Here is a 144,179-nt window from a genome sequence, read left to right on the forward strand (position 1 = left end):
TAAGCCTGGTGTTTTCGTCTGCCTGCTGCACGTGTAGTGGTTGAGCCTGCGTCAAGCGAGTCCTTTATGGCGAGATTTGTCGAGAATTTGCGGGATTTACAGCAGACGATCTCCACACTGCTTTTCTATCGGCCACCGGTTGTGTGATGCAATAGCGGCAGTGTCCGACTGAGCCATGCAGATCTAGCTTACTGCTCCTGATTTCGTTCAGCAAATACGTAACTCGGGGATAACTCTTTATACAACTAATCAACGTCTTCCGCCCTGACTGCAAAAACATTCAGATGATAACGTCACATATGACATAATATCTTTTTTCTTATTAAAAATGTTCGGTTGAAATTATTTAACAAACTACGTCAATAAAATGTATAATTTATTTACGTTAGAGAACGATTAATATATATATGATTGACCTTGAACCAATTTTCTTTTCTTAATGAACAAAATTACATATATAAGACCTCAACGCAGAAAATATCCAGTCTCGGTCTCCAGTCCGACAAAATAGGTTCCATTGGCCGTAAAGGGGTTAAAAATGATATGAATGGATCACTGAAAATCAATGATGACACCAGGTGTTCGCGATTGCAAGATCTTATATCAAGCCAACACCCTGTTTGAGGTTACTGACGTTGACCTTTCAGATATCATTAACAGACACGACTTTTCATATACATAAGTAGGTGTGTCGATCTGTTCAGTTGTAGATTCCGCGGGTCAGAATAGGTCCCCAGCAAATGGCTAAATAGGTCGGGTAGGACTTGTTTGCACGTCATCGTATCCCAATTGTTTTGATCGATGCTCATGCGTCACTTGACTGTCCGGTCAATATTCGATTGTTTACAGACCGCCGTCATTTAGCTGGAAAAGGTGGCGTAAAACAACAAACAAAGAAAGAAAGAAAACATTACAATCGACCAAACATCCATTTATTTGGAGACAATTATCTTATTATTTTGGAGTGAAAAACCTAGTGTAGTGTAAGTAAATGTTGCGTACTCATGACAGCGCCATGAGAAACACAACCTACTACTTAATATGACCTAATATTCCGGATATAAATCATTTGATGACACAATAATAACAATTATTACTGTTTTTGTGTTGTGAAATATAAGATAGCTACGCGATAAATCGCAAAGAGCAATGCAGAACGACGTGTGGAGTTCTTTCACTATAAAACATTGCGCTATCATGACGTCATTTCTGGAGATTCGAACATGCGCTCGCAACTTGATGACGTCGTACGTTGGAGGACGCTTTTTTGAGAGGGGAGTTTCTAGTGAGTTGTTCCCCATAGATGTAGCTAGGCTACGCAGATAAATGCGATGGCCGAACGATCGTAGCCAAAAGAAGGAGACATATGACATTCGGTATTGGGAGAAAAGGTACAGGTAATTGACGTCAGGATTGTGAGAATATGCGGGAAATACCCACCTGTGCATGAAATGGACCTGTCCGACATTGCGGAGGTTGGATTCTATTGAGGGAGTCATCATTAAAATACGGGTAAATATGTTTAAAGCTTGTACATTTTATTACCAATATTAAAGAGGCTGTACATAATGTTGATATCTCATATAAAGCTTTAAAAATATTTATAGAAATATTTTTTAATAATGATTACTCCCTGTGTGATGACATCACAGCCTTTCCATATCGTGTTGTGACTGAGTGACTGAATTGGGTTTAACGCCGCTTTTAACATTATTACAGTCATATGACGTCGTGAAATGTAACATTAATAATACATTAAAAATTATCAACATTACCATGTTTTATCTTATCGCCACTCACGAAAGGGACTGTCGGGTAGCCTAGTGGTTAAAGCGTTCGCTCGTCACGCCGAAGACCAGGGTTCGATTCCCGACATGGGTACAATGTGTGAAGCCTATTTCTGGTGTCCCCCGCCGTGATATTGCTGGAGTTTTGCTAAAAGCGGCATACAAGCACACTCACTCACTCACAAATGCACTTGAAAGGATTTCCCCCCAAAATAGAAACGTTATTAAAACCGAAACAGTCACCGAAACACTGTCCAAATTACAAATATTATACCCGTATCATATACATCACCATCGAATAATAATTTCTTGTCTGTTCTCATCAGACATTAGTGAATGGCTTCTTTTGCCCGGTAGTGTACTTCATAAGTATCCTACGGATGTTTACAAATCTCATGTCAGGATTCGTGTTCGAGTCTCAGTCGGGGAATACAGAACATGAATGGCTCATACACACTCATTAATATAGACTCTCTGTTATTTTTGGTATTATTGCACTTATCACCTTATTTTGGGGCGGTCGGGTACCCTAGTGGTTAAAGCGTTCGCTCGTCACGTCGAAGACCAGGGTTCGAATCCCGACATGGGTACAATGTGTGAAGCCCATTTCTGGTGTCCCCCGCCGTGATATTGCTGGAATATTGCTAAAAGCGGCGTAAAACCATACTCACTCACTCACTCACTATTACCTTATTTGTTATGGGTTTGAGAAAATGACATGGGGGCATGGGCCATAGACATGAGTAATCGTTGGAGAGATGAAACCAAACTTTAAAAAGAAACTTTTACTTTGTCTCACATATGTATAAATTGAGATTATGTCCCACATCTTTGGCTCGTTGAAGAAAACTGTAGAATGCCTTGTTTTCATCATGAGTCTTGACATGCTTCACAAGAGAATCATCAGACAAATAAATGTGTGCAAACAATCATATCACGAAGAGCCTCCACGTTAATCAAACCACGCCCTCCCAATATGATTGGTAAATATAAGCAATTGAGGGAAGAGCGAGGGTGGTGAGATCTATTGTCTGACATGATACTTCGTTTGAGGGTGTCAATACCCTGAATTTCTTGTTTTGTCCAATAGGGTAAAGCATAAGTATTTATGGCTTCAATCTTTTTAATCTGAACTCCAGATTTTCTTAAGTCTACTGCCCGAACTCTGCCCGAAGTTTTTCCTTGATATGGGCATTCTGGAGTTTGTCCCTAACCTGCATTCCCAAGTACCTATAGGCCTGATGATGATGATGATGTACAGATTAAAATAAAAAATGCAGCAAAGAGGATTTGGGTGATCCTGGCACAGTCAGGCTGGTTAGGCTCATCATCAGCTCAGGGCCCTTGCCCCCTCTACACTTCTCCAAAGAAGCGCTGCCTAGACAAACAGACCCAGAACTTTTCGGAGAATGTGAAGACTAACCAACACTGCAGCCTTCTGCATTACCCAGATTGTCAGAAGGGCTGTATTCCTGGTAGCAAACCCGGGTACTCTCCCAATGTCAGTCAACAGATTGGGAGGTACCAAACCTAAGGCACCGAGAACAATGGGGAGTCGGACAATTTGGTACTTGGGATGCAAGCGTGACATTTCAAAAGCGAGGTCCGCATATTTGTCATGTTTTTCCTCAATCTTGTCAATCACACTAATGTCAAAGGGGACAGAAAATCCAGTGATATAAATTATTTCATTGGATTTATCAAAAAGGACAAGATCAGGTTTGTTGGCATGGATACGTCTGAGGCTGTAAATGGGCCTATTCCAAAGAATTTTGTATTTATCATTTTAAATGATTCCCTCTACATATTGTTATTGTTATTATTATAATTGTCATTATTATCACACTCAATTTGATCGGGTTGTGAAGTACGTCAGTCAGGTTTTGTGTCTATCTGTGTGTCGATACGTTTATTACGTCATAACACTCTTAGCATCTGGCAGGTTCTACAGCCAGACCAATTATGTGACTTTAGTGTTCGTCTCAGATAATTTAATTAAATCGGTTCTTGCTTCATATTAGAAATAAAAACTCATCAAAGGAATGTCAGTAACATTGTCTATTTCCACTGACGTGTTACTACAATCTTAGCCAAATCAATGTGTGTCATTTGTGTTTCTGAAGATCACAGTAAAATCTTCGACTCATTAGGAGGACGAGGCGAGATACATGTACTTTGCCATTTGAATATACATTGTACCTTTCGAGGCAATCACGATAACTAGCAGTTAAAAGGATCTTATTGCAGTATATTCCCGTATTTCAACCCATTCCTACTCCGAATATAATGTGGAAATAGATAAGTACTGTTAAACTCCGATAGAGGAATTAGGTTTACGATACTGATTGTATCACATGTATTTCAATTATAATATTGGAATACAGGCTCTTTGATTAAAAGAAAATTGTTCTCTGTTACTGTAATGCAGTTATGCAGTAATGCAATAACCACCTGTTATCATGTTCTACGAGGTTCATTAATAGCGTGATAAATGGATTTGTTACTATATAGCTTGTCACACAATATAATCAAATCTTTCCCATACTTTCATGGATCGAGTGTAAGAACTTTTCGATATTTCCACATGTACATTTTAGTCATCTTGAAGCCGATTCGTCTGCTGAGAAAGACATCGTTTCACTGAAAAGAAACTATACCTCTCAGTTGAATTTATCACATGTTTGACTTGAACTGTACTGGCGCTTAGTCAGCGCACAAAGAATACTTCTCCATGTACATGGTTTCATCTTTTAAATATAATTTGATTGAAAAAAATGTGTATAAAATAAATCAACTTTTTTATGTGTATTTTAAACATCTGATCTTTTAAAATCAATACATTTCCTGTTTTCAGCACAAATTTACAATATTTCAAACACGGTAGGGGTCATGTGGTTGACAATTTATTTCAGCCCATTGAACCACTATATTTTAAAATTTATTTTACCCCTCTTTGTGCTAATTCATATCATTCACGCCACTCCTGCATGCATTTTACGTTCTATCACCTCACACAAAGGAGAATCACAATAACAAACAAAAGTATGAGTTCGACCAAGAAATATATATTTGATAGGGTTTAACGTCGCGTCCAAGATGATGGCACTAAGACTATTGCGATGTGCATGCAAGCGTGTGTGTGTGGCTGCGTGTACTAGTCTGGTCTGATGCCGAGTTATAGTGCTAGCCCACTGAGATACCATGCCGCAGTTTAACATGAATAGCCCACTCACACAGTATACTGACCCCCTAGCCGACAAGTACTTGTTTTAGCACCTGAATGTCGAGCACCAGACAGGGTAACAACACGTACCATCTTTTAACGTTCTTTTGGTATGACGCGGCCGGGGATCGAATCCCGGACCTTCCGCTCTCCGGGCGGACGCTCTACCATTAGACCACGGAGGCAGTCCCTTGGCATTGGACTTCTTAATGCAGCTATTCTTCCAGCTTTATGATGGGTAAAATGAATATGTCATTACGGTTCAAATAACTGACTCCGTGGCAGCAGTTAAAATAATTACTTCAGGACCAGTAAACCAGTAGGGTCTTGTGTGTGAAATAGTAAAGCTGGACACATGTTGGAATTCGAGTGTACAACACGTGCTATTGTGGGGATCCAGCTCTGGCCTGCTCGGAAAATAAAATAAAAGAAAGCCTCTTTTCATAGGGATAAGGAATCCCTGTTTAAGTACAGTCGATTGTCGATTCTTGCAGACCAATTTATATAGTCCTGCTCATATATTCCCAAAGTATCAAACACCCACCCAAGTGGTTTATTTGACTGTGGGAAGCTGGGGCATCTGGCAAACACATGTTATTCAGCTGTTCATGAAATCCATTTGTAAAATTCGTTTACGTAAGAAACGCAAGGAAGATATATTTTACGCAATTTCGCCTAAGATACCGTAGGCTCAATACTCCGAGAAGTATTATCGGTAAAGATATCTCTCATGTGTGCACTCACTACAATGCAACTCTTCCTCAGACAATAAAACACTATTAATAAGAATGACAAGCCATGCTAACAGTATTAAGTGCAGTTTATGCGAGAGCAAGACACATTTTCTCTAAATACATTACTTGGTCCTATTATTCGGATTAGTTCTAGTCGGTGCGTTGGGGAGCCTTGTGGTTAAAGTTCTAGAGATCACTTGTTAACCCGAAGACCCGGGTTCGATTCCCCACCTGGGTACAATGTGTGAAGCCTATTCCTGCGGTCCCCAGCCTGATATTGCCCACTGAGATGTCATGCCGCTGTTTAACATGAATACCTCACTCACCGACTCAGAGCCGACCCGGTTAAGCCCCGCAATGCCGATCGCCACACACACATACACACCACACACAGATACACATAGTAAACAAGTACACACACACACACGCGGACACAGACATACAGACACACACACGCATGCACAGACACACACACATACACACCACACACAGATACACAAACATACACAAGTACACACACAGACACGCGGACACAGACAGAAAGACAGACACACACACACACACACATATACAGACACACACACAGACAGACACACACACATACACACCTTCCGTGTATAGACCGCCGTCATATACCTGGATTACTGCTAAGTGCGGCGTTAAATAACAAACAAAGAAAGCGAAAAACATATAATAGGGTAACAAAAATGTTTCAGAAACTTCCCCTGCCCAGTCTCAACTGGTTTTCAGATAACCATACAAATATAAGAATGTGACGTGAGGAATCAGTACATTGTACAATAACGCACGACCAGAACTTCTACTAAATTACCGATTAGCAGTCCTCACTGAACTAAGTGACGGCATTAACAAAAGGAGACAAAAGTTCGCACACACACACACACACACACACACACACACACACACACACACACACACACACACACACACACACACACACACACACACACACACACACACACACACACACACACACACACACACACACACACACACACACACACACGAACACACACTGACACATATACACACCATACACGCCTCAGACATATGCAATTACACATAGACACATACATACACATACACACACCACACACACGTAGACACACACAGATACACAAACACACACTCACACACAAAAAAATACATACATACATACATACATACATACATACATACATACATACGTACACACCACAGACACACACACATACACACACAACAGACAGACACACCACACACACACGTGCACACGAGAGACTCCATGATGAAGTGCCGAGAATTCAGTGGATGCGAGCTAATTTTCTCAATTGGGTAACAAAACTATTTCAGAAAATTCCCCTGTCCAGTCTGAACTGGTTATACAGACAACCCTACAAATAATTTATAAGGAAGTATTATGAAAATCAGCTCATTCACGACCAGAAAATTTTACTAAATTACCGATTAAAGTACTGTCGGAAATACCTAAAAACTGCTTTTTGCCTGTTAAAAAAGGATATCATTCACAGATTGTTGTTATTGAAATATCGAGTAACTACCGATCGACCTACCTGTGGTTTGAATTATTACAATGATGGCAGTCTGAAACGTACTATATAAATATGCGCACGTAACTCCGTTATAATGATGATTATGCAGTTTTCATAAAAAATCTAATCCACACACAAAACTCATTTTGAGAAAATTTAAGTTGTGCATCTTCTAATATGACAAAATGAAGCTGCGTTTCTTTTGTTAACATTGCTCTCATGATGCACATTACATTACACTTGCATAGCCATAACCATGGTACACGATATTGAGTCTGTATTGGGAAATGTATGCAAGTTCTTTACAGTTTAGAGAGAAAGAGGGAAAACATTTATTAATTTAGATGGGGTGAATTACCAAACTGCCTAAACTATATGGTTTTCAATTCATTCCATCAAGTCTACGGTATGAAAAATAAAACAAAACAGGTATAGGGGTGGTCTCAAAAACAAAACTGGGACGTAAAAGGATAAAAGTCAGCTTTGATACAGGGTGATTAGGCGTATAGTGTACAAGCTTTATGAGCAGAAGGTAACCCTGACTTATTGTAGAATTTGGGAGGAATTAAAGATACTTTTAATGTTAACTGCACTAACTATTGCCCTCCAAGAGATGGGATTTCGATACGGCGATGACCGAGCACTTTTCAGGGGAAAATATTCCATCCTGTCTATGAGGTCACATTATCTTCGAACCATTCATAACTATCACAGTCAGGGCTTCCAGATAATTTACCTTGACTGACTACATGTGGCTATCGGCAGATGGACAAAAGGCTCCCACAGACCATCAGGTAAAGGTAATCGTGTCATTGTTTTGCACGCTGCAACCCATGATATGGGGCTTATTGATGGATGTGTACTAGTATTCGAGGCCAAAAAGAAAACTGGTGATTTTCATAAGGAAGGTATAGGAGATGATGTGTTCATAGACTGGTTGGAACTTCAGCTATTGCCAATTTAAAACAACGTCAGTGTCATTGTCATAGATAACGCCAGTTAATATAACGTCCGGGAATCAGATACTGTCGCCCAAACCATGAGTAGTCTGAAGGCGACCATACAGGAACATATGACATTGTCGACTACAGACCATATGAAACGAAAGTTCAACGCATGGAGAAAATTCAGCTGAATAAGAACCCTGTAAAGTACAAGACAAAAGTGCTAGCAGCACAACACGGTCTCGTTGTCTTACGTACGCCAGTCTGACATTGTGAGCTCAACCCTGTTGTGCCCATCTTGGCTAAGTGTAAAGGGTTCGTAGCAAGACATAACACAACATTCAAAAGTACAGATTCATATACGTCAACAGCGGAGATACAATGCTAGCTAAAAAGTCATCTGTTGAACAACAAATACTTCTGGATTCCAAAACCGCAACTTTCCAATACTCATCCCGTTTCACAGCTCTTAACTATTGCATCATGTTTCAAACCAAATAAAATGCAGTACATAGCCTTAATTGCTCCCTCATCAACGCACATGTCAATTAAGTACAATAACAGCAATATTTTGAGACCGCCCCCAACTCAACATTTGCACCTTTGATTGAGTGAGTGAGTGAGTTTGGTTTTACGCCGCTTTTAGCAATATTCCAGCAATATCACGGCGGGGGACACCAGAAATGGGCTTCACACTTTGCACCTTTGAAAATGCACGGGACGGTGTGGGGTCATCACCTCGGGACAGGTGTTAGGTAGTTAATTACCTCTGGTTATAGGCAATTTCATACATGCATAACAACACACGAATATTTTCTTATCTGATCATCGTTTTAGCTGTAAAGGCACATTTTAAGAATAATCACAGTCTCAGTTAGGACAGGCCAGATTAGGCAATTTGTGTTATTTTGATACATGTTCTTTTTAATAGTCCTATGACTGGTGTTTATTAAATGAAGACAGAAAAGCAGTTTTCTAGCATTTCCGATAGGAACTTTGGCAGTTTAGTGACGGCATTAACAGTAGGAGACATCAGCACATATTTTGCAATGGCATGGCGAAACGTTTCTGAAGACAATAGCTGGGACATTTTAATATTCGTTTTCAAGAAGTGCTGAAAATAATTTCTTTCTTCCCGAGCTATTATAGCATGTTTCGACAACAGCTTTTAGATCAGCTCCAGAAAAGAACATTATTGGTCTTGTTTTGAAAAGAAATGAAAGCCATTTTAAATTCCAATGTGTATATACCAGTTTATAGCCAAAGAAAACTGTGATATGAGCTTGATACATATAACACGTGAATAGTTTTGTTTTCTAGATTAGAAACATCTATTGTTATAACTCAAAACGTCAGATTACCTCTAAGTCGTCAAACTTGATATACTGTTTGACATGTAGCATTGATGTCTTGTCCATCTGGTAAAGTGCTTTACATGACCAATAAAAAGACATAATTGCTATGTCAGCATCTGTAAAAAAAAGCTACAAAAATAACTTTCCATATAATTACAGGAAATATCTACTAAAATTCCAATTTTATAGCAAGGAATAGTCATTAGGCAAACGTGACCTTTAACTGACTTCCTTAATGTAGATTTAAAACAGAAAATTATAGATTTTTTTTATCTTGAAACAAGAATTATTTTTGTTATTAAAAAAGGGAAATCACGTTTCTATGTGATTTGATATAAAACGTCAACGCCAGAGAATAAATAACAATCCTCGATCATCCACCGAATGAGATTCAATTGTGCGTAAAAGGGAAAATAACTGTGAAAAGTTGATGAATGGATCACTGAAAATCAGCGATGACACCGTGTATTCGTGGGAAGGGTAAGTCCTGCACGCGCAATCAACACAATTTGCATAAAAAAGTAAGCGTTACGTTGCCCCCCCCCCATAGCAGTATCCAAACATAAGGTAAAAGCGCCCAAAATAAGGTAAAAGCAACAAACATAAGGTAAAAGCGACAAACATAAGGTAAAAGCGACAAACATAAGGTAAAAGCAACAAACATAAGGTAAAAGCAACAAACATAAGGTAAAAGCGACAAACATAAGGTAAAAGCGACAAACATAAGGTAAAAGCAACAAACATAAGATAAAAGCAACAAACATAAGGTAAAAGCAACAAACATAAGGTAAAAGCAACAAACATAAGGTAAAAGTAACAAACATAAGGTAAAAGCGACCAACATAAGGTAAAAGCAACAAACATAAGGTAAAAGCGACAAACATAAGGTAAAAGCAACAAACATAAGATAAAAGCGACCAACATAAGGTAAAAGCGACAAATATAAGATAAAAGCGACAAACATAAAATAAAAGCGACAAATATAAGATAAAATTGACAAACATAAGGCAAAAGCAACAAACATAAGATAAAAGCAACAAACATAAGCTAAAAGCGACAAATATAAGATAAAAGCTACAAACATAAGATAAAAGCGACAAACATAAGGTAAAAGCGACAAACCCATTACCATAATCATAAGATATTCTGTACGAATCCGAATGGTGATGACAGGTTAGGTGAAAGGTTAGGATATCCTGCTCCGCCGATGGCACCCGTCACAAACACATGTAAAAGCAAGTCAATTGTGGACATGAAAAAGCAACAACAGGGGACCATAATTCATTTTTGTCACTGGTGCTTCAAAGGTCAACCACATGTTTACCATCAAAGCTTTACTCAGGCCTTGAATGTTGTAACCCTGATCAAACAACGTTTGAGCAAGAGTCGTATGGCGCGCTCTAAAACGCTTTACAAGAGCGTGCTTAGTTGTACCTCAAAAGTATTTAAATGTGGGCATCTAAGACTGGAGCTGCTGGAATATTGCTCGACATAAAGGGGAGTTGAATATTGGAAGTTGAAGTCATCCCCCTTTCAGTCTTGTGGAGATTTGACAATCTTCATGCATAAGACGTACCAGGTGTTTCAGATGCAACTATACCCAAACCTCTGTACACAACCTGTTTTGTTGCAGTCTGTAGAACACAAGAAACTTGATGACATTATTTCATTTATTAACATTATCCATTTATTGGAATGGTGTCAAAGTGAAAGGGGACACTGGTGGCTCAGGCTAATGTGCCGTAATTCGCCTTGTAGAAACCAGAAACCTATGATCGTGGTTTCGAATGGCAGATTATGTTTCTAGGTTTCAGCACCATACCTGTGCTCGTGGGTTTCACCAAAGTTAGAGACTGAGTCCTGCACCACTTCGGGTTTTACTCCCACATTACACTGACACGCCGTAATATAAATGGAATAATGTTCAAAGGTGCGTTAAACCCAACTCACTCAAAACAAAACATGTATTTGTGAATGTAGTTCTCCTACTTGTCGCTTTACATTGGAGAAAATAGTACCAAACTTATTATAGTATCACTTTAGTTAAAAAAAACATTCTAAACGAAGCAAAAGAAGCAACAGGATCATTTAAACTGAGGGGCAAAAGAAGGTATACCGGTTTTTTAATGTAATTGAAAACAGAAAGAACTGTTGTTAAATTTGATTGTGTCTAGTTAACCATCAGTCATTCAAGAAACAATTTGTAAAAGGTAATCTGTGGCTGGGCAATTGTGTGTAAGAATAAATTGGTTCAATGAAAACTTGAGTAAGAAACGAATTTGCAACCACATGGCAATACGGTTGAAATTTTGTAAATTTGTGCTGAAACATTGTTTTCAAAGATAAGTTGTCTAAGATACTTATCAGCAGTTGTGTATTATGCGAAGTGGTTATTTTATCTTGCTAAAAGCTTTAACTGAAATTATATTAAAAAAACAAAACAAGTAGAAATATTCTTTGAGTACGGACTAAGCGACATTGCAGTTAATTCTTTTGGATATAATATTGCTTAAGTTTTAATATTTTCAATTGGAAATGATAAATTCATGTGAGGGTATAGTTTCTTTGGCTCCTCAGTTTATTTCCCCTTCAGTAGTGTAAGGTAGACAGGTTATTTTCTGCAGTATAATTTCGAATAATTAAATTTTTATTGTGTTCATTGAAATTCCTGCATTCCGATTGACTGAATTGGTAGCCTGTTATTGCATTCATTTCCCAATGAATGTTAAACATTAAGCCACGCCCACGGAAGCGGAATACTTATATTACTACGGAACGTCGAGGAATCCCAATATTACAGTCGAGGGAATTCCCTTTCTGTCCACGTGTATCGTCATGCACAGGATATATAGTGAAATTCATGCATATTCATTTTTGAGACCGAAGGCCGAGAAGGAATGAAACAGCAAACGTGCAGGCTCACTCGCCTGTTTTTGTCCTTTCATCTGTGTTTCACACATGCCATGTCTTCGGGCTTCATATATGACCAAGATTTTTCCAACTGTGTCTTCCCTTCTCAGTCAACTGTGTGAATCTGGCGGTTACTGACCATGTCATTTGAAACAGCCGCCTTCTCCCGGACATGTTTCTTCCGGTTCGTTACAGCCCGACTGTTGCTTGTTCTCGCCTCTTGATTGACAGTTCCTATGAACTTTGTCTTTATCCTACTCTTCGTTGATTGGCTACTGACTTTATGGGCGTGTCAGGTTATGTGCATAATTAAAACAATCATCTGATTCATGTCACCCCATAGTATGTATTCCTACACCCAGAATGTTTATCAATCTCTTCATTTTTGTCTGCTTTGATATATAACACTGTTGATGGTAAACTACTATAGATAACACATGTTTTCGTTGTCGAATTTAATTAAAAGGATTAACTGTGTATTTTTTTCGGTTTATTGAGGTATGAATCGAAAACCGATGTGCGAACCTTTTTAAGAATCCGCTACACGCTTTCATACAGTTTGCACACCGGTTATTATATTCGTACCTCAATGAACCGATACAAATTAACAGTCAAACCTTAATCATACGCTGGCACTGAAACATGATTCAATTATAATTGTTATTAAGAATCGGACTTATTGTCGGTACGGGTACTTTCTTGTTTGTGACAGTGATGGACGAGTTCATTTCTCTTATTGCATTAATGGGCTTTACGCATCGTACGCGTGTGGGATTCGAACGCGGTGATCAGTCAATGCTTTAACCACGGCTTCTCCATCGCCACTTCATCAGCGTCCTCGCCGTGTTTGCCTGTGTTTGCCTGTAGCACGGCTAATCGCATCATCAGCTTACCACATCGTAGCCGTGCTGGCAGCCTGGCCCCAACACTGAAGCAGGAGACTGGGGCTGTCAAGTATACCAGACATGGTACATCGCCATGCTTCGGGAAGCACGATTTTAGATTAGTGGTCTAATTTTTTATGAACAAAATGTGAGCATAATTTTCTTAAAGAAACCAGAAAAGTGTTTTGCTTATTATGATATCAGTATTTATTATGTTTTCTTTTAAAATTAAAGACGTATTTTTAAAGATAGATTCTAGATGTATCAAGGTGGTACACATGTCTTGATGTTTGTCAACAGGACCAAGATAACAGTCCTTCAAGGACATTGATTTGCACCGACAATGATCAACACATTAAGTTACGTAAATGTAATATTTTACCTTTAAACCGTGTAAAAACTGTTAGTTCCTTTTTGCAAGAAACGGGATTATAAACCTACGCTAAACACGACAGTTTTCGTAAATACAGCTGTCAAACATTTCCTGCCGTTCAATGACTACATGAACAAGAAACTACTTTTAGACACGAAAACATGAATTTACTTAGCACAGCTTCAAAACCAACACATGTTCGATTTCTTTCTAACTCAATTCGGACTCTCATTTTGATTGAATGAAGAAAAAGGTTTCCTGTCGCTGTGTCAACCCTCGAGTTCTTGACCAATCAGAGGCCTCCTTACGTTTGAACTCGAAGCAAAACGCTTTCCTGATCAAACATGGGATCTGAGGACCTGGGGACTGTGCGTGCAGTTGAAACTTGTCCAAGTAAACCAGGTACAGAGGAGGGAGGACACGTGTCTGGAAGCCCTTGATCTCTGCATCCTCATCGCTTTGAAAAATCGACGTAACGAAAATTTATTTGAAACAGATTTCGATCGGTCTCTGTGAATAGAACGTGAACTATATTTGTATTTTGATAACGTACACTGACCATGTTGACACTGATGGATACATGTGAAATATACGATTCTGCACGCAATCATGTCGTCCATTCTGTGAACATGTGTGATGATTCCCATGTGTGAGTGTGAAGGTCGTCGGGTCACTCGTTCTGTCACCATGTGTGACAACACGTGTCCCATTGTTTCCACGTGTGCTTGATCAAATGTATACTTGGACAATGTACGAGTACTTTGTTTGAGAAGTGCTTGCATTGATTGTCGAGTCACTTTAAGTACAGGGGAGCAAAAGAAACTATACCTCTCAGATGATTTTATCAGATTTTTTATTTTCAATGGGAAACTGTGCTGGCGTTTAGTCAACAATCCAATAATATTTCTACATGGTTTTGTTTGTTAAATATATTTTGACTTAAAACTAAATAAGGGGCGTTGGGGTAGCCTAGTAGTTAAAGCGTTCGCTCGTCACGCCGAAGACCCGGGTTCGATTCCCGACATGGGTACAATGTGTGAAGCCCATTTCTGGTACCCCCCGCCGTGATATTGCTGGAATATTGCTAAAAGCGGCGTAACACCATACTCATGATCACTCACTCACTCACTCACTCACTCACTCACTAAAACTAAATAAAATCAAATCGCGTAACACACAACTGCTGATGGGTATGTTATCTTTGAAAAATAAATCAACTTGCGCTTTTCGGCACAAATGTGCAACATTGTAACCACGGTTGAGGTCATGCGGTTGCAAATTCTTAAATTTCTTACCCCAGGGACCCCTTCCGTGTTCTAGTGGTAGGTCGTGGGTTCGATCCCCGATCGCATCTAACCAAAAGACATTAAAATATGGTACTTGTTGTTACCTTGCCTGGCGCTGTGTATCACAGTGGGCTAGCACTATAAAATCGCCATGAGTCTGAACTAGTACAAGCAGCCACATATACACACGCATGCACGTCGCTATATAAGTGCAATAACCTTGGACCCCGTGACACCTCACACACACACACACACACACACACACACACACACACACACACACACACACACACACACACACACACACACACAAACGCGCGCGCGCGCATGCACGTCGCTATATAAGTGCAATAATCTTGTACGCGCCGTTAAACCCCATTTCACCTCAGCTGACCTTACCCAAGGCTTCTGTCAACTCGGTATACATGTACTTTCCTTTGCATCTCGGTTTATTTTCAGTATCTAATCATAAAGTCACACGGGTAAACCAATCCAAGAACACATAGATTGGCAATAGCGTATGCCTGTGTCGTTACCCTTTAAAATTTCATTTCCAGAATAGTGCCCTCAAGTCTAAAACCTATTCACACTGTGCAATGTATATAGACTTAATCATAAACATCTAAGTTTATTGGTTCTCCTTAAAGTCAAATCTGTGGTTATCAGTTGATGCAACCTGACATTAAGCGGACGCATCTGTCTCAGGGAAAAATAAATTGAAATCTCTTACATTTTTCTTGACTTATAATGATTACACTAAATGCTTTCTCTCGTCGTTACTTTCCCTAAGGTCATTAAGATGATTGAAATACGAATTCAACTACAGTAAAATACTGTTATAACAACTCAAACGGATCAGTAATTTAAGTTCGTTATTTTAGCCGCTAGTTACGCCGCTTTTAGCAATATTCCAGTATATCATGACGGGGAACACCAGAAATGGGCTTCACATATTGCACCCATGTGGGGAATCCAATCCAGGTCCTCGGCGTGACAAGCGAACACTTTAACCACTAGGCTACTCCACCGCACCTTATTACATCATAGTGCGCCTTAACCCCACCAATATTGAAACAACGTATCAAATTTGAGTTAATGAGTTTGGTTTAACCTCACTTTTAACAGTATTCCAGTTATATCACGGCGTGTCAGCTTAATGTGGGAGGAAAGTCCGAAGTGATGTAGGTCTCTGACGTTTGCCACTTGTTAAACCCACGAGCGCGGGTATGGGACGCAACTCTGCACAGCGCATTATGGCGCCTGAGACGATTGGGCCACCCGTGCCCCCACCACAGGATGACCTGAGTCTAGTGGTACCAGGCATGTTGAGATGCTGCTGCATATATGTTCGGTCACATCAAGGTTACATCATAGGATGTGTAATGATTGCTTTATCATTGGATGTTTATGACAGGATGTCTTTAGATATGATGTTTATGTAATTGTTGATTTATCATTGAATGTTTATGACAGAATGTCTTTAGATATGATGTTTATGTAATTGTTGATTTATCATTGGATGTTTATGACAGGATGTCTTTAGATATGATGTTTATGTAATTGTTGATTTATCATTGGATGTTTATGACAGAATGTCTTTAGATATGATGTTTATGTAATTGTTGATTTATCATTGGATGTTTATGACAGGATGTCTTTAGATATGATGTTTATGTAATTGTTGATTTATCATTGGATGTTTATGACAGGATGTCTTTAGATATGATGTTTACGTAATTGTTTAGTTAATTGTTGATTTATCATATGATCTATGTAATTCTGGGTTATCATTGATTTGTTTATGTAATTGCTGCTTTGCCATTTGATGTTTATTCAATTCTTGATTTATCTTTTGATGTTTATGTAATTGCCATTTTATCAAGGATTGTTTAATTATATGTAATTGGTGATTAATCGTTTGATGCTTGTGTAATATCAACATATATCATAAGATGCTTATGTAATTGTTGCATTACCATGTGATTTATATGTAATTGGTTGTTTAGCATGTATCGTTTACGCGATTGATGGATTATCATGTGGTGTTTATATAACTGGTCGTTTATCATTTGCTGCTTATGTTATTGGTGGTTCATGGCTAGATTTTGATGCTTTTGGTGGTTCAATAATGGTCAAACAGCCAATTTACCCACCTGAGTAAGAAATGCAAGAGACTAGTGAAACCGCCACATCTGTTTCTTATTTAGATGTATGCATAAAGAGTGACAAAAACAAGAGGAATGACTTCAACCTTCCAATAATCAACTTTCCCTTCATGTCGATCAATATTCCAGGAGCTCTAGCCTTTAGTGCCTACAATTGACAACGTTTGAGGTACAATCGATCATGCTCTCTCTACCAATATTTCAAAGGGAGTCGCTTTACTCTTGCTCAAAACTAGTTTCATCAAATAACAACATTGAAGGCCTCACTGAAGCTTTCAGTGACAAAAGATTATGTCTGATGCAATTCTCTATATTGACTTGTTCCATATATTCCCGTGTCTTTTTCAAGTGAGCAATTGACTTGCCTTTGCATGTGTTTGTGACAGGTGTCATAGATGGAGCAGGATACGCTCACTATTTGGTATTGATACATAAACACTTGACCATTTTATGGTCGGAATAGAACAATGGACTCTGATTTTGCCAGAGAATTCTTATGATTTCTCGCTTTTATTATCTCTGGATGTTTGTATGACTGGTAATATGTTGATATATTAACTGGTTCATTAATGGATGTTTATATGATTGGTTATATGTTGATATATAAGCTCGTTTATTAATGGATGTTTGTATGATTGGTTATATGTTGATATATTAACTGGTTCATTAATGGATGTTTATATGATTGGTTATATGTTGATATATAAGCTCGATGGATATCGATGTTTGTATGATTTATTAAATGTTAATATATTAGCTTGTTTATTAATGGATTTTTATATGATTTGTTATATGTTGATATGTTAGTTGGTTAATTAATGGTTGTTTATACGATCGGTTATACGTTGATATAGCAACTGGTATATTGATGGATGTTTATATGATTTGTGATATGTTGATATATTAGCTGGTTAATTAATGGTTGTTTATACGATCGGTGGTATACCATTTGATATTTATGTGATTGGTCATCAAGAATTGTGTGTGTATGTGATTGGTGGTCTATCATTCAATGTTTATGTGACAGAGCTACGGTTATTGTTACGGGTTGATTCCAAAGTTGAAACTCGAAAGTTAACCCCCAAATCAAATACAGAATACATTGTTAAATCAGTAATAACCACACAATGTCAATAAATATTTACCAAATTAAAATTGAAACACACGAGCCTATCTTTACAATGATAAAATGCAACATAAAGGATCAAATATGTGGCAGCAGCAACATGTAATATGTTCTATTACATAAGTTTCACAAATGTCTAGAACTTGTCAATGGTTTCAGTCGTTCTCCGTTCTTGAATCCAGGAAATAGTGTAGGAAGCAGGCAGTTTCCACCTCGGTATTTTTAGCGAGGTATCCCGTCCGCACTGAGGAGGTAAATAAGGGAACTGCGCGCCCTCGTCTTCCTCTTATGTAGGTACAGCCAGCCGTCTAGAAACTGTACCACGAGAAGGTGTTTGAATGGGGTAGTCAGTACCGGAAGTGAATCATCAACTGTAAACAAACTCCTCACAGCGGAACTCTCTATACCAGGAGGGTAACGAAGGTGTCAAGCACTGGGACGGAGCTTGTACTGGAAACAACTAAGGGAGACCAATCTGTACACACGACGCGCTGCAGTGGACCACTTCTAAAGAGATTTTACAAGCGTTCTTATATTTGCTGCCACAAAACAGTATTTCTGCGTTAAAAAATGGCAACTTTCCTGTCGTAATTTTTCTTACCATAGTGTTACGTGACCATATTCTCCGGTAGCATTGTCGTTCCTGACAATGTGTATAGTATGCCAAAGAAACTAAAAAAACAAATTCTGTGTTTATTGTTCATTCATTTGTTTCTGTATTGTGAGAGTGTGAGTGGGCGAGGTATTAGCGCTACTTTGAGTAATATCTTATTTACATCACGGCATGTAAGCTTAATATACAAAATGTGGTCAGCATGGAATTTTTCGGTCGGCGCCATACCAGTGGCGCAACCTGAATCAGGAATACAGACAATGAGACGTTTCTGTTGTGTTTTGGGGGAGGACCGACAGAACCCTGAGGACCGACATTTCGGTGACATCCAACAGAACTGTTTGGATTCGAACAACCGATCAGCAGATCCTGGCACAACTAAGGGACATAACCATTAAATGTTGAGATACAGTATGACTGATTCCCCGCACTTACATCAAAGGGTGACGACACGTTCTTAATACATCCCAGATATATGTACTCTCCGTTCCTCACTCAAGGCTGTACTGGTGCCAAAGTGATCAATGGCTCCACAATGGTGCCTTTTTGTCGCACGTGATCGTGGGTTCGAATCTCGCTTCGTTCTAATTGTCTTTCTGGAAATGTCAGCACCATACCCGAGCTTGACGATTTCACAAAACTGATAAACGTGAGAAGACCTGCATCACTTCGGCTTATCCTGCATCACGGTCAGGTAGCCGGGTGGTTAAAGCGTTCGCTCGTCACGCCGAAGACCCGGGTTCGATTCCCAACATGGGTACAATGTGTGAAGCCCATTTCTGGTGTCCCCCGCCGAGATATTGCTGGAATATTGCTAAAAGCAGCATAAAACCAGACTCACTCACTCACTCACTCCATCACCAAGCAGACACGCAGTTTCAGTAAAATGCTGTTGAAGGCTGTGTTAAACCCAACTCTCAATCACTCACGTACCACACTCACTCCTTATCTGCGTGTAGACGAGATTCACAATGAAGGAGAGGTTTACCCAACATTGTGTCTGGATTTGCCCAACCCCTCCCCAAGCAGACACGCAGTTTCAGTGAAATGCTGTTGAAGGCTGTGTTAAACCCAACTCTCAATCACTCACGTACCACACTCACTCCTTATCTGCGTGTAGACGAGATTCACAATGAAGGAGAGGTTTACCCAACATTGTGTCTGGATTTGCCCAACCCCTCCAGCCATTGGCCAACATCATCATACATTTGATGCGAAGCCGAATGTACAATGAATATAATAATAGCAGTTTCAGCGTGTTGAGTTGTCTACCCTTGTCGCCTGCAGCACGTCGGTATGTAGTTTCACCTGTTATAACGGTACACTCATTACTTCTCAAGGACACCAAATCAAAGTGAAAGAAGCATCATGGTCAAGTGATGCGAGTGAGTGAGTGATTTGGTCAAGTAGAGACGACCTGATGCATATCCCCAAGGCGCACTCGGCTCCTCCTAACTGGAAATCAATTCCACGCAAGCATCCTCATCCCCGCCTTCTGACACTAATCAGCCCCCTATTTGGTCGGAGCTTTTTTCAGAAGTTCAGTAAAAATTTTTGCATTACCGGTGTTACAAAAGTACGAGTTTCAAGTGATAAAAGAAGATTTTTTTAAAACTTTTATTTACTTCTAATTACACAGCATCGTTCAACATTCGTCGCCATTTTCTTCCTCTCGTTCAGCCATAGTTATCGGCCTTGACGTGTGGGTCACCATGGCGACGTCAGCGTCCGATTCCAGCGTTGCCGAACACTGGATAAGAAACTGTCATAAGATAAACTGAATTTTAAAGAGAAAAAAGAAACACAATTACATAAAGGGAGGCATTTCTGATAAAAAGTATACATCCTTGTTTTGTGGTGGCTATTGCTGCAATATTGCTAAAAGTGGAGCACTCACTTACTCGTTAAAACGGACAAAAGGTCCCTTTTTAAACCACAGGATCTGCATCTTTAAAAAAAATTTAGAAAGCGTAATAAAAGCTATAGGGCCATGGATGAGAACTACAAAGTAGACACAATTTATGGACAACAACTTCTTGAACACTTGTTATCCATAAATTGTGTCTACTTTGTCATCCGACAACCTCTAAGTAATGCCTATCAAACAATTTATCCGGACGAGAACAAATCTTGACATTTTACAACACTACATGTATAGTTAGGTGAGTGAGTGAGTATGGTTTTACGCCGCTTTTAGCAATATTCCAGCAATATCACGACAGAATGTACCCATGTCAGGAATCGAACCCGGGTCTTCGGCGTGACGAGCGAACGCTTTAACCACTAGGCTAACCGACCGCCCCTTTATAGGCGGGGCTAATGTGCTAAAGATTGTTTGTAGAGTTTTAAAGAAGAGTTTTCGTCATATTTGACCCAAGCTGATTTTCTTTGATGAAGGTAAAGATAATCCAACACCGGTTAATATATATATTAGGCGGCGGACTTACTCATAGTCATATTTTCCACTGATTTAGCCTTTCTCACCTGTAGTGTATCGTGCAAGTTTAAGAAAGAAATGGTTAGTTGTCATCACTTTGAACACGTCTGATAATTTCAAAATCATATTTAAAGTTTTCTTTACCCTTCAAATTTGACATTTCCAGTGGACAATTAGGGACCTACAATATAGCTTAATTACATACTGACTTTCCATCAGTAATGTTAGTTGTCCAGAGGGTTCAACTGTAGCACTGTGTTTTAGGAGTAATTGTACCAGTAGTTATATCTGCAGTACTGATGACTTTCAGGCTGCCGGTCAGCTGGTCATACTTCTCGTCAATCGTCAAACATAGATATCTTTGTTCATTTTTACTTGGGGGCACGGGTGACCGAGTAGCCTAAGGCGGCATCCTTAACTGTGCAGAGTTGCGTCCCTTGGGCACGCCAGAAACCTATGATTGTGGGTTCGAATCCTGGTTCGTCCCGATTATGTTTCTAGGTTTGTCGGCACCATACCCGTTGGTTTGCCCGACGTGGGGGTAATGTCTGAGGCCTGCATCACTTCGGGCTTTCCTCCAATATTAAGCTGACACGCCGTGATATAACTGGAATACTGTTCAATGCGGCGTTAAACCCACTTACTCACTCATTTTTACCTGTTGTTTTATTTACGTTTGCATTTTGATATCTGTGCATGCATACAACAATAGGATATGTACGTGTACAATAAGATAAATTTAAATAAATTTCCCGGAAATGTTTTAAACACTGCCAGTCTCAAGTGTTGTACTGTCTAGTCGGACCAGCACCAGCAAGAGGCTAGCTGATTGCTTGAAGTTATTAAAACAGGCTTATCCTGTATCACATACATCTTCAAAGAGATGTTTAAATGACAACTGAAATTAAGTTTTCAATCAGAACTACATTTCACATTTCGTAAATCATTATCTGTTTAAATCCCTTAAAATATTTCGTCCCTCCAGAAACCAATTAGAAGAATCGGTGAGATATTGACAAATTAATAATTTGTGATGGAAACTAGGTGTTCCTAAAATACCTATGACATTAATGATGATATTTTAATGGCAAATATATACTTATGGCAGGATATGTCAACAAAGTTAGGCCAAGAAACGCGAATTGTTTCTCAGAGCGTCAGTTTAAAACCTGCGCGTCAGTAATTGTTATTGTCAATGAAGCATTCTCTGTTATCCGTTAAATAAAACGCTTGGCAACTGACATTGTAGAAAAGGGTTAATGGTGTGCTCAGTTGCATTTGTTGGTATTATTTATTGGGAAATAAAATCATCAAATTCCTGTCACACTTGAATACAATGTGTCTGAGAAACATTTACTTACGCAGCTTGACAGGTGCTTGTGGGTAATTCTACATTACCTTAATGTTCTATTAAATAACGGTTTTATTAATCAAATTACCAGTTTGAATAATTGGATTGATATAAGACGGAATACCAGTGGGAAATCAAGAGACAGATGCTCGACATTGTCATAATTTAGCCTTTAAACAATATTTTTTATTTATTTTTCAGAAATGTTTCAGTGGAGCTTGAAGATCTGGAAATATTAATAATGTCCATGGACGCGCCTATGCTGTGCAATATGAACTTACATATTCATTTGTATATTTCTTTTAATATCCTCCATGATAATTATTCAATATCCTTGACATGAAAATGTCAATTTTTTTAACTACATGTTCTGGCCGGTACAGGTGTGTCAGTGATGATGCAGCTGATGATGCAGCTGATGAAGCAGCAGCCGTGTTTGCTACATCACAAGACAGTGGATGAAATTACCTCTGATTTTTCTCTCCATTTTTAGTAAAGCGGTTTAATAAGAATGTCTCTCCTTTTGACAATGAAGATTTTTTAACTAAAACACGTGTGAAATATTCACAGATCTTGAGTTTGAGATAGACAATAAAAAGATGAACCTGTAGTTTGACTGTAAAATATATGTGCCAAATTTTAACTATCGGCAGTCCACCGAATCAGCTCTTTATGAACTATTGTTTGTGAATCTAAAATGTCAATGCCAGAAGATATCCAGTCTCAATCATCCGGCAAAAGAGATTCATTGGGCTTAAGGCAAAAAGAGGTAAAAATGATCTTAATGGATCACTGAAACATGACACCGGGTGTTCCCACGTCTTATGTCCGTTTAATCAGTTTCATCTTTTAGTATCAGAACGAAGTTTCCACACGGCACAACGGTCGATTTTCAATTCAAACTGAATTTTTCAAAACTGTGGTTTGCTAAGTGATTATAACATAATTATAATGTTGGTTGAGTGAACAAACGAGGAGAGAGAAAGTGTGTTTATTTATTATAAATCCAAGGGTTTCCCCGTGACCCCTGCTCATGACCGAGTCGTAATCGTACATTGCTTTTGGTAGCGATTTCCTATCATTATGGAAAATGTTTTTTGTCGCTTTCATTTATTTTCTTTCCTGGGCATCTATGCATTTTTCATAATTAGATCATTCGAATACACTGGAAAAAAGAAAAACGACAATTGCAGAAGAGAAGTTCGAAAGTGATATTTATAGCCCTTATTCCCGCATACCTGTCTCGTTACAGCCCAAAGTACCGTTATCTATATATACACTTTGGCAGTCCAAAGTTTTGCCAAATCTAACGTAAAGCGTTAGTTTTTATGTTTTCTTTATGTGTGAAACAACTGACGTCATGTTCAGTTTAAATAACGGTAGTAGTCGTAGTGAGTGAGTGAGTGAGTTGGTTTAACGCCGCTTACGTCAGCATTCCAGTTATATTACGACATTATAGAAGTAGTAGTCAAGTGAGTGAGTGAGTGGGTTCAACGCCGCCTTGTACTGTATTCCAGTCATATCACGGCGTGTCAGCTTACTGTGGGAGGAAGCCCGACATGTTGCAGGTCTCAGACGTTTACCAATTTGGTGAAACCCACGAGCACGGTTATGGAGCTGTATGAAAACTAGAAACATAATGGGAGCGAACTGGGATTCGGAAATACATTCATAGGTTTGTGGCGTACCAAAGGGATGCCTCTCCCCGCGACAGTAGTAGGAATTGAGTGCGAAACGTTGAACTGGCGAATAAGAAGGGTTACCTCGCTTGAATAATCTATTCCTTCTGCTAGCTTGTGACGTTTCCAAGTCTTCAGGGGCATATATTAAGTTGTCGTCTTCTGAACCTAGGAAAAGAAACACCAGGATATGATGATTGTTGTGTGGGACATTCCCAAGGGACTCAACCCTTGACAGCGGCTTGTGACACAATACATGAATAGACCCCTCCTTCGCTTATTTTAGGTGAGAAAGATAAATAAAACGAGTGCGTCCCGGACGTTTTCAGACCTTCTTCCAAACATTGGAGACATAAAGTCTTAAGAAAAAACAACTGTTTTATTTCAAACAGCTCGAAGCTTTAACGAAAAAATACTATTCATAGAATATATATATCTGCTTTTTGCTTTACAAGAAAATCATTGGCACATATTTTGTAGCCAGAAAGAACTTCATCGTTCAACTTGTTGGAAATTACAACAGAATAAAAATACAAAAAGACCATCACAACATGTGATACATTTAAACGTAACATTAAAACGGTTCTTACTTTTAATACACACGGGTTTATCTTCTAGGAGTAGGAACTGACTTTCAAATTGAACTTGGCAAAATATGTTGAGTTCCCTGTTTGGGATATCAGACGGGATGACATAGGCACAGCGCTGGCTGCCGACGTACAGCCACTCCCTCGGACACGGCGACTCCAACTCTGCAACACACAAACCAATGACGTCATAGTTAATTACAAAACCCGTGACGTCAGAGTTAGTTACGAAATCCATGACGTCAGAGTTAGTTACAAAACCCGTGACGTCAGAGTTGACAAGAAATCCGTGACGTCATAGCTGGTCAAGAAACCCGTGGCGTAATAGTTGTCATGAACCCGTGATGCCTTAGAGGTCAATGTAATGTTTTCCGATGACTAGGTGTATCATAATTTTTGAACGCATATAGGTTTTGATGGCGACTGTGCAACCCCGAAACACATTATGACCATCGGAGACGTCGAATGCCTTGTGTCATGTTAAAGCCGCCAACAATCTGCATAGATCCAGCACCAGTATTCTCAGACAAAGATGGAGTACGAATTTTAGGGGTTTTCAAAGCTTTAAATAATATTCAAGCATTCAAACAGATAAATTCAAATGGGAAATGTTCCCATGGGTGTATCGAACCTGGCTCGCTGGTATGGCGAATGAACGCTCTTACCATGAGGTGAACACAGCGCCCCAAATTTATAAACAAAACCCCCAGAAACAAACAAATACAGTTACGTATTATAGATAAAGACAACAGATGTCTGGCTCTGTCAGAGCCGTTGAGTTCGAGCCTGGGTTTCGATGCGTTGTCAGTAAACGCTGTGCGGACTCTTCTTCAGTTACCATTTCTGGTAAACCACGTACACGGGTATGTGCTGACAAACTAAGAAACATAATCGGGGCGAACCGGGATTCGAACCCACATGCATAGGTTTCTGGCGTGCCCAAGGGACGCAACTCTGCACAGCGAATCGCGGCGCCTTTGACGACTGGGCCACCCGTGCTCCCCGCAGCTTATTTCAAGTAAACAGAACGTGATCATTACATGGGGGTATTTTTCAGTGATAGGGGTATGCATACATTTGCTTTTTATATCACTGAGTGGTATACACCAAATGCATTTCTCTCACACGTGAATTACTACAAGTTCAACCTTTTTGGTCTGAACCTTGAATGAATTTATAGCTACAACAACGGATATATGTTTGTTTGTTTGCTGTTTAACATTTAATATTCCCGCTGTGTGGCAGTGGTCTGTAAATAATCGGATCTGGACCAGACAATCCAGTGATTGACATTATGAGCATCGATCTAAATGCATCAAACAAGTCAGCAAGCCTGACCACTCGATCCCGTTAGTCGCCTCTTACTACAAGCATAGTTTGCAAAAGACTCTAAGATTCTAACCCAGGTCTTCACAGTGTACAACGGATATAAGGTGAGGTAAAATGGGGTTTAACGTCGCGTCCAAGATTATTGCACTTATATAGCGACGTGCATGCATGTGTATGTGTGTGGCTGCTTGTTCTAGTCCGGACTGATGGCGATTTATAGTGCTAGCTCACTGAGATACCATGCCGCAGTTTAACATGAATACCTCATTCAGACACAGTGTACTGACTCCGAGCCGACCAGTCCTTTTTAGCCCCTTTATGCCGAGCGCCAGACAGGATAACAACCAGTACCATCTTTTAACGTCTTTTGGTATGACGCGGCCGGGGATCGAACCCCGGATCCTCCGCTCTCCGGGCGGACGCTCTACCACTAGACAACGGAGGCGGTCACAACGGATATAAGAGATAACGCTTTAAAGGTTAAGGGTAGTCGACGAGCTCATTCTAAGAGCTGCACAAACCCGAAATGAGGCTAAAATTATAGTTTTGTTTTTTACTTTATTGGGTTTTTCTTCACCTTAACTGGTAGTTCAAACAGTGGTGCCGTCTGCAGAAAGTGATTTCTGTTATTACGTGTCACTCTCAATCTTCTAAACTCCAGCTATCGATCGGTGTCCAACGACAGGATTCTAATAAAGCATTGACAATGATTATAATTTCCATCTTAAGATTACCAGAACGGATATGTTGAACACACTGATTATGTTCTATGTATATCCCATACACTAACGAACCATATACCATTAAAGCAAAACCTTCCAGTGACACGTCTTTACGGAATTCAACAAACATCCTCTACAAGGAGGAAACACGAAACACCAGCATGCATTTTCTTTCATCATATTAATTAATCTATTTTCAAAGATGGTTTGATTACCAGCTCAAATATTGAATGAAACCTATTAATTTCATATTTGTCTCAAAAGATTGGAGTTAACGTGAGCGAAGGTAGGAGAAACCTAAACAGGGTATTATGGTAATTACATTGTTTTATTTTTCCCTAATTTTTGGTTAAAGTCTTTCTGTGCGAACCTGATGCACTTAACAATATGGGTTGAATAGAACAACTTGTTCTACACACTGGAGGGTGTTAGGTATCACGGCGTCAGGTGTCACGGTGAGGTGAGGTGAAATTGGTTTTAACGCCGCGTCCAAGATTATTGCACTTATATAGCGACGTGCATGTACGTGTGTGTGTTTGTGTGGCTGCTTGTACTTGTCCGGACTGATGCCGATTTATAGTGCTAGCCCACTGAGATACCATGCCGCAGTTTAACATGTATACCCAACTCAGACACAGTATACTGACTCCGAGCCTACCAGTCCTTGTTTTAGCCCCTTAATGCCTAGCGCCAGACAGGGTAACAACAAGTACCATCTTTTCACGTCTTGTAGTATGACGCGGTCGGGAACCGACCCCCGGATCCTCCGCTCTCCCGGGGGACGCTCTACCACTAGAGTGAGTGAGCGAGTAAGTGAGTATGGTTTTACGCCGCTTTTAGCAATATTCCAGCAATATCACGGCGGGGGACACCAGAAATGGGCTTCACACATTGTACCCATGTTGGGAATCGAACCCGGGTCTTCGGCGTGACGAGCGAACGCTTTAACCACTAGGCTACCCGACCGCCCCTCTACCACTAGAACAAGGAGGCGATCAAAGGTGTCGCGGACTTTAATACGACATAGCCGCATAGGCATGGCACATCTTGGAGATTCATTGTTTTAACCTCACAGTCTCAAAGATACAAATTGCATATGGGCTAACATAATTGGTTGCATTAAATCGATTGATGTTTTTCAAATTTAGAGTTTCCATAAATAGACTGGGTTATAACTTGATTTCCCGTTGACTTCATTTTTATGGTTTCCCTCTTGTAAATACAAGCGACAAAAGTTTTTCTATAAGAAGAAATCCATGGCGATACCACCTGGAGATTCTTGATGAATATACTACCATCGGTACCAAAATATCGTATTCAGAACATAAAAAAAGAAGTCTGTTGTCCTCATTGCTAATACAACAAGTGCCACACAAACACACTCAAAGATATTGTTCTGAGCCTTTAAAGATAGAAGGGATTGTCATACCTCCATGTCAGAATGATAAAATCTGATTGGTCTACGTGATCTTGATAAAAAACTGTGTATACCGAGAATAAAGTTCTAAGAGGCAGAATAAATCCCTTATACCCCGCTTCAAAGCAACGCCGCACGCTTTTTCCGAGTCAATGAAAGTCACGTGACACAGCGCAAGCTAACCTCAGCTCAGTCAAACAGCTGTTTTCATGTCCGTAAGATAAATTCGTTGTAGCAGGATCACGAGGGGTACATGGGGTTTTAAGAGTCGTTCGTTAGGATTTATACCACTCGCCTCCGGTATACAACCATACGCAACACGCATTAAACCCAATGCACCCCTCGTATTCCTACTACAACCTATTTAACTCTCAGTCTTTTGACTTTGGCCTTTTTACTGTGTTGGCAAATCTGACTTTACCTCATGTTTGTTTGTTCGTTTGTTTGTTTGTTGTTTAACGACGCACTCAGCAATATTCCAGCTATATGCAGCGGTCTGTAAAAAATCGAGGCTGGACCTGACAATCCAGTGATTGACATCATGAGCATCGATCCACGCAAATGGGATACGATGACATGCATCAATCAAGTCAGCGAGACTAACCACCGGTCCCGTTAGTCGCCTCTTACGACAAGCATAGTCGCCTTTTACGGCAAGCATGAGTTGCTGAAGACCTATTCTAACCCGGATCTCCACGGGTAACTTTACCTCATGTAATAAGCGGTTCAATGACCTTTAACATTTAGCGGCAGTTTAAATATAATTGGCAAACGGTATCGACATTTAACGCCCCTATTAGAGCGTGAAAGATTATAACATAATAATAAGTACCCATGACTCTATGTAGTGATAACTGCACAAAAAAGAGCTCTGACACGTGAGTCTGGTTTGCCTGTTTGAAGAACTTCTTCAGCTGTGCCATAAAGGAAGAGAGTTCTTGAATGCATCGGAGTTGATCTGATACCCTGGGAGCTGCTACTCTCCCTCGCCATCTATTCTGATTACATTAATGCTACATGAAGCTATTACAGCGGATTTAAAGATTTTATACTGTGCAAAAAATTAGATCTGTAGCCCCCATTTCTTAAAACCATTATATTCTCTCTGCTACACAGTAAATGATTTTTCAGTCGATAAGGTTCCATGTGACGTTGTTAATAGTACATCTTATTGAAAATGGGTTTGAGGAAAGTGAAAGAAATATTTTGGGTTTACGCCAGACAGTATTTTTAACATGATAGCTGAAAGTGATGGTTGTAGTAAACGATGGAAATATACTGAATATAAAAAGTTAGGGATCAGGAATATTTGTGGGGATATTTATTTTAAGAGAAGACTGAGCACACCATTTCCTGAAAAATAATCCCTAAAATATTCCTGATCCCTAACGTTTTTGTTCAGTATATTAATATAAAATGTCCCAGGAGACTTCTAAACTGCATGGATTAGTGCAGGGATCCTTCTTGCAGTCTCGACCTTTGGTAGGGAGTCACAAATGGCAAAGACCTTTCTTCCGATATACATGTTGAAACTGGCATTCAGAATAAGGAGATATGTATTCCAGGAAAAATGGAATTAAGAATAGAACGCGTATGTGTAGTAATGTGGCGGGGGAAGAACGGCCAACAGATGGCAGGAAGCTAACAATGCGTCCTGGACAAACTGTCTGACGTTGTACCATAGACTGAGGTTTTAGGCTTACAGTCAGCTTCCCCCATGTCTGGAGACTGACAGTGTGTGTTCGACTCTTACCGACAGGGAAACTGATTGCCTTAAAGGGTAATTATTTCTGATAATGCATTAATTCATGACTTATTCACAGACGCATTCTGTCTAATCCTGACAGATCCCCCCTTGGTTGATGCATTTGTCGCGACATATGTCACAAGGTGTAAATGATCGCATTGATCCCTCTGTCCTTACCGTACTGTATTTCTCGTACTGTATGCAAGTATATGAAAACACCCCTTCAGAGAGAGAGAGAGAGAGAGAGAGAGAGAGAGAGAGAGAGAGAGAGAGAGAGAGAGAGAGAGAGAGAGAGAGAGAGAGAGATATTTTTATTTATATAATACCTCATCTCCCTTAAGACACACACTCACGTGGAGTGTACATATCTATATGATGACCCCCACCACTCTCCATACATTTATGGAACGTATATACCCATACACAACACTGCATAGATGGACTATTGCTGAGTGAGGTGTTAACAACAAACAAACAAACCTTATGAATGACCTCCCCAAACACATGCACTCACGCACGCACGCACGCACGCACGCACGCGCGCACATTCCAATGAACAAAGTCGGGGTAGGATTGCACGAGTCACCGAGTCTGACCACAAATTAATTAAGTCGCCCCTTTGACAAATATAGGTCACTGTGAACGGATTCTAACCGAAATCTCTCCGGGGGATATCAGAAAGAAATATTCATGAGCTTGACCTTATTAAGATCCCACGGATAACAAACAAGATATCCGCCCTATAAATCAATACGTTGGAGACGGTACCTATTGACAACATAAACCTGTCAATTCACTCCAATAAATACCCAAAAGCCCTAAAACACAATTGAGACGCTATCCTACATTCACAATGCCATGTACATCAGTAATACGCCCATTGTTAATAACTATCAATGACTTCCCATTCTATATTCAAAACGCCATGGGAGCACTGGTGGCCCAGTCGTCTAAGGCGCCGCGAGTCGTTGTGCAGAGTTGCATCCCTTTGGCATGACAGAAACCTATGAATGTGGTTTCGAATCCCGGTTCGCCCAGATTATGTTTCTTGGTTTGTCAGCACCATACCCATGATCGTGGGTTTTACCTATGTGGTTTACGTCTAAGACCTCCATCATTTCGGGCTTTCCTTCCACATCAAACCGACATGCCCTGATAGAACTTGAATAGTGTAAAGGTGGCGTTAAACCCAACTCACTCACTCACTCAAAAACCATGTAAATCTATGATAAGATCACTGTTAATAACCGTCAATGAATTCCCATTCGACACACGTTCCACCTTCCTGCACCACAGCTTGTACTGTGCTAATGGATATATTCAGATCAGCCGCTTCTCACAAATGGGGGAATTCTTCCCCACGAGAAATAATTCACGTTGCCAACTGCTAGGATGTTGTATTAAAGAAGCAATCTGGTGACAAATCAGCCCATTCTCTGCCGGTAAAACTTTGAGGGCGTTCTTTTAGATTATGTTGAACCTAGTCCTCTTTGACAACTACAAGCTGAGGGCCCATATTTCATTTCCGCCGAGCCTCCTCCCCCCCTCCCAACTCCAGGACAGCAAGACAGCCGTTTGTTCTTACTGCATGAATCAGTGTTGGTGACTTTGTGTTTTTCCGACGTGATTGTGAAAAAATACATCCTTTAAAACACTAATGTGATACTGAAGTTTTCTTTCTGTGAACAAATCAATAGGCCACGTTGACGACGAATGCAACAGTTGGAGAGTCAGACGTTGCTCGAGAGGCCCATGAAGATCCGGGGTAGAATAAGTCTTCAGCAACCCATGCTTGCTTTAAAAGGCGACTGTGCTTTTTTTTGTAAAAGGCGACTAACGGGATCGGGTGGTCAGGCTCGCTGACTTGGTTGATGCTTGTCATCGTATCTCAATTACGTGGATCGATGCTCATGATGTCAATCACTGAATTGTATGGTCCAGACTCGATTATTTACAGACCGCCGTCATATGGCTGGAATATTGCTGAGTTAAACAACAAACCAACCAACCATTGATGCTCGAGAACCAACGATAGTGATTATCTTTTTATCTGAACTAACTTGAAAATATGCGATAGGATACTTAGGTAAGGTATTTTACTCCAATGCAATAAGTACGAGAGACGATGCTTGATCACTCCCTTGAATAAATGTTGAAAATACACCGGCAAACAATTGGGGATATTATCTCGAGTGGGGGATTGTTAATTGCGGGTCATTGTCTTTCAATAAATTTGACAAAGAAACCAGTGGTTGGTTAAAAAACACTTCATAGTTGTTAAAGACATACGTGACGTCACAGTTGATACAGACTCCCTAGTTGGTAAAGACATACGTGACGTCATATTTGGTAAAGAAATACGTGACGTCATAGTTGATAAGACTCCCTGACTCCCTAGTTAGTAAAGACATACGTGACGTCATATTTGGTAAAGAAATGCGTGACGTCATAGTTGATAAAGACTCCCTGACTCCCTAGTTGTAAAGAAATACGTGACGTCATATTTGGCAAAGAAATACGTGACGTCATAGTTGGTAAAGAAACATGTGCCTTCACAGTTGGTAAAGAAAAGCAACAAAAGCAACTTTCCATATTCATAAGAAATATATGGTGAAACCAGAGTCGATTGTACGATTCCGACTATATCATGAACATGTGTTTATTAATCACTAGGAACTAGCGATGATACCAGTTGTTCGGGAAAAAGTTAACGTATCCTGCCCCACCAGTGGAACCCGTCACAAACACATGCAAAGGCAAGTCTATTGGTACATACGGTACAAGTCGAAATAGGGAATTGCATCATTCATCATATTTGTCACTGATTCTTGGAAATGTCTTCATCATGTCTCCATAAAACGATTTGAAAGCTTTGATGAGGCCTTGAAAGTTGCAACCTTGATCAAACAATATTTCAGCAAGAGTCGTATGACGCTCGTTAAAATCTTCGCAGACAGAGCATACACGATTGTATCTAGACAGTTTAATATAGAATCTGGTAGTTTATAGTCGGTGAAGAAACCCGTGACGTCATAGTTGAAAAGAAACCGTTGACGTCATAATTGGCAAAGAAACCCATGACGTAATAGCTGGTTAAGAATATCTTGACATGGATGTGAGAAAATCAATTGTTTGACAGTGATCAATCGAAACCAGAGACGTATTAATCATTGAACGCCAGACATTACCTATTGGCCAGGAGACCGTTTAGTTCCAATACATATCGGCATTTCCCGTCGGGGATCTATAGAGATCTGCTATATACACCCCACCCCGTGTTATTTCCATGTAAGTAGTCTATATACAGGTAGCTGTAACTGCTCAAACTTCAGTAAGTCGGATAGATCACAGTTTAAACAAAGCCTCGTGAAGTCCTCTAGCATCTAAGAAGACAGCGCTAGGAACAACTAACGAATGGCTGGAAAGCAAACAATGGAATCCTATTTGTCTCTGACTGAATTTTTTTAAAACACATATTTGTTATTCTAATTGGAATTCAGTTTTCTAAGTGAGTGTAATTCTAGTTATTGATTTGATGTCAGCGAAATGTATCACTTTAGAAACACAGGCCTTCATTTAAATATTTTAATATAATAGCTTCCATACAAGGTGACAATTTCATTAAACTGTTTTACTAATTTCAACCTTAATGATTATATAATCAAATAATATATATCTATTGATATACGTTTTTTTATTAACTATAGCCTCATCGCTGTTCATCATCATTTCGTGTGTTGTCATGTAATTGTATATTTACTCGTGTATCATCAGACCGCCTCTAGGGTCTAGTGGGTAGAGTGTCTGCCTGGAGACCGGAAGGTCGCTGGTTCGATCCCCACGCGCATGATACCGAAAGACGTAAAAATATGGTACTTGTTGTTACCCTTCCTGGCACACAGAACTAAGGGGGTAAAACAAAGACTGGTCGGCTCGGAGTCAGTATACTGTGTCTGGGGAGGAGGGGTATCCATATTAAACTGCGGCATGGTATCTCAGTAGGCTAGCACCACCAAACCGGCATTAGTCCAGACTACAAGCAGACACATATAACGCGCATGCACGTCCTTTTTAACGCGGCGTTAAACCCCATTCACCTCACCTCGTGTATAAGTATACACTGTCATATATGGTACGGTATACTCCCATCTATTCCAGTAGAAACTGTAATAGGATGCCACATACAACTATATAGAGCCATGTACTGCATATACCATCCATCACATGCTGGCATACACTTCCATATAAAACCATATACTGCCATACTATTATTTTCTGCTATGTGTTGCGTCTTGGTACCATGCGCTACCACGTGCTGTCATATGTTGACATGTGGTGCCTTGTGTTTCAGTAAAACATCCACTTGACTGTGTCCCTAGAGAGAAAAATGGACACACACTCACCATTAATCACTTAACAAAGAAAGATAGAGATCTGTATTAAAACTGACAGCTTTAGGAAGCGATAAGCACAATGCTCAGTTTTCTTCATCGTTGTTGTGAGACACTTAGAAGTCTGACGTTTTAAAATAACGCACACAATGACGTTGACACAATGGTAGAGTGAGTGAGTGAGTTGGGTTTAACACCGCTTTTAACAGTATTTCAGTTATATCACGGAGTGTCAGCTTAATGTGGGAGGAAAGCCCGAAGTGATGCTAGTCTCAGGTGTTTACCACTTTGGTGTAACCCACGGGCACGGGTATGGTGCTGACAAACCTTGAAACATAATCGGGGTGAACCGGGATTCGAACCCACTATCATAGGTTTCTGGCGTGCCCAAGGGACGCAACTCTGCACGGCGACTCGCGGCGCCTTGGACGACTGGGCCACCCGTGCCCCTCTGAATTCAGAATAAGTCGACCTGGAATGTATTAGTACCCTTTCGCATTTACTGGGTTTTTATAATAGGTATCAGGCACTAGTCTTGGCAATCGGTTTGAAACTACGACATTGAATTACGCCCTTTGAAAAAGAAAAGATGTTCATTAATTTTCGGTTTCAGATTAACAGTATCATGGCGAGGGGGTTGCAATGCATATAATAACACTTGCACTCTTTAGTAAAATAAACGTATCCTAGCTTAATTCTTGTGAATGTGGTTTTGTCGTGTGTGTTTAAAGGAAACGCATAATTGTAAAAGTAACTCATAATGTTAATGTCAAACTCTTTATACTGAATCTTAATGGTATGAATATTTAATTTATTTTAGAGTACCTAAGTGAATAGGGTTTTATGCCGTTTTTTTCCTCAATATTCCAGCAATAGAACGCACACCAGAAAAAGGCTTCACACATACCCAGGTGGGGACTCGAACTCGGAACTTCGACGTGACGAGCGAAGGCTTTACCCTCTAGGCTACCCAACCGCCCCTATATCTTAGAACCATGGTCGTGAATTGTGAGCTCTCCATCTACTCCCACGGCAACATCTACTGCTTCTGCAGCTGCTGCTGATACGTCTATTCCCTCAGCCAATATCCTAATCACAAACATGAAAACTTCTTCTAAGTAAAGCGACGAAATCCTTTACATATCCAATAGAAATCTCTGCATAAAGCAGAGTCGATTGTACAATCCCGACTATATCATAAGCATGTGTTTATGGATCACTATCAAATAGTGATGATACCAGGTGTTCGCGAAAGGGGGAGCGTATACTGCCCTACCGCTGACATCTGTCACAAACACATGCAAAGGCAAGTCAATTGTTCACCCGGAAAAATGGGAACAAACGATTAAACCATTAATTAAACCACTAACTAAACCACAGTTTTAAAGGAACCAAATGAAATTAATAGTTTCACCAGTCTTCACTAACACCTCATTTGATCCTAACATTCCAGCATGAGAAAATTCAAAAACTATTTTCTTTAGTGTATGCCACCTGACTGAATCCTGGCTCATATTGTCTTCAGTCACCAACCCTGAGGTTATGAGAGGCAGTGGTGTGACCTTTCTAAGCCACGTGACAGTGTCATCAAACCTATCATTCAAGTTTGACCCACGAGATGAAATGCAAAGTAATTATTCTCCAGCTGCTCGCTTGTGTGTTGATAAATCATTTATCTTTGTCTTCACGAACCCAATACATCTACAGGGCGTGTCTGTTTCTGAATATCAATGTAGCTGTAGCCATGTACATATTGTTGCCGTCCAGCCCTGGGCGATTTGCTTGTGCCTGACTCACTAATACACATCGACGCCTAATGTGTACGAGTCATCTTGACTCCAATTAGTTCATTGTTTTAAATGACGTAGTTGTCTTAATTGTTCAGACAGTGTTCGTATCGGAGTATCCATGTATCTCTTCATGGTCTCAGTACCAGATGCTATACACATTCACAAATAAAAGCTACAAAAAGCTTTCCGTACGAATATGAAAAAAGCAGTTGAACGATTTCGTCCATGACATAAGCGGGTGTTTATGAATCACTATCAAATAATGATGAGGGGCGGTGGGGTAGTCTAGTGGTTCAAGCGTTGGCTCGTCACGCCGAAGACCCGGGTTCGATTCCACATATGGGCACAATGTGTAAAGCTCATTGTCCGGTGTCCCCCGCTAAATATTGCTAAAAACTCACTCACTCGCTCACTCACTCACTCACTCACTCACTCACTCACTCACTCACTCACTCACTCACTCACTCACTCACTCACTCACTCACTCACTCACTGATGATACCAAGTGACCGTGTCCTTCCCCACCGGTGGCACCCGTCACAAACACATGCAATGGTAATTCACATGTTCACTGGAAAAAACACCGGAAAATATGGTGCAAGTCAAAATAGGGAGTTACGGACATAATAATTTTATCACTGATGTGTCAAATTTGGAAATGTCCTTCAAATGTCTGCCATATAACATTCTGAGAGTTTTATTAAGGCTTTGGATGCTGTACCCTTGATCACACAACTTTGAGCAAGAGTTGTATGACTGTTTGGAATCCTCGAAGAAACAGTATGCTTGATTGTACCTCCACACCAACGGCTGAAGCTGCTGTGTTATTGCTCGCCATCAAGGGAAAGTTGACCATTTGAATGTTGAAACCATCCCTCTTGTCATACAATCTAATGGACAGTTTCTTGTCAATCTGAATTTTTATACACAGATCTAAATATGAAACAGATGAGGTTGTTCCTCTGGTAACTTATAATTCTGGCTCATGTGGCTAAAGCAATGGTTTGTGATTGGCTATTTAACCATTATAGAACGATATCAGATCATGATATACCCGAGGCTCAAGTTAAATTACTTGGACAAATGCCCCTGTTTTGATTTTGCCAATCGATGGATAAATTCCGAGCCGTGTGCATAAAGACACAGATTGGCAACGAGAGGAGCAAAATTATTGGTGCCGATGATGATGATTACTTCTTGTCCTCTTGTCCTATCCCATCTTCCCGAGACAAGGGAGTTAACTGACTTTAAAAGTCCAGTTTCCACCCTTGCCGAACAAGGCTGGAATTCCTGGGCTCGATCGTAGCGCCACCAGTGATTATTACGAGTTATGTCCTTTCTATGCCTTTCCTATTGACCAATCAGATTCAACCTCTCGTATTACTTGCATTTGCTTCAAACAAAATGGCGGCGCCCACTCAAGACGATGTGATCGATAATCAAGATCTATATTGTGATAAAAACGAGTCTTACATCGTGAAGTGCATCAAATCACGTGAGCACCTTGATTAAAAACATGAAGAGATTTAGAAAATATCTGTTGACAATGAGCGGTGCACATGCTTTGCAAATCCTCCAATCGACCGAAGTCTGTACGACGATTTCGTTGCGCAATTTTGATTAGACTATGCAGAGACTCGTTATTCCAGCCAAAATGTAACTCCATAATACCAGCCTAGTTCGGCAAGGGTGGAAACTGGACTCCCAGTTAACTCCCATGCCTCAGGAAGATGGTCCTATCCCCACATTTGACATATATATTATCTACGAGGAAGTCCAGTACTTTACATATTGTTTTCCCCATTAAACTTTAGATGGCATTTGCTTTCATCTTTGACAAGTTGTTCTGAACGTTGAAAATAGAGATGTAACTATGTCTATGGCTACCACTTTTAGTGAAAGATGCCCCATAGATCAAGAGAATGAAGTTTTCCCTTGAATTTGTACAAATGTGAAAAATCAAATGTTTTCTCAATAATGGAACTTGGTTCTTTTCTGAGATTGCAATATTCGAGCACATCCTTTGAGTTCTGTACACAGTTCCACATATTACAAAATAGACCATACATGTATAAATAACAACTTCTATATTACACTGTGCTAGCGGTGAAAACCTGTGATTATATAACCAACAGGTTAGTGGCAGTATAATGAGTCTTGCCACAAGTAGTCTTCCAAAGGCAGTGTTTGTTTCTGAACAATACACTTTGATCTGGAATAAGGCTTTTTTCAGTTAGTTTATATGAACATAAATACATTGATACGCTTCGGAAGGATGAGAAATTATATAAAGTTTTAAATTCTCTTCTTTGGCATGTCAATGATTACATGGTTACATCGGAACAATTTCATAGTTTTCTGATTATGAGGCTAATAAAAGACCCCTTCAGTTGTTTGATAGGGGTATCATATTTGTGTCTTAAAAGTGTACAACCATGTTTGATGGTGGCATAAAATGAAACAAACATGAAAAGGTTATTGTACGGTGATGAATTTGATACGGGTATCATAGTTGTGTGTTTTAACCTTACGTTTGCAGTGTTTCGGCGACTTATAAACGTTTTAATAACGTTTGTAATGTTTTTTGGTCACATCCAATTGCACCTTTCTTTTGACTGACACTTTTTTCTGTTGCCTTGAGTTAAATGCCATATGTATCCTATCAACTGCATATATGCTGAACTTTCGTAAGTGTTCTTTCTTTTACTTGTGTTCTGCCTTATTTTTCTAATGTTGGAATCGACATTTCCGAACGGAGATAGTAAAGAACCCACGCATCCTTCATTTTGTATGGGCGGTCAAAGTACGCTCAAGGTAAACCTGACGCGACCTTCTACGGAGGAATTGTCAGATCTTCACGCAGTGAGGAATCATACCGGGTAAAAAATCTGATTTTAATGTTTTATATCGAATATAAATATGGAAGTGAGTTACCAAGGCTACTCAGTTGCAACTTCACATTAGTTATGTTTAGTATCGCTGAAACTGAAAATGTACAATATTTTCCAATATCTGCATTCGAAGATAGTGTAAACAAAAAGCAACAATATGTCAAAGTACATGTACATATACCACACCAAAAATAGTTGAGGATCACCCGATTCTTTCATATTACTATAGTTAATCTGTCAGGGTTAAGGACCACCCGATTCTTTCATATTACTATAGTTAATCTGTCAGGGTTAAGGACCACCCGATTCTTTCATATTACTTTAGTTAATCTGTCAGGGTTAAGGACCACCCGATTCTTTCATATTACTATAGTTAATCTGTCAGGGTTAAGGACCACCCGATTCTTTCATATTACTATAGTTAATCTGTCAGGGTTAAGGACCACCCGATTCTTTCATATTACTATAGTTAATCTGTCAGGGTTAAGGACCACCCGATTCTTTCATATTACTATAGTTAATCTGTCAGGGTTAAGGACCACCTGATTCTTATATATTACTATAGTTAATCTGTCAGGGTTAAGGACCACCCGATTCTTTCATATTACTATAGTTAATCTGTCAGGGTTAAGGACCACCCGATTCTTTCATATTACTATAGTTAATCTGTCAGGGTTAAGGACCACCCGATTCTTTCCTATTACTATAGTTAATCTGTCAGGGTTAAGGACCACCCGATTCTTTCCTATTACTATAGTTAATCTGTCAGGGTTAAGGACCACCCGATTCTTTCATATTACTATAGTTAATCTGTCAGGGTTAAGGACCACCCGATTCTTTCATATTACTACAGTTAATCTGTCAGGGTTAAGGACCACCCGATTCTTTCATATTACTATAGTTAATCTGTCAGGGTTAAGGACCACCCGATTCTTTCCTATTACTATAGTTAATCTGTCAGGGTTAAGGACCACCCGATTCTTTCCTATTACTATAGTAAATCTGTCAGGGTTAAGGACCACCCGATTCTTTCATATTACTATAGTTAATCTGTCAGGGTTAAGGACCACCCGATTCTTTCATATTACTATAGTTAATCTGTCATGACCTATAAAAATATGAAAGAATCGAGGGATCCTTAATTTTTTTTCAGTTGTATATATACTTTCAGCAATGTGAGAGGTAATTACATTCGTCAGCAATAAAAGCATTCAACCTTGAAAAAAAAGAGTTACTGTTGATACCATTCATTTAAATCCAAGGTTGCACGTGTAGGATGGATCATTGATTTTTGAGTTGAGTAATTATATCTCAATTAAAGACCCATCCCCCGGTAGTTCTATCTCTATCAATAATGGCCAATTGACAGCTTGGCATATAGACATTCGGTAGAATTCCAATATAATGTACGAGAATTCGTGACATTCTTCTGTGTCTGTGGATTATCATCCGATACAGTAATGGCCGTACCATACCATTAGAGAAAATGAAAGTGAATTCCTCGTACACATTGATGTGATATCACTTAAATACAGTTAATTGCTTATTTGATTAAGAGTGAAAATGAAGTATAGCTAGTTTATTGTAATTTAAATAAGTACGTGTATTGGCCTAGGCTTGACTTGTGGGAGGCGTGTTTCGCATTGAATTTATCAATTTGCGGTCGTTAAAGTTCAGTTCATTTCGTCATGAATTTATTTGGAAATTACTTGATTCTTATTCTGTGCCGATTCAAATGACACCTCGGATTAACATTATTTGATTGACTCATCACTGAGGATGCTTATATGTATTGAACTGTATCTCCTTTTCGGTGATTGCCTGTGGGTATTTTAAAATAATGTGTACAGAAATGGGTTAAAAATGCGGTTACCACAATATTCAAAGTACAGTAAACTACGGTTATAACGAACATGCTTATAACAAACTGACGGATATAACGAACTTATTTTTTTGTCCCTTAAATTTGCTGTAGTTATGCTGTATATATGCCTATAACGAACTACGGTTATAACGAACTGAAATTAGTGGTCCCTTTGAGTTCGTTTTAACCGTAGTTTACTGTATGAGTGAAATATATTTTGGGCGGACAACGCGATAGAAATGGACGAAGAGAGTGTTTTTCAAGTTTTAGGGGCAAAAGAAAGCTTACATTTTGGGCGAGTTTTGTACATTCGACTGTGACGTCACAATATGATGGGGCGTCATAACTGGACGTGTGTGAAGAACTAAACATTCAAATACTATGTCCATTTTCTGGTTTCAACGTCATATTTGTATCAGCAGTACCTGTGTTATATACATTCAGAGACAGTCATATATGCGAGAAAGGTAGAATGATGTGAAAAGCTACATTTGAGCACATACAGGGCGATACTTTGTTATCATGTTTCCTAAATTCAGACAACAAACTTAAAACATTGGATTTACCTCATGCCACTTCACTCAATAACTTCAAGAAACATTGGCAATCAAGGTGGCTGAACACCAAACCCAAACAGTGTTTGGCAAGTTGATTGTTCGATACACCCAAAAACTGGTTGTCAAGGAGGTTTTACACTTCACCCAAACAGTGGTTGTCAAGGAGGTTTTACACTTCACCCAAACAGTGGTTGTCAAGGAGTTTTTACACTTCACCCAAACAATGGTAGTCAGGGTAATTCTACACTACACCAAAACAGTGGTAGTCAGGGTAATTCTACACTACACCCAAACAGTGGTTGTCAAGGAGGTTTTACACTTCACCCAAACAGTGGTAGTCAGGGTAATTCTACACTACACTCAAACAGTGGTTGTCAAGGAGGTTTTACACTACACCCAAACAGCGTGGTTGTCAAGGAGGTTTTACACTTCACCCAAACAGTGGTTGTCAAGGAGGTTTTACACTTCACCCAAACAGTGGTAGTCAGGGTAATTCTACACTACACCCAACCAGTGGTTGTCAAGGAGGTTTTACACTTCACCCAAACAGCAGTAGTCAGGGTAATTCTACACTACACCGAAACACTGGTTGTCAAGGAGGTTTTACACTTCACCCAAACAGCGGTAGTCAGGGTAATTCTACACTACACCCAAACACTGGTTGTCAAGGAGGTTTTACACTTCACCCAAACAGTGGTAGTCAGGGTAATTCTACACTACACCCAAACACTGGTTGTCAAGGAGGTTTTACACTACACCCAAACAGTGGTAGTCAGGGTAATTCTACACTACACCCAAACACTGGTTGTCAAGGAGGTTTTACACTTCACCCAAACAGTGGTTGTCAAGGAGGTTTTACACTTCACCCAAACAGTGGTAGTCAGGGTAATTCTACACTACACCCAACCAGTGGTTGTCAAGGAGGTTTTACACTTCACCCAAACAGCAGTAGTCAGGGTAATTCTACACTACACCGAAACACTGGTTGTCAAGGAGGTTTTACACTTCACCCAAACAGCGGTAGTCAGGGTAATTCTACACTACACCCAAACACTGGTTGTCAAGGAGGTTTTACACTTCACCCAAACAGTGGTAGTCAGGGTAATTCTACACTACACCCAAACACTGGTTGTCAAGGAGGTTTTACACTTCACCCAAACAGTGGTAGTCAGGGTAATTCTACACTACACCCCAAAATTGAAAGAGTCTTTGTTTTCTTGTTTGTTGTTTAACGCCGTCACATTGCAAAATATGACGGTGGTCTGTAAATAATCGAGTCTGGACCAGACTATCCAGTGATTGACATCATGTGCATCCACTCACGCAATTGGGATCAATGACATGCTTCAACCTAGTCAGCGAGCTTGAACGCCCGATCCCGTTAGTAGCTTCTTATGACATGCATAGCCGCAAGTATGGGTTGCTGAACCCCTATTCTACCCCGGATCTTCACTGGTCAGTCACATTGGTTGTTTAATTGTGATTGTACACTACACGCACATCATGTCATTCAAGGTGACTGTACATTACATTCATGCAGTGGTTGTCAAGGTGACTGTACATTACATTCATGCAGTGGTTGTCAAGGTGACTGTACATTACATTCATGCAGTGGTTGTCAAGGTGACTGTACATTACATTCATGCAGTGGTTGTCAAGGTGACTGTACATTACATTCATGCAGTGGTTGTCAAGGTGACTGTACATTACATTCATGCAGTGGTTGTCAAGGTGACTGTACATTAAATTCATGCAGTGGTTGTCAGGGTGATGGCACACTACACCCAAACAGTGGAAGTCAAGATGACTGTACATTACATGCATGCAGCGGTTGTCAAGGTGACTGTACATTAAATTCATGCAGTGGTTGTCAGGGTGATGGCACACTACACCCAAACAGTGGAAGTCAAGATGACTGTACATTACATGCATGCGGTGGTTGTCAAGGTGACTGTACATTACATTCATGCAGTGGTTGTCAAGGTGACTGTACATTACATTCATGCAGTGGTTGTCAAGGTGATTCTACACTACACCCAAACAGTGGTAGTCAGGGTGATGGTACACTCCACCTACACAGTGGTTGTCAAGGTGATTCTACACTACACCCAAACAGTGGTAGTCTAGGTAATGGTACACTCCACCTACACAGTGGTTGTCAAGGTGATTGTACAATACACCCAAACAGTGGTAGTCAAGGTGATTGTACAATACACCCAAACAGTGGTAGTCAAGGTGATTGTATAATACACATAAACAGTTGTAGTCAAGGTGATTCTACACTACACTCAAACAATTGTAGTTAAGGTGATTGTATAATACACCTAAACAGTGTTAGGCAAGTTGATTGTATAATACACCCGAATAATGGTAGTCAAGGTGATTGTACACTAGACCCAAACAATAGATTCCTAGTTATTTCTGAGAGAAAAAAAGTAACACGTTCTTCTACTTAAAGACAATAGCTTCCTAATTATAATCGAAATAAGCTCAGATTCCAATTTCAAATTTTAAAGAATATGCATAATCCATTTGATGTCAACAAGGTGAACGACGGATATAAATCTATTTTTTTTATGCATGAAAGTTTCACATAAATTTATTAAAGTAATTTAAGATTTACAACCCTTGCAGTGTTGAAAATGTCTTCGTCATAACCTGCAGGCATGGTGATAGATGAGCCATCCGAAACATATGAACAAATACATTGTCACACGTCACAATCGGGAAATACATATGTCTACGGTATATACTATAGAGGTATAGCGTACTATGGTGTTGTGTTTTTGAAGTTTCTACCTACAACTCTTCCGCCAAGAAAGGTTACTGCTTGATATATTTTACCAATACGCCTCCTGCCATTTTTCATATAAATATATTGTCGTAAGTCACTACGATAGTCCTAGACCATTTTGAAGAAATGTAGTCTAATGAAGCACTGTATCTCTGCGCAGTGACACGTCTAATCAAGCATTGTATCTCTACGCACTGACACGTCTAATCAAGCACTGTATCTCTACGCAGTGACACGTCTAATCAAGCATTGTATCTCTACGCAGTGACACGTCTAAGCAAGCACTGTATCTCTACGCAGTGACACGTCTAATCAGGCATTGTATCTCTACGCAGTGACACGTCTAATCAAGCACTGTATCTCTACGCAGTGACACGTCTAATCAGGCATTGTATCTCTACGCAGTGACACGTCTAATCAAGCACTGTATCTCTACGCAGTGACACCTCTAATCAGGCATTGTATCTCTACGCAGTGACACGTCTAATCAAGCACTGTATCTCTACGCAGTGACACGTCTAATCAAGCACTGTATCTCTACGCAGTGACACGTCTAATCAAGCATTGTATATCTACGCAGTGACACGTCTAATCAAGCACTGTATCTCTACGCAGTGACACGTCTAATCAAGCATTGTATCTCTTCGCAGTGACACGTCTAATCAAGCATTGTATCTCTACGCAGTGACACGTCTAATCAAGCATTGTATCTCTACGCAGTGAAACGTCTAATCAATCATTGTATCTCTACGCAGTGACACGTCTAATCAAGCATTGTATCTCTACGCAGTGACACGTCTAATCAAGCACTGCATTTCTACGCATTGACACGTCTAATCAAGCACTGTATCTCTACGCAGTGACACGTCTAATCAAGTATTGTATCTCTACGCAGTGACACGTCTAATCAAGCATTGTATCTCTACGCAGTGATCCATCTAATCAATCATTGTATCTCTACGCAGTGACACGTCTAATCAAGCACTGTATCTCTACGCAGTGACACGTCTAATCAAGCATTGTATCTCTACGCAGTGACACGTCTAATCAAGCACTGTATTTTTACGCAGTGACACGTCTAATCAAGCACTGTATCTCTACGCATTGACACGTCTAATCAAGCACTGTATCTCTACGCAGTGACACGTCTAATCAAGCATTGTATCCCTGCGGAGGATCGATATGATCAAACATTGTATCTTTACACAGTGACAGATATGATCAAACATTGTATCTTTACACAGTGACAGACATTATGAAAGATTGTATCCCTACAAACTGGAAAGACTAATCAAATATTGTGTCACTATGCACTGGTAAGGCTGGACTGTTGGACACACCTTGAAACAGAACCATCCAAATGATCCCATCTCTAAAAGTATAGAATTCCCAGTTTCTGGAGATTCTATTGTATTTAAAGGCAAAAATCTCGTCTTTAATATACGACGCATATTCAAATCATGATCACGGACTACTTTTCAGGAATCTAAAAATTCCCGGTATTCCCTGGCTTCTGTTTTCACATTGAATCTATCAAGCCATGACAAGATCTTAAATATAAATAAAGTAAGAATTAATAAATGTTTGACTGAGAATTGCAGCTGTGCTTGGTTTTACCCAAATAGTTGGACAACTGCCCTCGTACATGTATACTGGTGCACCTCGTGACTTTAAGATTTATGTGTACATGTATACGGGTGCACCTCGTGACTTTAAGATTTATGTGTACATGTATACGGGTGCACCTCGTGACTTTAAGATTTATGTGTACATGTATACTGGTGCACCTCGTGACTTTAAGATTTATGTGTACATGTATACTGGTACACCTCGTGACTTTAAGATTTATGTGTACATGTATACTGGTGCACCTCGTGACTTTAAGATTTATGTGTACATGTATACGGGTGCACCTCGTGACTTTAAGATTTATGTGTACATGTATACGGGTGCACCTCGTGACTTTAAGATTTATGTGTACATGTATACTGGTACACCTCGTGCCTTTAAGATTTATGTGTACATGTATACGGGTGCACCTCGTGACTTTAAGATTTATGTGTACATGTATACGGGTGCACCTCGTGACTTTAAGATTTATGTGTACATGTATACTGGTACACCTCGTGCCTTTAAGATTTATGTGTACATGTATACGGGTGCACCTCGTGACTTTAAGATTTATGTGTACATGTATACGGGTGCACCTCGTGACTTTAAGATTTATGTGTACATGTATACTGGTACACCTCGTGCCTTTAAGATTTATGTGTACATGTATAAGGGTGCACCTCGTGACTTTAAGATTTATGTGTACATGTATACGGGTGCACCTCGTGACTTTAAGATTTATGTGTACATGTATACGGGTGCACCTCGTGACTTTAAGATTTATGTGTACATGTATACGGGTGCACCTCGTGACTTTAAGATTTATGTGTACATGTATATCTGTATGTTCAGCAAGTTCAAATCAACAGTGGGTATCCGCCACCATGCCCGTAACTTTCATATTTGAATTCAATGCCTATTTATATTTTTCATTTCAGCTATTGCTATGGATTGCCAACTACATGTAAATCAATTCGCACATAGTTAATTAAAGTGTAGCTTTTTTAATAATGTGTCGATGTTTGTTGAGCAATATTTCCCGTGAAAAAGAAGATAATACCCCGAAGCGTTGAGGTTTAATTAAGTGCAGAGTATTACATATAGGAAGATCGCCATTCTAATGAAACAAAAGATGTTTTAGCGATACCAAAATAAGAATATAGTCCAATCACACTGTGTTGGATTATTGTGCAGTTTTTGTCAATTAAATAGGATTTTGAACTAACGATATTAACAGAATAGCTTCTGGCCATTATCCGAATGGATTTTTACAATGTTTAAAATGTCACGTTACTTGTAACTAGAGTAACTAGACAAAGAGTCATACTGAGAATTTCCTTTCCTATTTAAAGTTAAAACAGTCGTTGAAGTCCCCGATTCAATGAATCGGTATTTTTGCTGGAAACCATTTAGAAGGCAAAGGATCGTTGCAATAAAACTCCGTGCTAGTCATTAAACTAAATTACGTAGATCAGGGATTTCCTTTACGTCTTAAGCATTATCTTGATACATTTAAATCAAGCATTATCATGATGCATTTAAATACATTGCGCAGACTCCGTTACTAAAATACACAGCATGAAAACAAGGTCACAGCGGCTTGGCTGCGCACCACAGGTGCCAAAAATGGCGCATGTCAATGTATTCTGTATGGAGGTGGTATCATTGGTGGCAATGGTACGAGGCCACAGCAGCTTGGCTGCGCACCATAGGTGCCAAAAATGGCGCATGTCAATGTATTCTGTATGGAGGTGGCACCATTGGGGGCAAAGGTACAAGGTCACAGTAGCTTGACTGCGCACAACAGGTGCCAAAAATAGCGCATGTCAATGTATTCTGTATGGAGGTGGCACCATTGGGGGCAAAGGTACAAGGTCACAGTAGCTTGGCTGCGCACCACAGGTGCCAAAAATGGCGCATGTCAATGTATTCTGTATGGAGGTGGCACCATTGGGGGCAATGGTAGCCACTTGAAAGTCGTGTTATGTGAAGGTAGAAATGTACTGTAACAGTATCCTGTAGAGATTTGTATTTTCATCATGTACCAGTTCCCCAATAACCCGGTCAGAGATTCCGTGCGCCTTTATCTAAATGACAAATCCAATTGAACTGCTCCGTTTAGGGAGATGGTATCCACAGTTTTCAGTACCAAGCAATTCCACGAATCAGATAATTAATCTATGTGATAAGTATTGAGCGACAACGAAGTATTGTATAACAACACATGACCTGTCACGTGACGTCTGCCGACAAATTCAAATTCCAGTAACGCAGCCAAAAACACGTCATTAAAAGCGTGCAGAGGAACGCTGAAATCTCGTCTCCAACGCACCGTCCACGCAAACGAAACGGCATCACAGCGGACATGATAGGACAGAGTAGTCAAGATAATTGTATCAGAGCAGTAAGACCATCAAATTCAGCCAGATCATCGGGTTTGTCTTTCTCTGATCAGCCGTTTAAATGGAAGCGGTTCTTTCGAAATCAGGACAAGAAAATGTGGGCTGCAATCGCTTACTGTTTGTTTGATTGAGTGTTTATTGTTTAACGCCGCATTCAGGAATATCCCATCTGTATGACGGCGGTCTGTAAATCGAGTAATCGATTCTGGACCAGACAATCCAGTGATTGACATCATGAGCATCGATCCACGCAGTTGGGATACGATGACATGCATCAACCAAGTCAGCGAGCCTGACCACCCAATCCCGTAATCGCCTCTTACGACAAGCATAGTTGAATTGTACGGCAAGCATGGGTTGCTGAAGACCTATTCTACCCCGAATCTTCATCGGCATAATCGCTTACTGATAAAGATTCAACCTTTTCCGAGTAATGACATACATATCAAGATAGACAGACGAGACACAGATACACACGTGGATTCAACAGATCGACACGTGGATTCAACAGATTGACACGAGGATTCAACAGATTGACACGTGGATTCAACAGACCGACACGTCTTATGAGTCAATAAGAGATACCAACAGATACACACGAGATACCAACAGATACACACGAGATACCAACAGATACACACGATATACCAACAGATTCACACGAGATAACAACAGATTCACACGAGATACCAACAGATACACACGAGATGCCAACAGATTCACACGAAATACCAACAAATGCATACGAGATGCCAACAGATTCACAAGAGATACCAAACGCGATACCAACAGATTCACACGAGATACCAACAGATACACACGATATACCAACAGATTCACACGAGATACCAACAGATTCACACGAGATGCCAACAGATACACACGAGATGCCAACAGATTCACACGAGATACCAACAAATGCATACGAGATGCCAACAGATTCAGAAGAGATACCAAACGCGATACCAACAGATACACACGAGATGTAAAACGCGATGCCAACAGATACACACGAGATGCCAACAGATTCACACGAGATACCAACAGATTCACACGAGATACCAACAAATGCATACGAGATGCCAACAGATTCTCAAGAGATACCAAACGCGATACCAACAGATACACACGAGATGCCAACAGATACACACGAGATACCAACAGATTCACACGAGATACCAACAGATACACACGAGATACCAACAGATTTACACGAGATACCAACAAATGCACACGAGATGCCAACAGATTCACTATAGATACCAAACGCGATACCAACAGATACACATGAGATACCAAACGCGATACCAACAGATATACTCGAGATACCAAACGCGATACCAACAGATACACACGAGATACCAAACGCGATGCCAACAGATACACACGAGATACCAAACGCGATGCCAACAGATACACACGAGATACCAACAAATGCACATGAGATACCAACAGATACACACGAGATACCAAAAAATGCACACGCGATACCAACAGATACACACGAGATATCAACACGCGATGCCAACAGATACACACGAGATACCAACACGCGATGCCAAGAGAAACACACAAGATCCCAACAAATGCACACGCGATACCAACAGATACACACGAGATATAAACACGCGATGCCAACAGATACACACGAGATACCAACACGCGATGCCAACAGATACACACGAGATATAAACACGCGATGCCAACAGATACACACGAGATACCAACAAATGCACATGAGATACCAACAGATACACACGAGATACCAAAAAATGCACACGCGATACCAACAGATACACACGAGATATCAACACGCGATGCCAACAGATACACACGAGATACCAACACGCGATGCCAAGAGAAACACACAAGATCCCAACAAATGCACACGCGATACCAACAAATGCACACAAGATCCCAACAAATGCACACGCGATACCATGAGATCGACACGTGCATTCAACAGATCGACAAGTGGATTCCTGAGAGAGACACGTGGATTAACCTTGACACGAGCTATACCACACGTTGTACATGCGTGTCAGGTCGATTACCCACGAGGCAGAAGTGCAACGCAACGTAATACTCCCCAGATACTGAAGCCTGACATTCTGTTTCCATCATTAAGTTTCTTGGTGCCTTTTAATTACTGGCAGTGGACAACACGTGCTTTTACCCTGACGGTTTATGTGTACTGAAAATATCTAAAGCGGCGCCTGCACGCGATTCAATATACATGTATATTATCTATAGTGCTGTGTTTAACATTCGCTCCGGGGTATCTCATACATAGTACATTTAATTGAACACGGTGAGTGGAATGGATTAAGGAAAGTCATGTTTAATAACCGAACAAGCCATTCCTTGTTGTTCTGTACGTCTCGGGGGACTCCGGTGAAAATAAGTATACTGTTTATCGTGAACGTGGAAAAAGCGTGTCGGAACACACGACAGAGGCAACAACCAGGTGATGTCAGTGATGTCAGTGATGTCAGTGATGTCAGTGATGAGTGAGTGAGTGAGTGAGTGAGTTGGGGCTTACGTCCGCTTTATCAATGTTAAAGAGGCCATGGCATTGGACACCAAATTTGGCTTTTTGACCCATGTGAACCCGGCGTTATGGACAACGCTATATCCAGTGACCATCCCACCCACCCCCCACATCCCACCCCTATCCACCACCCCCACACTCCAACACACTCACACCCACCCACCCAACCCCAGATCTTAGGCGTGATAAACAACACTATATCCAGTGACCATCCACCCCCACCCCCCTCATCCCACCCCTATCCACCCCAAGCCTCCCCCCCAGCCACACACACACCTACACACTCACAACCACCCACCCCACCCCAGATCTTAGCTGTGATAGACAACGCTTTATCATGTATCCCACACTCACCCACACACATTCCACACCCACCCACACAGAGAAGTAGGTCCAAAATTAATCACACTGGTTATTTTTGTTTCTTGACTTTGTTTGTTGTAACATTTGTTGGTTAACACTCTGTGCGAGTGAGGACGTTCGTACAAACGGGTCTTGTAGACGTTTACACTCGAGTATAAACGCCGGTCATTATCATGTGGCCGACCTCCTGGGCCGATATCCCTGTCCGACACCTGCAGCTCTGCAGGTCGAGTTTCCTTTAACAAATTCACACCTACCTCCGACAGGGTCTCCGTGGCAAACTCTATCTCATTTATTCCTGAAACCTGATTTCTTATCCAGCAATTGCATCCTTCAATTTTTCAGTTACATCAAGCGAGACAACAACAGACATTAGCGTCCATTAACACAGCATCTGAAACAAACACCGACCTATTCTATCAAGCTGTCAGCAGCTCCGATGTACCTTCCCTTAAGAAATTAAGTTCTTTCATTGCCCTATCACCATCTTTCTTTCATTATGTTGAAATAAGTCCCAAATGACATGATCGGATACAGTTCTGTAATACATTTCTAGCGAGACAGATGTATTCACGATGGCTACAGTACATCATCCTGTCGCAGATGGGAGTTGGATTTGGCGTTACAATGTAATCAAACTGTAAGGAAGCTAGCGGAACTGATCTGTTACCACGATGCCCGTAGCCTGGCGTGATCCGTACACCATCCTGGGATTCACGCAGAGGGACTCTATGCTGAGATGTGATCTTCAGGCATCAGGGCAGTAGGGGGTCTATGAAGGCTGGGGAGGGGGTCAGGGTTTTATATAGATACATGTCTGTCTGGGGGGTATGATATGATGGCACAGAGCATGTGATATGACCCCGCGTGCTCCGCGGGTCTTCGGGGGAGTTATTAATCATGTGGATCAATAATGTCTAAAAGTCGCTTCTCAGAGAAACCCTGTGTTTCAAGTCATGGAAGATCTTATGCAACGTACCATTTCGCGAACACCTGGTGTCATCACTGATTTTTAGTGACCCGTTCATATAATGTTCACCGCTATTTTTCCTTTTGTGAACGGAATCTGTTTCGGCGGATAATCGAGACTGGTTAAACTCTGGCGTTGACGTTTTATTTGTACCTGGCATGGCCACCGTCATGTTTACACATATTGTATACCAGGTAATGATGGCAATTTATACATGTGTTATTGTCTCTGTCATGATTAGTATGAGCAGCAATTATCAGTTACGTCTCTCAAACGTACCAGTGACCTTTATCATCTCATCCTACAATATCTCCTAAAGGGTCACGGTGGCCCAATCGTCTAAGGCATCGCAATTCGCTGTGCAGAGTTGCGTCCCTTGGGAACGCCAGAAACCTAAGACCTACATCACTTTAGGCTTTCCTCCACATTAAGCTGACACGCCGTGGTATAATTGGAATATCGTTTTAAGCGGCGTTCAACCTAACTCACTCACACAATATCCCCTACAGAAGCCAGTTTTGGAAGAATTTATTCACGCAAGACTTACAAAACACCAGCATATCGACAGTCGCCGCTTTTACCCCTCCCCCTCCCCACCTCCAGACACACACGCGCACCCCGCGTGGGGCTTCATTCAGCTTCATCGCTATCAGCGATTCCTACAGGAATCAGTGAGTTCTAATTGTGCTTGTCAAGCACAAAGCTCACGCGAGAGTCAGTACAAACGTGACTCGAAAAAACAAATTCAGATAATAATAGTATTAATCAAAGGTCAAACGATAACTGTGTGGGTGTCTTTTTCTTATAGCATCAGACTTAAACGCTATTATAACCCATTACAACGCATTAGCACACATTACATCCGGGCAATTAAGCCCAAGATAATCTCTATATAGCGTGGTATAATTTCTAAAGACGAAGACGACTGACCTTGACATTCAACGAACCATAGTTTAACAAAGACATACATTGTAAATGCATCTTCTATTTGTACTTATCTGCCCACCCATGTGTTTTGCGACTAGTAAAACACTTCTTTTATCCAAATTGGGGCGGTTGCTACCATCAGGGCAGGACATGATAAACACTTGTTTGCGAACACCTGGTGTCATCACTGATTTTCTGTGATCCATCCATGTAATTTTGACAGCTATTTTGTCTTTCGCGCCCAATGGATATCTGGTTCGGCTGATAATCGAGACTGGTTGTTTTCTGGCGTTGACGTTTGATATGCCTCTATCTACATGCACTTAACCATCTGTATACCCACTGACTGTCTGCCACACGCCTATCTACCTACCTACCTACAATTTAAAATTAATTAGGTTGAAAATAAGTTTTAACTTGATGTGAAAATGCGATTTTAGTTTGAAAATTTAATTTTAAATTGATTTGGAAATTTAAATTTAATTTGATTGGGGAATTTTAATTTAATTTGAAGGGATCTCTGCAGGTGAGAAACACACAAACCAGTAGGATGATGCACCTGTCCTAAATACAAATGTTGTTATTATTAATAATTCCTCTCCGTTAGATATTGTATCATATAGAGTGTATGTAAATATACATGTACAATAAAGAATTGATCACATGCACATGTAAAATATAGAATTGATCATATGCACATGTACAATAAAGAATTGATCACATGCACATGTACAATAAAGAATTGATCATATGCACATGTACAATAAAGAATTGATCATATGCACATGTACAATAAAGAACTGATCATATGCACACGTAAAATATAGAATTGATCATATGCACATGTACAATATAGAATTGATCATATGCACATGTACAATAAAGAATGTATCATATGCACATGTAAAATAAAGAATTTATCATATGCACATGTAAAATAAAGAACTGATCATATGCACATGTACAATAAAGAATTTATCATATGCACATGTAAAATATAGAATTGATCATATGTACTTGTAAAGTAAAGAATTGAATGTGGTCGATCGTATGTCCTGTCTATCCTTCCAACTGTATAATACGGATTAACATGTCAGGAAGTTGCATCGTAATCCGATTGTCTTTAGTAATCCCCAAATCGTGCCATGAACACGAAGCGGACCTTATTTCTCTTAGTTTACTCCGTATTACCAAAAGGTCGACGTTCTGGGCATAAACCTCTGTCTGGAGAGTGGCGGGTCGGTGCCGGGTCATACCAAGTTATGGGAAGATTGTACTTGTTGTTACCCTGCCTGGCGCCCGGCATTAAGGGGATAAAACAAGAACTGGTCAGTTGGGAGTCAGTGTAATGTGCCCGTTTGGGGTATTCATGCTAAACTGGTATCTCAGTGATGATCTATCTATGAACTTCTCTATATGCAGATCTCAAAATATTTATATCTATCCAGCCGTTGACCTATCGATCTATCCAACAGTGTTGTTTGATGCCCCAGCTACACCTCGAAATTCCATTCATTCACCTGATGAAAGAGTAAGCATATACTCCGAAACGTTGAGTTCCTCATAATAAAGAAGTTGACATCCATATATTCTCTTCCTTACACCACGAAAGCCTGTTAATAAACGAGGCATTGTTAAGTGAACTAGTGGTTGATAGCATGAGTCCCCATGACACACAGACACATACTTTGGTAACACCCCATCCAAAATGAAGTCAACTATCTCGGGGCTACATATTGATGCAGTGCAGTGTCTCGACACATGCCACCCCATACTGTACATGTTAGATGTCCAGATGAACAGCCTTCAAGATGGAATGTGTTCACGACTGGTGAAAGTCGTTTCTAACACACATCGTTTATATGCAGTTGATATACTTAGGTCGTTACCATTTGATTTTAAAGGGCTGCGAGGGGGGATTTTGGTTTGAGATCAGAATATTTGTTTAATGTTTAAAAGCTCAATCACTTTTTCCAACATAAACAGATAATGAAATAGTTTACAAAATATAACTATAACGAACTGAATTTATGGACACATGTAAAACACATGTAAAACAGGGGCACTTGCCATCCATCACGTCCACGGACACAGCACACACCGCTCCTACCGCGATACCAAATGTCCTTTTAATTACATTGTGTTTTCTATCTTCTATCTGACGATAAGAATATCCACTTTGAAAAGGATTATGACATGTCAAAGATTCAGCAGGTATCATTTCCGGATATTTTTTTTACAGAATTTAAAAGAAGTTAATAAACTAAGAGGCAAAAGAAAGTATAGGTTGGCAGTTTGTAATTTTCTTAAAAACAGCGATAACTAGCGATAACTAGTGGGAAGTGGGTATCATTTCCGGATATTTTTTTACAGAATTTAAAAGAAGTTAATAAACTAAGAGGCAAAAGAAAGTATACGTTGGCAATTTGTAATTTTCCTAAAAACAGCGATAACTAGTGGAAAGTGGGTATTGGGAATATGACAACCCAGGAACAGGTACCAAAAAACACGTCACCCGAACGCGCCACCTTTGACGACGCTCGTGAGGTGACAAAAAAATGGTGAAACAGGTTTCCCGCCTATGGCATAAACTGCACGTGCGTGTTAGCTGTATAAATGCGTTCGTCTGCAGGGTATAACCACACGTGATGAAAGCACACAAAAGATATGCCACGACAGTCACAGGACCAGAGAGAGAGAGCCGAAATGGGGGCAACACAGGTCCAAAAGTGCCAGAAGGTTTGGTTGTACACCATTGACAGTAGCCAGGCTGATTCAACGGTACAGGCAGACAGGGAGGACACAGGACAGGTCTAGAACCGGACGACCCCTAGTGACAACACCACTGGAAGACGGTCAGATACGGTTCATTCACCTGCGAAACAGATTCGTAACGGCGACGGCGACGGCGACGGCAGCAACAGCGTTGGTACATCCCATTAGCCAACGTACAGTACTACGACGACTTCGTGCTACTGATTACGAGCGTATCGTCCTTTCCGAGGAATGGTACTGACTGCCTAACATCGACGCCTGAGACTGCGATGGGCGAGGCAGGTTCGACGCTGGAAAGTGTGAAATTGGCGTCGAGTGCTGTTCACTGATGAAAGTCGGTTTAACTTGTTTCGAAATGACGGCAGAGACGCAGAGAGGAAGGTTTGACTCCGGCGTGTTTTCGAGAGGTCCATCCATTCGGCGGGGGAGGTCTCATGGTGTGGGGGGGTATTTGTGGAGATCCGAAGACTGATTGGGTGATTATGCAGGGAAACCTGCAAGTGTTGCAGCCAGTTGTGTTTCCGTTCTTACAAAACCAACAGCAGGTGTTTCAACACGACAATGCCAGGCCCCATACTGCAAGACTGACTCGGAACTTTCTAAACCAGCAGAACGTTGACGTTTTGCCCTGGCCTACCCACTCACACGATATGAATCTTATTGAACATCTGTGGGACCATCTTGACAGACAGATAAGAGCACGCCATCAGCCTCCCGTCAACAGACAAGAATTGCAGAGAGAGACGAGTGGCAACGGATTCCAGTCCACGTCATCGATGAGGCGGCGTATCACAGCATGTATTGAGGCAGCTGGAGGTAATACACGCTATTGAAGGCAAATGTGTCGACAATGAACTTGTAGTGTGTCTGACAATTTTTTGGTGACACTTCAGACAACTTTTGAAAATGAAATTTCTTACCCCACCATTGTTTACCTTGAGCTTACTTTACCTGTGATTGCACAATTTCATTCAACTGTGGTTGATCAATCATTTGTTACCCCTCCCTAGATTATATTATAATTCACAACAAAACCTCTTCTTGTTTGTTTTTTATCGATCATCGAACTCGACCTATACTTTCTTTTGCCGCACAGATTATTTCCTGTTGCGACTGTTTTTGTAATGGCATTAGCTATAGGCGTGAAATAAAGAAGAAATTAGTTGTTGTTTTTCGTAAATGTTATTTCCTGACTTTCCATATTAGTCCAGTACAATGTGACAACGTAGCACACCCAGTATTCGGAAGGTCTGACACTTGGTCATGCTTGGATCATATCTTAGTACCTGAGGAACACAATCTGGCGGCCATCTTGGATTTCTAAAATTACCAAATAGTCAAAGGTCATAGGTGGTCCTAACCGATGTAACATAACGAATAAAAATCAATAAATTACACAAACATATTTATTTACTGACTTGATTCCAAAACGATAGACTAACATAACCAATGAACACTTGCCCCTGATGAAAACAACTGATGCCACATTTATGTTGTACCACATGCCTGAAAATTTCCTTGAGACATTAAATTAACAGAATGTGAAGTCAAACATTCCGAATACTTGGTGTGCTACGTTAATCAAATGCAATGCCCCCATTAGCTGTTTGAATGCCTGTATTACCTAGAGCAGCATCACACGGGTTAATGGTTGAGTGTAGCGGTCAAGGAGAACATACTATTAACTGTCGGTGTGTGGATGTGAATGAGTGAGTGAGTGAATATGGTTTTACGCCGCTTTTAGCAATATTCCAGCAATATCACGGCGGGGGACACCAGAAATGGGCTTCACATATTGTACCCATGTCGGGAATCGAACCCGGGTCTTCGGCGTGACGAGCGAACGCTTTAACCACTAGGCTACCCGACCGCCCCTTGTGTGGATGTGTAGACATCGCCGAGCCCCATAGGGTCGAGGTGATTTTTATTCATTAAAATGTTACAGTTGATATACATTTTCTCTATAATTTTGTGTAATGACCCGTTAGTTGCGTCAGTTTTTATTTAAAAAATATTTATTACTAAAACTGTATCAGATTTTGAATTTCGTTGTTTTGCCATTGTATGGTAACGATGCTGATGACAGTGTTTATATAATTATGACTGAAGGCAAAAATAAATTATCGTCTCGGATAAAACTTATAACATCCAACAGTTCTTATGTGTAACAGCAGTCTTTACATGTCAACATTTTACATTGAACCATGTACCACATTGCGACGTGTGCTCGGAGTCTTAATCCCGTCAGCAGACAGTGAAGCATTATAGGTAATCAGCATTACTCATTATGAGGACATTACCTCGTTGTACGGCGTCCCTCGGGACCAGTAATCTGGCGGGAGATGTAACGAAATTTGAAAAAAATGTGATGGATGGGATTTTAACTCAACCACGGATTCTCCAAAGTGTTTGAACGGTGATGGGGACTGTAAGGAATTGATATAGGAGACAAATAGTTCATGCATTTTTCTTAATGAGCTGTATAGGAGTATGAGATACACTTTAAGATTGAGTGGTGAATGTTGTTTTATACCGCATTCAGCAGTATTCTATCTATCATCACAGCGAACGCTGAATAGTATCAAGTAGGGACCCGATAAGTGGTTGATAAGAATACAATGTAATTTCAAGAGTGAGTGAGTGAGTTGGGTTTAACGCCGCTTTTAACAGTATTACAGTTATATCGCAGCGTGTCAGCTTAATGTGGGAGGAAAGCCCGAAGTGATGCAGGTCTCAGACGTTTACCACTTTGGTGAAACCCACAAGCACGGGTATGGTGCTGACAAACCTAGAAACATAATTGGGGCGAACCGGGATTCGAACCCACAATCATAGGCTTCTGGCGTGCCCAAGGGACGCAACTCTGCACAGCGAATCGCGGCGCCTTAGACGACTGGGCCACCCGTGCCCCCGTAATTTCAAGAACGTCACATGGAAATATAGTGATGACGTCATCAGTTGCGTGACGTCACGGCACTGACGAATTCGATCTTCAAACCAAAAACCAAATCTAAAATTTCGTTTATTTTTTTATATATAATATAAAGGTCATTCTACATCTTGAACTGTGAACGTAACTCAGTAACACGTGCCACATGGGGTTACCAAAAGCATGCGGCTGAACTGTTCTATTGAGATACGGTTAAAGTAGCTATTCCCTTTCACGCTGACGGAATAAATTTAAGGCGACGTTGAACAAATTTAAATTAATAATTTTTGAAAGAAAGTTTCCGTTGTTTATTCATGACGAATAATAAACAAGAAACGTTTATTTATTTGTGAGCGGGACACAGGATGCCCAGTCGTCTAAGGCGCCGCTGTACAGAATTACGTCCTTGGGCACGCCAGAAACCTGTGATTTCAGTTCGAATCTCGGTTTTAACCGATTATGTTTTCTAGGTGTGTCAGCACCATACCCGTGCACCTGGGTTTCACCAAAGTGGTAAACGTCTAAGACCTGAATCACTTCGGGCTTTTCTCCCACAGTAAGCGGGCATGCGGTGATATAACTGGGATACTATTCAAAGCGGCGCTAAAACTAACTCACTCACTTACCCCTTCACAGAACGTCACCATTGAAACGTATAATCCTTGTACATCTAAACTCACAAATGCGTAACGAGTATGATAAAGACATTAAATTTATATAATATAAAAACATGTTTGAATTATACTGACATTAGAAACGATATGAATTATCATATTGTAAAACAAATACAATCAACACACACCTATTTTAACTACACGACCCTTATAATAAGGGAAGACTTTGTTGTTTTAAATATATTTTTCAAGAAAGTTTTATTTGTAAACGTATTCCAAAACAAATACTACTGCTAGCTAACTGCGCAGTAGACCCGGGTGATAGGCACTAATTGGGTGTGTTGCATCTAAAATATAGTCCACAAGATCCTGGCTATAGTTTGTCTTCAACAACCAATGCTTGTCGGAAGAGGCGACTATAGCTATGCTTGTCGTAAGAGGCGACTATAGCTATGCTTGTCGTAAGAGGCGACTATAGCTATGCTTGTCGTAAGAGGCGACCATAACTATGCTTGTCTTAAGAGGCGACTATAGTTATGCTTGTCGCAAGAGGCTACTATAGTTGTGCTTGTCGTAAGAGGCGACTATAGCTATGCTTGTCGTAAGAGGCGACTATGCTTGTCGTAAGAGGCGACTATAGATATGCTTGTCGTAAGAGGCAACTATAGTTATGCTTGTCGTAAGATGCGACTATAGCTATGCTTGTCGTAAGAGGCGACTATGCTTGTCGTAAGAGGCGACTATAGTTATGCTTGTCGTAAGAGGCGACTATAGCTATGCTTGTCGTAAGAGGCGACTATGCTTGTCGTTAGAGGCGACTATAGCTATGCTTGTCGTAAGAGGCGACTATAGTTATGCTTGTCGTAAGATGCGACTATAGCTATGCTTGTCGTAAGAGGCGACTACAGCTATGCTTGTCGTAAGAGGCGACTATAGTTGTGCTTGTCGTAAGAGGCGACTACAGCTATGCTTGTCGTAAGATGCGACTATAGTTGTGCTTGTCGTAAGAGGCGACTACAGCTATGCTTGTCGTAAGAGGCGACTATAGTTGTGCTTGTCGTAAGAGGCTACTATAACTATGCTTGTCTTAAGAGGCGACTATAGTTATGCTTGTCGTAAGAGGCGACTACAGCTATGCTTGTCGTAAGAGGCGACTATGCTTGTCGTTTGAGGCGACTATAGCTATGCTTGTCGTAAGAGGCGACTATAGCTATGCTTGTCGTAAGATGCGACTATAGCTATGCTTGTCGTAAGAGGCGACTACAGCTATGCTTGTCGTAAGAGGCGACTATAGTTATGCTTGTCGTAAGAGGCGACTATGCTTGTCGTAAGAGGCGACTATAGTTATGCTTGTCGTAAGAGGCGACTATAGCTATGCTTGTCGTAAGAGGCGACTATGCTTGTCGTAAGAGGCGACTAAAGCTATGCTTGTCGTAAGAGGCGACTATAGTTATGCTTGTCGTAAGATGCGACTATAGCTATGCTTGTCGTAAGAGGCGACTATGATTGTTCTTGTCGTAAGAGGCTACTATAGCTATGCTTGTCTTAAGAGGCGACTATAGTTATGCTTGTCGTAAGAGGCGACTATAGCTATGCTTGTCGTAAGAGGCGACTATGCTTGTCGCAAGAGGCGACTAACGACATCAGGTTGTCAGGTTTAGTTGATCCATGTCATCGTATCCCAATTGTGTAGATTGATGCTCATAATGTCAATCAATGGCTGGTCCAGACTCGATTATTTACACATCGACGCCATATAGCAAGAACATTACCGAGTGCGGAATTAAACAACAAGCAGACAAATAGTCCACAACATTGATGGGCGCTGTTTGGTTCGCTGCATTGTGTGCAGAGAGGAACAGTTACATTATAGATAAATGTTCACGAACGCAGGTGTACTTAATATCTGGAACGTACAACAGTATCTCTCTGATATGAAAATATTTCATGAATACAAATGCAAATTGAAGCTATTTTCAGTTTATTTAAACATTTAAAAACGCCCCACAGAATACATTTACCAATCATTGTGTTGCCAATAATATCAAATGGCACTTTAACAAAATAAACTCTGCTTCCAGGATGGTTCGAGGCACGGCATCAGGCTGACGGAATTACATTTCCCTGTAATTAATGGTGTCACCAAATATTGACTTTCACTCAAGTTCTGCGTCAATTCTTGGTACGTGTTTGAGTTTCAGTAGTCGTGACATGATGTCCAAAGCGGTATATTGTCATTAAGCATAAATTGTCTAAAAAACACGAAGTGTAAACGTGATACCCCCAGTTGAGTAATGCACCCCCCACGTGAGTCCATTGTTGGCTATAATCCAGTACAAACTTGGCATGTTATTGCTTCATAGGATTTATTGTAAACTGAGTCTTGAATCAATGAACTTAAATGGCCAGCATGGTCCAGTGGACCATTGAGGTTTTAATGTTCAAAACGTTTCTCGATCATTGTCTCTGGGGATTGGAGTCATGCAAACTAACAGTAAGTTGGTATGTGCACTGTATCTCGAAGCACGTGCTACACGTGTTAATAGGATATATAGAAATATGAATTGAGGTTAATGCGGAATGAGCCTGACAACTGGCAAAATCGGCAAATGACTTGTGTAACTAATGGAAAGGAACTATTGTGAACGTGTAGGTAGTGGGTAACCGAAACGATGCACTTTATATAAAGGACGGATTAGTGAGCCAAGGGTCGGGTTGAGGCGGGTGTATAGGGTCGATCTCGACACGCTGAGGTACTGGTGGTCTGATTTGTGGTAAAGGGGAGTGCTGATTGACACATGGAGATAGTGCAGCTGAAATGGTTTGATGGGAGGATTCCATTGGCATGGGAGATTGACTTTAAAATTGGATTTTAAAATGGGGGGGGGGGGGGGGGGGGGGGAGGAGTGGCGAGTGATGGGGTGTGTGGTAACGGGGTCAAATCGTGGGGGCGAGGGTGTGTGTGCGTGAGGGGTGGGAGGAGGGGGGTAGGGTGGGGTGCGTCGAACCACCACCCATTTCTGTCAATGATTACTGCTCTCGGCTTGTAGAAGGTATAATTATCCAACCTCTGTTGTAAGTATCATGACGCCTAGCGTTCACATGGCATGTGAAATACAAACACTTATTTTCGTAGGAAAACTGTGTGAATGGAATGCGATCAATGTTTACGAACACCTGGTGTCATCATTGAAAGTACATCTCTATACACGGTATCAGGTGTTTCACAAACTTATGCTTAATTCTACAGGTACTTTTTCCGAACCTGTAAACATATATTCACCCCAAACAATTACCAATACTTTGGTATGCAAATAGTGTTAGTGGCGGTTTCGTCGGTGGATAATCGAGATTTCTCTAGCGTTGTCGTTTCATATTCAAGCAGAAAGTGAAATCGATATGTAATGACACAGTTATTTGATTTATAGTTATTGAACGCCAACAGGAACTTTGACCTCATGAAAGTTATGTCGTTCCAGGAGAATTAGATTTTGTTAATCGTACATATCTCTGTCACTATGCCATCGACCCGTGAAGATGCGGGGTAGAATAGGTCTTCAGCAACCCATGCTTTTCGTAAGAGGCTCGCTGACTTGATTGTAGCATGTCATCGTATGCGAATTGCGTAGATCGATGCTCATGATATTAATCGGTGGATTGTCTGGTCCAGATTCGATTATTTACAGACCTCCATCACATAGCTGGAATACTGCTCAGTGCAGCCTTAAACAACAAAGGAAAGAAAAACGATACCATCACCACCCATCACCGACTCTGCTCTATGACATATGACACTTTATAACCGAAGGTTAAACAAACTCAGTATTTTTATCGATGTCTAGAGAGGAGCTTCATTGATTGATGTTGGATGGTACTTGTGCTTTATGTTTGATATGTGTTTGATATTCTTCAGAACACAGATACACACGGCGATCCTCTTCAAATATAGGCTATTCAAATGGACGTTCGTTCATTTTCCTCAAGAAGATCTTCGACGTACAAAAATCTATTTCTACTTGAAAAAGTCTATCGCATAAATATTTGAAGAACCCCACCAGAGCATCTTTTGATATAAAAAACGATTATAGTGGATACATTCGGATTATTGTAGGAATATAGCATCTTTTACCGATTATTGAAGACATAAATGCCGGGCAAGGGAGAGCATACACTAGAAAATTGTATTTGATCCAACAATTACAGACTAGGCTGGAAACAGTCGCCGAAACAGTCGCCAAAACACAACTACGGTACCCGTACCATACACATCACCATCGAAAAGCCATTTACAAACTAGGCTGGAAACAGTCGCCGAAACAGTCGCCAAAACACAACTACGGTACCCGTATCATACACATCACCATCGAAAAGCCATTTAGTTTCATTCATAGCCACCGTCACACATGGGTGTATTCTTTCTTTTCATTGGCAGTTTATTTGATATAAATCAGACTAGAGTAAGATTTTATATGTAATGAGATTTTTCTTAAATTTAAAAATCAAGTTGTGAGGCCATTTTAAAGCTCATAGGATACATCGTGTCGCAAGACAATGTTGACATGCGCCTTCAGTTTTAAATACAACTGAAACCTTCGTGTCACCAGTATTGTAGGTCTTAAACAATGAACAATGAAATAAGTTATACGTATGGTCACAAGGACGTCACAAATGAAAACTTACTACACTAATATGTTTCCCCACAGCGAAAGTATTTCTGGTTTGACGTTTATTTGGTAACAAAATAAATAAATAAAGAAAGAAAGAAAGAAAGATAGATGGAAATAAAGAAATAAAGAAGTGTGTGAGTGAGTGAGTATGGTTTTACGCCGCTTTTAGCAATATTCCAGCAATATCACGGCGGGGGACACCAGAAATGGGCTTCACACATTGTACCCATGTCGGGAATCGAACCCGGGTCTTTCGCGTGACGAGCGAACGCTTTAACCACTAGGCTACCCGACCGCCCCAGAAATAAAGAAGAAGAAGAAGTTATCTTATTTAAAAGTTTATATAATCCAAATAGAGCCCAGAAGACATGCCTATCTAAACTTACCAAATAGTTATAGACATGCTTAGATTCATATATCATTTATTTTGTAGCTCGTGGGAGACAGCATATCTCCTATTGAAGCCAGTTTAGGATTATCCGAATCTCTTTACTGTAGAAAGGAAATTAACGTACAACGCCTACCTGTGCCGCGATCTGAGTCAAACTGAAGTGAATAAGATGCCCCGTAGGTTCATCTAAGAACACAACCCCAAGCATACAGCTATAAAAAACAACAACATCGGATGCCAATCGTTCATGAAAGCATGCCACAAATGACTTCTGGCTGAAATAGCTATCACTATGTATGATATACAAACCTATGAAAGAATTATTGAACAGGATGGCTCCCAATAAGGCCGGAGACAGTAAAATTGCCATGATAAGAAATTATTATTTCTTTAGTATCACCATTCCTCGGTGGTTTAATGGAACCCTCTGTCATAGCTTGTGATTGGTGGTCTCATCTTTTCCGAAGCAAATACTGATTTCATTGCTCCTGGCCTTCCGGTCCATATGTATTTCAATTTCATGACATTTCCCTGCCTGTGTCCCGGGGAGCCGACATTCCGGTAACTGACGGCGCGGGGAGAGTTGCACTGTATGCATCTACCTGCTCAGCAAACTGTTAACCGCTTATTATCTGAGAGTGAGTGAGTGGGTGGTTGAGTGGTTGAGTGAGTGAGTGAGTGAGTGAGTGAGTGGGACATTCCGGTAACTGACGGCGCGGGGAGAGTTGCACTGTATGCATCTACCTGCTCAGCAAACTGTTAACCGCTTATTATCTGAGAGTGAGTGAGTGGGTGGTTGAGTGGTTGAGTGAGTGAGTGAGTGAGTGAGTGAGACATTCCGGTAACTGACGGCGCGGGGAGAGTTGCACTGTATGCATCTACCTGCTCAGCAAACTGTTAAACGCTTATTATCTGTGAGTGAGTGAGTAAGTAAGTGAGTGAGTGAGTGAGTGAGTGAGTGAGTGAGTGAGTGAGTGAGTGAGTGGGACATTCCGGTAACTGACGGCGCGGGGAGAGTTGCACTGTATGCATCTACCTGCTCAGCAAACTGTTAACCGCTTATAATCTGAGAGTGAGTGAGTGGGTGGTTGAGTGGTTGAGTGAGTGAGTGAGTGAGTGAGTGGGACATTCCGGTAACTGACGGCGCGGGGAGAGTTGCACTGTATGCATCTACCTGCTCAGCAAACTGTTAAACGCTTATTATCTGTGAGTGAGTGAGTGAGTAAGTAAGTGAGTGAGTGAGTGAGTGAGTGAGTGAGTGAGTGAGTGAGTGGGACATTCCGGTAACTGACGGCGCGGGGAGAGTTGCACTGTATGCATCTACCTGCTCAGCAAACTGTTAACCGCTTATTATCTGAGAGTGGGTGGTTGAGTGGTTGAGTGAGTGAGTGAGTGAGTGAGTGAGTTGGTCATTCCGGTAACTGACGGCGCGGGGAGAGTTGCACTGTATGCATCTACCTGCTCAGCAAACTGTTAACCGCTTATTATCTGAGAGTGAGTGAGTGGGTGGTTGAGTGGTTGAGTGAGTGAGTGAGTGAGTGAGTGGGACATTCCGGTAACTGACGGCGCGGGGAGAGTTGCACTGTATGCATCTACCTGCTCAGCAAACTGTTAAACGCTTATTATCTGTGAGTGAGTGAGTAAGTAAGTGAATGAGTGAGTGAGTGAGTGAGTGAGTGAGTGAGTGAGTGGGACATTCCGGTAACTGACGGCGCGGGGAGAGTTGCACTGTATGCATCTACCTGCTCAGCAAACTGTTAAACGCTTATTATCTGTGAGTGAGTAAGTAAGTGAGTGAGTGAGTGAGTGAGTGAGTGAGTGAGTGAGTGGGACATTCCGGTAACTGACGGCGCGGGGAGAGTTGCACTGTATGCATCTACCTTCTCAGCAAACTGTTGAACGCTTATTATCTGAGAGTGAGTGAGTGGGTGGTTGAGTGGTTGAGTGAGTGAGTGAGTGAGTGAGTGAGTGAGTGGGACATTCCGGTAACTGACGGCGCGGGGAGAGTTGAACTGTATGCATCTACCTGCTCAGCAAACTGTTAACCGCTTATTATCTGAGAGTGAGTGAGTGGGTGGTTGAGTGTTTGAGTGAGTGAGTGAGTGAGTGAGTGAGTGAGTGGGACATTCCGGTAACTGACGGCGCGGGGAGAGTTGAACTGTATGCATCTACCTGCTCAGCAAACTGTTAAACGCTTATTATCTGAGAGTGAGTGAGTGGGTGGTTGAGTGGTTGAGTGAGTGAGTGAGTGAGTGAGTGAGTGAGTGGGACATTCCGGTAACTGACGGCGCGGGGAGAGTTGCACTGTATGCATCTACCTGCTCAGCAAACTGTTAAACGCTTATTAACTGTGAGTGGTTGAGTGGTTGAGTGGTTGAGTGGTTGAGTGAGTGAGTGAGTTGGACATTCCGGTAAATGACGGTAACGGGGAGAGTTGCACTGTATGCATCTACCTGCTCAGCAAACTGTTAAACGCTTATTAACTGTGAGTGGTTGAGTTGTTGAGTGGTTGAGTGAGTGAGTGAGTGAGTGAGTTGGACATTCCGGTAACTGACGGTAACGGGGAGAGTTGCACTGTATACATCTACCTGCTCAGCAAACTGTTAAACGCTTATTATCTGTGAGTGAGTGAGTGGGTGGAGTGGAGTGGAGTGGAGTGGAGTGGAGTGGAGTGGAGTGGAGTGGAGTGGAGTGGAGTGGAGTGGAGTGGAGTGGAGTGGAGTGGAGTGGAGTGGAGTGGAGTGGAGTGGAGTGGAGTGGAGTGGAGTGGAGTTGAGTGGAGTGGAGTTGAGTTGAGTTGAGTTGAGTTGAGTTGAGTTGAGTTGAGTTGAGTTAGTGAGTGAGTGAGTGAGTGAGTGAGTGAGTGAGTGAGTGAGTGAGAGAGACAAACGCACACGAGCACAAACAAACACGCGCGCGCACATAACATATGTACATCATCTTTACGGTCTAGTGAGATCGCTCTTCGTCTAGTTTCCTCAGTCTAATATGGCGGTGGTGTAGTCCTGTGGTGAAAGAGTTCGCACGCCACGCGGAAGGCCCGGGTTCAATTCCTCACAATTTTACTATGGATGAAGCCCAAAATTGTTGTACTGCGCTATTATATGGTTGAAATAGTGCTTAAAGAATAGGACAAGAACCAACGGCTTCATCAAACTTGGTCGAACAACAATACAAACATAAAACTCCATGTCAGTGACAAAACAGTCGACTGTATACACTATAGAAATCCTATTTACTTACTTCAAACTTGATGAAGCAGGCGCGCTACTTAAATATTCTGCTGTATTTCAGTTTCAGATGATGCCGAGCGGCGCCACGTCTAAGCCTCAGACCACTGGAACACTCAAGCGGGCAACACTGAATTCCTATCGGTAGTGACCCCGTAGGGACATAACTTGACATTGATAAGTGAATCCCTTCAGTCATTCAGCCACCTGCACGCTTCCCACATCCACATCCCTTCTCTTCACAGCGGCTGACAAATGGGCCTTTCAAAGAAATCTGAGCACTCACTGATCAGTACCTGTCTCTACCATACAGTATACTATGTATAATATGTTGTACATTACACTGGTATTCCCTGCTTGTTGATTGTATACTATGTATAAGATGTTGTACATTACACTGGTATTCCCTGCTTGTTGAGAGTATACTATGTATAATATGTTGTACATTACACTGGTATTCCCTGCTTGTTGAGAGTATACTATGTATAATATGTTGTACATTACACTGATATTCCCTGCTTGTTGAGAGTATACTATGTATAATATGTTGTACATTACACTGGTATTCCCTGCTTGTTGAGAGTATACTGTGTCTAATATATATTAATATGTTGTACATTACACTGGTATTCCCTGTTTTTGGCGAGTATACCATGTATTATATGTTGTACATTGTACTGGTATTCCCTGTTTTTGGCGAGTATAATATGTATAATATGTTGTACATTGTACTGGTATTCCCTGCTTGTTAAGTACAATATTACCTGTTTGTAAAGTTTTAACTGAGTCAACCTGCAACCACAGAATATTGCCAAGATACAATGTAGCAATACGCTGCGCACTTGACCAATGATTAGAAATGCAAAGATAGTCGTTGTTTTATATCCTCTAAATATTCAATACAGATTTTTCTCTAAATAGGGGAGACGAGCAATGTCTCTTCTCTTTTCAAAACACATTTCTTTCATGATACCCAATATGTCCAGCGAACCATTATTTCTTTACAAAATTAAGGGAAAAATATTTTTCTTGTATTTTAATGAACAAATTATTTTTGTCGCTAGCCCCCAACCTCGAGAATATGAAAATTTCCGTCCTTTATGACAGTGAACTGTCTACCACGATGATTAACAGGATGACATGATGCGTATTATCAGATTCAGCAACAGGCATTGGTGATGTGAGACCAATTCCCTGGGATGGGAGGATGAAGACTAACATGCGGATATTCGCTGTTTGGACGTATGCATAAGTTGGATACAAGGTCACTGGAGTTCTATTTCTGTTTATAGAACTTGTGCGCGTCAAATTAATTCTGGACAAAAGTGTCGGACATCAAAGTCGTTTACCACGAGAACGGGTGTAGTGTTTACATACCATGGATCATAATCGGAACAAATGTTGGATTCGAACACAGATAATGGAGGCCACTTGCGACACACAGAGTTTCGTATATTGATTTTGTTGTTACAGAGAATGAGTGAGTGAATGTGTGAGTATTGTTTGACGCCGCTTATAGCAAAATTCCAGCAATATCATATCGGGGGACCCCAGGAATGGGCTTCACATATTGTGCCCATGTGGGGAATCGAACCAGGGTCTGCGGCATGACGCGCGAACGCTTGAACCACTAAGCTACCCCACGGCCCTTGTTGTTACAGTATTGAAACAGAAGCTACAAAACCGTTTCCAAAATCATAAAAAATCTCTTCTGAACGCAGTGTCCATTGTACGGCACCGACCATATCATAAGCATGTGTTCATTAATTTTGTGATGATATCTACGAGATGTACGAAAACAGGTGAGCGCACCTGTCCCACCATCGGCATTGTCACAAACACATGCAAAGGCAAGTCAACAGTTAACCTGAAAATACACGAAACATGGCACAGACCTTATGTGAATGTCGGTGGTCGAGGACTGCATGTAGATAGTTGTCATCAAGCTGTTGTTGGCTGTTATGTTTGAACAGCATGAGGAGACAATTCATTTGTGAAATGTCGAAAACTATAATCACACAACTGATTGAACGCCTGAGCGTATATATGTCTGAATTACAATGTGAGAAATATGATAAAATCATGGCGATATAATTTGAACAACATGAGCATAAAATATGTCGTTCAAACGAATTATGAATCAATGCTACGCTATGCATGGCCTACCGACAGGTTGTAAGTACGCTTTTCATTGTGGCGGAGTTTGCTTGCCAAACATGAACCTCAATCTGATGCCACAGTCTCCTCACCGCGACATCAGTGGTCAAAGAACATTGTTAAGGCTGTGATGAGGACCGGTGGCAGAAACCAAGAAGTGGGTCGTTGACGCAGGTGCCATTGTAATTGTATATTCAGATGTAAATCCCTCTTAAGCATTAAATGTAAATAGTTCCGTAAATTATACTTATCACAGCGATGGCGAAATGCTTCCGACAAAGAAAATAGTCCAGTCTGAGATACATTCAGATGCCTTATATATGTATGTCACATGCAGTAAATCCAGGCAAAATTCACAAAACCTTGGTTCATGAAGTATTATATGAAGAAATTGCTAATACCAGGTGATGACTATGTATTGCCTGTGGGGTAGTGGCCTCTGGAAGTCTCTTGGTAATGAAACACTGCCTTTGTGGTCTTGTGGTTAGACCGTCTGCCCGTAGAGCGAAGCTCGGCATCTCAGTAGGCTAGCACTGTAAAACCGGCGTCTGTCTGGATTAGTACAAGCAGAGAGACAGACGGTGAAACACACACACACACACACACACACATACACGCACACGCACGCGCACACGCACGCATGCACACACGCACGCACGCACAAGCACACGTACATGCACACACACACACACACACGCACGCACGCAAGCACACGCACACGTACATGCACATTCACACACGAACACGCACGCACAAGCACAAGCACACATAGACACACATACACGCACATAGCATACATCATCGTAACGGTCTTGGTAGATAACTCTTCGTCTAGTTTCCTTCTCCTAATATGGCAGTGGGGTAGTCCTGTGGTTATGGCGTTCGCCCGCCACGCGGAAGCCCCGGTTTCAATTCCTTAGATTTTTATAATGGATGAAACCCAAATTTGGTGTTCTACGACAAGATATGGCTGAAATAGTACTAAAAGAATAGGACAAGAACCAACGGCTGAACGAAACGAACTAAATACAATATGAAACATAAAACTCCCTGTCAACTCCATGTCAATGACCCAAACAATCAATTGTCAATATAGAAATCCGATCTGTTTATTTAATACTTGATGAAGACTACTTCTTGAAATGAATAACCTGCCGTTTGTCCTAAAGACGAGACCGCCTCCGTGGTCTAGTGGAAGAGCGTCTGTCAGGAGAGCTGAAGGTCGTGGGTTCGATCCCCGGCCCCGTCATACCAAAAGACATGGTACTTGTTGTTACCCTGTCTGGCGCTAGGCCTTAAGGGGCTAAACAAGGACTGGTCGCCTCGGAGTCAGTGTAATGTGGACGGATCCTAAAAGGGGAATCGTGAGTTCGATCCCCGGCCAGTTCATACGGAAAGACGTTAAAGATGGCACTTGTTGTTACCCTGTCTGGCGCTTGGCTTAAGGGGCCAAAACAAGAACTGGTCGACTCGGAGTCAGTATAATGTGGAGGAATCCTCAAACCAATGACAAATCTCCATGCTGGCGACTTAGGCATTGAGAAAAGTTAAGGTGAGCTGAGGTGAAATTGGGTTTAACGTCGCGTCCAAGATTATTGCACTTATATAGCGACGTGCATATACGTGTGTGTGTTTGTGTGGCTGCTTGTACTAGTCCGGACTGATGCCGATTATAGTGCAAGCTCACTGAGATACCATGCCGCAGTTTAACATGAATACCCCACTCAGACACAGTATACTGACTCCGAGCTGACCAGTCCTTGTTTTAGCTCCTTAATGCCGAGCGCAAGACAGGGTAACAACAAATACCATCTTTTAACGTCTTTTGGTATGACGCGGCTTGGGATCGAACCCCGGACCTTCCGCTCTCCGGGCGGACGCTCTACCACTGGACCACGGAGGCGGTCAGAAAAGTTAAGGAACCAAGAACCTGGTATACTGGCTAAGAATTAATGCTGACACAGGGAAGAGAAACCGACAACATGAAACACTGTTGCAACACTAGATTCCAACGGGACCCTGGAACAGACATTTTTGAACGTGTCAAGGAAAACTATCTGGCTACAACTGATAAACTACAGAAAGTACCCTATCGTCCGAAAAGTTCCAGACAGATGTCCAAGCCAAACCTTTGTATCCATGACGTAAGTAGTGTTTGATGAACATGGAACTGCAAGGACAGTTCTGTCGCACAATGTCCATCATTACAACATATATGCGTACAAACAGTTTCAAAGGAGGCGGTTGGGTAGCCTAGTGGTTAAAGTGTTCGCTCCACACGCCGAAGACCCGGGTTCGGGTACAATGTATGAAGCCCCTTTTGGTGTCCCCCGCCGTGATATTGCTGAAATATTTCTGCAAGCGGCGTAAAACAATATTCACTCCAGAGCTCTAGATAAGCTTTTGGTGTTGTGGGTATTTTACCCATGCATTTTAAAATCATTGGGTATCAGTAATTCTATCTGCGTATTCAAATTTCTGTTACCCACTAGTTTTTACACATGTGGGTATTTAAGTTAAATATTTAAAAACACTATTCATCCAGTCCCTGCAAACTGGTGTCGTGTGGGTTTGAGAGCTTTATAGGACTAAAAAATGCCACGATACTTCCACAAGAAAGTGTGATGGCAAATGATCATGATGTAACTGTCATCGTGGAGTTTGGCAAGGTTGACGAAATGCCCGTTTATAATTTCAAAATAAGTTGCTGATTTGCTAATCGAATACGCAGGGTTACTTCACAATATTTTGATGATACGCACAAATATTATTTTTGTAGCGTATCTGTAATGTTTGTTGCGTATTTGATACGCTTGGATTATATTTTACTGCGTATTTCTGCATTTCTGATGCGTATTTCACGCAGATACGCATCTTATCTGGAGCTCTGTTCACTCACTCTCTCAATAGAATGTAACTTTGAGCATCAAGTTCACCAAGATGTCAAAGTTCCATTAGGTTTATGGAGAGATAGGTCAAGACAGTAAAAGGTGTTTGAAGAAATCAAGACTAGAAAGAGAAGATGTCCCACTACTGAGACTACGTACCGCTCCCGTCGACCAAACTTTGCTGCCCAGCCCTGAGGAGACACTCTTCCAACGAAAGATACGTTGTATCCTATCATCAGTTCCAGAAAAACAAAGAGTCTGTGCGACCTTATTGAAGAGAGACTACAGCAAAGACAAAACGGACCGATGACATGCATCAACCAAGTCAGCGAGCCTGATCACCCGATCCCGTCTGTCGCCTCTTACGACAAGCATAGTCGTCTTTTACGGTAAGCACTCAGACACAGTATACTGACTCCGAACCGACCAGTCCTTGTTTTAGCCCCTTAATGCCGAGCGCCAGACAGGGTAACAAGTACCATCTTTAAACGTCTTTTGGTATGACGCGGTCGGGGATCGAACCCAGGATCTTCCGCTCTCCGGGCGGACGCTCTACCACTAGACCACGGAGGCGGTCTGAATATGAAACAAGACGAAAAGTGAGCAGAGCTCACTCATACCCCCGACTTTGACTCCAACATATTTCTAAGTTAAAAACATGAAAAAGCGATCTTTTCTCAGAGAACCCACTAATCAATATCAAACTTTGCACTGCACCACTCCTATTGGTATAAAAATTGGGAAAGGATCAATGAAGTAGATTTAAAGTTACAGGTCTCACAAATATTGAAGTAAAAATATAGTTAAAGTTCACAACATGGAAAACATCATATATTTTTCAGAAACTAGACATATCAATACCACACTTTGCAGTGCACCTCTGCCATAAGTATTGAAACTGTTTCCTAATTTTCAAGTTATAGGTCGCACAAATGTTTCAATTGACAAAAAGGTGTATTTCTCCAGAAAATTCAAATATTCAAAACAAACTTCGCACTGAACCTCTCCTATAGGTATCAAAAGTTTTCATCAAGTTTGAAAAGCATATATTTGGTAGTTTTCAAGTTGTACGTCGCACACACAAAAAATGTCCTCGGGGGGACGGACGGAATTCCTTGGTATAACTATATACCCCGCCCCTTGAGGTCGGGGGTATAAAAAATGTGAAAACCTTCTATTGATATTGTCAACCGCGAAGAACGCGTGCTATTAATGACTGAAGTTTACACATTTAATTTGAAGCTGATGTGTTAATAATAAATGGGTTTCGGTGATATATGTTAGCATATCCTGCCCTGATCTGAAGAGATTAACTAAACCGATTAGAGAAACTCGATCAAAGCTTTCTTACAGATTACCTCAAGTGACGATGACGTCATCCATAACTGATGAGATGTAGTGTGACTGGTGACTTTAAAGTTTAACTAAAATACCTGCCATGACCAGCGTCCACAGCCACTGGCAGCGAGTACTGGGCACCATATACTCCAGCATGAGTGAGTGAGTGTTTAATGCCACTTTTAGCAGTATTCCAGTAATGTTACGCCGGGGGACACGAAACATAGGCCTCACATATAATACCCATATTGGGAATCGAACCCGGAATCGAAACGAGCGATGACTTAAACCTCTGGGCTCCCCCGCCGCCCCCTTAGCATGACCGGGGTTTTTTCACCCTGCAGTCACGGGACAGATAAATAGATAGACATGGACAGGCAGACAGACACAGATATATTACGTTCTCGTTTTTATCCGACTTTACTTCCTTGTTTGTGACTAAAATACGACTATGATGACGATCAGGACCTGACAATCGTAATAACGCCGTGTGCACATGGTGTACAGGAATCGCCATGTGTTTTGCCTGACTCCATGACTCCAAGTCAGCAGCCTAACAAAACAAGCCAAGATTCTTATTTTCTTAAAGTCCTTTTTTTACACGAAAAAAAACAAATTTAATGAAGACGGATCCATTACCCAATCGAAAAACGTTGGACTAAATCACTTTTTTAGATTTCTTTTACAAGCACAAGTAGTTGAAGCCCATAAACTGTGTCCAAAGCCAGACTCGATGGGTATACTACTTGCTGAAGGATTAAAGGTGTAAGAGCTTTCGACCTTAATCAAATCAATCTTTCCTCGTTCATTCCACAAGAAGACTCAGGACTGACGCGACAGTTAGTTTAAAATCACGTTAACCAGAATTACATCCACTGGTGGACAATGTGTTAATTTGGTAATAAAATTAAGTTTTATTTGCTGTTAATTTTAATGACAAACGGACAATCGTCAACATTCTAATCGTAGACATACGCCTAGGGAACAAGGCCTCGAAGCCACATTTGTTCAAACGAACAAATATTGTTACAGTGGAAGTAAAGAAATTAACCGACGTGTCATTTGGTGCAATTAATATAACATTGCCTTGTGGATGTCAAAGTTGGAACGTGTTCAACCGGGAGCCCTGTCCTCGGGACGATTGCAGATGAGGATGCTCAACTCTTAAAATCCTGCCTACCACACAGTCCAGTGATTGATACCGTGAAAAGCGATTCGCGCAGTCAGAGTTCGATGACACATAATCAACCAAGTCACCGAGCCTAATCACCTGATCATCTGGTTGCCTCTTGCAACCAGCATAAATGAGTGAGCGAGTGAGTGAGTATGGTTTTACATCGCTTTTAGTAATATTCGAGCAATATCACGGCGTGGGACACCATAAATGGGCTTCGCACATTGTACCCATGTGGGGATTCGAACACGGGGAACCCGGCGTGACGAGCGAATGCTTTAACCACTAGGCTACCCTCGTCTCCGCGAGAAGCAAAAGCGAATGGGTATCAGTTCTAACCCGGCATCCCCATGTTTGTTTGTTTGTTTAACTCAGCAATATTCCAGTCATATGACGGCGGTCTGGATATAATCGAGTCTGGACCAGACAATCCACTGATTGACATCATGAGCCTTAATCCACGCAATTGGGATGCGATGACATGCATCAACCAAGTCAGAGAGCCTGACCACCTGATCCCGTTAGTCGCCTCTTACGACAAGCATAGTCGACTTTTACGGCAAGCATGGGTTGCAAGCATGGGTTTTGGCCCATTTCATCACGGGTCGACTTCAAGCTACTCTCTTGCCTACCGATGATATAACAATGAAGCTCCAACTGTCTCTCAGAGTTATAACCTCCTTATCAAACAACGCGTTCACTACGACCCAGAGACAAAATACTCATCTCAACAACACAAGCTTTAACGACTTAAGGAAAAAGATCCTTGCAGCCGCTTCCTTGTTGAATAATCTATCACTGGAAATAAAACTATCCCCAAACTTGTCTTTTAAGAGACAGTTAAAAACTTTCATTTTTAGACCCTTAACTGTTTCTTGACTCTGACTCTTCAAACAAGCGTGCAGAGCATACTCTACAATGTGAATTTTGGCGTTATATAACTGTACATGTTATCATTATTAACCTTTCAGAGTCTCAAACGTTGACAAACCGCCTCCGTGGTCTAGTGGTAGAGCGTCCGCCCGGAGAGCGGAAGGTCCGGGGATCCGCGTCATACCAAAAGACGTTAAAAGATGGTATTTGTTGTTACCCTGTCTGGCGCTCGGCATTAAGGGGCTAAAACAAGGACTGGTCGGCTCGGAGTTTACTGTGTCTGAGTGGGGTATTCATGTTAAACTGCGGCATGGTGTTTAAGTGGGCTAGCACTATAAATCGGCATCAGTCCGGACAAGTAAAAGCAGCCACACACACACGTGCATGCACGTCGCTATATAAGTGCAATAATCTTGGACGCGACGTTAAACCCCATTTCACCTCAACTCAGTCAAACGTTGACATGGCGGTGGGTTAGCCAAGTGGTTAGTCACTCACTCACGACATGTATCTGTTTACTTAATTATGTACATGTAATATGATTCACTCTATCTTTCTCTAGTCTTTTGATCGCTGTAGGGTTGAAGTTAGGCCGATGCGACGTTAAATTTGAATTCCCTCTTTTCTTTGACGCCTTGAGGTAGCCGAGTGGTTAGAGCGTTCGCTCGTCACGCCGAAGGACCGGGTTCGATTCCCAACATGGGTACAAAGTGTGACACATTTCTGGTGTACCCCGCCGTGATACAGCTTGAATATTGCGAAAAGCGTAAAACCACACTCACTCACTCTTCTCTTTACTTATTTCATTCCCTATCACAAATCAAGTAACTTTAGTTGCTCCAGTTAAATGGCGGTGTATCGACTGTTCTTGACTACGATTTTGAAACAGCGTCAATGGGATGACAGGCGAGGATACATTCCGCGCTAAACCGGAATGGTTAAGGGAGGTAACTCAGTGCAGCGGTTGCGTCGTACCACTAGAAAGACATCCCGAGACATTCGTCACCACTCGCCCCTTTCCGTAACCTGCAAGAAGACTCGTCCCCCTATCGATGAATGTTATGTGCGAAAATACGACAAACCAATCAGAATGCGCGTATGATTTCAAGTTCTTTGTCAAAGAATCCCTCAGAAATAATATTTGATTTTACATATGTCTTGCATCTTAAAATATATCCAAGACACAGTTAAATGTGTTCAAACATACTGTATAATTCCGCATGTCCAGATCTGCTTTAAATTGTATCTAAAATATATATAATATACGGGGAAATATGTGTGAACCATTACACAACGAGTTGACAATTGTTTTAGGTATGCCCGTTTGCGCAAAGACGGAACCCGGTTGCATAAATGGCCACGAGAGGGGCACGAGTCGCTATTCGGCTTGTCCCGGAATAACACGAGTTGGTCACGAATGATCCCGAGATTCACTGTTGACTGGCGGCTTCTTTCTCCGACAATTATCTGATGATGTGGTGGAGATGTCGACAAGCAACCAATTCCAGTGAAAAACACTTGCAGATAATTAACAATCTGTTGACTCAAAAAAATAAAAACACCCTTAAACTCCTTACAGCGCTCATTACTGGATGTGTTTACCCTGTTCAATAGTTCTCCTTAAACTAAAGACGTACCTAATCAATGTATTGGTGTGGGGAGTTCAGCGGTATTTGTGCTCATCTCGTGTATCACCGTTCGTGACACAGACTATGAACATGTTTTAGGGAAGATGTTTCTTTATGTTTTTGTGTCAACTTGTTAGCCCTGTCAATCAATCACTATGTTTATTCATTGTCCTACAGTACACGTTATGCAGTAATGAGTGTGTATACAATAAAGTAACATAAACTGCGGGCCAAAACAAAGAAGTTTGTGTTTTAATTGAACATTGGAGAACTGTTGTTAGATTTGATTATGTCTATATAACCATCACTCGTTCCTGCAACAGTTTGTAAAAAGTAATCTGTGGCCTGGGCAAGTTTGTGTAAAAATAAGACGGTTCAATGAAGACTAGGGTAGGAAATGAATTTGATACCACACCCCTACCATCATTCGTGACCAACTCGTGTTATTCCGGGACAAGCCGAATAGCGACTCGTGCCCCTCTCGTGGCCATTTTTGCGACCGGGTTCCGTCTTAGCGCAAACGGGCATACCTAAAACAATTGTCAATTCGTTGCGTAATGGTTCACATATATTTCCCCATATATTATATATATTTCAGATGCAATTTAAAGCACTTCGGGACTTGTGGAATTATACAGTATGATTGAACACATTTAACTGTGTCTTGGGTATATTTTTAGATGCAAGACATATGTAAAATCAAAATTATTTCTGAGGGATTCTTTGACGAAGTACTTGAAATCATACGCGCATTCTGATTGGTTTGTCGTATTTTCGCACATAACATTCATCGATAGGGGGACGAGTCTTCTTGCAGGTTACGGAAAGGGAGGAGTGGTGACGAATGCCCTACCATGTATGAACTGTTGTAAATTTGTGCTGAAAATGAAAATTATTGACGTGCAAACCTGAGTTGTTTAATATACCCATCAGCAGTTGTGTATCATGCGAATTCTTTTTTTTAATGTTCAAAAGTTTTAAATCAAATTGTGTTTAAAAAAAATAAAGCCAGGTAGAGGTATTCTTTAAGTGCTGACTAATCGCCAGTTCAGGTCATCTTTTTATATGTAATATCGCTAACTTATGTAACAAATGTATTTGGGATAACTCTTTCTTAGTAAAGTACAGATTCTCGTACCTTTTTGGGGGTTGAGTCCCGTCCGGGATTCGAACTCAAACTTGCCAGAGTGAGGCACCTAATCGCCAGCACACAAAGTCAGCGATCTAACCCACTCAGCCACTGAGGCTTCCACGAAAATTAAAGTCCGACAACTGGTAGTCTAGATCACGTACTTTGAGTACCCAGCTGACAAGTGTAAATTGGCACGGCTCCCATGGCCGAAAGCTATCAATATACAAGGCCATTTAGAAAGTGGTCAAATGTAACAAATGTTATATTTGGGATAACACTTTCTTAGAAAAGTACAGGTTCTCGTACTTAGGATAAAAACATTGATAAAATTCTCTGAGAGGTATAGCTTCCTTTTATGCTCAGTTCATGTTGAACTTCTTAGGTTACTAGCATGCAATATGTACAGTAACATGGTTTTAGTTGTTATTAAATTGTCACTTGACATTAATAAAATAAAGTTTAGCATACTCGGCATCTTCCTGAGGCAAGGGTGTTAACTAACTACAAAAGTCCAGTTTCCACCCTTGCCGAACTATGCTGGAATGTCGTGGCTATTACGGGTTATGTCCCTTCTATGTCCCTCCTATTGACAAATCAGATTCCACCTCTCATATCACTTGCATTTGCTACAAACAAAATGGCAGCGCCCAGTCAAGACGATCTGATCGATCATCAAGATATATGATGTAATAAAACGGGCCTTACCTCGCGAAGTGCATCAAATGATTTGAGCACCTTGATTAAGAAAAGTTTTGTAAAACATCTGTCGACGCCCTGTTGACGGTACACATGCTTTGCCAATCCTGCAGTCGATCGAAATCTGCACGTTGAAATCCACGTTGGTAACGAACAGGATGTCTAGTTCGTTGTGCTATTTTAATTAGACTATGCGTAGACTCGTTAGTCCAGCCTTAATGTAACTCCCGAATTCCAACCTGGTTCAGCAAGGGTGGAAACTGGACTTTTACAGTCATTTGTTCAAAACCGATAATCATCATAACTGGTCAAAACGGACACCCCTTGGTCGCAAGGGACACGGTACTGTTTTATATACTCAACCACAAAATAAACGCAACGTTTACATAAAATGCGGATAACGCTAAGACCATAAACTATATTTAGATAATATTAGAATTAAAGATAACAGAGAAAACATTTGATAAAAAAAATGTTTGATTGTTTAATGACAACCATCAGTGTTTATTGAAAAATCGGTACCCCTCAAATAGAAAAATGCCAAGTGTGTCCATCAAGAGCGTGGGTGGCTTCCAGTAGCTACAATACAGGCCGCACAATATCGTCTCATCGAGTCGTTACGTCTTTGGAAGAAGGCTTGAAGAATCCCGTTCCATTCCCGCACCAAACAGGCTTCCAGCTCCTGAAGTGTATGTGGATGCCTTGCAGCCTGAAGACGTCTCCCAATGTCGTCCCAGATATGATCAACCTGCGCCATGTCCGGTGACAAAAAACGACCAGGGCATCACAGGAATGCTATTCAGAGGAAGGCAATCGAGGCCCCTGTTGTATGAGGACGAGCGTTGTTCTGCTGAATGCCCTGGAGTTGAGGTTTACCCAGGAAAAGAGGTCTAAGGTGATTGCGAAGAACATCATCCCTGTACACGACAGCAGTCACATGCTGAGGGAACACGTGTTGAGGGATCCTGAGATGATGACAGAAGCCTCCCCACACCATGATGCTTTCTCCTCCCCACCGGTCGGCCTGTCAGGCACAGCAGTTCATTAAGTCGTCTCCACATTGATGCGGCAATCGGCGTGAGGTGAGGTGAAATTGGGTTTAACGTCGCGTCCAAGATTATTGCACTTATATAGCGACGTGCATGCACGTGTGTGTCTGTGGCTGCTTGTACTAGTCCGGACTGACGCCGATTTATAGTGCTAGCTCACATAGACACCATGCCGCAGTTTAACATGAATACCCCACTAAGACACAGTATACTGACTCCAAGCCGACCAGTCCTTGTTTTAGCCCCTTAACGTCGAGCGCCAGACAGGGTAACAACAAGTACCATCTTTTAACGTCTTTTGGTATGACGCGGCTTGGGATCGAACCCCGGACCTTCCGCTCTCCGGGCGGAAGCTCTACCACAAGACCACGGAGGCGGCACCCAATCGGCGTGAGGTTGAACCTTGATAGGTCTGAGAAGACAACTTGTTGTCACTGTTAACGTCGCCAACGCAGGTGCTGTCGGGCCCCACTGCAGACGGTGTTGGCAGTGACATTGAGTCAGTATGGCCCTGACGTAAGGACGTCAACATCTGATTACCGCCGCTCTCAGACGACGACGAACAGTGTCGACTGACACGGGATGACGTGGACCTTGAATGGTTGCAGCTGTCTGTGCTGCTCGTCGCTGTGGGTAACGCAGATGTGTCACCCGGATGTAACGGTCCTGCGAATGAGTAGTGACCCTCGGCCGTCCAGAATGAGGCCGGTCTTGGACACTGCCTGTCTGTTGATGCCTTGCGACCAGCCTGGTGATGGGAGAAACATGACATCCAAAGTACCTCGCCACTGCAGTTGACGTTGATCCGGCCTGTAGCATCCCAATGGTAACGCTTTTCTGGAGTTCAGTTAATCGAACCATGTTTCCTGGCCTTTTTCAAAGTCGAGTGTGAAATGCTTGGTGTTTATTATATGGTGCCTATAAAGGATGGACAAGTTGGAAAATGCACGCATTTTTGCATGTGATTTGCGCTGCACATGCAATAAACGTGAAACGAGACGAAACGACTGCGTACCTGCAACGTCCTCAAAATGAATTATATAAATAGAGAACAGTGTTTCTTCGATTTCTTTTTACACAATTACTATTTTGTGCATTTCACAAACAAAAGACTTGACTTTCATTTCTTTTGCGGTTGAGTATATATGAGACATTGGGTTCCAGCAGCTTGGCAGCCCAAACAACATCGTTTAAATGAAACCTGCCACAGAACGCTTGTCTTTCAGAATTCACATTGTTTACCATTGAAGCTGATAAAGTTTACCCTAAACACACAGAAACGATGCCTCAGTTCAACACACGGCACCAATTACAAAATCTAGTCCTCTACCTGAAATGGGAACTAAGTGCTTGACGTTGGAGAACATCCCCTTTAATGTCTAGGTATCAGCTGGGTACATGACATTGGAAACCATCCCCTCAAACGTCTAGGTATCAGCTGGGTACATGACGTTGGAGCACATCCCCTTTAAAGATTAGGTATCAACTGGGTGCTTGATGTTGAAGCACAGCCCCTTTAAAGTCTAGGTATTAACTGGGTGCTTGACGTTGAAGCACAGCCCCTTTAAAGTTTAGATATCAATTGGGTGCTTGACGTTGAAGCACAGCCCCTTTAAAGTTTAGGTATCAATTGGGTGCTTGACGTTGAAGCACAGTCCCTTTAAAGTTTAGATATCAACTGGGTGCCTGACGTTGAAGCACAGCCCCTTTAAAGTTTAGGTATCAATTGGGTGCCTGACGTTGGAATACGTCTCCTTGAATGTCAAACTACAGAAAACTGGGTACCCGAACAGACAGTGGGCCACTATAAAATCCTAACGCCTTGCACTACAAACTGGTATACACTGTACACACCGACGTCACCAGAACGCGGCAATATCATGTACAGTATTCGAGTTATTCGTCTACATGTAAAAATCAGTTTCCAAGCCAATATACCACGTGTTGTGCCTTCTCTTTCGCGACAATGACGAGACGTTGCTCTGATGAATTTTAGAAATTACCATACTTTAGGTGTTTTTGGAAACAATACTATATTATTCAATGTAAAGCGTACATACATGTACTTCATAAAAAAAATCTGCAAGCACCATTCTGGTCGTCAGAAAATGTTCACCTCTGTAACTTAACGCTAGAAGCAATTCAAGATTTTATAAGGCTTTTAATGACTACAGAAGTCAAGGCAACTGTCAGCAGCTGCGTTAATAGCATCATTAAAATTCTCGTAAAAATTTTGCTGAATCAATATGACTCTGACCTATTGCAGGAACTACTGTAAGACTGCAGGGTTAATTATTAATAATTACATTGTTTTCTGGTAGGTTTCTGTGTCACGCAGGGCCGACATTTACAAATTAAGATAAGGCGTGACAGTGGATTCTCTGGTTTCAGTTAGGACTTCAAATTTATGAGACGAATCTTGACATCAACAAAGCAAGCCCTTTCTTTAAGCTCTTCGCGCTGGTAACGAATTCTCGTAGCCCTTACTTATTATTTGTCATCGCGAATAGTAAATATTAGGCTGTTCAAGTGTTAAGATCCATCATCAGAACCCTTTCCATATTCATTCATAAATCTCTGGTAAAAGAGTCGATTTTATTATTCCGACTATATCATGAGGATGCGTTCATTAATCATTGTCAAATAGTAATGATACCAGGTGTTCGCTAAAAGGTATGCGTATCCTGCCCATCAGGTCACACCCGTCACAAACACATGCAAAGGCTAAACATTTGTTCACCCGAAGAAACACGGGAACAAATGGTTCAAGTCAAAGTAGGGAATTACATCGGACTCATTTTTGCGCTGACGCGTTAAATTAGGAAATGACCTCTACATGTGTGCAATAAAACTTTTTAAAAGCTTTACTGAGGGTAGGTTGTAACCTTGATCAAAGACCTTTGAGCAAGAGTTGTGTGACGATCTTTGAAATATTCGTAGAAAAAGCGATTGTTCTTCAAAAATTATGAAATGTAGGCACTTAAGGCTAAAGCTGCTGGAATATTACTGGACAAAAGGTGAAATGCTGGACTTCCTCATGTATAACATCTGTGTAAAATTTGGGGAAAAGACATATTTTGGCAAGCAGTAACTGGCTCCCCATCTTGATGTTCCGGTTCCTTATGCATATGGCTCGGTCTGGCAAAGTCAAATCGAAGTGATAAGGTCAAAAAGTTTAACTTAGTTTCGGTATATCGATGTCATTTAATAACGGTCAAATAGCAAATTGCCCTTCCACCGGACCTGACCCTAAAAGAGACCAGTCAGACCGCTTCATCTGTTTCGTATTTAGACCTATGCATAAGGTTGGTTGGTTGGTTTGTTGTTTAACGCCGCACTCAGCAATATTACAGCTATATGACGGCGGCCTGTAAATAATCAGGACCTGGACCAGACAATCCAGTGATTAATATCATGAGCATCGATCCACGCAATTGGGATCGATGACATGCATCAACCAAGTCAGCGAGCCTGACAACCCGATCCTGTTAGTCGCCTTTTACGACAAGCATAGTCACCTTTTACGGCAAGCATGGGTTGCTGAAGACCTATTCTACCCCGGAATCTTCACGGGTCATATATGCATAAGGAATTAAAGCGACGAAACACTCACCACAAGACTGATAGACAAGTGGGATGGCTTCAACTTTCCCTTATTGTCTTCTCAGTAAAAATTTGCTTTCATGTTTGAGAATTACCCTGAACTTCTAAAGATGGATGTGTAAGTATATCTATGGTCACCACGTTCAGTGTTTCTTTTCTGTTTGTTGTTGTTAAACGCCGCACTCAACAATATTCCAGCTATATGACGGCAGTCTGCAAATTATCGAGTCTGGACAAGACAATCCTGTGATTGATATCATGAGCATCGATCCACGCAATTGGGATACGATGACATGCATCAACCAAGTCAGCGAGCCTGACAACCCGATCCCGTTAGTCGCCTCTTACGACAAGCATAGTCGCCTTTTACGGCAAGCATGGGTTGCTGAAGACCTTTTCTAACCCGGATCTTCACGGGTCACCACGTTTAGTGACAAATACCCCATGGATCAAGGAATTAAGTTACTTTCCTAAAGTTTGTCATGTGGGATAGTGGTGTATAAAGCTGAAAACTCAAATGTTTTACAGAACTTAAGTTGGTTCTTTTCTGAAATTGCAAAAAGTCAAACAAATCCGTTGAGATTTTGAGAATTCACGTGGTATTAATTTAACTTGTCTCAAATTCTTTCTGTGAATATAAAGAAAGTCCTTCATTGATTGTATTAAGGATTAGGGTTAATCTTAAAAGTAATGGTTCAAAGCGATCTGCGGTTTTAAATGTCCAGCACTAAGAAGATTTTAAAAGTAAAGCATTTATTTGTTTGAATAGCAGCCGCGGCCCATTTGTTCGAAATAGCTGTGTTACATCTTGGAGTTCTTCTAAAGTACGTCTTAACAAGGTTGTCATGAAGGATTGGTTGGTTTGTTTGGATGTTTAACGCCGCACTCAGCAATATTCCAGCTATATGACGGCGGTCTGTAAGTTATCGAGTCTGGACCAGACAATCCAGTGATTGACATCATGAGCATCGACCCATGCAATTGGGATCGATGGCATGTATCAACCAAGTCAGCGAGCCTGACCACCCGATCCCGTAAGTCGCCTTTTACGGCAAGTATGTGTCATGAAGGAAACAAGTTAAACTGTTCAATCTAAGAAATATGCGAAGCCGATAACGTCATTGGGATTCCGAGTCAGTTCATGTTCCCAGTGTTTGTTTGTTTGTTGTTTAACGCCACACTCAGCAATATTCCAGCCATATGACGACGGTCAGTAATAATCGAGTCTGGACCAGACAATCCTGTGAATGACATCATGAGCATCGATCCACGCAATTGGGATACGATGACATGCATCAACAAAGTCAGCAAACCTGACCACCCGATCCCGTTAGTCGCCTCTTACGACAATCATAGTCTTTTTCACGCGATACATGCGTTGCTGAAGACCTATTCTACCCCGGATCTACACGGGTCTTGTAGTTTAAAAAACCACACATATTACTATTTCTTACTATTAACCAAAGTATGAATTATTTTTAAGTAATAACTTTGTTATATCTTTTCGTAAAGATCATGACCGATTTGAAAAAAGAAATATAAAAAAAAAAACACAATGAAAAAGGGCAAAGTTATCATTATCATGTGAGATTTAAGCAAAAAAGGAAAAAAAAGCAAATGATATTATGACAGCGCAGCGGTAGATTACTGGTTTCGAATTTCAGGTTTGCAACGTGAGTAAAGGTTAAAACTAGTCAGCATGATGATACCACCTCAAATTTCATACTGAGTACACAATCTAGCGATCTATTTCCTTTGTAGAATCCTTGTCAAAATAAAGTTTTCCCAGTATTTTCTGGAACAAATGATTTATGTTTAACTATACGAGGGTTGATTCCGAGCCTCACAGAAGGAATTGTGTGATAGAAAAAATATTTTCTTGTTGTTGTATGATATCAAAAATGTAAATCCACAAAAACTTGAGTCATTATTTCGCTGAGTCAAGCCAGTTAAATAAGCAAGGGTCTGTGACCTTTTGAAGAAAGTATTTGCTCGTTGGGTTCTAAAGCTTCTGATATCTGATTAAAAACGCAAAAGGCACACGTCTCTTAATAATCTAACCCTAAAGCTGATCCAAAAAGGTGCATGCAAAGATTAAACAACAATCAAAACAGTGGAAACATTTGACACCACCACAACCAAAGAAGGCAAAGGCTGACCCATCAGTCGGAAAGGTTATGGCCTCCGTGTTCTGGGATGTCCATGGTGTTATCATGGGGAACTCTCTAAATAAACGGGACATATATGCGCTTTTGAGGCACTCACGGGGTGAAATTAAGACTATGAGACGTGGAAAGCTGAGAAAATGTGTGCTGTTCCATGAGGATCATGCGCTAGTGGACAAATCAGTATTGCCATGGCTACAATCCACGAGTGTGGCTTTAAACTCCTTCAGCACCACCTTATTTTCCTAATCCGAGTTATCTGCCTTGAATCAAACTTGCCGGGACTGCCAAATGGTTCGAGAGCACTCCCTCTTTAAATGTACGTATTTATCCACACTGTTCTCGCCTATGTTTAACATGGACGATAAATGTGTATACTATTAAGACCATTCCTTAATTTCTAAACCCGTCGGGCGATAAATTGTAACCATTGTGCATAGACTGCTCTAGAATCCCCGAGGGTACACTTGAGGTACCTACCTGCACCACTAACTGCTTGGACCATGCCGAGAAACCACGTCATTACGTCAAAACTGAGCAATAGTTGGCCGCCACTACGAGGAACCCGTTCGTAATTGGCTACCAAGATTTCCAACCCGTGCGTAGTTGGCCAGCACGTGAAACACTTGCTTAGAAAGCAGCCGTGACGTGAAACACGTGCATACTAGGCCGCCAGCACGTGAAACCCGTGCGTAGTTAGCCACAAGGACGTGAAATCCGTGCGTAGTAGGCCGCCAGTACGTGACACACGTGCGTAGTGGGCCGCCAGTACGTGAAACCCGTGCGTAGTCGCCCGCCAATACGTGAAACCTGTGCGTTGTAGGCCGCCAGTACGTGACACACGTGCGTAGTAGGCCGCCAGTACGTGACACACGTGCGTAGTCGGCCGCCAGTACGTGAAACCCGTGCGTAGTCGGCCGCCAGTACGTATCACGTGCGTAGTCGGCTGCCAGTACGTGAACACGTGCGTAGTAGGCCTCCAGGACGTGCAACCCCTGTATCGACTACTCCACATCGGGAGACGAAAATACATCTCGCGGTTGGCACGTGCACTCCAGGATCATATTAAGCTTGCAGACATTGTATCTCACAAGCGAAGATATAAATGCTATTGTTGTGCTGGCTTAGTGACCGTGTAAAACTCCTCAACAAATCACCAAGCTGCTTACAATAAGAACGTTGCCTTGGTTTCTGGACCTGGTTTCAAGTATCTTAAAAGACGGCGGTCTTCAGAGACCTTGGAGAAAGTCAGGTTGATATTTAACTCGACCTAATCCCTGTGCATAAAATATACATGAATGGGGGGATTTTAGCCGTATACACAATAAAACATTTTGAGAGGTCATATTCATAACACTTTGGTCGTGACGAGTATTATGTTCTTGAAGACTTCACGTGATGGTCATGTTCACTCACTGCTTGTTGACCTTCACCTTGACGATAACAGTGTAACAAGCAGCCTCATTACTATTGCCCATGTTTAGTTTGTGTGGATGCGTTCCCCTATAGGGAATAGAGGAAGAAAGGGCTCCCCTTGTTTTTACAATGATCGGGTGGCCTTTGTTTGGGTGTTCTCGTCCCCCGGCGGTGCTTGTAGTGTCTCATAGTGTACACCCTGGGGTAGAGAGGTGCTTAAAGCGTTCCTCTCTACGTGTGAAGCCCATATAACATATCTGGCTCTATTACGGCGATCTGTAAATAATCGAGTCTGGACCAGACAATTCAGTGATTAATTTCATGAGCATCGATCCACGCAATTGGGATCGATGACATGCATCAACCAAGTCAGCGAGCCTGATCACCCGATCCCGTTAGTCGCCTCCTACGACAAGCATAGTTACCTTTTACGGCAAGCATGGGTTGCTGAAGACCTATTCCGAAATGGGCTTCACACAGTGTTCCCATGTGGGGAATCGAATCCGAGTTTTCGGCGTGACGAGCTGACGCTTTAACCAGTAGGCTACCTGACCTCCCCTTTCAGGTGAACAGAAATGATGACTATTAATTGATAGGACAGTCGTTACCTTTCGAGCTTCATTTTGGCTTTAACCTTGAAGGCTATCGTTGTTAAAGGGGCCCGATCCCTTAGACTTTGTTCTTCCTTAAATCCTTAGAAAGGTAGCCTAGAAACGTAGTGTGTGAAGAACACATACCAGATTTCTCTCTATAAACCATGTTTTTATGCCTACATTTTTTTAATCTGTTCCCGAACAAATGAGCCAACAAAGTATAGTAAGTGATCGCTTCCTAAGCATACATTGAGGTAAGTATAATGTTTGAAAGTAAGTTAAGAACACCTTATACCCGGAAGAAGACCCGGGTTAGAATAGGTCTTCACCAACCCATGCTTGCCGTAAAAAGGCGACTATGTTTAACAACAACAACAAAACAAACAAACAAGAACACCTTAAGCTATGATTAATGTATACTGAGCAAATAATGAAAACTTTGTGATATTTTTATAGGTAATCCTGAGAACACAACTTCATAACTATATTCCCCCAAATATTTCTGATCCCTAACTCTTTTGTTGGTATATCTTAGGCAAATATAACAACAAATAGCATTGCCTATATGTAATTGATAGCTGACTAAATTGTCTAAGGTATGGAAGTCTTTGGGCTGAGAGGGGGCACGGGTGGCCCAGTCGTCTAAGGCGCCGCGATTCGCTGTGCAGAGTTGCGTCCCTTGGGCACGCCAAACCTATGATTGTGGGTTAGAATCCCGGTTCGCCCCGATTACGTTTCTAGGTTTGTCAGCACCATACCCGTGCTCGTGGGTTTCATCGAAGTGGTAAACGTCTGAGACCTGCATCACTTCGGGCTTTCCTCCCACATTAAGCTGACACGCCGTGATATAACTGGAATAATGTTAAAAGCGGCGTTAAAACCCAACTCACTCACTCACTTTGGGCTGAGATCGCTTTGTGTAACAGGGCCAGGAGCTTATACGATCAGAGACCCTCCATTGGAATCTGTCTAAATCAAGTCAGGCGTAATAGAGATGGGATTTCATTGACTGATTGGTCATGATTGACCACAATGCGCCTATTGTGACACTAATTCTTCAACAACAACGCACTTCATGCCTCATTTATTCCAGAAGGATCGATGTCAGCTGCCACCTCCAGTTCTTCCTGAGCTCATTGTTTTTATTTCTTTGAAAGTTATGTAAGTGAATGTCGTTTAAAGCCACAGTCAGTAATATTCTTTTTATATCCCGACGGCCTGCAGATAATCGAGTTTCGGCCAGACAAACAGTGGTTGGATTTTGTTACATAATTGTTTTCCAAGCGTTAGAGCCAAAATGCTCCATTTCCCGAAAAAAAATCTACTGTTGAAAAAATTGTTCGACTCCTCTTTCCAGAGAAAGTACATTTGCGTCTTGGGGCAGTAAGGGGACAAAAATGATTCTGTCTTTAATATTGATTGATTGAGTTGGGTTTAACGCCGCTTTTAACAGTATTACAGTTATATCACGGCGTGTCAGCTTAATGTGGGAGGAAAGCCCGAAGTGATGCAGGTCTCAGACGTTTACCACTTCGATGAAACCCACGAGCACGGGTATGGTGCTGACAAACCTAGAAACATAATCGGGGCGAGCCGGGACTCGAACCCACAATCATAGGTTTCTGGCGTGCCCAAGGGACGCAACTCTGCACAGCGAGTCGCGGCGCCTTAGACGACTGGGCCACCCGTGCCCCCCTGTCTTTAATAATCGATCTTAGGCACTTACATGTACAATCAACTTAACATTCATCTTTGAACCCATCTTTACAGCCAACTGTACAAACACCCGACTTTTGTGTTATTCCGCTTGCACAAGTCGGTCAGTTTAGTGCGGCTGTAAAACGGCTTGGAGATCGGGGCCTTGGTAAAGTACAAAGTAACCCCTGCAAACCAGCTAACGAGAAATCCCGAACGATGTCCCATAGTAAATTGTGATACCTTCACATCATTCGTCACCACTCACCCCTTTCCGTAACCTGCAAGAAGACTCGTCCCCCCTATCGATGAATGTTATGTGCTAAATACGATAAACCAATCAGAATGCGCGTATGATTTCAAGTTCTTCGTCAAAGAATCCCTCAGAAACAATTTTTTATTTAACTTATGTCTTGCATCTAAAAATATACCCAAGACACAGTTAAATGTGTTCAATCATACTGTATAATTCCGCATGTCCCGATGTGCTTTAAATTGCATTACACAACGAGTTGACAATTGTTTTAGGTATGCCCGTTTGCGGTAAGACGGAACCCGGTCGCAAAAATGGCCATGAGAGGGGCACGAGTCGTTATTCGGCTTGTCCCGGAATAACACGAGTTGGTCTCGAATGACCTTCACATATTTCTGCTGATGTAGGAGCTGACCAATTATTCAGTGATTCAACGGAAAGGATTAGAGAGTGAGTTGTGTTTTACGCCGTTTTGGGACAATTCCAACCAAATCAAGGCGTTGGACATCACAAATCGGCCTGGCAAATTGTATACATTTCTGGATTTGGAACCGGGGTTTCGGTGTGCCATGGCTTCCCCTTCTGTCAACCACCAGGCTTGGCCCACCACCTTTAGCCGACGAGTGAAGTTAAAACTGGTCTTTCAGCAATCCATGCTTGTCGAAAGAGGTGACTAACGAAATCGGGTGGTCAGCCTCGCTGATTTGCATGTCGTCGGATCCCAATTGCGTGGATCGATGCTTATACCAGTGGATTGTCTGGTCCAGACTCGATTATTGCTGTAATATTGCTGAGTGCGGCGTTAAACAACAAACAAACAAATAAACCTGTGGTCATCTTGCGCGAGGTCAATAGCGCTGTCGCACAGTGCCAGCACGAACTGCACGAACAACACGTGTTGTAGTATTTAAAGTGGTATGGAGTTTCGAGATGCACGCACTGCTACATATAACCGCTCGCGGTCACCTGACTTCCGATCCTCACCCGACTGTAATCACGTTATCAAAACTAATGTTTATCACTACCAAAATGGATATTTCTTGAAAATTGCAATTTGCAACTTTTGTCATTACTGTAAGTAATATTCCTTGTCGCCGGAATGGCTTGTTTTCACGATATTAGTATCAGCACACATACAGCTATCTTCGTTAATTAATCATTCTAATTCAAGTGACAAGGACGATACACGTCTCACTGAAACCACCGTTGATACACATGACCTTGCCTTTGTCTTTAACCTTGACGGGTCACACAATGTTCATATTCCTCATATGTATACATGACTACAATGAAGTTCGGAAATCTTTTGAAGTCAATTTATAAAGACCGATCGCTTTTATTCTTATACTCCTTGCAACGAGGGCTAAAAGTGCTTGGAGTTCTTATAACGCACTCAAGGCGTAGAGGTCCCTCGAACGCGGTAATGCTTTCTCTACGTGCACGTGTGTGTTTAACAAGCAATTGATTTTTTTAAAAAGTTGTCTTTGAAGCCATCCATCAAACGTGCAAAGCTTTTTCACATTGTTTGTGGAAACTAGGTCCCTAGATGGAGGGTTTGTAAAGTCATCGTCATGTTTTACGTTGCCTAATTTGAGCCAAATTACATATAAAATGCACTACACCTGTACTTGTGGGACGCTGGATATGTCCATAGGGTAAGCATGCCGCAGCACTCCTGATTGAAATAAACGGGGGAGGATGAGGCTGATTTGGAATAAAGTGGCAGAGCAGATCTGTGAAGTCGTTTAGCAGAGTTTGCTTACGAATCGATTTTGTTAATGGGGATGTGGAGTTGGTTAATCCTTTTCTTCTTTCTCACGTTTCCAGATGCTGTCCTACGCGCCCGTTCATTGGTTCATATCAGAGCCATGTTGTCTAACACGCCCGTTCATTGGTCCTTATGAGAACCATGATGTATAAGACCGCCTCCGTGGTCTAGTGGTAGAGCGTCCGCCCGGAGAGCGGAAGGTCCGGGGTTCGATCCCCGGCCGCGTCATACCAAAAGACGTTAAAAGATGGTACTTGTTGTTACCCTGTCTGGCGCTCGGCATTAAGGGGCTAAAACAAGGACTGGTCGGCTCGGAGTCAGTATACTGTGTCTGAGTGGGGTATTCGTGTTAAACTGCGGCATGGTATCCCAGTGAGCTAGCACTATCAATCGTCATCAGTCCGGACTAGAACAAGCAGCCACACAAACACACACACGTACATGCACGTCGCTATATAAGTGCAATAATCTTGGACGCGACGTTAAACCCCATTTCACCTCACCTCACCATGATGTATAACACGAACGTTCATTTGTCCTTATGAGAACCATGTTGTGTTATACAACATGGTTCTCATAAGGACCAATGAACGTTCAACACGCACGTTCATTGGTATATATCAGAGCCATGTTGTCTAACACGCCCGTTCATTGGTCCTTATGAGAACCATGATGTATAACACGAACGTTCATTGGTCCTTATGAGAACCATGTTGTATAACACGCACGTTCTTTTGTTCATATCAGAGCCATGTTGTCTAACACGCACGTTCATTGGTTCATATCAGAACTATGCTGTCTAACACGCGCGTTCATTGGTTCATATCAGAACTATGCTGTCTAACACGCAGGTTCATTGGTCCATATCGGCATACTGACCCAGCGATAGACAGGGACACATTGGTGATAACACTTCATACTGGCAACAGCCAAATACCACCTTCCCTGCTCATCCCACCCCTCACCCCAGGTCCACCCTCCCTTGCTTACTGGGACTTGAACCTGACGTCGCCCTGACACCCGCTAGGTCACTTTCAGTCTCTCCCAAACACCGTTTTGCTTGTTACCGTCAAAGCATGGAGTCTATACAAGGTTAATATGGTGTTGTCTCCCAGGCAATGGAGTATAAATTATGAAGGAATTTGTCTAAAGTCTAGAATGATTGGGCAAGTCTAGATGTCCTAAGCTCCAGTGTCCGTCTAAATATGCAGGGCTCACAGGCGAGATCCTGGCTTGTAGTAGAGGCAGTGTACAGAAATAATGGTTCACATCAACAAGATTACCGAAATTCCAACAAATAAGAGCTTGGCAGATTTAGTTACTCCGTGAAATTAAGCCTCGTTCAGGGCTCCATTTGGATTATACTTTTTACTGTGTTGATATAATACTATTATGCATTTCTAAATAACATACTTTCATTTCTGGGACCAAAGTTTAGTCTTAACCAATATGTAAACTTTAAGTGGTATAATTGTGGCATCGTCTTCAGCGCGTCGAGTGACTTCTTCCCGCTGAATCAGCTTGCCGCTGGACCCGTAAAGATCCGGGTTAGAATTCATCTTCAGCAACCCAATCTTGTCGTAAGAGGCGGCTAACGTGATCGGGTGATCAGGCTCGCTGACCTGGCTGATGCATGTTATCGTATTCAAATAATGTAGATAGATGCTCATGATGTCAATCAATGGCTTGTCTGGTCCAGATTCGATTATTTACAGACCGCCGTTATATAGCTGGACTCATGCTGGGGCGTTAAAAAAAAATTAATAATAATAAAAAAACTAAACTAAAAACTTGTGCTGCCCAATTATTACACGAAACAAGGTAACAGAAAAAAGGGACCCCGAACTTGTGCACGAACGGAATACGGTCTCGAAATGTGCCATAATTGGTCGTTTCATCCTACTTGGAAATAACAACGTGGTAACAATGCTACGTCACACGCTGTGGCGTTATTAATGAGACAGTGTCGACCGCAACGTCGTTAATCACAGCTAAGTAACAATACGGCGACTGCCCGACTATACGTTTTCACCCAACATTAAGCATAGATGCCATAACCATGATTGGGCATATTTTGTAATATTTGTAGTGCGTGAAGATGAGTTGCAGTTTATTGTGAACCGTCTGGCCCGATACCCGAGCGCCGCCTAGCGGCTGTAACGGTTCAGAAGTCGACATTTTATCCCGATAATCTGATTATGCCAGTGGCCCAGTCGTCAAAGGCGCCGCAATACGCTGTGCAGGGCTACGTCCCTTAGGCACGCCAGAAACCTGATTGTGGTTCGAATCCCGGTTCGCCCCGATTATATATCTAGGTCTGTCAGCACCATAATCGTGCACGTTGGTTTCACCAAAGTGATAATAGTCTGAGACCTGCTCTCTTCGGGTCTTTCTTTCCACAGTAAGCTGACACGCCAAGATATAACCGGAATACTGTTCCATAAACCAGTCGATGCCATTAAGCGTATCACCAGCTTAACTTTATATTGATTGAAAAAACTTCAACTAGAATATCGACCCGTGGAGATCCGGGGTAGAATAGGTCTTCAGCAACCCCTGCTTGCCGTAAAAGGCGACTATGCTTGTCATAAGAGGCGACTAACGGGATCGGGCGGTCAGGCTCCTGACTTGGTTGATGCATGTCATTGTATCCGTGTTGCGTAGATCGATGCTCATGCTATCAATCACTGGAGTGTCTTGTCCAGAGTCGATTATTTACAGACAGCCGTCATGTAGCTGGAATATCGCTGGAATATCACAAAAATGTTCCATTTTCTGTTTTTACGGCAATGCTGGTTCTACAGCGTCATGCGTTCGTTACTTACACACACACCCTCACACTCACACAGTCACACACAGACACACTCACACAGTCACACACACACACACCCTCACACTCACACACACAAACACACTCACGAGCACACTCACATACACTTACACTCACTCACATACACACACTCACACGCACTCAAACTCACACACACACTCACATACACACACTCTCACACACACACTCACTATCAATACACACTCACTCACATACACACACTCTCACACACACACTCACTCACATACACACACTCTCACACACACACTCACTCACATACACACTCACTCACATACACACACTCTCACACACACACTCACTCACATACACACTCACTCACATACACACTCTCACACACACACTCACTCACATACACACTCACTCACATACACACACTCTCACACACACACTCACTCACATACACACTCACTCACATACACACACACACACACACACTCACTCACATACACACTCACTCACATACACACACTCTCACACACACACACTCACTCACATACACACTCACTCACATACACACACTCACACACACTGACATACCCACACACTCTCTCTCTCTCTCTCTCTCTCTCCCTCTCTCTCTCTCTCTCTTACACACACACACACACACACACACTGGGGCGGCTGTAGCCTAGTGGTTATAGTGTTCGCTCATCACGCCGAAGACTCGGGTTCGATTCCCCACATGGGTACAATGTGTGAAGCCCATTCCTGGTTGCCCCCGCCTTGGGATTACTGAAATATTCCTTAAACGGAGCAAAACCATACTCACTCACTCATACACTGACTCTCACTCACTCATACACCCACAAATTCAATGTAAATTACCAAGTCCCTTGTGCAAGGACGCCCATCAAACTCAATCCTCAAACGCCAATATATTAAAAAATCCGTTCTCTCACCAACTATGTACCGTTTTGAATCTAATTATCGACTCCTACGGTTATCCGTAGGATTGTAGATACACAGAGCACAGTTACAACACGGTTTAACGTCTTTCTTTGCCAAGCTAAAAAAAATACGAAAGCACATAAATTTACTTATCACGTGACCAAGAGCCTGAGCCCCAGTAACGCGAAGAAAACCGCCCTTTAATTGTAGCCCCCGGCGAATATAACAATCACTTCCTTTCTGACTAACACCAAGTTTGTTATCTTTTTTCTCCACTTTCATGTCAAACTAATGGCGGCCATAAGCTGCTCGTTTCAAATGCCAATACCTGTTGTTATCGCCATGTTTGTAGTCGATAACTCAGCGCTAGGAGGCGAACTCTCACGAATGCAAGAACACGTTTAAGAACACTTTTTGGTGACATCAATTGTGTTTTTATCACTTACTGTTCAGTTCTTGCAGTGGGTCGATAGTTAGGATAAACCAGCTGTGAAGACAAATAATTCATTTTTATTGACTGGTACGAAGGTGCTTTGTCGATTCTAACTCCGCTGTCGGTCATGGACAAATACAATAACACATGCCCAATGATTGGTGTGAATCCCTAAGATTTAAATTTCCATTATGGCGTCTGACGTTCTCCGACCCGCGACAGTTTATTTCATCGTTGTTTCAGGAGCAAATTTAGTTTCGCTCTAAAATGAACATATAACGGACTAAAGTTTCCGACATTTGACGGCAAAATGTATTAAAAGTCTAACATGATCTTAAAAATTCAATTGTTTTGAACCCTATATACTTTCAAATTATTCCCGGGGGACCTCGCGGCCATATTTCAAATTTAAAGCTTAAAAACGGTATACGTGGTCTTAAGTGTCACAGTACAGAGCGGTTGTACGGAATAAACGAGTTGGGTTAGAAACAGTCAAGCTAGATCAAGGATCAAGACGCAAGAAACTGGCATATATTATACTAGTACTCATATGGGAAATCGCCCCAATGTTCTTTATACTCGCGCAGTCGAGATGCCAACATGGGAGATCATGGGTTTTGTTCACACATTTTTATTTCGTACATATTACCTACGCAAACAGCTTTAGTCCTATTCGAGAGGATAGGTTATATCAATGTCAAGGACCGGCCTAAAATGTGAAAGATTGCTTTCTACCGTATTCGACGTAATAAGCGCCCAGTGCGCTCTCAAAATTAGAAATAGGGGGCTCTTATTAGAATATTATTTTGGTGGAAAAACCAGAGTAGAAAGATAAATTTCGTGGTTTATGCTGACAGTTTACTGTTTATATACGACTGATACATTTTTCCAGAATTTAATTGCCAATAATTAAGAGTGAATATAACACACGAGTGCGTATTATACACGAATAAATAAGTCTTGTGTACATTGATCATTCGGAAGGGGGGCTAATTGGGATTGTTCACTTGCCAATATATTAGCAAATGTCGCCGTGGGCGTTTATTCCGTCGAATACGGTATTACAATTGTCTATATCTATAACAACCAACGAACTACGGATTATATGTCCCGACTCAATGAATTGTGTTATATATCCGAGACCTGGGCGGGGGACTTCAGCATTCATTCACGGGGGACATAAACTCCGTACTTTCGCGTCTCGATGTTCTTCTTGGCTACTCATTGACATTTTCAGAGACAAAATGAAGGTAAGACACATGAAAAGCTAAACTTCAGAGAATCTTCACTGATGGCACCCTTATGTTCACATGACGTAATGTAATCAACTTGTGACGTCATAAGCAATGTTTGACGTCATATCGTATTCTTTTCTCAAACAGAAGCACTGTGACGTAATGTTGTTTCAACTGACCTCTCAGCATTGAGAATAGCTAAAATGCTCATGTGCAAATATCGGAAGGTTATTGCGCATGATCATTGTACCCTTATGGGTAATATATAATGATGTTTCACGCACTTGTCAATCATTGACCATTCGTGAGAGCAATTGAAACAATTGTTATTCCTATATTAAGTGAGTGAGAACCCGGGTCTTCGGCGTGACGAGCGAACGCTTTAACCACTAGGCTACCCAACCGCCCCCCTATATTAAGAATTTCGCAAGTCCATTCGTTAACCGTGCCACGTGACGAAACAATAATTTCTTGGAGACCCCGAAATCATGTGACTGACAATGACCTCGAATATTGACTCGTCACATGATCAGTATTGACCTTTCACGTGACGAATATTGACTCGTCTGCTAGAAAACAAGATGGCGTCTGGTACAAACATTTTCCGGTTCTCATCTAAGTTACTGAATTGAAACAGAGGACTGTTCAAAGACTTAAACTTTAAAGTAAGTTTCGGTATAACAAAAACTTGGGATTGAGATATTAAAGATAATTGTCAAAAAAGTATTAATTACGCAGTCACAAATCCGAAAGATTCCGGGATCCCTATTTGAATTTCAGCCAATCAGATTGCAGCACACATTTCCATTCGTTTTACAATTATTGATATAACCAATCGGGACACAGATATGGGGGAGATTATTTTCAGCATTGACACGACGCATGATACTTCCTGGACCAAGCTGATTAGCCAGTTCCATTGCTTCTATTGTTTTCTAAGAAGCTTATACCAACGTGGCATCATATGAACTCATTGTTGTAAACATTTATTCATTACGTCATATATTAATTTTAAGTGATTTGTTAACTTGGGGTGCGTTATTGCGGTGAACAATATTACTTATTTTTGTGTCTGCTGTCCTTTGTGTTAATTATTAAAAAAGTCTTATTTATTTATCAGAACTGACTTCAATATATTTTGTTTATTTTTATGGAGGTTAAAGGGTAAATATCTCTGTGCACATTTTCCTTCTAAAACAAAAAATAATTATGTGACATAGAAGGTTGCGATATGATATTCACGTGCACGGAACTAGTGAGTGAGTGAGTTTGGTTTTACGCCGCTTTTAGCAATATTCCACCAATATCACGGCTGGGGACACCAGAAATGGGCTTCACACATTGTATCCATGTCGGGATTCGAACCCGGGTCTTCGGCGTGACGAGCGAACGCTTTAACCACTAGGCTTCCCGACCGCCCCGCACGGAACTAGAGTCGACCCGAATGATTCCTTGAGGTGATCATCATGATAACGGGATTCAGATACAGAAAACACACAGTTTTCTGTATTTTCTCAGAAAAATGACTATGGGTAACATATGTATGTATATTTAGAATAACCTACTCGCAACTCGGAATCACGATGTGTCGGCCCCTGTGTCGGCACCTTGACGTGAGACATTAAATCAAATTTAATTTAATTAAATAATGTTCTTGGGACATATAATCGGTATTTACACGTGGCTCACCGGTTGTAAATTGACACAGAAGCAATTAATAAACTGCAGGGTAAAAGAAACTACACGCATGTTTGATGGTGGCCAAAAATGAAACAAACAAGAAATGGTTATTCGATGGGGATGTTTTTTCATGCGGCAACATAGTCCTGTTTTGGACTTTGTGTTTGTGGTGTTCCGGCGATTATATTCTGCCACGGAAGCTTTTGATGAGTTTCGTAATTATTTGGTCAAATCCATTTTTTAAGGGTATACCATTTCAGCTCCCATTGATATGAAGATAAGCTTGATACACACACGCGTCAATGTAAAAACTAACAAACGAATACAATATGGTTGATAGTAATCGACGTCAAGATTGATTGTTTTAAACTTAATGTCAAATATTACACAGAATAAATTCGCATGTTGTCTACTTGTAATGAAATCACTTATACACTTGAAATGTCAAGCATTACTGTAAATACAACCAACGTCGACATGAACAGAAGATAGCGGGTGATAAAGTGTCCGATTGCTTCATCATTGACATACAAAGATAGCATCAGGTTGCAGTGGTGTCATGTTATCAGTGGGCCTTTGACTTCCGACACAAATAAACTGTTGTGATGAGATGTTATCTAATCTCAATGTGTGGACCTGGTGGTAGATACTCGATTCGTTCAAATCAGGTGCATCAGATATACGTCACTGTATCTTGATGTGTAAATCTGTCAAGCTGTTGCATGTTGGGTATGATTATGTTGCATGTCGGTTATTACCCTGTTGCATGTTGGGTATTGTACTGATGCATTTTGGGTATTCTACTGTTGCATGTTGGGTAATCTACTGATGCATGTTGGGTATTGTTCTGTTGCATATCGGGTATTGTACTGTTGCATTTTGGGTATTCTACTGTTGCATGTTGGGTAATCTACTGATGCATGTTGGGTATTGTTCTGTTGCATGTCGGGTATTGTACTGATGCATGTTGGGTATTCTATTGTTGCATATTGGGTATTGCTCTGTTGCATGTCGGGTATTGTTCTGTTGCATGTTGGGTATTGTACTGATGCATGTTGGGTATTGTTCTGTTGCATATCGGGTATTGTTCTGTTGCATGTTGGGTATTCTACTGATGCATGTCGGGTAGCCTACTGTTGCATGTTGTGTATTCTACTGTTGCATGTTGTGTATTCTACTGATACATGTCGGGTATTCTACTGTTGCATGTTGGGTATTCTACTGATGCATGTCGGGTAGTCTACTGTTGCATGTTGTGTATTCTACTGATGCATGTCGGGTATTCTACTGATGCATGTCGGGTATTCTACTGTTGCATGTTGGGTGTTCTACTGTTGCTTGCAGCCATCAATCTATTTCCACAGTTCAAACATCCCATGAATATCAGTACATGTTTCGTATTGGGTGAAGCGTCCGAGGAGCAGACAAGAAAGTTGGTCTCGAAAACTTGAATCAAACTTACAATGGCAGCTACTTTTTAACTTGACAGATTAACCACATACACAAGCATGAGCAGAATTCCAGCAACAAATTCACCAACAGAGACACTCTATTTACTGAACGCGAATGGAAAAAATCCACATAAAAGTGGGTCTTTGTTTCGAATTTGGTAAAATCTATACAAAAGTAGGTAAACTATCCATACAATGAGCACCATATGAAGTAGATTTAGCCAATAGATTTGTTCCTGACTCGAGCACTCCGGTATAGTTCCGGTCACAGGAACATCTCCCTTCTGGGATAATGGGGATCGTTTTTGTGCCTACTGGTATATTTAACTGAAACACTGAAAATAAACGCTGAGGGGTGTTCCTGTTATCTCATGATGCTCCAAACTAGTTAATAATAACATCATTATGTAAAGAAATTGCAAGAAATGAATAGGAAACCTGCATGTTGAGTGAGTTGTTTTTTGTCGCCGCTTTATCAAAATCTAGCAATATCTAGCAATATCTAGCAATATCCAGCAAAATCTAGCAATATCACAGAAATGGGCTTCACGCATTGTATCCACATGGAGAATCGAACCCTTGTTTTCTGCGTGACGAGCGAACGCTTTAATCACAAGGCCACTTACAGCATTAGAAACTGACATTTTAGTCCACTGGTCCTTATAATGACAACATACAGCAAAACCATAAAATTTCTACTAGTCCTTATAATACCTTAACTACTGGGCAGTTTGGTTAGGACTACATGACTAGTGCCAATATCTAACAGTGCAGTTATGTAACAATAACAACTTATATCCCCTCGTGGCCGGAAAACTGGGGCCGCCTCCTTGGTCTAGTGGTAGAGCGTCCGCCGGGAGAGCGGAGGGTTCGGGGTTCGATCCCCGGCCGCGTCATACCAAAAGACGTAACTTGTTGTTACCCTGTCTGGCGCTCGGCACTAAGGGGCTAAAACAAGGACTGGTCGGCTCGGAGTCAGTATACTGGGTATTCATGTTAAACTGCGGCATGGTATCTCAGTGGGCTAGCACTATAAATCGGCATCAGTCCGGACTAGTACAAGCAGCCACACACACACACACGTGCATGCACGTCGCTGTATAAGTGCAATAATCTTGGACGCGACGTCAAACCCCATTTCACCTCACCGCACAACTGCCTGACATCGCCATGACGCGGTGAAAGTAGCCCTTCATATCCGACTTTGCTTCTTTTTAAATATAACAAATTAACAGAAATATAATCTGTTCCCGTAAATGCAGTAAAACATAACCTTCTCCAAAACACTCCCAACCACTCCCGCATATGTTATGAAACAGATACTACAGTATGATTTGTACATCGCGCGCAACCAGAATGCAAGACGATGGCTTCCTTGCTTGAAACATTCCATCGAATGTCTCCCGACGCTATAAGTAATTAGCGACAAGCTTCTCCCACCAGAGACGAGTTAAAGTCGCAATCAGCGATCGCTGAGAACGGTGACCAACACCGTCCGTGCCATCACATAACACAGCGCTACACAGACCGTTGTTAGCGTCAAGGGTCCTGTCAATTAATTGGTGATATTAACACAGTGAGCCACAATACCGATGATATTTAATAGGTTTACGACAATGTCAATTGATACTATGAAGGTTGACAGCAACACACAATGATATTGACAGGAAGACACAAATTCCTGGTGCACTGACAAGGTTTACGAGAATTCCCAATGATATTGATATGTTTACACCAATGATATTGACAAGGATTACAAGAATTCCCAATGATGTCGACAATGTTTACGAGAATTCCCAATAATATCGATAAGTTTACACCAATGATACTGACAAGGATTACAGGAATTCCCAATGATGTCGACAATGATTACGAGAATTCCCAGTGATATTGATAAATTTACATCAATGCCCGATAATATTGACAAGACTTATAAGAATTCCTAATGATATCGCCAAAGTTTACGATAATTCTGCGTGATATTGATAAGTTGACATCAATACCCGATGATATTGACAAGGATCACACGAATTCTCAAAGATCTCGACAAAGTTTACGATAATTCCCAGTGACATTGATAAGTTTACATCAATGCCCGATGATACTGACAAGGTTTATGACACCGACAATACTATTAGGTTGTAGACACTGTCCGGTGATATTGACTTGGTTTACGACAATGTGCGGTGAATGTCTAGCATGTGCGTGATAATGAGATCATTAAGGACAACCCCATGGCAAGTGCTAGTGAGCGGAGACAGACCTGACATCACTGCTTGTGCCCTACTCCCGGGGTGCGCGTTTCAGGATTTAATAGGTACTTGTCACGGCAAGGAAACTTTCGTACGATGTTATACAATAGCTTTCGGTTTTATTGTGTACAGTATTATCTAAATGTGTTTTTTATGTACTCACCGGTATCTTTCAAAACGTTTAATGGTAGACATGAGGATTTCCAAATTTGACGCATCAGTTACAAAAGGGACGTCCGATGCAGGTACCATATGTCCTGGGTTTTTTAAGGTGAGTGAGTGAGTATGGTTTTACGCCGCTTTGGGCAATATTCCCGAGATATCGCGGCAGGGGACACCAGAAATGGGCCACATATGTGGGTAATCGAACCCGGGTCTTCGGCGTGACGACCGAACACTTTAACCACTAGGCTACCCCACTACCCCTTTCAGGTGAACAATTGACTTGCCTTTGCATGTGTTCGTGGCGGTTGCCACCGATGGTTAAAAAACCCGGTAAGATTACTATTTCATTGTGGTTCCTCGACGCATGCTCGTGATATCGTCGGAATTTTGCTCAAAGCGGCGCAAAACCATACTCACAAATTCATATACACGGCGACTTTTGATAGGAATTTAAAAGATGGAAGAACATGAATACATGGCACGTTTTGTATGGATAACAACTTCTTATGACTATGGAAAGGGTTTTGCAGGTTTTATTCCGTCTTGTCCTGTCTTCTACCCAGATATTATCTTTGTCTCTTGGCAAAAACCCGTGCAATACGTGTTGTCGCCTTAGGTACAGTGTAGACGTCTATTGCCGAGTGAAATAAAGGTTTGTATGCTCATGTTATCAACCATTTGTTTGTTTTATTATGACTCGTGTTTACAAGACGCTATGATCCACTGCAACATTAACGACCGCGGATTATGAAAGAACTCCTCACTATCCGCCTCCTTCTCGAGGCCTTCACATTTGTGGCGATCATTACGTGCGTGATTATGTAAAACACTTTACATAAACATGTTTGTAGTTTCACAAACAGTCAGCAGCACCATTAAGGATAAAGAATAAGACACGTTAATGTGTTTCTGACATTAAGGGGACGCAGCACCTCGGTACACCTATCACGACATCGTCTACGATGTCCCGATGCGGTGTCTACACATCCATACCCCGTAGCGTCCGATCAGCCGTCGATCCCCGGGGAGAAGGAGCACGTTATTCGTGTTATTGCCTCACAGAGATTGGATTGATTCGAGGAAAACTGACACGAAATATAACAGTTACCTACAATGGAGGCGGCAAATCTACCCAATTAACTCGTTTAAGATCAATTTAAGATCCCGATAAAGCATACGGTAGGTCTGATGGAAAATGTCAAGTATTACGTTTATCATAGCAAGCATGTAATCGTCACTTAATGCACCGTTGTTTGCACAATACAGGGAGAAACAAAAAATGATATTTGTGAAAAGCTGTCAATTGTTAAACTTCCATTTTGATTCAAAATACAGTTACTTATCTTCACAAACAAACGTCGTTTCATGAAATATTTGCTGAAGTTATGCATACCAAACTGCGTAACACTTTCTATATCATTGTACGAACTACCATCCATGTCTATCTAAAAGCAACGCAAATATGCATTAAGGTTCAACAAATATTATTTTATCCCCTTTTTTATTTAAATAGATACCAACTGTCCCTCTAAAAATGGAAAACGTATCCAGAGTAACAAACACCATCCAAGAATGGGGGGGGGGGGGTTAAAAGTGTATTCCTCCTTCCCTTCCGAGGCATCTTCAAACAATCGCGTATGGTATTTTTTGCTCGGATTTAAAGTACACGTTAAGGGCAGATAACTCTGAGACGTGTACTTATATGATTGTAACCTTTCATTTTGAAAGAAATTGTTTGAATTTGTCTCATATCTATTTTTCTAATACCCAAATACGACAAAGAACTATGGAATACTGTAAGGGACATTCTCGCGATCTCGCATTCTCGCGATCTCGACCTTTGGAAACGAGGTAAATATGCCCAAAAAACGAGAATGCCAAATCTCGCGTTCTCGCGATCTCGCATTCTTGTGTTTTGGGCATATTTACCTCGTTTCCAAAGGTCGAGATCGCGAGAATGCGAGATCGCGAGAATGTCCCTTACAGTATTCCATAAAGACCTCCTGAAATATTTTTTTTATAATTTTGGGAAATAGGAATTCCTTTATTCCGATATACTAAAGGTCCTCAACAGATTTTTTATAAAAAAACATCGTTATAACGGATAGGTTTGTTGTTAGGATGTAACTTGTGACTGTGTGCCCATGTTGAGGTATTGTATCTTAAAGGAGTTTGTTCGTCGGCACTGATCGGCAAGTCCCGATGTTGACGAGTTGACGAGGAATAATGGCACCGTTACACCGTAAGCATCTGGCATCAAGACACTTTACGTCTAGAGCTGCACAAATGCACGTTTGTGTTGAATTGTTTAAGAATTGTAAAGTTTGTTATGACAAATAATATACAACGACGCGTAATAAAGATAATTACGTAAAACCATTGTTCACATTGAAATCTGGCAGAATAGAAACATGTGAGTACAGTGTCGATCATTTACTCAGCGACTACTCTCCCCGGGGAGTCCAGCTTTATACGTTCAGCGGCGATGTCTACTCGTATATTTGGATTTGAGTTTTCTATGAAAAAAACAAGGTGTGGGACATTTACTGGGTGCCGGATTCGACCTCCTGCTTGACACCTGCATCAACTAGTCCAAGATCCATATAGGATATCAACTAAACCCGTGATATCTAAGCCTGATTCATTTGTACATGTTACCTCTAACCTGGTTTCATCTTGACCATTCCCCTCGTCACACGTTTCATCTAATCCCGCCTAATCCAGACCCATTTCGTCTAAACTCAAACTTTTTCCATCTTAGACCGACCCATCTGAACGTGATTCATATCTAAACTTTTCCCATCTAAACCGGTCTCATCTGAACCCGCCGCCATCTTAACCCGCTCCATCTGAACCTGATTCATATAAACCCACCCCATCTTAACCCGCTCCATCTGAACCTGATTCATATAAACCCGTCCCATCTGAATCTGATTCATATAAACCCACCCCATCTTAACCCGTCCATCTGAACCTGATTCATATAAACTCACTCCATCTTAACCCGCCCCATCTGATCTTGATTCATATAAACCCGTCCCGTCTTAACCCGCCCATCTGATATTGATTCATATAAACCCACCCCATCTTAACCCGTCCATCTGAACCTGATTCATATAAACCCACCCCATCTTAACCCGCCCATCTGATCTTGATTCATATAAACCCGTCCCATCTTAACCCGCCCATCTGATCTTGATTCATATAAACCCGTCCCATCTTAACCCGTCCCCTCTGAACCCGGGTTTCAGCAGAATCTTCCAATAAGACACATTCCTTTTTAAATCGACGCTAAAAAGACATTTCGCCCGTAAACCCGTTTCATCAAAATGTGTCTCATTTAGGACCGTTTCTCCCAATTCCGACTCATAAAACAACCTGAGAGGTTTCATCTGAGAGGCCTCTGACAAAAACGTTACACATCTCGTACTCACAAGGAGGCCGAGTGAGTGAGTGAGTGAGTGAGTGAGTGAGTGAGGTGGGTTTAACGCCGCTTTGAAAACTGTTCCAGTCACATTAGGGCGTGTCAGTTTGATCTGAGAGGAAAGCTCGAAACATTGTCTTAGAAGCCTTGTTATACCCACAAGCACTGGTACGGTGCTGACAAACCTAGAAACATTATCCTGGCTATTCTGAGATTTGAACCAACAATCACAGGTTTCTGGCACGCCTAAGGGACACAACTCTGCACAGCGAGTTGCGACCGAGGTCGAGCCTGCATGTGGCTGCTGAATGCTAAAGGCGCTGACTGAATGTGCACTCGGAACAACGACGTCTATGTCGACGTGTTGGAGCATCCCCTCACAGTCATAAAAAAAACTTGATTGATAAGCCCGTCATTACAAATTGACATCAGATCACACCTGGGCTGTTAGTTATTGGTATATAGCCATGGTTATCGGTCATAACTTGTCGCACCAAGCCTTTAGAGGTGAAATACATTTTTATAGTATCCTAGAATGCACACTTTATAATAACTGGAATAATCAAATTTCTAATAATTTTACGAGGCATTCATTGTCACGTTTTCACTTCTAACATTTAGCCGCCGAAAGTTTTATTTTCAATATCGTTCACTTAAACATTAATTTTCTTTTAAATAATTTAAAAACTCACAGCCTTAATTAACTTTTATTTCTACTGAAAACTTTAACTATGCTATTACAGAACATAAAAAGTATAAATATATTGAATTCACAAAAAATCAACCTTATCACAGATTAGTTCTCATGATAGGAGAAAGGAATTGTGATTAACAGTGCAGATAAATGTCTATTCGCATTTTTGTAAATTATATTATTTCAAACTTCTTACTAGAATCGATCTGACGGATTTATTCCGGTTCTGATCACGCAGCGTCTAATTATATTAATATTGTAAAAAGTAACTTGACGCTAAAGTAGGACGCATGGCTAAAAGATCACATCAATCCTGAAACAATATTAACTGTACCTTCACACGTAGTTGCAAAGATAAATTTATTAGCATCATTGCCTGTCAACCGAAGCTACTTCTAAAGTAATTAAAGGCAACTCACACAAAATATAAAGCATTTAACCATTTAACCACGTAAAGAAAATGTTAAACTTTCAACCCAACAAATCAAAGAGCTACATTTTTTATTTAATAAAATAATTAATCCAACTTACCTAATGACGTCAGAGACTTTGCGAGTACTCCTCCAAACATTAGCATGAGACACACACAGACCAGTTGGGAGTCCCGTGCAAATTCCATTGTCTCCTTGCTATGTGTCGTGGAGCCAGCAGGCGATATGGCGAGTAAGCGGACGACTGTCCCTCGCTATCTAGTTAAATACTGTACTTCGCCAGCGCGCCACTGTAGGCTTATCGTCACTAGGTAACGTGCAGTACCACGCCCCCATTCGCACCGACGCTCGAGCATGCAGTGAACGTGCACTTACCTTGTGAAGAGGAGGTGGGTGTCGGGAGGGAGAGGGAGGGAGGAGGGGGGAGGGTGGGAGGGAGTTCCGGTCATGTTTGACACACCTTTGACAATGTGACCGTTTCTTACAAGCGATCAATTTGAAATTGTTGGGAAGCTGGTTTACTGCAACCGATTGCAGTTGGAACTGGCAGATGATTTATCGTCAATGGAAAAGTATTTAGTAGTTTCCTGAATTTCGTGAAGAAAGGATTTATGTCAAAGAGTGGATGAAAAAGGTTAATTGTGGTGCGGCTATGTTCAGCATCGCCCAGATGCACTTCTCGCGGTGCATATTTGAAACAACTTTGATACATTGATTCTAAAGTAATTAAGTTTTATTCCTCACGTTTTCAGAGGCAGTTTTTAGAGTCGGTGTCGCCAGGGTGTTTAATGGCCGCGTCGTGACTGTAGATTACTTTAACTAGTTAGCTCGAGGTGGAGATTAAATGGGTGGAGCAATGATTGCATGTAGAACAGTCAGAGAACGGCTTCCTGGTTTAACCGAATTACAGTGAAATCGCGTTAACCAGGGTGATACCGAGCCATGAGAAACTGTGAGTCCTAACTGGAGACTTACAAGTACGAAGCAGAATATATGTAGAGGTTCACCTCAACACTGTCCGAAAATTTTGTTTCCTGGCAATGGGGTCCGCATTAACATAATTTCGGATCCACGAATCATGGTACGAATGTGAACATAGGTCGAGGTTTCCTGTGATGTTATCCAGACAAGCGTGTCTGGATAAACGAGGTTTAACGTTACGTCCTGGTACAGCGTACACGACGTACTTAAGTAACTCCATAGTAAAGATTGCGCTGTCGTCATTTTTACAAATTAGTGGCTACATGAAATCATTGTTGATTGTAGAACTGATGATTGATGTCCGTCGGTCTTGACGAGGTAATTCTTACACCAGCAAAGACCCGGTTCGATTCTCATCATGGCGATCCTGGCATCTATAGCACATACGGAAGAGAGTTTATGGATGTCAACTTCTTTTTTATGAGAAAACACAACGTTTTGGAGTACATGCTTACTCCTTTATCAGGTGAATGAATGCCATGAGGCAGAGAACATATATATGTCCATGTAAGGACTACAAAAGTAATAAGATAACAAAAGGTGGAAACTAACAAGGGAAGCCAACAGATAATTGTCGCTGATAGGTGATTAGCAAATGATAACGGAAGCCAACACTTGACAGTAATTAGCGCTGATGGTTATGGACAACTGAAAAAGATGTGTTTCCTCATAATAAAGAAGTTGACATCAATAAATTCTCTTCCTTATGAGTATCAGATCTAAATGCCATTCAAAAACTTGATCGCATAGTTACGCAACAGCGATTGGGTTCATGTCCGGTGAACATGCCGGCCGTGGTAAAACGTGTATGTTGGCGTTTGCTAGAAAGTTCTGGGTCAGCCTTGCCGTGTGAGGCCTCGCATTATCGTGCTGGAAAATGATACCATTAGGCTGTTGTTGGATGAATGGCACCACAACTGGTTGTAAGATGTCATCACGATAATGCTGCGCATTCAGGTTTCCTCGAATAACGACGAGTCTCGTTTTGACGTCACCGCAGATTCCACCCCAAACCATTAAACCTCCGCCTCCATATGGCCTGACTTGATGGATGCAGTTCGGTGCCAAACGTTCACCTACTCTTCGGTACACACGCTGCCGGCCGTCGTTCCTGAAGATGCAAAATCTGCTTTCGTCAGAAAACATGACACGTGCCCAGTTCCACCGTTGCCACCGTCGAAGTCGCCTGGCCCATATCCGTCTGTTGAGTCGGTGTTGAGGAGTCAGGAACGCTCCGCGGTAGGGGCGACGTGCTCGGATAACATGTGCCCGCAGTCTCCTGTACACGGTTTGTCGACTTATCACGTGCCCCAGTGCCGTCTGTGCCGTTAACGTCGCCGTTACGAAGCGGTTCCGAAGGTGAAGTACCCGGATGTGGCGGTCTTCAATAGCCGTGGTCACCCGTGGTCTCCCGGTTCTCGGCCTGTCTGCTGTTCGACCTGTTTGACGCAAATTCTCTTCCTTATGAGTATTACATCTAAATGTCATTCAAAAACTTGATCGCATAGTTACGCAACGGGATGCCGTTGTACAAAACAACCTCTGCGCTGTGTAGCCTAGTAGTTAAAGCGTTCGCTCGTCACGTCGAAGGCCCGGGTTCGATTCCCGACATGGGTACAATGTGTGAAGCCCATTTCTGGATATTTCTGGATATTGCTGGAATATTGCCCAAATCGGCGTAAAACCATACTCACTCACTCACTATGTTAAGGAATGGGGGTATGATCACCTTAGCGCTAAGTTCGTTTTGAACAACAGCACCCTGGTGGGTATTTGTATCCGCCCATTGGTTACCTACAGGTGTCTATGTACTTCAGTTACCGACCCGTGAAGATCCGGGTTAGAATTGGTCTTCAGAAACCCATGCTTGTCGAAAGAGGCGACCATGCTTGTCGTAAGAGTGGACCAACTAGATCAGGTGGTCAGTCGTATCCAAATTGTGTAGATTGATGTTCATGATGTCAATCACTAGATTGTTTGGTCCAGACTCGTTCATTAAACACCGCCGCCATATACCTGGAATATGCTTAGGGTGCGGCGTAAAACAACAACCAAACAAACCTTCAGTTACCTTACAGGCGTGTATCTATATCCGTCAGTTATCCTACAAATGTGAATCTATATCCGTCAGTTATCCCACAGATGTGTATCTATATCCGTCAGTTATCCTACAAATGTGAATCTATATCCGTCAGTTATCCTACAGATGTGTATCTATATCCGTCAGTTATCCTACAAATGTGAATCTATATCCGTCAGTTATCCCACAGATGTGTATCTATATCCGTCAGTTATCCTACAAATGTGAATCTATATCCGTCAGTTACCCTACAGGCGTGTATCTATATCCGTCAGTTACCTTACAGGCGTGTATCTATATCCGTCAGTTACCCTACAGGCGTGTATCTATATGCGTCAGTTACCCTACAGGCGTGTATCTATATCCGACAGTTACCCTACAGGCGTGTATCTATATCCGACAGTTACCCTACAGGCGTGTATCTATATCCGTCAGTTACCCTACAGGCGTGTATCTATATCCGTCAGTTACCCTACAGGCGCGCATCTATATCCGTCAGTTACCCTACAGATGTGTATCTATATCCGACAGTTACCCTACAGGCGTGTATCTATATCCGACAGTTACCCTACAGGCGTGTATCTATATCCGTCAGTTACCCTACAGGCGCGCATCTATATCCGTCAGTTACCCTACAAGCGTGTATCTATATCCGTCAGTTACCCTACAGGCGTGTATCTATATCCGTCAGTTACCCTACAGACGTGTATCTATATCCGACAGTTACCCTACAGACGTGTATCTATATCCGTCAGTTACCCTACAGACGTGTATCTATATCCGTCAGTTACCCTACAGACGTGTATCTATATCCGTCAGTTACCCTACAGACGTGTATCTATATCCGTCAGTTACCCTACAGATGTGTATATGCAAAAATGATAGCGCAAGATCAATACAAGAAATGTAGATAGAATAACAAAGAGAAAGGAATTGTACAGATATACACAAGGGTTACTGACAGATATAGGACAATAAAGTAATTCACATTTAGTTCGTTACAAGCCTATATACAGCATATATACAACAAATGACCGGGGCCTAAACAATAAGTTCGTTATATCGGTAAGTTCGTTATAAGCGCGTTCGTTATAAAACGAATTTTACTGTTCCACATGAAGCTCGTTTCCAGTCACCAAGGCGCGTATATGCCCCCTGTCTATAGATCTAGCTAAATGTCTTTATTTACATCGTCACGCTGAAGCTTTCTGGGTTCGATTCCTTACATGGGGACAACATGCCAAGTCCACGTGTCTCCCCAGCCGTGACGTTGCTTGGATATGGTTAGACGTGGCTTAAATCTCAACTTCAACTCACACAATCATTATTGACGCTTTTAACGCCCTCTTTGCAGCCAACGGTCGCTCTGATAAACTCAAGCTGATGACAGACCTGCCAGCTTGGTTCGCTCTATAGGCTCATCCCTTTATCTTGTCACGTGTCTCCAGCTGCCTCCATTGAAGTTACAACCACCTGATCATCACAAGGACGCAAAGTTGAAAGCTCTTCTGGTGAAGTGAGCAGGAACGGTAGGATGGTTTCATTCACACTATATCCATGAAATCAATATTCATGTATCGCTTGAGTGCCCACCAAAAACGTGTCCAGAGCAGCTTCTCGTCTCCATCGTGGACATATGGGCGAAATTCTGTCATCGTAAGATGTTTTTATTTTTGAATCTCACTCGGGTTCAAACGAGGAATATGTTCGTGCTTCGAAGTTCATTGAAAAAGCGGTTATGAAAGTCGTGTATACATTGGTATTAAACGGTGCTAATTGCACTGAGACGTCAGTAATATGTGTCGTCACATCATCGAAGTCCTGTAGTGTGTGAGTGCTAGGTCAAGGGGACTATTTAACTGATCCCAGCTCAGAAAATGATTGACTGAGTCTTCAAATCCGTTAGCCAAATCTCTCTTCTTTGTTTGACATACTATCTCGTGATTCAATCCCATTCACATAAGATTTATACCTTTCATTGGGTCCTGCAAGCAGATTTGATTGCTCTCTGAACGGAATTCCTGTAATCAAGAATGCATTCCCTCTTTAAGTAAAGATTAAAAATAGCAACCGCGTTGGTCAGAACATTGGTCATTACCTTTACGGGTCTTGGCTGATTTTCTCTCGAGCTATGATTGTCTGGGTCAAGTTTCTAACTCATGGACACAGCGGAGTCGTTTGTACAAAGCACCTTAGGAAGGATTTTATATATATATATATATATATATATATAGAGAGAGAGAGAGAGAGAGAGAGAGAGAGAGAGAGAGAGAGAGAGAGAGAGAGAGAGAGAGAGAGGTATATATATTATTTCATCTTTTTAAGGTGCTTATGTGATTGTGTATATACATGCGTCCCTTGACACACCTATATCCTGGATTCGAACCCCGGTTCTCCCTGGTATCAGCACCATACCTGTGCTCACGGGTTTCACCAAAGTGGTAAACGTCTAACTACTGCGTCACTTCTGGCTCTCCTTCCACACAAAGCTGACTCACTGTGATATAACTTAAATGATGTTCAAAGCGGCGATAAAGCCAACTCACTCACCCACTTCAGTTGTAGTGCTGACAGGCCACGGATTTTAAACAGGGCGACAAGAATGCCTTTGACTACAGCGCCAGCCTTGTCCTAATCCTGAATCCGAAGCAAACAGTAAATCTCGATGAGAGGTGTGGTGAGGTGAAATGGGGTTTAACGTCTCGGTCAAGATTATTGCACTTATACAGCGACGTGAATTCACGTGTGTGTGTGTGTGTGTGTGTGTGTGTGTGTGTGTGTGTGTGTGTGTGTGTGTGTGTGTGTGTGTGTGTGTGTGTGTGTGTGTGTGTGTGTGTGTGTGTGTGTGTGTGTGTGTGTGTGTGTGTGTGTGTGTGTGTCTGTGTGTGTCTGTGTGTGGTGTAAATGAAAGGATAGCAAATCTACTAAAGATACAAATACTCCTAGCCAGTCACCCATTTAGTTGGCGTGGCGGAAACAGCGGTTTCAAATATTCCTGTATAACTGAAGGCCGTTTATATAATTAAGTTCTAGACTAATCAAGTAATATTTCTGCTGAAAGTGTAAGAAGGATTGTGTTGTACATGATATATCAAGTTTTATGATAAAATAAATGGTTTTATAGATTTGAAATTAAAGGTTGGTTACTTGAATGTTACGATAACCTCGGTCATGTCTCAAAGCCTGGTAAATATATGGACATCAGGTACAAATACACACAAACACACACAACTTCTCAAGTCGGAAATACCTCGATCTCAAGTCTCAACCACACTAGTGTCAAATCTGAACCTCCAAAAATACAAAGGCTGAATCACCCAATCTCAAATCTTAACTATGCGAAAATACATGTTGCACGGCATCGCATACATCCATTGACAAGGCCACAACGCATTAAGAGCTGTTGGGTCACGTTGCAGGCAACCGTTGACAAGGCGTCAACACATTAAGATTTGTTGGGCGACATCACAGACAACACTGGACAAGGCCACAACGCATTAAGAGCTGTTGGGTCACGTTGCAGGCAACCGTTGACAAGGCGTCAACACATTAAGATTTGTTGGGCGACATCACAGACAACACTGGACAAGGACACAACGCATTAAGAACTGTTGGACGACATCGCACACAACCAATGACAAGGCCATAACGCATTAAGAACTGTTGGGCGACATCGCAGACAACCAATGACAAGGCCATAACGCATTAAGATCTGTTGGACGACATCGCAGACAACCAATAACAAGGCCATAACGCATTAAGAACTGTTGGGCGACATCGCAGACAACCAATGACAAGGCCATAACGCATTAAGATCTGTTGGGCGAGATCACAGACAGCAATTGACAAGGACACAACGCATTAAGAACTGTTGGACGACATCGCAGACAACCAATGACAAGGCCATAACGCATTAAGATCTGTTGGGCGACATCACAGACAGCAATTGACAAGGACACAACGCATTAAGAACTGTTGGACGACATCGCAGACAACCAATGACAAGGCCATAAAGCATTAAGAACTGTTGGGCGACATCGCAGACAACCAATGACAAGGCCATAACGCTTTAAGAACTGTTGGGCGACATCGCAGACACCCACCAACCGTTGAAATAACATATCAAATTCAGTGACTCCCAACCGCCCCATTTAGATAGCCCTGAGCCGAGTTCAACATGCGATCGTAAAGCTAGCGTAAATCCCAAATTTAAAAGTGATGCTTGGCTGTGGTCAAAAGGCAGTCCCATCATACTTTATTGAAGTCATTATATGGCCACTTTGTGTATTAGTGAATGCAGATTATATCACTTATAAACCAAGTTGATCCTTACTCTATTGAAAAGGATACACTCTCTCCGTTTGATACAAGAACGCTCGTGTCACATTGTAATGTCATTGGTGTATGAGTACTCATCATTTGATTTGAATTATTATCGCCTCCCCAAGCAAGGCGTATGTACAAATGACTATTGGCTAATTCGCTATCTTGTGTCATCATTATTGTAAGAGTGCGCTGTTCTAGAAATGTCAAAGTTCCTGTGCCATTTCTTGCGTTCATCCAACTGTCTGCTTGGATTTACTCGAATTGCACAAACAGAACTGCAACAAAAGGTTCTTGAGACCTCTTGGACGACATCCTAGACAACCATTGTCAAAGCCACAGAGGATTAAGAACTGTTGGGCGACATCGCATACAACCATTGACAAGGCCACAACGCATTAAGAACTGTTGGGCGACATCGCATACAACCATTGACAAGGCCACAACGCATTAAGAACTGTTGGGCGACATCGCATACAACCATTGACAAGGCCACAACGCATTAAGAACTGTTGGGCGACATCGCATACAACCATTGACAATGTAAAAGTGAATTAAGAACTGTTGGACGACATCGCATACAACCATTGACAAGGCCACAACGCATTAAGAACTGTTGGGCGACATCGCATACAACCATTGACAATGTAAAAGTGAATTAAGAACTGTTGGACGACATCGCATACAACCATTGACAAGGCCACAACGCATTAAGAACTGTTGGGCGACATCGCAGACAACCATTGACAATGTCACAGAGAATTAAAAACTGTTGGACGACATAGTTGACAAATATTGACAGGGCCACAATGCTTTGAGATATGTTGAGCGACACCCACTAGCAGTTGAATAACACATATTGTATTCAGTGAGTGGGTGAGTTAATATTTAAAGTTGCATCGGCAATATTTCAGCCATATCGTCACTTGAGCAAGTTATGCATTTATATTATATATTAAAAAAAACTGTCATCGAAGGACAGTACAACAACCAGCAATATATCACAGATTATAATTGTAAAACTAGTTTTAGAACAATAAAATGATCAGATTATAACAGATGACACATTATAAAAACGGGCTGTAGATCGCCAGCTACCAAAGTTAGGCCACCATACTTATCCCTTGTGATGGAAAGATCAATACAGTCAAGCAGGACATGCTTGACTGTGATTCTTTCAACACAAGGGATGCAGAATGGAGGATCCTCACCTTTCAATAATTATTCGTGGGTATATCTGCTGTGGCCAATACGACATCGTCGCACAATGACCTCTTCAAATCTGGACTGACAGCCCAAGTAGGTATATCCGATAGTTGGTTTAATTTCATTTAATTCATTGATACCTACTTGGGTGTCCCATTTCATTTGCACATATTGTATTCAGAGATTCCCAACTGCCCTATTGAAATAGCCCTGGGCCACGTTCCATAAAGCGACCTTGGAGCTGTTGGACCATATCGCATACAACCATTCATATTGCCCAACAGTTCTTAATGCGTTATGACCGTTAATGGTTGCCTGCGATGTCGCCAAACAGAATTTAACAGTATTCTGACTGAGCAGCGTGAATGCCACAGGTACTCTGACATTTCTGTAACTACGCACTATTACTATAATGACGATACTAGAAATAGAAATAGCCAATATCCATTTGTACATACGCATAACTTGAGAAGGTGGTGATAATTTCAAATTAATAGTTTGCTTATAACATCAGTGACAATACATTTGAGAGACATGTGATCCTCCTAATCTATCCTTCTGTTAATATGACAATAATATTGGTGTGCAATCCCTCGCCAGGCACACCCAACCCACGCTTCCTCTCACCGAGTATCGAGTAAACCCCCTCCCCCACCGGCCCCAGGAGGTCGTCCTGAAGGAGGAGGAGTTGTTATGGTGTGGGGTGGAATTTGTGGTTACCAGACAACACCACTGGTCATCGTTAACGGAAATTTGATCACCCATCCAGCCCGAGTCGTACAGAACTTCCTCGCCAACAACGCCCCCGTGATGCAGTGGCCTGCACGCTCCCAAGGCATGTCCCCCATAGAACACCTCTTGGGTGTCATGGATCGTCGTGTGCGACAGCCACCACATCGTCCTGCCAACCTGAGAAGAAGTGATCCAGGCCCTCCAAGAAGAATGGCAAAATGTCATCAGACGACTGACTTTTCTGTGCACCGGAGATTTTTTGCTTGTCTTGGGGTGGTCACACATGCTATTAGTGTGATGTGTTAATGAACTTGAGCGATTTTAGATGTGTTTGCTCTTTGTCCATTACGTTAAAAGGTTGTTTTCACTACCCCACCTCAATAGTGAGTTGGGTTTAATGCCGCTTTTGACAGTATCCAAGTTATATCACGGCGTGTCAGCTTAATGTTGGAGGAAAGCCCGAAGTGATGCAGGTCTGAGACGTTTACCACTTCGGGGAAACCCACGAGCACGGGTATGGTGCTGACAAACCTAGAAACATAATCGGGGCGAACTGGGACTCGGACCTACAGTCATAGGTTTCTCAAGGCGTGCTCAAGGGACGCAACTCTGCACAGCGAATCGCAGCGCCCTAGACAACTGTGCCACCCGTGTTGTGTCATCCTACAATGGGCAGTTTAAAATAACGTGAAACTCATCTTCAACCATATTCAAATTACAAAAAATGGCAGATTCAGTTTTCTTTCGTGATGTTTTGTCTGCGTCCAATTTTGTCTGACCCGTGAAGATTCCGGGGTAGAATTGGTCTTCAGCAACCCATACTTGCCGTAAAAGGCGACTATGCTTGTCGTAAAAGGCGACTAACGGGATCGGGTGGTCAGGCTCGCTGACTTGGTTGACACATATCATCGATCCCAATTGCGTGGATCGATGCTCATGATGTCAATCACTGGATTGTCTGGTCCAGACTCGATTATTTTACAGACCGCCGTCATATAGCTGGAATATTGCTGAGTGCGGCGTTAAACAACAAACCAACCAACCAACCAATTTTGTCTGTTGCCCTGCCCCGTCTGTTGGTAATAGTGCCAAATGCTGTCTAATACTTAATACATTATTATTTGTAACGTAAGCTTTTGGATATAAATGATTCATATATGGAGCTTACTCACAGAGACTGGCCGATGGCGTGCTGTACCTAGAGAAGATCGACATTGCCGAGAATGTTATTCTTGGAGATGAGTTCTTCTCCAACAAAGAGTCGATTTAATTTCAAATAAATGTATCATCTGGCTAAATCTGTTTACGATGTATAAATTACTCCACTTATATAACGTTATGGACTAAAGAAACCTGGCCGGAATTATTGTACAACTGTTAAGTAAAATCAAAAAAATCAAAAAGATGTTTTGCATACATCTGCCATCTCGAATGTATTAATTGTGTATTGTACTCACGTACCACCGTCATTGGTTTTGACAGTAAAGTTTCTTGCTTGCTTGATTAAATAAAAAATGAACATTTATTTGATTTTAACTAATTATTATGCAGTCTGAATCCTTAATAATGCTTGCAAAGATTCATATGGGAACATTATGTTTATGTTTGAAGTCTTGAGTTGTGGGAGGCGTACCAAGTGTCCCTCCGAGAGGTCCTGGCGGTCAACCCACGTTCAACAAATACCAGTTTTCAGCAAATTCAAAATTTGAAATTGCCGATACATATATGAAAAATGTGTCATGAAAATATTTCAGTTATTATATGATGAAATACTGCGTATCACCACTGGGAGTGAGTGAGTGTAGTTTTACGACGCTTTAAGCAATATTTCAGCTATATCACGGCGGGGGACACCGGAAATGGGTTTCACACATTTTGCCCATTTGGGAACTTGAACCCGGGTCTTCGATGTGAAGAGCGAACGCTTTAACCTCTAGGGAGGGAAATAAATCTCTTATACCCCGCTACAAAGCAACAGGCCACAATTTGCTTCAAAGTAAATTTAAGTCACGTGACACAAGTTAACCTCAGCTCAACAGATATTTTCTATCAATTTTCAATTTGTTTTCATTATTTTACAGTGTCAAATTGAAACATGTCGTCAAGATAAATTCGTTGTACCCGATCACTCGGGGTACATGTGGTTTTATGCTTTCCTCGTTGGATTTTAAACCACCCCCCCACCCCCACCCCCCCCCCCCCCCCCCCCCCCCCCCCCCCCCCCCCCCCCCCCCCCCCCCCCGGCTCGTGGTACACTCGAGGTATAAAACCTATCGCGGGATCAGCCTACAGCTTATTTGATACATGTCATCGATCCAAATTGCACGGATCGATGCTCATTATGTCAATCACTGGATTGTCTGGTACAGACTCGATTATTTACAGACCGCCGTCATATAGCTGGAATATTGCTGAGTGCGGCGTTAAACAACAAACCAACCAACCAACAACCTTACCCAGACACGATTATAGCCTTTTACAGCTTGCGATGATATAACTGAATATTGCTAAACGAGGCGTCGAAGCAGTGCGTCATTAACGCTCTAAATATCCCAGGTTCTAAAGTCCAGGATTTGTTGACGACATTTCCACTCGCGCACTACCGCTATGTACCTTGCTTAGCATCCACAAGAATCCATGTGTCCTGATTCATACAGTGACGAGACACAATGGCAATACTGTAGTAATACTTTGCTTAAGATTAGGTCTTAAATTATTTCTATCCTTGGTTGAGGTGCTTCACTTCTCTGCCGATGAGGGGGCACGGGTGGCCCAGTCGTCTAAGGGGCTGCAATTCGCTGTGCAGAGTTGCATCCCTTGGACACGCCAGAAACTTATGATTGTTTAATAGGTTCGAATCCCGGTTCGGCCCTATTATGTTTCTATGTGTCAGTGTGTGTGTGTGTTTGTGTGTGTGTGTGTGTGTGTGTGTGTGTGTTTGTGTGTGTGTGTGTTTGTGTAGGTGTGTGTGCATATGTATGTATGTGTGTGTATGTGTGTGTGTGTGTAAGTGTGTGTGTATGTTTCAGTGTATGTGATTGTGTAAGTGTGGCAGTGTGTGTATGTGTCAGTATGTGTGTGTATGTGTGAGTTTGTGTGTAAATGTATGTGTATGTTTCAGTGTATGTGATTGTGTAAGTGTGGCAGTGTGGGTATGTGTGTGTAAGTGTGTATGTGTGTGTATGTTTCAGTGTATGTGTGAGTTTGTGTGTAAGTGTGTGTGTATGTTTCACTGTATGTGATTGTGTAAGTGTGCCAGTGTGTGTGTATGTGCTTGTGTAAGTTTGTGTGTGTGTGCATGTGCGAGTGTGTGTGTGTGTGTGTGTGTGTGTGTGAGAGAGAGGACACGCTCATCCTGGATCACAACGTTTCTCGTTAGTTAAGTCTAGGATGTATAATATGTTTCGTTGAAGGGTATGAAAGCAGTAAAATGTACTTCTTAACATTTAACATAATACACACACACACACGCACGCAGGCACGCACGCATACACGCACGCACGCACGCACACACACACACACACACACATTCAAACACGACCCGTGCTGATCCGGGGTGGAGTAGGTCTTCAGCAACCCATGCGTGCCGTAAAAGGCGACTATGCTTGTCGTAAAAGGCGACTAACGGGATCGGGTGGTCAGGCTCGCTGACTTGGTTGATGCATGTCATCGTAACCCAATTGCGTGGATCGATGCTCATGATGTAAATCACTGGATTGTCTGGTCCAGGCTCGATTATTTACAGACCGCCGTCATCTAGCAGGAATATTCCTGAGTGCGGCGTTAAACAACAAACAAACAAACATACAAACACACACGAATACTCACACCAATACCTACACTTCATCACAATACATGGTCATTGCCCTCAGTAATGCTCCAAATGGTGTCACCTTTTATACGTTCCTTGATTTCTGTAGACAGTAGTGGTACAATAATTGTAGTCTCAGTCCATTCCGTGTGCATTAGGCACAGTTCCTTTTTTTAAAAAATCAACCATATATACGTCTGGCTTTGAAATGAACTTGTCTATCTATTTGCAGTAAAAGACATCAAAAGGATTTCATTAAGAGGTAAGGTATTTCTCTTTCTCCAACGGTAAAGAAATAAACCAATCGGCTTCGAGGAAACATCATGGTCACATACTTTTTCTTGATGTTTTCTTCTTGAGCGTTTTCATAATGACCCGCAAAAGTCTCTTCATTACGACACGTACCAGTTTCCTTGACGACCTTCAAAAAGCCCCATTTCCTGAGTCTTTCAAACCCTCTCCCCGTCGATACAACAAAACAAACACATGTGATCTAATAGGGGCTGCAAGTTTAAACAGTGAAAGTGGCGGCGAGACTTGGGCTAGTTCATCACAGGATTAACTGAAACCTCTGTCTTTGAAGTCCATGACAAATATGTTGCATTAACGGCTGAGTCTGAAGACATACACTCATAAAGTGGCATTGCTCCTGACCTGATGCCCGTACACTTTGGTGTCTATAAATATACATACGGACTACCTCGTCGGAACGATTATGCACTCCAGGAGACATTGTTCCATCAAGTACACGTAACCTCGAACCTGTTTCTACAACTGTTTTCAATCACCATGGTCACCATATATGTCATCAGTCACCATATATGGTCACCTACATGCCTGTCGTCCATTCATGGTCACATACACACCCGTCAAGCATACATGTCACCATACCGCTCGTCATCCACTTCCATATATGGTCACCAATACGCCCGTCATCCACACCAGGTCACCAACACGCCAGTCATCCATCTCCATACATGTCACCAACACGTCCGTCATCCACGACCAATAGTTGTTCACCAATACCCTTTCATGCCATACATGATCCCCAACACGCCCGTCATTCATACATGGTCACCAACACGCCCGTCATCCATACATGGTCACCGATATTCCCGTCATTCATACATGGTCACCAACACGCCAGTCATCCATACATGGTCACCAATACCACCGTCATCGATACATGGTCACCAATGCCACCGTCATCCATACATGGTCACCAATGCCACCGTCATCCATACATGGTCACCGATACGCCCGTGATCCATACATGTTCAACAACACGCCTGTCATCCATACATGGTCACCAATGCCTCCGCCACCAATACATGTTCACCAACACGCCCGTCATCCATACATGGTCACCGATACGCTTGTCATCCATCCATCAAAATGATGTGTTTGTTTGTTGTTTAACGCCGTACTTGACAATATTCCAGCTATATGACGGCGGTCTGTAATAATCGAGGCTGGACCAGACAATCCAGTGATTGGTAGCATGAGCATCGATCCACGCAAATGGTATACGTTTACAGGCCAAGACAGCGAGTCCACCCGATCGCGTTACGAAAAGCATAGTCGCCTTTTACGGCAAGCATGGGTTGCTGAAGACCTATTCTACCCCGGATCTTTACGGTTCATCCATGGTGAATGCATAAGCCTGTCTACATCATACGACGTAGCAATACTATTAACGTGAGCTTGTTCAATGTACTTTTGTATATCACTAGGAAAACAGTAGTAACGTAGTAACGTTCCAAGTGACGCATTTAGAAATGTCAAGATGATTGATATTTATTAATTAGTCTCAATGACAGATGTTGTCAAGGCTTATAAGTGTCGTATGTGTTAAATAATCGTCTTGTATATTCATAAATATTTAAGAACAAAGTAAAACTTGAGTGATTTTGGAAGTTAATTGTCAATTTCTGTCACATTATTCCGTGTTTGATCGATGGCAGCGATGCCAAAGTCATGCAGAAGACTGTGATTTGAGCGTCTTTATTCTTGAAATCCACATGTTATCACTGTCTGCTACAGCTTCTTAAATGCCACTCAAAGATATTGTCTCTTTGTTCGCGATAACAAAGGGTTACATGACAGGCTAACAAAAACAGGATTTGCCGAACACTAAGAGTTCAGACACGTGGAGCACATTTCCACAGCTTTTCACAACCAGTGACCAAAATGATGTCTGATACAATAATAAAATTAAATTATTTTTTTCACTTGTGCCATGTGTTTTTTCCGGCAAACAATTGACTTGTCTTCTTTGGATGTTTTTGTAACGGGTGCTAGCGGTGGGGCAGGGTGCGCACACCTTTCTGAGAACACCGGGTGTCATTTTTTTACATACAATTTTTAGAACATATGATCTATTGCGTGTAGCGACGTTACGAAGAAGATTCTTAGCCGAGTGAGTGAGTGACAGAGTGAGTGGAGCCAAGTGAAGAGGTGTTCGGCATCAGGCAACAGTGAGTGAGTGAGTGAGTATGGTTTTACGCCGCTTTTAGCAATATTCCAACAGTATCACGGCGGGGGACAACAGAAATAGGCTTCAAACATTGTACCCATGTCGGGAATAGAACCCAGGTCTTCGGCGTGACGAGCGAACGCTTTAACCACTTGGCTACCCGATCGCCCCATCAGGCAATAAATACTGACTGTTTTATTCACATTGTGTGAATTGCGGGTTCTACCGGTAAGGCAGGACATTCATACACTTTCCGCGAACACCTGGTGTCATCACTGATTTTCAGTGCTCCATTCATATAATTTTCACAGCATTTTTTGCCTGTACGCCAAATGGAATATATTTTGGCGGATAATCTAGACTGGTTATTCTTCATCATCATTATGTTTTTATCGTCCACTTCTGGAACTAGAATTTTATGGACGGGGGCGGGTGGGTCTACTCTACAAAGTTGTATGTTTTCTTATGTACCCGAGGACACGGGTGGCCCAGTCGTCTTAGGCGCCGCGATTCGTTGTGCACAGTTGTGTCCCCTGGGCACGCCAGAAACCTATGATTGTGGGTTCGAATCCCGGTTCGCCCCATTTATGTTTCTAGGTTTGTCAGCACCATACCCGTGCTCGTGAGTTTCACCGAAGTGGTAAACGTCCGAGACCTGCATCACTTCAGGCTTTCCTCCCACATTAAGCTGACACGCCGTGATATAACTGGAATACTGTTAAAAACGGCATTAAACCCAACTCACCCACCCACCATATGATGTTTATGGGTGTTAGCGCTGAAATAGAAACCCCGCTTCAGGAAGCGACGGTAGATGACACAATGTATGGAGGTCGTGCTGCTTGGTACAACTCCATGATTTTTTTCCCTCACAGATCGATGTTTTCTTTACACCTGTATCGTGTGTGCTCGCTCGGAGGGTAAAAAGAATATGAACTATGCTCTTTGCATAATCCTGGTTCATAATAAAGACCAAAAAGCTCTAATTTTCTTCTTTCCTTGAACACAACAGACAACGTAACTCACCTCCAAAGAATATACCTCCTGGACAGAATTGCAGCGCTGTCTATAATAGAATGTCTTCTTTCTTTGTCACACAATATGTTCTTCAAATCAGCCAAGCAGTACCTTAACTGTTCCTCAACAATACAATTAATCAAATAAAAATTATGGACTGTTAACCACAAATATAATAAGTTACATTACCCGATGAAGGAGTAAGCATGTACTCCGAAGCGTTTAGTTCCTCATAATAAAGAAGTTGACATCCATAAATTCTCTTCCTTATATGTGTATCACTTCTAAATGCCTTTCAAAGACGAGTAACATACATACATAAACAAAACGGTAGCATACTGTATATACATAAACTGACGTTCAAAAGGAACTTTACCAACTGAAAATATAAATTTCAGACAAAGTATAATTTTTTTTTCGATGAAGTCTATCTAAAACACATAACCTAAATACAACAATAGTGTATGCAGAAAAGGTTAATCGTCTGTTACATGTTTGCGAGATAACAGGCGAAAAAGTGAAAAACACGTGCACCACGGACAACTGCAAATGCACGTACGGGTAAGGGTATAAAACGATTGCAACGGCAAGTCAGAAATCCACAGTGATAAAAAACACACAAAAGAAATGCCACGACTCACAGTCGAACAACGTGAACGAGCCTTGGGTATGGTACAGATGGGAGCCACCCACGCCCATATTGCACGAACCTTCGGTAGCCCCCGTGTTGCCGTTACCAACTTGATGCAACGTTACAGACAGACAGAGGACAGAGGACAGCTATTGACTGCGCAACATTGTCGTCTGCGATTGAGATGGGCCCGGACTGTACGACGTTGGCAACGACGTGACTGGCAGAAGGTTGTCTTCACTGACGAAAGTCGATTCTGTATGTTTAGGGCTGATGGAAGGCAACGTGTTTACCGCCGAAGGGGTGAACGAACGGCGGCGCGTTGCGTGCAGGAGGTCGTATCATATGGTGGAGGGAGTGTCATGGTGTGGGAAGGGATCTGTGGGCAGGAGAGGACACCGCTGGTCATCGTTGACGGAAACCTGACAGCTCTGCGTTACATGGATAACATTCTTCGTCCAGTTGTCCTACCATTTCTCCAACAGCAGCCACGTGATATCATTTATCAGCATGACAACGCTAGAGCCAATACATCCAGAACTGTCACTAACTTCCTCGCAGCCAACAACGTCAACGACCTGCCGTGGCCTGCACGCTCACCCGACATGTCCCCATAGAACACCTCTGGGACTTGATGGATCGTCGTGTTCGACAACGACCACACTCTCCAGCCAACCGGCAAGAACTGATCTTGGCCCTCCAAGAAGAATGTCGAAGAGTTTTTGCGTGTATTGAGGCATTTGGTGGTCACACTAGCTACTAATGACTTGTTATTGAACGTGAGCGATTGTTTATGTACTCTGCCTATTGTCCATGATTCTGAAAGCTCGAGTTTTGTACCACACCCAACTTTGGGGGGCTCTGACGTCATTCTCGGTGGCGGTATGATTGTCATTTTCAGTGTTGATTATGTTGATATATTGATCTTCTCAATACACTTTACTTCATGCATGTATGTTTTGTTGTTTTTGAGCTAGAGTGATTTCAAACTCTGGTAAAGTTTCTTTTGGACGTCAGTTTATATGAATAAATATTATTTTATGGGTATTATTTGAAGAGAGAAAGACGGTATTTTCATTTTCACTTTTGAGAATTGACATGTTATATTTTTCGTTTCGTGTGGTTTTGTTTTCTTTCCTTCTATTTTATAGTGTGAGGAAGAATGTTGTAACTTCTGGCAGCGTTCTCTCAGTCAGAATGAAAACATTCCTCTTTTAATCCAGATCTGTAAGCATGTGCTGTGTAAGGGACAACCAGGTTGTCTTCTAGTGGTGCACGGAGTTTTTTCTGAAAAGACAAGACTCCGGAACAGGTACTGGATCAAATGTCACAATAACTCCCTCGACACACGCTTTACAAGCGGACGATGAGATGATTGAAAATGGCGGCTGTTCCAATTTCAATACAAGTATTCGTGCGGGCTAACAATCGTCGTACATAGTTATTGTTCGGTATTTATGCTTTAAAGATCGATCAATCAATGTTTATTCATAATAACGATGAGGCCAAAGGCCTGTAGCACATTGTCTGGGGCGTGTTACACATTCATACACTTTCTTCATTTGAAAGCATGTTAAACGACCATAGATACGTTTCTGATAGTTTATGTATAATCAAATGTCATTAATTTACAAATTTGTTAACAGTTGGATTGTGGTGGAAATAGTGATGAGGATATTTTGCTCTGAAATCATTATGCATTGGACATACACATAAAAAGTGATATTCATCTTTAAAACAATCATTTTTACAAATTCTACAAAGTGTGTGATTTATTAAATTAAATACATATCTGCCTGTTTCAATAAATAGATCATGTGAGCTACAGCGAACTCGAGAAAGAACTCTGCTAAGGTCACATAAATTTACGTTTAAAAGATAAGATACTGGTATTATAGTAGTCTCAAATGTAGTGTAGAAATTTGCTTTGCTAGAACTGGACGAGGCGCTATGCCGTTTGTGGGTGTACATATTTTAAGGTCTGTGCCAAACGGCTAAAGAATGATTTGGCATATCTACATTCGAAAACATGATTTTAACTTTTGATAATATATTTTCTCATGGCTGTTGCAGAGAAGCTTCATGTTATAGCATTTGATATCCTTCCAGCAAGTTAGGCGAGGAATGGTGAAATGGGGTTTAACGTCACGTCCAAGATTATTGCACTTATATAGCGACGTGCATGCATGTGTGTGTGTTTGCGTGTGTCTGCTTTTACTAGTCCGGACTAATGCCGATTTTAAAGTGCTAGCCCACTGACTCCGAGCCAACCAGTCTTTGTTTTAGCCCCTCAATGCCGTGCACCAGGCAGGATAACAACAAGTACCATCTTTGAACGTCTTCGAACCCCGGACCTTCCGCTCTCCGTGCAGACGCTCTACCACTAGGCCACGGAGACGGTCCCAGCAAGTTATGAATTCGGTCGTCTTCTGTTTGGAGGTAGAATAATTTTGAAAGGATAAGGTACCCGTGTTACCAATAGGGTATACGCGGATCCAAAAGGTACAAGGGGTCCAGGGAAGTGCATCCCACTTTGAGTGAGTGAGTCTGTCTTTACGCCGCGTTTAGCAATATTCCTTCTATATCACGGCGGGGGGCACAAGAAATTGTTTTCATACATTAAACCCAAGTGGGGAATCGAACCCGGGTGTTAACGCGTGCTGAGTGAACGCTTAACCACTAGGCTACCCCACCGCCCTTCTTTGTTTTTACCATACCCAACAATTATACATTTTGCCGTATGTGCAAACGTATGAGACTATAATTAAATCATTTGTTTTTTGGTATCTACCAAATATAACACAAATACAAAACGCAAACTGTCTCGGGAATTTTATGGACTAGCATGTTGTATATTAAATGCCAGCTTCTAAAGAAAGATAGATCGCAACGCTTGCGGAGATACGATAGGCTCGCGAACGTATTCTGCCATGAATGAAATACCACACAGATCCATGTACATTGCACTTTTATCTGTTATTGGTTTGGACACGTGTGACAGGGTATACATGCAAGAGATACACTGACGTTCAAATTGAATGGTGCGGCAGGGTAGCCTAGTGGTTAAAGCGTTCACTCGTCACTTCGAAGATCTGGGTTCGATTCCCCACATGAGTTCAATGTGTGAAGCCCATTTCTGGTGTACCTGTCGTGATATTGCTGGAATATTGCTAAAAGCGGCGTAAAACAATACTCACTCACTCACTCACTCAAGCTGAAGTACAAAGTTCTCTAAAAACAAAAGTGAGCAACACTGAAGGCTGCAGATTGATCACACTTATAGTGTCACTGATTATACTTGGCAAGTGTATGACACTGAAGGCTGCAGATGGATCACACTTATAGTATCACTGATTATACTTGGCAAGTGTATGACACTGAAGGCTGCAGATGGATCACACTTATAGTATCACTGATTATACTTGGCAAGTGTATGACACTGAAGGCTGCAGATGGATCACACTTATAGTATCACTGATTATACTTGGCAAGTGTATGACACTGAAGGCTGCAGATGGATCACACTTATAGTATCACTGATTATACTTGGCAAGTGTATGACACTGAAGGCTGCAGATGGATCACACTTATAGTATCACTGATTATACTTGGCAAGTGTATGACACTGAAGGCTGCAGATGGATCACACTTATAGTATCACTGATTATACTTGGCAAGTGTATGACACTGAAGGCTGCAGATTGATCACACTTATAGTATCACTGATTATACTTGGCAAGTGTATGACACTGAAGGCTGCAGATTGATCACACTTATAGTGTCACTGATTATACTTGGCAAGTGTACGCCCGTTTTACTCGCAAAACAAAACCTTTCCATAATCATAAGAAATCTCTCGATTGTACGATTCCGATTATATATGCTTAAAATTGCATGCTATCACGAGCATGTGTTTATAAAACACTCAGGCTATCTAATAATAGTGTGTTCGCGAAAGGTGAGCGTCTCCGTGCTGTGACCAGTCTCTGTCAAAGGTATTTACAAAAAATGAACATAGTGTTCTCATGGGTACATAAAAAGGAAGAAAAAATGTAAAAATCTTTCGAAAACTCAAATATTTAAACTATGTCGCCCATTGGTGAAACTTGCCCATGGGCGAGAATACCTTCCTTTGCTCAAAACTCATGTTTTTTTTCTTTAACAAATACATAAAAGTTTGTCTGCAAGCATCATGACACATGATTCAACTAATTTTAACTTAATTACTAATTTGTGGCGTTATAAAAAATTAGCCTATGTTTTGAGTCAGTCCCTTTGAAGCATTAACTAATTGTGTGCAAAGTATATTGTATCATGTGAAATATACTTTATATTATATCATTACATTGCTATTTAAAATGGACATTTTGTCTTGTGTATTGTAGTAAAATGTTTAAGTGGATTTTGTGTTCCATATACGTTCCATTTATCACATTGGGCAATTAAGTGACACAAGGTGTGCAATATACAGGTACACGTGCCCAATTCGTCTTTCATTGCATAATTGCTGAATATCTCAGACTTTTACGAAATCTCGAAATAATTATTCTATTATATGCGGTGTTGAACTGACCAATGGAAATTATGTTTGAAGCCGATTGAGGAAGACTTGAGTGAATATTGTGACACGAAAGCAACTTTTAAATGCATTGCCACTTTTGTTATAGAAAAATGGGAACAGTCCAGAAAAAAACAACAGCCTTCTTATGATAATTCCCATATTCTAATTAGTACGTTGTATCTAATTACAGTGTCGGCCTTATTGACAGGTGAGTCTACAATACCTGCTCTGGTTCAATTACAATCTGCCACACCACGCGTGAATAAACAGATACATGTATTGCATACTTTCGTTAAATGTGAATATATGTTTAGCACAAAAACACAAAAAGTTTATGAAAGATAAATGGGTGCCTTGATATATTCAACATGAACGAATCTTGTATTTGCTCAGCGATCCTGATGTGAATCATCGTTTAATGGGTCATTCAATAAAAGTATGTTTGAAGGCAATATCAAAGGCGCCGACCAATAGACACAGTGTCGTCCGTTTCGCGTGAACTACCACCCCACCCTGTCAGTGAGAGTTAAGTAATCGATACACAAATATATTTGATGCGGTGTCAGTGTGGAAGGAGTTTGAATTACGTCAACTTAGTATCTAGAAAAAAAATAAAAGAACAAATGGCCCTTTAAGGCTTCCGTATTATTCTGGTTACGCTTCATAATTTTTAGTAATCGGGGCTTAGAGGCAGATTTAGGCAAGCGATTAAAGCGTTCATTCGTCATGCTGAAGACCCGGGTCCAATTACCTACATGGGTGCATTGTTTGAAACGTTCGATTCCATAGCTTTATATGTTCATTATGTGACGCCAAGACTTGGCGTCCCCCGCCTGGCTGGATAATGCTTCAAGCTGAATTAAACCTCACTCACTCACTCACTCACTCACTCACTCATTCTAGAACACAAGAGCCCATGTTGTAAGAGGATGCACGCATTAGCTAAATGAGTCTTCTTTCAATGTTGCACGAGTGATATGTAGAAGTACAATAGCCGAGTAATCATCCTCAGCTACAAGTCTCCACCTCCAGGATGTGGAGGTGGTTTTCCTATTTCCCAAATTGTATAAACGTAGAAGTGTATCCGATCTCTTAACGACTGAGAACAACAGAGGGCCAACACACACAGAACAATTAGCCCAACCGGTGGAAGGGCCCCGGGCTTCCTACTACACGCTATTTAATTGCTTCTTTTTTCACCTTCCTGCTGATTTCAGAGTGGTCTTAATGCCGATTAATCGGACTTTGATGTTTTGCTGCAGGATGTGTATCTTCAATAGTAACATGAGTACGGCTGTCACTTTGTCCAAAATAATGACAGTAATATTACAGCTCCTAGGTGATGAATACACACCGTCAGTAATACTTCGGTTACAGTCATTTCAAATATTGTCCTATTTTTAAGTAGCTGTGTATTATGTTCCTGTGCTGTTGCTAATTGGGCTGTGCACGAACTATCTTTATTTTGACATTGTGAGTTGTGTGTTGATAGTGTTGAAATGTTACACATGGACTAGAGATTTCTTTTCATATTTTTTCTTTGAATAATTTTTTAATCATTTACACGACGATGTAAGGATCAAATACTTATCACATTATCAAAGTGGCATTCATTGAGATTCTTAAGGCGTCGATGGTGGTACATACTCTTTAACAGATTGCCGACATTAAAAAGGGGTTTCTAAAGGCGTTGGTGTACAATGTAGAGCTCAAAATCGTCAACAGATTGCCGAGCAAGGGTTTCTGTAGGGCGTTGAGAACATTGTAGAGATTAAAATCTTTAACAGATTGCCGAGGTGTTTGTTTGTTGTTTAACGCCGCACTCAGTAAAATTCCAGCTATATGACAGCGGTCTGTAAATAATTAAGTCTGGACCAGACAGTCCAGTGACTGACATCATGAGCATTTGGATACGATGACATCAACCAAGTCAGCAAGCCTGACCACCCGATCCCGTTAGTCGCCTCTTACGACAAGCATGGTCGCATTTTACGGCAAGCATGGGATGCTGAAGACTTATTCTACCCCTGATCTTCACGGGTCGATTTCCAAGGTGACATTGAAAGGGTTTCTAAAGGTATTGAGCGATATTGAGATAAAAAAACAAAAAACAATTTAATTATCAAGACGTCATTAAAAGAGTTCTTGGGGCGTTGAGGTAACAGATTGTTGGAATTGTATTTAGTAGAATTCAGTGAGTGAGTGAGTGAGTATGGTTTTACGCCGCTTTTAGCAATAATCCAGCAATATCACGGCGGGGGACACAAGAAATGGGCTTCACACATTGTACCCATGTCGTGAATCGAACCCGGGTCTTCGGCGTGACGAGCGAACGCTTTAACCACTAGGCTACTCGACCGCCCCTAGTAGATTTCAAGGCATAAAGGGACATGGTAGGGATCAAACCCTTGAAGTGATATTACCCTCAAAAGTCAGCTTGGCTTATATCCAGGACCCAAATAAAAAACAAAACACAAATAAATATATTGATATTTGGGGATTCCTTTTTGGTTAACGACCTTTTCACATTCAAAGTTTTGACATGGTATGTAATAAATGCCGGGAAAAGGTTCCACACTGTAAGAACCCGCTAGAAATACCAAGGCGATTATTCGTCCCTATAATCGAGACTGTCGTTTCCAGTATTTTCAAGTCGCATATAAAGGTTGATTATTCTCACGACTGTCTGAAACAATTAGCATGAAAGCATCAATGTGCACATCGTTTAAGTTGTCACTTCGAGAGGCAATTTGATATTGTTTGGCAACGTAAGCAGTTTCCAAATGTCAATTTCACACAACAATTGTTCGTATATTAAAACATGATTTGCATATTTTGTGTTTTTAGTTTTATCAAAGGGGGACAACGCGACATTTGTCAAGGTGAAAATATGTCACGTTGTTTCATTGTTGACCCATCACGACGTTGGTGAGATCACCAAATGAAATTGCGTGTGGCTAAAAGGAGTGTTATATTAATTGCCTTATTTGCTATGGCTTTGATAAAATATAATGGTTGGAAAGATGTAACCAGTTTTTTAAAAGAAACTTTATTTTCATCTCACATGTGTATACGAAATACATAAATATTTATGACAATATTCCAAACTGTAAATTATACACAAAACATGTTTATGTTATTCGGCAGCAATCATAACAGGGAGCCACGTGATGACTTAGACTAGTTTACCTGCCCTAGAGCGCTTGCTCTCCTTGCCGGCAGCCGCAAAGAGGCGAAGCGCAGGGCACCAGTCTAGCGCTGTCCGACCTATTGCCCAATACAGTTTTTCGCTCCGGTGAAACGTCGACACATTTCCGTATAGCGATGTCTGCCTGTCGTGAGGGTCGGGAACAGGCGTATAGCCTATCGCTGTGCAGGAAACCTTGACCAAATTTCCGTGTAGCGAGATATTAGCACTTTTGGCCAGTGTGAAAAATTGACGTGTGAGGCTACAGGAGTAAACATATTACCATTAAGGGTTAACTCTCACAAATAAGTATGGTTGAAGGTTAAAAATAACAAACGCACACACATCGTTGTGGGTTTCAATTTTAACAATATCTGCATGTCTCCTTGTGCAGATCTACTTCACTATAAAATAATATTACAACAATGAAGCAATTACTTCGAAAAGATTCATTTTGAACAAGAAGGTAATAACTTTACCTGTGTAGATACATCAATGTCAACACTATCATGCATACTATTACTGTGTCAACGTAATACACCTTGTTCCTTGAAAACAATAAAACACGTTTCAAGAAGTCATTGTTGTGAAAACAAATTACTGGTTTTGTTTTCATAATATATTTTTTTTCTACTTTAATATTAAATAAATGATTAAACTGAAACGTGCCATATTCTCATGCCTGATTCTGAAGGTACCACATGCAAATTATAATTTGTTTTATCTTCTGGGTTACACATGTGCGCTTTATGATAGTATATGTACTTGTGTCATTTGATGAGTATGCTACAACTTTTCCTTGCACCGTGTTAATCCTCTGGATCAAAGATACCTTCTCCATCCGAGCAAATTTTGATGGCTATCTATGACAGATCCACCAGCTTACCTCGCACCGAGAATTATGCAAAAGGTTCTTACATTCTTTTGAATAATTATATTACTTGAGTCCTTTCGGACATATACTTGTCCTGTTTTGGTCCTACACTATCGCCATAGGATTCTTTGGTGTGTCGATGACGTCATAATCTCGCGGCTTCTCGCTCTCATTAAAAAGACATCGAGACAACAAGGCGCCGACCTTCATAAGGTGGCTAAAAGTGTCACTTTCTAAATTTTGCTTCAGCATACCGTTTTAATGAGCACCGTGTTTAGGAATATAGCACTCGGTTGCATGTAGTACAGTAGGATATTGTTTTAAAAACACGCACACAAAATAATTTGTTAAAAACATAATTTGGCCTCAGGTTTTAACTAAAACATTAATTGACACTGGTCATGCTGGATGCCCGGAATAAGTATGCGTTGAGGGGCTTATAAACATTTTAGATTTTTCCTTTATGAGAAATATAGTGTATGTCCTGAAACAGTGACCCACACACTATGTGAGGTGACGGAACACTAGGGTGTAACGAGACAGTGAGTTGATGAGACGACTGGGTTTCGAGACAGTAGGGTGATGGAACAGTAGTTTGACGAGACAGTGAGGTAACAAGACAGCACAGGTGACGTAGCAGTTAAGTGACTAGACAACGAGACAGTAGAGTGACGAGACAATAGGGCAACGAGACAGTAGAGTGACGAGACAATAGGGCAACGAGACAATAGGACGACGAGACAGTAGAGTTACGAGACAACAGGGCAACGAGGCAGTAGAGTGACGAGACAACAGGGCGACGAAGCAGTAGAGTGACGAGACAACAGGGCAACGAGACAGTAGAGTGACGAGACAACAGGACGACGAGACAGTAGAGTGACGAGACAACAGGGCAACGAGACAGTAGAGTGACGAGACAACAGGGCGACGAAGCAGTAGAGTGACGAGACAACAGGGCAACGAGGCAGTAGAGTGACGAGACAACAGGACGACGAGACAGTAGAGTGACGAGACAATAGGGCAACGAGACAGTAGAGTGACGAGACAACAAGGCAGCGAGGCAGTAGAGTGACGAGACAACAGGGCGACGAAGCAGTAGAGTGACGAGACAACAAGGCAGCGAGGCAGTAGAGTGACGAGAAAACAGGGCAACGAGGCAGTAGAGTGACGAGACAACAGTGCGACGAAGCAGTAGAGTGACGAGACAACAGGGCAACGAGACAGTAGAGTGACGAGACAACAAGGCAGCGAGGCAGTAGAGTGACGAGACAACAGGGCAACGAGGCAGTAGAGTGACGAGACAACAGGGCAACGAGACAGTAGAGTGACGAGACAACAGGGCGACGAAGCAGTAGAGTGACGAGACAACAGGGCAACGAGGCAGTAGAGTGACGACACAACAGGGCGACGAAGCAGTAGAGTGACGAGACAACAGGGCAACGAAGCAGGAGAGTGACGAGACAACAGGGCGACGAAGCAGTAGAGTGACGAGACAATAGGACGTCGAGACAGTAGAGTGACGAGACAATAGGACGACGAGACAGTAGAGTGACGATACAATAGGGCAACGAGACAACAGGGCGACGAGACAATAGGGCGACAAGACAGCAGGGTGACGAGACAATAGGGCGACGAAGCAGTAGAGTGACGAGACAATAGGGCAACGAGACAACAGGGCGACGAGACAATAGGACGACGAGACAGTAGAGTGACGAGACAATAGGGCGACGAGACAGACGAGTGACGAGACAACAAGGCAACGAGGCAGTAGAGTGACGAGACAACAGGACGACGAGACAGTAGAGTTACGAGACAATAGGGCGACGAGACAGTAGAGTGACGAGATAATAGGGCGACGAGACAGTAGAGTGACGAGACAACAGGACGACGAGACAGTAGAGTTACGAGACAATAGGGCGACGAGACAGACGAGTGACGAGACAACAGGGCAACGAGGCAGTAGAGTGACGAGACAACAGGGCGACAAGACAACAGGGCGACGAGACAGTAGAGTGACAAGACAACAGGGCGACGAAGCAGCAGAGTAACGAGACAACAGGGCAACGAGACAGTAGAGTGACGAGACAACAGTGCGACGAAGCAGTAGAGTTACGAGACAACAGGGCAACGAGGCAGTAGAGTGACGAGACAACAGGGCGACGAGACAATAGGGCGACGAGACAGTAGAGTTACGAGACAATAGAGCAACGAGACAGACGAGTGACGAGACAACAAGGCAACGAGGCAGTAGAGTGACGAGACAACAGGACGACGAGACAGTAGAGTGACGAGACAATAGGGCGACGAAGCAGTAGAGTGACGAGACAATAGGGCAACGAGACAACAGGGCGACGAGACAATAGGGCGACGAGACAGACGAGTGACGAGACAATAGGACGACGAGACAGTAGAGTGACGAGACAATAGGACGACGAAACAGTAGAGTGACGAGACAATAGGGGGACGAGGCAGTAGAGTGACGAGACAACAGGACGACGAGACAGTAGAGTGACGAGACAATAGGGCAACGAGACAGTAGAGTGACGAGACAACAAGGCAGCGAGGCAGTAGAGTGACGAGACAACAGGGCGACGAAGCAGTAGAGTGACGAGACAACAGGGCAACGAGACAGTAGAGTGACGAGACAACAGGACGACGAGACAGTAGAGTGACGAGACAACAGGGCAACGAGACAGTAGAGTGACGAGACAACAGGGCGACGAAGCAGTAGAGTGACGAGACAACAGGGCAACGAGGCAGTAGAGTGACGAGACAACAGGACGACGAGACAGTAGAGTGACGAGACAATAGGGCAACGAGACAGTAGAGTGACGAGACAACAAGGCAGCGAGGCAGTAGAGTGACGAGACAACAGGGCGACGAAGCAGTAGAGTGACGAGACAACAAGGCAGCGAGGCAGTAGAGTGACGAGAAAACAGGGCAACGAGGCAGTAGAGTGACGAGACAACAGTGCGACGAAGCAGTAGAGTGACGAGACAACAGGGCAACGAGACAGTAGAGTGACGAGACAACAAGGCAGCGAGGCAGTAGAGTGACGAGACAACAGGGCAACGAGGCAGTAGAGTGACGAGACAACAGGGCGACGAAGCAGTAGAGTGACGAGACAACAGGGCAACGAGGCAGTAGAGTGACGACACAACAGGGCGACGAAGCAGTAGAGTGACGAGACAACAGGGCAACGAAGCAGGAGAGTGACGAGACAACAGGGCGACGAAGCAGTAGAGTGACGAGACAATAGGACGTCGAGACAGTAGAGTGACGAGACAATAGGACGACGAGACAGTAGAGTGACGATACAATAGGGCAACGAGACAACAGGGCGACGAGACAATAGGGCGACAAGACAGCAGGGTGACGAGACAATAGGGCGACGAAGCAGTAGAGTGACGAGACAATAGGGCAACGAGACAACAGGGCGACGAGACAATAGGACGACGAGACAGTAGAGTGACGAGACAATAGGGCGACGAGACAGACGAGTGACGAGACAACAAGGCAACGAGGCAGTAGAGTGACGAGACAACAGGACGACGAGACAGTAGAGTTACGAGACAATAGGGCGACGAGACAGTAGAGTGACGAGATAATAGGGCGACGAGACAGTAGAGTGACGAGACAACAGGACGACGAGACAGTAGAGTTACGAGACAATAGGGCGACGAGACAGACGAGTGACGAGACAACAGGGCAACGAGGCAGTAGAGTGACGAGACAACAGGGCGACAAGACAACAGGGCGACGAGACAGTAGAGTGACAAGACAACAGGGCGACGAAGCAGCAGAGTAACGAGACAACAGGGCAACGAGACAGTAGAGTGACGAGACAACAGTGCGACGAAGCAGTAGAGTTACGAGACAACAGGGCAACGAGGCAGTAGAGTGACGAGACAACAGGGCGACGAGACAATAGGGCGACGAGACAGTAGAGTTACGAGACAATAGAGCAACGAGACAGACGAGTGACGAGACAACAAGGCAACGAGGCAGTAGAGTGACGAGACAACAGGACGACGAGACAGTAGAGTGACGAGACAATAGGGCGACGAAGCAGTAGAGTGACGAGACAATAGGGCAACGAGACAACAGGGCGACGAGACAATAGGGCGACGAGACAGACGAGTGACGAGACAATAGGACGACGAGACAGTAGAGTGACGAGACAATAGGACGACGAAACAGTAGAGTGACGAGACAATAGGGGGACGAGGCAGTAGAGTGACGAGACAATAGGGCGACGAGACAGTAGAGTTACGAGACAATAGGGCGAAGAGACAGACGAGTGACGAGACAATAGGACGACGAGACAGTAGAGTGACGAGACAATAGGACGACGAAACAGTAGAGTGACGAGACAATAGGGGGACGAGGCAGTAGAGTGACGAGACAATAGGGCGACGAGACAGTAGAATGACGAGACAATAGGACGACGAGACAGTAGAGTGACGAGACAATAGGACGTCGAGACAGTAGAATGACGAGACAATAGGACGACGAGACAGTAGAGTGACGAGACAATAGAGCGACGAAGCAGTAGAGTGACGAGACAATAGGACGACGAGACAGTAGATTGACGAGACAATAGGGCGACGAAGCAGTAGAGTGACGAGACAATAGGACGTCGAGACAGTAGAGTGATGAGACAATAGGACGACGAGACAGTAGAGTGACGATACAATAGGGCAACGAGACAACAGGGCGACGAGACAATAGGGCGACAAGACAGCAGGGTGACGAGACAATAAGGCGACGAAGCAGTAGAGTGACGAGACAATAGGGCAAGGAGACAACAGGGCGACGAGACAATAGGGCGACGAGACAGCAGGGTGACGAGACAACAGGGCGACGAAGCAGTAGAGTGACGAGACAATAGGACGACGAGACAGCAGGGTGACGAGACAATAGGACGACGAGACAGTAGAGTGACGATACAATAGGGCATCGAGACAACAGGGCGACGAGACAATAGGGCGACAAGACAGCAGGGTGACGAGACAATAGGGCGACGAAGCAGTAGAGTGACGAGACAATAGGGCAACGAGACAACAGGGCGACGAGACAATAGGGCGACGAGACAGCAGGGTGACGAGACAACAGGGCGACGAAGCAGTAGAGTGACGAGACAATAGGACGACGAGACAGCAGGGTGACGAGACAGTAGAGTGACGAGACAATAGGACGACGAGACAGTAGAGTGACGAGACAATAGGGCGACGGGATAGCAGGGTGACGAGACTGTATGGCGACAAGACAGTGAGGTGACCGAAATCATGCTACACCTGAGCCCTTATCTGAGTCCATTGCGTTCTATTGCGTTCAAAACCTACGTACGACAAACAAAGAAACCGTTTATCAAAACAATCTGTGTCCATATATAGATATCGATTTAAGCAGCAAAATACACAATGGTATATTGAGATTATGTTTCCGTTTTTGATATTCGAAACAAATATAAATGTTATTGCTAATCATTACTTATTTCTAGTATGAAAGGCGACATATTAATATTGATGTTTCTAATTACGTGAAGCTACTCGTTATCCGCTATTATGGTAGATGCTATTTTCCTGAAACCCATCAAGACTTGATGAGTCCTAATCTTGGTGCTCAGTGTTCTCATTCCTTCATCTAGGACGATATCACTTGCGGAGGGGACAGATAATGTTGGCGTGAGTAATGCCGGAATATGATTGATATGAAATTGGAACGTATTTAATTTAATGTTGGATGTAATGCCTCGAGTGATGGAGAGGTGGACATGGCAGCATTAGCTGACAGCTAGTTCGGATGCCTGACAAAATGGGCTGAAGGTAATCTCACGTTTGCAGTCTAGTGAGGGGAAAATTTGAATTGTGTGATATTTTTGAGTAAGTGAGAGGAAGTTTGAAATCATGAGATATTTTGAGCAAATGAGAGAAAATTAGAATTCTTCTTTTTTTGAGAAAGAGAGGGGGAATTTGAATTGTTGGGATAATTTTGAGTAATCCAGGGAAAGTTTGAACTCTTGGGATACTTTGACGATTTGCGAGGACGTTTGTATTTCTGGTATATGTTGACAGGGAATCCCCGGTGAACAAGATCTAACCCTTTTTTAAATGCTGTGTTTGTGGAAGTAAGTAAAAGGTTAAGCAACTCCCGACGAACATAGGAAGGCTGAACAATGTGGAATAGCGGTACAGCTTCTACTGTTACACAAAAGGTAAAACAATAGTTCTTGGTGAGGTTTTCTTGAAATCCTGGACTTTGTTACCATCATATTCCAGCTGGCACCTTAAATTGGTCATTCCAAATATGTTATCCCACGTTAACGGATTTTAGGTCTGTTGTTTTATATGACAAATAATTATGCTATTTTTCTATGACAAAACAATATGTTATTTTTCTATGACAAATAATCATGTTATTTTTCTATGACAAATAATATTGTTATTTTTCTATGACAAATAATAAAGTATTTTTTCCATAACAAAACATTATGTTATTTTTCCTTTATCCATGCTACAAACTACAACTGAAAACATAAATGCTTCCACTGCAACAGGAACAGCCTCAACGGCGGAATAAACGTAGGTGTCAGTCCCTCGTAATCGGTTCTCATACACGCAATCAATACAATGGTCTCTCTGTCCAGTCTTACAGCACGTCCCTTGATAACACCGTTTAATGTCCGAGGTAATCGCTTCTGTCTTCTCCCACCACCTCTGTCAGTCATCTGTATCGTGCCCTCATTGTGACGAGAGTCACATGGTTCGACACAGCAGACACATGCTTGACACACCAGACATATGTTCGACAGATTCATGAAGAGTTTAAAGAAAGGGCATCAATAGTTGATCTCACAAGCATCATCGACGGCTCTGCTCTGACAGGTTGGCTATCTCTTTAACACAACTGGCACTGCGTTACAGCATTGTAATAGCCTCTCTCGGCTCAGATGGCTACAAATACTATCATTAGTAGATTCAATGTTGATGTGAGTGCGCGTTAAGTAGACGGCTCGACGTTTATCTATAAGTAACAACTAATCTCCCGTCAACACCCAACATGGAGGCTCTATTCTCTAGGCGTGTCTCTCCTCATATCAGGTCGTAGCCTTCCTAACGTCAACATTCTTTCAGATCCACTTAGATTATATTTTCCTTTAAACCTTTATTTTAACGTAGAATAGATAAATAAAGATGAACCTACATCAATGCTTGTGATGAGCATGAAAATCTGGAAAATGCATTTCTATATTTATCCAAGAGTAGTTGCAAAAGGTATTACTCAGTTCTAAAACCGTTTTAAAGATAATAAAATAATGACATTTTGGAAATATTGCCAGTGAAGTGTGTCATATGTGTATATTCAGGTCTTCGAGTACACATACTATCACATATTTTAGGACAATCTACATTTTGGTTTTGCCGTGTACCGCCAAAGCGGAACAACTTTTTAACAGACGAAACCATGTCAAACAAAAACATCTTGTCATAACACTGTTTTCGAGAACTATGACTTTGCTTCCTTAATAACCTTAATGCCCTTTACCAACCTGGCCGAACACTGAGATCTGCAAACAAACTACAGCTTGCTGTTCCACCAACCAGCAGAACAACATATGGCGACAGAACCTTCCGAAAAGCAGGTGCAACTCTATGGAATGCACTGCCAATTGATGTCAGGGGATCTGAAGATGTCAACACCTTTAGATCAAAACTCTTCAAAAGAGCATACGACTAAGCGCTCTTGAGCAGGCAGTTGTCTGGATAAGTAGCGCTATATAAATGCGTAATTTAATTAATTTAATTAATTAACATTCGCCAATATTCTACAACTTTAATTTGTTCAAATATATTTTGGAAACCTACCGTCTTCACCATAATAACTGCGCACGTATTGGGTGTACACAAAGCATTTGTCTTAACACCCAGCAGTCTGTATATGTATGTACTCAATGATAAAGTGGTCTGCATATGTATGTACTCAATGATAAAGTGGTCTGTATATGTATGTACTCAATGATAAAGTGTAACTGATGCAAACCCCGTACTTCAGCCCCATGTAAAAGAATTGGACTTATTTTAGTGTCAAACATTTTAAAGAACATTTTGAAGTGTATTTAGACTGTCGATAAATCTGAAGTGCTTTAGTATCCCCCCAAAGTATCTTGGGAACGTGTTCCACTTTGTATTGAATGGAAATGTCAAGATAACATACAAAACTAATAAACACCCAACCATGTATTGCTTGTAACTACACACAAGGCCACGTCGTTATAACGTCTCATCACTTCTCACGTTTAACGGACCCATCTCCGTTTTTAAATGCTGCATTTATTACTTTAGGGCGACTTTAATCTGTGTTTGTAATCCAGGTATAGTATTTACCACGTCATCAGCAAATAATAGCATTATTCGAACAATACCTGGTGTAATTGTATGCCGCGTTTACACTTATACCATATTTCTTTTGCCAGCACGTTAATAAAGAAAGTAAAGAGGAGTGGATTTATCATATCTCCTTGCCTAACACATACATTGCATTTAAAAATCTTTTGACGACTTGCCATTTAATCTTACATAAGCCTTTACTTGTTCATATATAGTCGACAATAAATGTTAAACACTCCTTTTTATATGTCGTTGTAATCGCGTCTCCTTACCAAACACAGTTCTAACGTGTGATTTGATCCACCTAAACAAACGCCTCCGTGATTTTTCAAAAAACACTTACCGAGCTCGTCGTATTTCACAATCTCCATTTGTTGACATTTTATTTTTTGGACATATAAGCACTAAACATTTTGTCTTCATTGTCTGCTTTCGGAGAAGTAAACTGGGTATTCAAAGAGTGTACTGACACTAATTCAGCACTCTGAGCGATTGTATTTTAAAAAATATAATTTGATTAAAACTTTTCAAAATTATAAAAAGATCGAATAATACACAACTGCCAATGGGTATCTTAAACATCTTATCTTTGAAAATCAATACATTTACAACATTTCAAACATCTTAAGGGTCATGTTGCCAATTCATTTCTCACCACAGTCTTCATGGAACAAATATATTTTATGTTTTATATTTTATTTTACCCGCCACTGTTCACAGATTACTCTTTACAAACTGTAACAGGAATGATTGAATGTTAAATAGACATACAAAATGTAGCAAGCTCGTTAAATTTTCAATAACATGAAAAGGGACCTCTGTATACTTTCTTTTACCCCCCTTTTGACATAGATAAACATTATGATAAACATTATGTGTGGCCTAAGTGCAGGAGGTATTTAAGATTTGGTGACAGCAAAATTAATTTGAAAAAGATGTCCCAAGCAACTTATGTTAATCGTCAGAAGCTCGAGCTCTGTGATTGGTTGATTGTGTGTCATTGTAACCCGACTGTGTGATTTCGTTTCTCATGATGTCAATCTCTGGATTGTCTAGTCCGGACTTCATTATTTACATACCGCCGCCATATAGCTGGAATATTGCGGCGTTAAGCAACAAGCAACAGCTGTTTAGAGGACAGGACAAGAAATAACTTGATAACAATATTATGTTTTATAACGTACCGGGGGGTTGTTGTTTTCTGTAATTGTGACCAACCATGAAGATGTAAAACTACGGTATCTTAGGAACACACAAATACAATTCACAAACTTAAATTCATATCTCGGGGGGCACGGGTGGCCCAGTCGTCTAAGGCGCCGCGATTCGCTGTGCAGAGTTGCGTCCCTTGGGCACGCCAGAAACCTATGATTGTGGGTTCGAATCCCGGTTCGCCCCGATTAAGTTTCTAGGTTTGTCAGCACCATACCCGTGCTCGTGGGTTTCACCGAAGTGGTAAACGTCTGAGACCTGCATCACTTCGGGCTTTCCTCCCACATTAAGCTGACACGCCATAATTATAAGTGGAATACTGTTAAAAGCGGCGTTAAACCCAACTCACTCACTCAATTCATATCTATTACGGAGATACATAACATCAAACATTTCGACTCATTTTCCGACTTATAACTATTTATGGAATAATGTCTGATGAATTGAAAGTAGACATATATGCTGAAAGGCTTTGTAATAATATTTTTATTACATGAAGAATTAACAAGAGAGAAATAAGGTATTTTTGTCATTGCACAATTGTATTCAAGGATCCATAAGGGACCCTTTCTCCTGGTGGGTCATAATTATTAATCAAACTCGGTATATATGACCCACCAGAAGAAAGGGTACCTTATGGGTCCAAGGATACAATTGTGTTGTGACGTCATAAAGATGGGTAATGGGGACGGCAATGGAACAGCAGGGCAGTGGACATTGGTCATCCATTCGTGACCAACTCGTGTTATTCCGGGACAAGCCGAATAGCGACTCGTGCCCCTCTCATGGCCATTTTGGCGACCGGATTCCGTCTTAGCGCAAACAGG

The 144,179-nt window shown here is 41.8% G+C and overlaps 1 protein-coding gene across 3 annotated transcripts; it reads right to left on the reverse strand.

Moving 5' to 3' along the window:
• Nucleotides 1-20,556: 20,556 nt before the first annotated feature.
• LOC124131154 lies at nucleotides 20,557-108,136 on the reverse strand. Of its 3 annotated transcripts, none has more exons than XM_046494254.2 (4): nucleotides 107,972-108,136; nucleotides 25,011-25,172; nucleotides 24,505-24,588; nucleotides 20,557-20,715 (listed from the first exon to the last, which is right to left on the reverse strand). In XM_046494254.2, the coding sequence occupies exons 1-4, from the start codon at nucleotides 108,057-108,059 to the stop codon at nucleotides 20,675-20,677; spliced, it is 375 nt and encodes a 124-aa protein (XP_046350210.1). In that variant the 5' UTR covers nucleotides 108,060-108,136; the 3' UTR covers nucleotides 20,557-20,674. The 3 variants fall into 3 exon arrangements, with proteins under 3 accessions (XP_046350210.1, XP_046350211.1, XP_048247798.1); XM_046494255.2 differs by having other exon boundaries at nucleotides 20,557-20,703; nucleotides 107,972-108,129; XM_048391841.1 differs by lacking the exon at nucleotides 107,972-108,136 and adding an exon at nucleotides 87,123-87,191.
• Nucleotides 108,137-144,179: the final 36,043 nt, after the last annotated feature.

Source organism: Haliotis rufescens, unplaced genomic scaffold (assembly GCF_023055435.1).
Source record: "Haliotis rufescens isolate VD_foot unplaced genomic scaffold, xgHalRufe1.0.p SCAF_10, whole genome shotgun sequence".
Lineage (NCBI taxonomy): Eukaryota > Metazoa > Mollusca > Gastropoda > Lepetellida > Haliotidae > Haliotis > Haliotis rufescens.

Excerpts from the sequence above, each read along its gene's own strand:
- LOC124131154 (XM_046494254.2), bottom strand. The coding sequence starts at position 108,059 with ATGGAATTTGCACGGGACTCCCAACTGGTCTGTGTGTGTCTCATGCTA. Across the intron at positions 25,173-107,971 it reads AAAGTCTCTGACGTCATTAG|AGTTGGAGTCGCCGTGTCCG; the intron begins GTAAGTTGGATT and ends TGTGTGTTGCAG. Across the intron at positions 24,589-25,010 it reads TAAACCCGTGTGTATTAAAA|GTTCAGAAGACGACAACTTA; the intron begins GTAAGAACCGTT and ends TTCTTTTCCTAG.